Source organism: Vipera ursinii (assembly GCF_947247035.1).
Source record: "Vipera ursinii genome assembly, chromosome: 4".
NCBI classification, from domain to species: Eukaryota; Metazoa; Chordata; class Lepidosauria; order Squamata; family Viperidae; genus Vipera; species Vipera ursinii.
In genome coordinates, this window is record NC_139514.1 from 35,146,678 (window position 1) to 35,290,856 (window position 144,179).

A 144,179-nucleotide genomic window follows, 5' to 3' on the forward strand; every position below is an offset into this window, starting at 1 on the left:
TGTTAGGACATAACTTTAAATATTTCTTTAAATATTTTTCTTTTTCTTCTTATTTTTGGACATAATAGAATAACAGAGTTGGAAGGAACTTTGGAGGTATTCTAGTCCAACCCCTACAGGAAACCCTATACCATTTCAGACAAATCTCTTCACCATTTCAGTCCAATCTCTTCTTAAAAACTTCCAGTGTTGGAGCATTCACTTCTGGAGGCAGGTTGTTCCATTGATTAATTGTTCTGTCAGGAAATTTCTCCTTAATTCTAGGTTGCCTTTTTTCTTGATTAGTTTTCATTCATTGCTTCTTGTCCTGCCTTCATATGCTTTGTGGCAATCCCTTAGATATTGGAACACTGCTATCGTGTCACCCCTTGTCCTTTTCATTAAAGTAGACATACCCAATTCCAGCAACCGTTCTTTATATGTTTTAGCCTCTACTGTAGTCCCCTAATCATCTTCATTGCTCTTCTCTGCACACTTTCTAGAGTCTCAATATCTTTTTTTACATCGTGGCAACCAAAGCTGGATGCAATATTCCAAGTATGGTTTTACCAAGGCATTATAAAGTGACAACACTTCACATGATCTTGATTCTATCCCTCTGTTAATATCTAAATATCTTATTTTTTCTTCTGTCTTTTTTTCGTTCTATATTCATTTTTATTTTTCTTCATTTTTTATCTTAGCCAAAAAAAAAACTTCAATAAAAATTAGACGGACAGAGTCCATTGTCTGAGGATAAAGGTAGATTAGAGAGAGTTTCATTTGCTGGCCTGCTCATAACTAAGTAAAAGTATTATATGAAAAATATCTGCTGTGCCATTCTATCTTAAATTGCAGAACAATAAATGCTGCTCATACAAAAAGCTTATTAAAATCAAGCTAATTCAAGTTACCCCTTCATGGATTACTGCCTTGTCGTGGCGAAGGGGCTTGCATAATTCAATGAAGCTATGAGCTATGCCGTGCAGCGCCACCCAAGACGGACAGGTCATAGCAGAGAGTTCTGACAAAATGTGATCCGCTGGAGAACAAAATGGCAACCGACTCCAGTATCTTTGCCATGAAAACCCTATGGACAGTACCAAAAGGCAAAACAATATGATGCTGGATGATGAGCCCCTCAGGTCAGAAGGCGTCCAATATGCTACTGGGGAAGAGCAGAGGGCTAGTACTAGTAGCGCCAGAAAGAATGAAGTGACTGGGCCAAAGCTGAAAGGACACTCAGCTGTGGATGTATCTGGTGGTGAAAGGAAAGTCCAATGCTGTAAAGATTTTTTCTCCATAGGAACCTAGAATGTAAGATCCATGAATCAAGGCAAGCTGGACGTGGTCAAACAAGAGATGACAAGACTGAACATCGACATCTTAGGAATCAGCGAACTAAAATGGACAGAAATGGGTGAATTTAATTCAGATGACGATCAGGTATAGTACTGCGGGCAAGAATCCCTCAGAAGAAATGGAGCAGCCTTCATAGTCAATAAAAGAGTAGGAAAAGCAATACTGGGATACAATCCAAAAAATGACAGAATGATCTCAGTTCAAATCCAAGGCAAACCATTCAATATCACAGTAGTCCAAGTCTATGGCCCAACCACCGGTGCTGAACAGAATGAAATTGACTGGTTCCATGAAGCCCTTATAGAACTAACACCAAAAAATGATGTCCTTATCATCATGGGGGATTGGAATGCTAAAGTAGGAAGCCAAAAGATAACCAGAATAACAGGCAAGTTTGGCCTTGGAGTACAAAATGAAGCAGGCCACAGGCATAGAATTTTGTCAAGAGAATACGATGGTCATAGCAAGCACTCTTTTCCAACAACCCAAGAGACGGCTCTACACATGGACATCACCAGACGGTCAACACAGAAATCAGATTGACTATGTGCTCTGCAGCCAAAGATGGAGAAGCTCTATACAGTCAATAAAAACAAGACCAGGAGCTGACTGTGGCTCAGACCATGAGCTTCTTGTTGCAAAGTTTAGGCTTAAACTGAAGAAAGTAGGGAAAAGCACTAGGCCACTCAGGTATGAATTAAATCATATCCCTCTTGAATATACAGTAGAGGTGACAAATAGATTTAAGGAATTAGATCTGATAGACAGAGTACCTGAAGAACTATGGACTGAGGTTCACAACATTGTACAAGAGGTAGCTCTCAAACCTCGTCCGGAGAGCAGGAGATTCAAGCAACCGAGACGAGTGCTGAGTTTCCAAGAATGGTTTATTAAGCAAAAGCAAACGATCTCCAAACGGAACAAAGCCAGCGTTGGCTGCTACCCGCATCCAACGCCATTAAATACACATTGCATGTACACACCCACGCCCCACCCGGCCGCACCCACTTCCACCCATCCCCTACTTAACGCCCGTTCCTCCCAAACACCTCCCTTTGCGACACGCCCCGCCACCCGGCACCCTCCACCCCCCAGGTGAGTTCCCTCGCGAACGCTCGCCCCGTCGCCGCTAAACGTCACCCCCACACCCGTCCCTAGACCCGGCACCTTTCCTTCCGCTGCTTCAAACACAGCTTCAACCTGCTGCTCACCCCCCCTTCACAGGTCTGGCGAGCCCCCGGTCCTCTTGTTCTGGAATCGGGCTCCGCTGCCCTGGGCCCCGCCCACCGGCGCCGCAAGGGCCGAGTCCACAGCTGGTCTGGGCCCAGGACCCTGCGAGGCTACCGTAGCCGGCAGGACGAGGCTGGGCCCAGGACCCTGCGTGGCCACCGTAGCCGGCAGGGCTGGGCCGGGCCGCATGACACACGCGCGCACCGTCGAGGCTCCAGCAGGCTCGGCGTGCACGTGTGGAGGCGCACAGAAGTCAGCAGGCCGCTGTTGCTGCCGCAGCCGGTGGGGTGTTGACTCGGCCCGGGCCCCGCCGAGGACGTCAGTGCCAGGAGCAGGTGAAGCAGGTGCCGGTGAGTGTCGTGCCCGTGGCGCCGTTGGCCGTCGAGCCCGCGGGGCGCGACAGTAGCAATTAAAACCATCCCAAAGAAAAAGAAATGCAAGAAAGCAAAATGGTTGTCTGAGGAAGCTTTGCAAATAGCTGAGGAAAGGAGGGAAGCAAAAGGCAAGGGAGACAAAGATACGCCCAATTTAATGCTGAATTCCAGAGAATAGCTAGAAGAGATAAGAATGCCTTCTTAAATGAACAGTGCAAAGAAATAGAAGAAAACAATAGAATAGGGAGGAACAGAGATCTTTTCAAGAAAATTGGAGAGATGAAGGGAATGTTTCATGCAAAAATGGGCATGATAAAGGACCAAAATGGCAGGGACCTAACAGAGGCAGAAGAGATTAAGAAGAGGTGGCAAAATTACACAGAAGAACTATACAAGAATGAGCTTAACGTCCCTGATAATCACAATGAGGTGGTCACTGACCTCAAGCCAGATATCCTAGAATGTGAAGTGAAGTGGGCCTTAGAAAAACTGAGCAACAACAAAGCTAGTGGAGGTGACAGTATTCTAGCTGAGCTATTCAAAATCTTAAAAGACGATGCAGTAAAAGTGCTACACTCAATTTGCCAGCAAATTTGGAAAACTCAACAGTGGCCACAGGATTGGAAAAGATCAGTTTACATTCCAATTCCAAAGAAAGGCAGTGCCAAAGAATGTTCAAACTATTGCACCATTGCACTCATTTCACATGCTAGTAAAGTTATGCTTAAAATCCTACAAGCTAGACTCCAGCAGTATGTGGATCGAGAACTACCAGAAGTACAGGCAGGATTTCGAAGAGGCAGAGGAACTAGAGATCAAATTGCTAACATACGCTGGATCATGGAGAAAGCTAGAGAGTTCCAGAAAAACATCTACTTCTGCTTCATTGACTATACTAAAGCCTTTGATTGTGTGGATCATAACAAACTGTGGCAAGTCCTTAAAGAGAGGGGCGTACCAGACCATCTTATTTGTCTCTTGAGAAACCTATATGCGGACCAAAAAGCAACAGTGAGAACTGGACACGGAACCACTGATTGGTTCAAAATTGGGAAAGGAGTTCGGCAAGGCTGTATACTGTCGCCCTGTCTATTTATATGCAGAGCACATCATGAGAAAGGCAGGGCTAGAATGAATCAAAAGTTGGAATTAAGATTGCCGGGAGAAATATTAACAACCTAAGTTATGCAGATGATACCACTCTAATGGCAAAAAGTGAGAAGAACTAAAGAGCCTCTTGTTGCGGGTGAAGAAGGAGAGTGCAAAAGTTGGGTTGAAACATTAAGAAAACCAAGATCATGGCATCCGGCCCTCTCAATTCCTGGAAAATAGATGGGGAAGAAATGGAGGTAGTGACAGATTTTATTTTCCTGGGCTCCAAGATCACTGCAGATGGGGACTGTAGCCACGAAATTAAAAGACGCTTGCTCCTGGGGAGGAAAACAATGGCAAATCTAGACAGCACACTAAAAAGCAGAGACATCACCCTGTCAACAAAAGTGTGTATAGTCAAGGCTATGGTCTTCCCAGTTGCAATGTATGGCAGTGAAAGTTGGACCATAAGAAAGGCTGAGTGCCAAAGAATTGAGGCCTTTGAACTATGGTGCTGGAGAAGACTCCTGCGAGTCCCTTGGACTGCAAGGCGATCAAACCGGTCAGTCCTAGAGGAGATCAACCCTGACTAGTCTTTACAAGGCCAGATCCTGAAATTTAATCTCAAATACTTTGGCCACCTAATGAGAAGGAAGGACTCACTGGAGAAGAGCCTAACACTGGGAAAGATTGAGGGCAATAGAAGAAGGGGACGACAGAGAATGAGGTGGCTGGATGGAGTCACTGAAGCAGTAGGCATGAGCTTAAATGGACTCCAGAAGATGGTAGAGGACAGGAAGGCCTGGAGGAGCATTGTCCATGGGGTCGCAATGGGTCGGACATGACTTCGCAGCTAACAACAACACTTCTAATACACTAAAATGAAAGAGTATAGATATTTCTTTTAGTTCCTTTATTGTAAAATTATTGTTCTATTATTATTAAAACATTGCATAAAATTTTCAATGTGCCATAAAGTATTGTACCCTTTACATGGTAATATGGCAATACACTAACACTTTAAAATGATAGCTTAGTTGTCTTGCCAAATTGAAGGCATTTTGAATGAACATTTCCCGACAAGCAAAGAGGTATTGCTCTTGTTCATGTAGGTCATCCTCAAGAAATGTCTAAGCTTTCCTTTAAATAGTTCTTGAAAAACAGGAATTAGAGTACAATGGCAGTGAGGGTGTTTATCATGCTTTATTGCTTGTGTGCCACCTAGAAACATTGCATGAGCCATAGAAGTTCTGAAAATAAATAAATAAAAGGATAGGCAGAGCTGGTGTATCAGTTGATTGACAGGAAATCAGCAGAGAAGATGATGACCACAGTGAGGAAAAAAACCTGAAGCACTCAAAGATCTGAAGAAGGTCTATCTATGTGATCACTAAGAATCAACAGTGAATCTGTCAAAAATATTTTCCTTATGTTCTTTTGCTTATTCATGTGAATCTGAATGAGACATGATTTATGCATTTTTAATCTGATTTACTTGGCTATGTACTTTGAAATATTTTGATTTTGCAAGTCTTCTGTAGAAATGTATTTCCATTTTGCCTCAACAAATATGTTTGTATAATATTAAAGCCAACACTACTTGTCAAAGATAATTACTTTAGGACTTGTTAAAGATAATGACCTTGCAACAACAAAACATATGTAATGGCTAATATCTAGATTTTAATAGTGCAATGAATTACATTTCCATTATTCATAGGACAACCACCAGTAAAAAGGATGTCAGGATCAAAAAAGTAGACATATTTCTCAATTATGAGCATTTTAAACAAATACATGCAGATACATACTTGTACCTTAAGTAAGGTCATTTGAATAGCCATTAATTCAGCAAAACCATAACAAAACTTTTAGAAGAGAAAAAAATATATTTACTTTTTATCACTATATTGAATATTTTATTATCTCTCCAGTTTATTGGATTTGTTCAAAAATATCAATATCTTCTTTTAGAATTAGTTCTGAAAATGAAGATTTTAACTTACAGAATGGATAGAATAATTGTTAAAATACCATAGGAGTCCTATTGAAATCTGTTTGATTTCATTTGAAAAGGTTTTGTAATTGTTTTCTTTTACTACCATCTGCACATTTTGTACTGTACTGTTCTATAGATAATTGTTCATTTATTGTAGGCAAAAATATTTTTAATGTGATTTTATTAAATTCAATTTCATGGCTTTTGCTTTTGTATTTATGGTCAGAAGTCCTAATCTGTTTACTTTATTTATTTATTTATTTTATGGGATTTGCATGCCACCCTATCTCCCAAAGGGCTCAGGGCGGCTAACAACAATAAAAACACAAAATACAAACATTAAAAGGTATTAAATCAAATTATCCCATAAATAGTCTGATTAAAAACACAATAAAACAAAATTAAGAAAACCTCCCTTCCATCAGTCCAGGTCGGCCTTTTGAAAAAGCCATGTTCACGATGAAAGGAACGGAGATCCGGGGCCATCCGGAGCTCCAAGGGGAGTTGATTCCAAAGGGCAGGTGCCCTCACAGAGAAGGCCTTCCCCCTGGGGGTCGCCAGTCGACATTGTCTGGCCAATGGCACCCTGAGGAGGCCCTCCCTGTGTGAGCACACAAGGCGATGGGCAGTCGTTCCTGGCAGCAGATGCAAATATCCCGGACCTAAGCCATGTAGGGCTTTATAGGTAAGAACCAGCACCTTAAATCTCACCCGGAGGACAACCAGTAAGCAATGCAGCTCACACAGGAGGGGTGTAATATCTCCCATATTACACCCCTCGGGACGCTCCCATCACAACCCACACAGCCGCATTCTGCACCAGTTGAAGCCTTCGGGTGGTCTTTCAAGGGCAGTCCCATGTAGAGAGCTTTGCAGTAGTCTATACGGGAGGTAACAAGCACGAGTGACCGTACGTAGGGCATCTTCATCCAGATATGGGCGCAACTGGCACACCAGGCGAACCTGGGCAAATGCCCCCTGGCCACGGCTCCTATATGATCTTCTAAACTGAGTTGTGCATCCAGGACACCTACGTTGCGCACCCTTTCAACGGGGGGTAACACCTCTCCCCCCATAACCAAAGATGGAATATCCTGGATTACCCGAGATGCCGGTACGTATAGCCACTCAGTCTTGGCCGGGTTGAGTTGGAGCCTGTTCTTCCCCATCCAGACTCGTACCACTTCCAGGCAACAGGACATCACCTTTCCTTGACAAAAGGATGATTTCTCCCCCCAATGTTTGTATTTCTCTTTCTCTGTCTCTCTCTCTCTCACTAACACACACACAAAGACATGAATGATATACAGGGAGTGCAGAATTATTAGGCAAATGAGTATTTTGACCACATCATCCTCTTTATGCATGTTGTCTTACTCCAAGCTGTATAGGCTCGAAAGCCTACTACCAATTAAGCATATTAGGTGATGTGCATCTCTGTAATGAGAAGGGGTGTGGTCTAATGACATCAACACCCTGTATCAGGTGTGCATAATTATTAGGCAACTTCCTTTCCTTTGGCAAAATGGGTCAAAAGAAGGACTTGACAGGCTCAGAAAAGTCAAAAATAGTGAGATATCTTGCAGAGGGATGCAGCACTCTTAAAATTGCAAAGCTTCTGAAGCGTGATCATCGAACAATCAAGCGTTTCATTCAAAATAGTCAACAGGGTCGCAAGAAGCGTGTGGAGAAACCAAGGCGCAAAATAACTGCCCATGAACTGAGAAAAGTCAAGCGTGCAGCTGCCAAGATGCCACTTGCCACCAGTTTGGCCATATTTCAGAGCTGCAACATCACTGGAGTGCCCAAAAGCACAAGGTGTGCAATACTCAGAGACATGGCCAAGGTAAGAAAGGCTGAAAGACGACCACCACTGAACAAGACACACAAGCTGAAACATCAAGACTGGGCCAAGAAATATCTCAAGACTGATTTTTCTAAGGTTTTATGGACTGATGAAATGAGAGTGAGTCTTGATGGGCCAGATGGATGGGCCCGTGGCTGGATTGGTAAAGGGCAGAGAGCTCCAGTCCGACTCAGACGCCAGCAAGGTGGAGGTGGAGTACTGGTTTGGGCTGGTATCATCAAAGATGAGCTTGTGGGGCCTTTTCGGGTTGAGGATGGAGTCAAGCTCAACTCCCAGTCCTACTGCCAGTTTCTGGAAGACACCTTCTTCAAGCAGTGGTACAGGAAGAAGTCTGCATCCTTCAAGAAAAACATGATTTTCATGCAGGACAATGCTCCATCACACGCGTCCAAGTACTCCACAGCGTGGCTGGCAAGAAAGGGTATAAAAGAAGGAAATCTAATGACATGGCCTCCTTGTTCACCTGATCTGAACCCCATTGAGAACCTGTGGTCCATCATCAAATGTGAGATTTACAAGGAGGGAAAACAGTACACCTCTCTGAACAGTGTCTGGGAGGCTGTGGTTGCTGCTGCACGCAATGTTGATGGTGAACAGATCAAAACACTGACAGAATCCATGGATGGCAGGCTTTTGAGTGTCCTTGCAAAGAAAGGTGGCTATATTGGTCACTGATTTGTTTTTGTTATGTTTTTAAATGTCAGAAATGTATATTTGTGAATGTTGAGATGTTATATTGGTTTCACTGGTAAAAATAAATAATTGAAATGGGTATATATTTGTTTTTTGTTAAGTTGCCTAATAATTATGCACAGTAATAGTCACCTGCACACACAGATATCCCCCTAAAATAGCTATAACTAAAAACAAACTAAAAACTACTTCCAAAAATATTCAGCTTTGATATTAATGAGTTTTTTGGGTTCATTGAGAACATGGTTGTTGTTCAATAATAAAATTAATCCTCAAAAATACAACTTGCCTAATAATTCTGCACTCCCTGTATAAAAATCACTTAATAAACATAAATGTTTACAATCTTGTGGGGCCGCATTACTAGCTGTCCAGGACTGAAAGCAGCACATGAGCTGCAGGTTGGGCATGCCTGATCTAAACATTCTATCCCACAGATGTATTGTTTGTCAGCTTTGTGTAGATACAATGCAGCAGACACCCATAGAGGGTGTCCAAAAGTGAATTCTACTATATATGGCTCTATAGCCCAAACATTCTGCTAATTGTGCTTTATTTATCAAGTTAACTGTTAACTGTTATCACAGTTTACAACTCGTTATATACATAGAAACCAGTCAAGTTGTGTTATTTGTTTTGACTTTGCAGCTAACAACAATTCAAGTTAATAAAAAGTTTAAATATTTGACAGCCAAATTTTAAACTATATGACTAAATGACACACAATATTTCCAAATTATATTAAGCCAGTCTTAATAATGGTTGCACAGTTTAGCTGCCACATTCCTAAATATCACACATATACTTTCCTCATTTCAAGAGGAATTTGTATAGGATGACTTCTCCTGTTTCTTTTTTATAAGTCTTAATATATCTAAATCCTATTTCTTTATAAAGTGATTTCGTTATTGTCTATACCTCTATATCTAAGCAACTGATGACTTCTAAATTTGAGTTAATTTCTCCATTGCATCCCTACTCCCAGATGTGATGGATAAATTCAGTTAACTGTAGGCTTGAAATGCTATTTAGTTTATGATCTGATATCTTATGTGGAAATTGTGAGGACTACAGGAGGCCAAACAGCAGGCTAGAAGTACTGTTTTTCTACAAACATCTGGGCTTTGCAAAAACATGTTCCTGTTGTATTCCCTATATGGTTTAGAGCAGAGGTGTCAAACTGCTGGCCTGCAGGCCGGATGTGTCATGCTGAAACTGCGCCCACCCCAGCCCCGGCAGTGGGAAAAAAGTTGTGATATGTCGCAACACGTCACGTGACATGGTGAGTTTGACACCCCTGGTTTAGGGTTCTGCCCCTTACAGCTCCTGGTAGAGCTTGTGTAGGCTATGATTTGAGTTAATGAATTGAAGCCTATCCTGAGCCATCGTCTTCTAACCATCATCTGGGATGTCAAAGAAGGCTAGTACCATGTGCAGAACTAATCCAACTGACAGGTCATGGGCATAGAACAGGATGTTAGGAGAGATCTTCCTTGTTTCAACTGTTTTTCTAAGCACCTGCTCACTGTTAAATGAGAACATGCCTGGTCTGCTTTTATTGTGCTATTTTTTTGTTTTTAATGCTATAAGTCATACAGTCTTATGGAGTTACATGGCCTCTTAAGCTGAACAAATAAACATGACAAGGGCCTAAGTCCACCATATTTTTCCCCCAGTGGCAGGCAGGTAATGTTTTATGGGAGGGAAAGCAAAGTCAAAGGAATTCTCAAATCCTTAATTTGGACCACAATATATAAGGGTACTACTGTAAAAGAAAGGGAAATGAATGAACAAGCTGTTAAAGGGGATTTTCAGAAAATATTACTGAATCCTGAGAAAGAGGAAAGCATAAGAACCCCCCCTCAAAATATCCTTTCTTTTTTGGTAGAAGATGGAGTTGCTTGTCAACAACAATAAACAGCATTCCTAGAATTCCTGCTGTGCCTGTTTTTTGACCTTGCTTGCCTCAAATATCTGACACATGTCATTTATTGCCTTCATTATTCTGGCAAGATAGGGATTGGCAATAGGGCCACCAATTTATATCAGCATACTTTTATGTAACTCAAGGGTATGGATAGCATTTTAACTTAAGATGTCTGCAGGAGAAAACCCATCTAAAGAACTGCAACCCAGCTCTAGTGTGTCAAATAAGAAAATGTAGTTTTTCTGATATGATGTGAAATCATAGAACCTTTTTCAAGTTTTAATAATATGTAATCAAGGGATTATACTGCACAATATCACATTATCAACCCCAGCAATAGTTCTCACCTGTCAAAGTGGATCAGACAATGAACTAAAAGCCATGCATGTCAATGCTACATTTATTATAACGGGGGTTCCCAACCGGGGGTGCTCATACCCCCTGGGCGTGGGAGACGATATTCCAGGGGGTGCAAAAACTTGGGTTTAGAAGTTTCAAAATTATAGTGTATATGCATAATTCGTTTCAAACTTTTGTAAGGGGTGTGAGACTGTATCAGAAGCATTCTAGGGGTGCGGGGTATAGAAAAGGTTGGGAACTGTTCTATTATGTTATAGTAACAGAATCTTAGAAGTCTGAATGAGCTTTTCCCACCCTCATTTTTTCTTTGTGAGAACTAGAGATTTTTTTAAAAATATTTTTGTTACTAGTTTTAGCCAAACAAAATCAGATAATTACATTTACATGAAGATACAAAAAACAAAAATAAAACCTAAACATATGGCAAGTACCAAGGAGATGTATTTCAGTGTAAATAAAAAAAACATATTATACATATGAAAGTTTGGCATATACCAGATTATAATCTATTGCTATTGCGATAAACCATAAAATCCATAAAATTTAATAAAATTGTGGTCCCAGTATGATTCCAGGTTTTCATTATGTACATTCTAAGTTGGTACATAATTATTTGTAAATATTTTAATAATATGTTGGTTTTAGCAATACCTAAGTATTTTAAAGATGTATATGCTATTGGAATTCCTAAAACTGCGTCAATTTCCATTTGAATATTTTGGGATATGGGAAAACATTGTGATTTATGAAAATTAATGGTACTCCTGATACCTCTGCAAATTCCTCTAATTCCTTAATATAACTAGCTGAATAAAGTTTATATAATCTGCAGATTTAAAAGATATACCTTATGTCCTGTTTTATACCATTGATCTGATTATTGAATCTAATAGCTATTGCCAGTGTTTCTATAGTTAAATTGAATAATAGTGATAAAAAACAATCCTGCTTAGTACTTCTTGGATTTGAATCAGTCTTATCTAGATTTTAATTGGTCCATAGGTAACTTATCTTACAGATGCTAGATCTAAATTTAAATTTAATTAATACTTGTTTTAAAAACTACTTTGAAAGAGTCAAAGGCTTTTAATACTGTATATCTAAAAACATATGCTTAATGAAGATTTATTAATTTTAGTAATTTGTATAATAGTTTCCTGATCTGGGTAAATATACAGTATTAGTGTGAAATAAAACCAGATTGTTTCATATGGTTAATTTTACTTGTAATCACTTTTATTAGCTAAAAATTTAGTGTACAGTTTATAATCCATATTGAGAAGCAACAAGTGTTTATAAAATGCCAAATCCTGGGAATCTTTATTCAATTTAAGGTTCAAAATTATCTTAGATTATTTCCAGGATTATGATAAAGGATTCTTGGTGCAATACATTGCACAAAAGTAAAAATTCGTAATTTAGATGAATTTTGAAATCCCTTGTGCATTCCATCTGAGGTTTTAATACATCAATATCGAAGTCCCTTCTATTATTTGGATTACTATTGTTCTTTTTGTAATCTTTTGTCAGTAATCAATCTGACCTGATTAGAGGTATAAATAAATGCTAGAGTTAATATTATATGATCAAATTCCCTATATAGTTAGTTAAAGAGACAAAGGTGTTTACCAAAATACCTATCATTGACTTGTTGTACATGTTTCTTGTAACATAACCACAAGGCTTAAATTATTTAATATAATTAACCATCCTTTTTGTCTTAATAGAATCTCCAGACTTCTGACATTTAAAGAAATACTTTTATATTACTCTCCCATTACCTACATTTTTAGAATGTCTCTACCTTCCCTGTGCAGTTTTTATCTTGCAACCAAAAGTTATTAAAAGCTTATTGCTCACAGCCTGATTATATGAAAGACTATATAGCATTAATATCTTCCCTCCCCTACTTTAATACCCTCCTCCCCTTTCCCTGTCTCCTTAGAAAATCTTTCCACCCTTGTCCACTCCATGCCATCCACCATCCTATGTCATGTCTCCATTTCCAATCTCCCTCCCCATCCATCCCACTTTTTCAGAAGATCCTTAACAGATCATCTTCACAGTCACAGACCTAGTGGGCTTCCTTCTCTTTGTCACTAGCCAATAAACTCTTAAATTTAATTACAATAGTTCCTTAGCCATGCTTTTACCTACATTATTTTTTAATTTTATTACTTGCTCTTATTTCCCTTCTAAGCCTAAAAATTCAAACAAGATGATACAGTTAATATAATTTCTTTTATTCCACGGTTCAGTCCAGCATGCTGATCTAATCTGCAGCTTGTGGTTTGCTTTGCTTTCCACAGTTCCAAGGATAAGTCCTAATATGTTTGCTCTATCTCTTGTTAAAAAACTCTGCCACAAATTGTGCATATAAATTTAATAAATAATAAATAAAAATAAATCTCACTCAAAATTGAAATAAAATTTTGTCTTTATGGCAAAATTAAGGAAATCCCCACTTACATCAAATTTCATTCTGGGTAAGATTTTCTGTCAGTGGTTTAAATTCCTTTGTTGTAATGTAACTACACTGATTATCTTAGAAAAAGAATATTATCTATCTCACTTATTCTCCTCCAACCCATGTGATTTTCTTATAATTTTATCTTTTACATCTCAGTTTACAAATTAACCAAAATGGTGCTAGGTTTCTGAGGGTTCCTAGAAGAGTAAAACCAATAAGCTTGCTCAATACCATTATTTGTTAAGTTGAAATCATTGCTTGGGTCATTCATTTTAGAGATGAGATGTGTAATCAGATTATTTTCCCGTTTTCTCTGACCAGTTTTCTTTTCCAGCTGTGATTCCACAAACCTGTCAACTCAATCTTTAGTTCAGAGATAAGTCTTTTGAGACTTGCCTATCTGACCAATATCACAGGTTTTGCTGGCAATCTGAGCAATATGAGTTATTTGACACTTTCTTAAACTGTTCATTTGTTCAGCCAAATCTGCCAAACTTTTAGTCCCAAAGCATGTTCATCCCATTCTATCTTCAGCTTTCTTTTGTTTTAATTGACTAATTAACATTCAGATTAAATGTTTGTCTGTGTCTGTGGGAAGTGCTTTCCTCTACCATTGCTTGTTCTTCATTCTGTCGAAGAATTCTGTCTTCCAAATAAGCTTTGATCCACTTTCCTTTGTACAGTCTTCTTCCTTAACATCCTACTTAAATTATTATTAAATGGTTTATGTAGAAGAAAAAGCCGGGGTGTGGGGTGGGTGGGTACAGGGTGTAGTGAAGAGAGGAATCAGCCTAGAATCTCTATGTTGCCACAAGCAGACTAAGTTCAATCACTTTTGAATTATTTTAACCTTTATCTAATGCTAAAATAGTGCTAACCATTAGTTGACTAGTTTCCCGTGCAGAGACATGAGCAATAAATCAGTTTAATTGGAACTGATGCCTGACAGTTTAACATTATAAAGCTTTGTGATGTTACTTGTACTACTTTCAGATGCAGTTATAATTTAGATCAATGTATTTATCAGTATCCTGTTGTTTACAAGATATTAAAACATTAACTTCTTGAAGGTATTTTTTAATTTGTCAAAAAATAATAAGAAAAACAGCAGGATTTCTAATCTTTAAACATTATGGTATTAGTTTTATTGCATTAATTAATTTTGAATTGGGTTTTCACAACAAAATTCATGAGTCTCGTGCTAAACTATTAATTCATAAGGTAATGATTCATTATATTGGACTGCCTTATCTATGAGCCATAAATTTAGAAATGTTTTCATTGTAGCTGATCAATAGTTAAGGCTTCACCAACCAGCCTAGATATCTGGAAGTCTAGAAGCCACACAGAGAAAGTAATTAGTGATTTCAGAAAGAGAATAGGATTATGGCAAAGAAAATGAAATGGAGAGAAAAACATGCAATAGATAGAAAAACTGAAACAGAATTAAAAAAATCAGCTACAGATGATTATTTCAGGCTTCCAGAAAGAAAGCAGGAAAAAAAAGTATAGCTTGGATACTTGAAATGATTGGAAGGAAGAGAAATATCCTGCAAGTAATACTTAAACTCTATTAAGCTTAACTCTATTAAATGTTTCCATTAATAAGTTCATATCAATTACTTCAGTCAATAAGAGTAGTCGATCAAGCTGTAAATTAGCTTTATTTATGAGTTGTGGTAAATTTTAATAACTTGCCATAAAAAACTTTAATTTTCATACAACATGTTCTATAATGTTTATGGGGTTATTTCAAAGCAATAAAAGTAAACAAAAACTATTTTAATAATTTCTGCAATAATTCCAAAAGAATATTCAAAAGACTATAGACTATAGAATACAAATCATTTAGCAAATATTTTCTTGCTAAATGTCACCCATAGACTTCAGTGTAAATACTCTTCATGGACTGGTTCCAATAATTTCAAAATATAACAGGTAAATCATAAAAGTGCAATTTAGAACTTTGTTTACACTATAACATGGAAGACTTCTGCACAATAACTGTAGATTGTTTACCTTCTGTTATCTACATATGTATCTTATTATACGTTACAAAGTGTTAAATACACTCCCGTTTTCTTTATCCAACAATGTAGATTCACTTATCAGTGATTAGTATTTACAGGAACCAAGGGATTTCTTGGTTTAGACATTCTTCCACGATGGTATCGACGTGTTCCAGATTATTTATAACTAGATGCTGAAACAACAGACAGCAAAAAATGCATAGTATGTTATAGTAACAGCTCCAGATAGAATTAACCTAAATAGCCCCTTTGGCTAAAAACTATGTATCACAGGCAACTATCGTATGCAATGGTTTTCTTAGAATGGGAAATTTAAATAGAAAAAAAAAATCACTGGAAAAGATAACTTTTATTCAGACATTTGATTATGCATAATGTATGCTTGCCCTACTCCCAAACTTTGATACTTCTGTGTTCTATCCCAATCTTGTAAAGCTGCACAGGAAGATATGAACATTCATATGGATGTGAATTTTCATTGTAATAGGGGATAGCTTTATCAGTTGTTCCAACTATATAGACAGAACTTACAGAGTGGGACAGCACAATCATTCTTATAACTGATTTCATATTTTATTCAGACTTAAAAGTGTAAATAAGGCTAAACTCCATCAGAAAAAGAGCAGCCAAGGAAAATATTTTCATTCTCAGCTTCCCTCCTGTTTTGCAAATCATTATTTCCTTTTCTGAATGGCTTTTGGGTATTTTGGCCTATATTTGGAGACCTGTATGTTAAGACCTTTGTGTGTGAATGTGTTGTATATAATTTATATTGGAAATTATATAATTTTATACCTTATCTTATTACTATTATTTTATTTTTTCAAATAATATATTAAAACAATAATTTATTGTTTAATATCTGTTATTTCTGTGAAATTCTGATGCAGCTTTAGAGCAAACTTATCTGAATCACCTGTACTGAAAATTCTAATAAAATCAATAGTAATATTCAAGTTAAAATAACTGAATAATCTAGGATTCCATTTTATTTTGTTACAGAGTTATATAAAAACAACTATTTGTAAGTAAGGACCAGCTTGTCTAGTGTTTTAAATATCATTCTATGTATCAATACATAAAGATGGACATTAGAAGTGTCTGCCCATAATAAAATTTGGTTAATTATTTAAGTTTTAATTTATATCTCATTAAATGAAAGTATCCTACTGATCAGGGAAAATATATTCCTTCTTACTTTAATATGTCAATGGAAACAGAGCTTGCCAAACAAACGGCAACTTTAATATTTTCATTTTCCATTGCTTATCATTCTAAAAGCATAATAGCCCATAAACCTTTTTAAAAATTATTTCCTTGGCTTCCTAATGAACCTCATTTGGATTACAGCTCTGTTGGAAATATTGAAACAAACCATATTTTATGTGACATAGAATGATAATACTGAAATATAACTTTTACAGAAATAGAAGTCATCTAATTGCATCTAATATTGCAATTGAATAATAGCACTTACAGGATTCATTTTTGATAGCAATAGGGCTATTTTTCTACGAAGATGTTCAAGCTTTTTTTGGGTTGCTTTTACTTGCTCTTTGTGTAGATAAATTTGTCTTTTAATGACACAGACTTTTTGAAAGCATTGTTCTTCTTGAAGCTGGAGTTTTTTGGAAAGTTGTCTTTCATACTGTGAGAAATACTGAAATATATGCTTAAATGTTTGCAAATTACTACAAATTTTAAGCAAAGTTTTACATTCCCTGTGCAACTTTCTTCCATCTATTAAGGAAACCATCCTCCTCCTTTTAAACAGTTGCTCAACCTCTCTATGGAAGAGGCTCTCTGACATTTTCTATAGCACAATATCCAAGACACTAAAAACTTGCAATTCCCTCCCTCCTCCACAAAACAATATACATATTTCAACTATGAAACTGGCCACTGGAAGGAATTATAGATTGGTCATACAGCTAAGAATTCTCAAGTAGCGAGGTTAGGAAATAAGCTTAAAACTGTGAATAATGCAGTGAAAATGCAGATTTCAGCTCCACTTTTAAGTGATAATAGGCGGTTATAAACTCTAAGGCTAATGCCCTTACATCAAAGATAAAGAATCCCCAAATGTCTTGTGTGGTTCCAAGAGTTCTTATTAAATTAGTATTTCCCAAAGTGAAGAGAAAAAATATTCAAAACCTATCATATTAGCTATATCTACTTTTGATTCAATTTAAAGGTTAATACAAATAAATTGAATTTAATTTTTGTCCTTAACCTAGACCTTACCCAACATTATTCAAAAGCCTATAAAATGTGCATCCCTGCTTAACATGATTAGGTTTGAGTGAAATACTAGTCTTTGTTCTGCTGTTTGCCCCAATGTCTCAAAAATTTTTTTTGCTACTGAATCTGGAGATTTGATTTATAGCATAATTACCCTGGCTATATTTTAAAGCTAGCCCTTCGGGCTCTGCTCCTGAATTTAAGTATATAAAGAGAATACAGATAACTTTTATTTTAGATTAGAAAAATATCTGTATTCACAAAACAAGGATCAGTATAAACACAAGAAGATGGTTTTCAATGGCAAGACTAAGAGACTTAAGAGTTGCACATAATTCCAACAGAATTTGTAACAAATATAAAGTTACAAAGCTAGCAGCTGAATAATAGTTTTACATGTATTAATTAAGCATACTATGAAGCGGTGCAATCTCATGAATTGCATCTCACTGTTATTTTTTTTCAAGAATCTATTACCAATGATGAAAAATCAGTTCAGAAAATATTCATTACATTTTTATGTTTTACCTGATCGATGGATAAAATGACAGTCTTATTGTGATCCCAATGTCTTTTTAACTATTTTTACAAAAATAAAAAAACAAAAGGAAGTACATAGGAAATGTTATCGCATAGCTTAATCATATAAATAAATCAAACTACAATGACTTTAATCATAGTTTTGCCTTTCAAAAGTAGAATATTTCAAAAAGAATTACATTCATATTAGACCTAATATAGACAGTTTGGTTTAATGATTAAGGTAGTAGACTAGGAACTGGGAAGCCCAAGTTCTTATCCTGTAATATCTACAAAAGACAGATAATTAACTTGTGGCATCTCTAGTAATGGTAAATCACTTCTAAAAGTATTTTCAAGAAAATTGCATGGAGTTGTCTATGTAGTCACCAGGAATCAAAACTTGTTCAAAGTCACCAAAACACAACAAACAAAAGAAGAAAGATCTAAAAATGCTTTAAAGGCCTCCATAGACAAAAATGGAACAGAAATAATGAAAATAATAAATGAAATAAAAATGGCCTTAAAATAGTAAAGTTACACACACCTCAGTGCAAATCTGAGATCATATCTCCAACCTGCAATTTGCATTGTGAAGAAGATCCTATGCATGGTGGTGTCCTAAGACACCTTGTCCACTTTTTAAATGTAAAACCAATATCTGGTTGTTATTTCAAAAAGAGAGATCAGAATTTTCGTAAAAAGCAAGCAACATGGATTTTCAATGGCTATGTAACTAAGATTTGCATTTACTGATTTAAAAATAATAAATTGTAATAAATACACAAGGAGAGTTATAAAAATTTGAAAATTACAATAAAATAAATTATCTTGTTTTAATTATTTATATTATGTCTTTACACTTTGTAATAGTTTTATATTGTAACCCATACTGAGTATAGTGAATTTGTCACATATACATTTTTACAAACAAAATAGTTGAGCATGATTCATTGCTCAATTTCATCCCCTATGTTGAGAAAACAAATTATGGAAAATAAAATTCTGTATGAAACTATTTATACTCACTTTAGCTACAAGAAGTTTGCCAGTGGAAATTTGCAAGGCAGTTTAAGGAGGACTCCCTAAGTAATTTTCCTTCTAAGATAAGAGTCTATATTAGAAGGCCTAAGAAAGGAAGAACTAAAACCCTTTCTGATGTTGGTGCCTTTAGAAACAAAAATGAAGATGAAGAAATTTGCAATTGTGACATGCAATATCTCTAGAAAGTTTGTTCTTCTGTCTAAGAACCTGGCATATATTTGCAGAATCTACAAACTTGGCAACAGTTCTTGAAGAATATTTGAAAGGATGGAGTAGCGGAGGGGGGTATGCTTTGAGTGTAGCTAACCTAATGAGAAAACAGAGACTACCTAATGAGAGAATGATTAGTTCAGACAAAGGAGGTATTAGAACATAAACTCATAGTGAAAGAAAGGAGCCAAGTAATATAAATCAGGAAGCCCAGAGGATAATGGTAACAATTGGAAGCAAGAGATACAGATGATCTTCTGCACTACTAGAATTCAGAAACAGTTTTCAGGTTCTCTTAGGCTCTGAGTTTTCAGAAGCAGGAATAGAAGCAAAACAGGACAATGAATATCTACATAAAGGAGTTGTGATAGGGAATTTGAAGCTGAAACGAGAAAGTTTCAAGTACAGTAAATTTGATTAGGATATAGAAGCACAAACTGATATAGCTATCCTTAGTAAGGTGGGTAACTTGAAATGGCTGAGTAAATACAAATGTACTTTTCAAGTGGACAGTTATTTGAAGTCACAACTCCCAAAACATCTTAGAGAGATATTTATGAGAGCAAGATTTGAACAGCTTGACACAATGGTCAGATATGGGAGATTTCATGCTATACCGTACAATGAGCGTCTCTGCATTTGCGGAGCGGCAGAGGTAGAGGACCTGGCTCACATCCTATTTGACTGTTGTTGGTATAAGAGGGTGAGAGACAGGTATCTTGGTCTATATACCAAACGAATGACCCATTGGGATCCCCATATCAAAATAACTTACCTTATGTCCGGCCAGAACTTGAAAATAACATCCAACGTAGCACAGTATTTGAACAAAATGATCCAGTTAAGATCTGCATATGTGGGACTGATTGGGGTAGATTGTAAGGGCGACTCCGAAATATGTTTCCATATTTTAACTATATCTTAAATTTGCATTTTATTACTATTTTAACTTAAATTGTATTTTAATTCCATTTTAAATTGTATTTTATCAAATTCCACTTCGGATTGCTTTTATCTAGTTTTGGTGACGGTTTGTTGCTGGAACTTTGTACTTTGATATGGCCCAAGGGCTAATCAATAAAAGTTGTTGCTGATTAGGGCTAGGAGGGATTTAAATGAATGACTGGCTATGTACATGATGCCAATTGGAGAGTCTGTTTCTGAGATAAATGTCTGAGTTTCCTGGTAAGTGTTAGCAGGAGATAGATTTAACCCCCCTCAGAAAAAAGGAAGAAAAGGCAAAAATGTACTTGGGGAAAGCATATTGAGTTTGGTTAGGGTTAGAAGAGCTTTAAATTTAATCTTCATGGATTGGAGATGAAAACCTTGAAATAAGAAGATTTAAGTGCTACACCAGGGGTAGGCAACCTCGGCTCTTTTATGACTCATGGACTAGATGAAAAAGTGGAATTGGAAATAGTGCCCATTTAAACATTCAATTAAAAATAAGAAAGAAAATTGGGACATAAGGTTCAGGGCATTTGTTGGCTATACATTAACTCTCAGAATACAGAACAAGATGAGTTTGAACTCTTAATATAAGAAGATGAATATGATTTTCCAGGTATAATAGAAACTTTGTGCGATATCAGTGAAAAACAGCAGCTGAAGGACATTTGCTTGAAAGAAATAGAAGCAATAGAAGAGAAGGTCTTAGATTATATATACTAAAAGTATTTATTATGTTAAGAAACCCAGAATGAATGAATGAGGCAGTGCTGTAAACAACATCTAGATAAAAATGAGGACAAATAAACTGTTGCTGATGTCTACTTTTAGCTGCCTAATATATATATGATGTCTTCCAATAGCAAATGATGTATCTTCAAAGAAAAATGGGGTTATAGCTGCAATCCAGTCTGCATCAGGTCTCTGAGTCTTCAGCTTGCCCTGTCTGAAACAGGCTTATTAGTGAACTCGTGTTTCCCTCACTGGTCTTGCTGACAACTTCGAAGGGTTGAGGAAGGCATAAGATATCAAGTATCCTTCACAAGATACTCACTAGCATGGAAAACCTAACTGAAGAAGTGGAAATGACCATGTAATACTAGTAAAAGCAACTAATGAGAAAATAAACTCAAGATAGGTGGAAATTCCTAAAAAAGGGCAAATTAAAAGCATAATTACAAATAATTCCAATGAGAAAAAAATGAAGAGTGTAAGTCCCTTTATTCAGCATCAGCATAACTTTGAATGATTGCTAAATAAATGATGTTCAGTAAGAATACTAGTATATTGGTATGTATACGTTGACACATTTATTTTAATATATTTTAAATGTTCACTCACATTGAACATAGATAAAACATCTTCTGGGCACATAGATGTAATATGTTCTCTTGATTTATCACGTTCAGGTAAAAAATAGAGCAATATTTCCCTGAAAAGAAAATGAAACATTGCAGCAAAATAAGCAGCCATACATGCCAGTCATTACATGGTTCTAGAAACTTCATGAAGGAGAAAACCTTCTCATGGACATTTTAAAGGGGAGGATGTACATACAATGCTTTGCTCTTACTATTAGTAGGAATGGTATTCCTAGAGACTCAAAATCCAGACTTAATACCATATATTCAAACTTATGAGAGTATATTTTATGCAACTGATAAAATAGAAACATCCACAAATGGTGATAATATGTACATCTGTTATCGTTAAAGACACAAGACCCTTTACTGAAACCAGGTTGATACACAGCCATTATATATTTTACCAGACAGTTTAGGCATTTCTGTGTTCAACTGAAATTATTGCTGTTTTTACAACATTCCAGTCCTTAAAACTACACTTCTGTAAACTAACATATTAAAAAAATAATGAATTGCTTTTAAAATCCATTTAACCAATTTGTTTTCTCACTTAGAGGAGTAAAACAAAAAAGGTATTCCTGAGTTTCTGTTTCTATCCCAAAGGAGTTCCATGTAGTAATTAGCACCTCTGGGACCAATTAGCAGCTCAGGAGGATTTTTCTTCTAGGAGAAAAATGAATAAGCTCTTTATACGGCATTGTGAATGATTGTATCATAATGCAGCAATTCCCCATGTCCAAAATAGAGTGGGTAATACAACAGATTTTAACAAAAAAGTACAATTGTACTTTTTCAAAAATGTGCTGTTCAAATTATCATGTCTGTCTGAAAATGTAAATTCTTTTGATTACCTACTTAGTAAAACAAAAAAGTATAATAGCTACCCCCACCCTAATTTTAATTGTGGCTCTTACTGAAACAGTCCCTGGAGAATTTTATATAAGGTATCTTTAGCACTGATTTCACAGAATGCAACTATAATTAAATGGCCATCTTACTGGTGTGAAATTCAGCCTAAAAATATGACTTTGCACTGTCTACAAGGACACACACTGACTAAAGTATATTTACATTCCTTTATGTACTTTATAAACTTGAGTCTTTAGGACCACTCACTTGATACGAGATGTTAATGTCTGAATCATCTTGGTTTTATTTATGTTCTGTGAATTTTCAGTTATGTGTGAAGAAACTGCTACTAACTTCTCTCCCACAATACAGACTTGATCTTTGTCTTCTTTTGTAACTGCTATGGATCCACTAAATAGAAATACCATAGGCATTATTACAAATTTTACATTATACCCAATGTAAGCAGATAGAACCACATTGAAAGCACAACGTTAAATTAAAAGGATCAGATTGTGCACTTTTAAATCATCTTTATTCAATATTCTAGTTTAGACACCTGTTATTCAATGATTGCTAAGCCAAATGAACAAATAATCTGATTGGGCTTAAGTTGCTATATCACTACGATACTAGATCTTAGAATGACCCTGTCAGATCATTAGCTCACTTGGGTTGGCATTTGTGTTGCCTGCTCAAGATTTCTCAGAGGCCTTTGCAAGTGCAAGTTACAAATTCAGATAATTTTCTGTTTTCTTACATTTTCAATACACAATATTTCTTGTCTATAGGATGTTAAGTACAGGTGAAACTCAAAAAATTAGAATATCATGCAAAAGTTCATTTATTTCAGTAATGCAACTTAAAAGGGGAAACTCATAAATGAGATAGACTCATTACAAGTAAAGCAAGATAGTTCAAGACTTGATTTGTCGTAATTGTGATGATTATGGCTTACAGCTCATGAAAACCCCAAATCCACAATCTCAGTAAATTAGAATATTGTAAAAAGGTGCAATATTCTAGGCTCAAAAGTGTCCCACTCTAATCAGCTAATTAAGCCATAGCACCTGCAAAGGGTTCCTGAGCCTTTAAATGGTCTCTCAGTCTGGTTCAGTAGGAATCACAATCATGGGGAAGACTGCTGAACTGACATTTGTGCAAAAAACCATCATTGACAGCCTCCTTAAGGAGGGAAAGCCTCAAACGGTAATTGCAAAAGAAGTTGGATGTTCCCAAAGTGCTGTATCAAAGCATATTAATAGAAAGTTATGTGGAAGGGAAAAGTGTGGAAGAAAAAGGTGCACAAGCAGCAGGGATAACCGCAGCCTGAAGAGGATTGTCAGGAAAAGACCATTCAAAAGTGTTGGGGACTTTCACAGGGAGTGGACTGATGCTGGAGTCAGTGCATCAAGAGCCACCACACACAGACGGATCCTGGACATGGGCTTCAAATGTCGTATTCCTCTTGTCAAGCTGCTCCTGAACAACAAACGTCAGAAGTGTCTTACCTGGGCTAAAGAAAAACAGGCCTGGTCTGTTGTTCAGTGGTCCAAAGTCCTCTTTTCTGATGAGAGCAACTTTTGCATCTCATTTGGAAACCAAGGACCCAGAGTCTGGAGGAAGAATGGAGAGGCACACACTGCAAGACGCTTGAAGACCAGTGTGAAGTTTCCACAGTCTGTGTTGATTTGGGGAACCATGTCATCTGCTGGTGTTGGTCCACTGTGCTTCATTAAGTCCAGGGTCAACACAGCCGTCTACCAGGAGATTTTGGAGCACTACATGCTTCCTTCCGCAGACGAGCTTTATGGGGATGCTGACTTCATTTTCCAGCAGGACTTGGCACCTGCCCACACTGCCAAAAGCACCAAAACCTGGTTCAATGACCGTGGGATTACTGTGCTTGATTGGCCAGCAAACTCGCCTGACCTGAACCCCATAGAGAATCTATGGGGCATTGCCAAGAGAAAGATGAGAGACATGAGACCGAACAATGCAGAAGAGCTGAAGGCTGCTATTAAAGCATCCTGGTCTTCCATAACACCTCAGCAGTGCCACAGGCTGATAGCTTCCATGCCACGCCGCATTGAGGCAGTAATTGCTGAAAAAGGGGTCCAAACCAAGTACTGAGTACATATGCATGCTTATACTTTTCAGAGGTCCGATACTGTTCTATGTACACTCATTTTATTGATTGTATGTAATATTCTAATTTTCTGAGATTGTGGATTTGGGATTTTCATGAGCTGTACACCATAATCATCACAATTATGACAATTGAACTATCTTGCTTTGCATGTAATGAGTCTATCTCATATATTAGTTTCCCCTTTTAAGTTGCATTACTGAAATAAATGAACTTTTGCACGATATTCTAATTTTTCGAGTTTCACCTGTAAATCCCATAAGTTTAGTCCTCTATAAAACGAGGGGAGGCAGAATAGAACTTTTCAAATGTTTAGGTCCTACTGTTTTTTTCAGGAGGAAGACATGCTCAAATGTATACAGCAAACTTATTCTGAGGATATGTGAGCAGTTAGCATTCATGCATGACTTCCAAAGAAATTGCTTTATAAACATGCATGGTAAGACATGCTTTCAACAAATAAAACTGACATTGGCTTTAGCTGTACTGAGAATTAACATTCATCAACACAGAGCATCAACAGTTTTAAAAATAATTTAATATTAATCATATACTGTTTTATTATATGCTTATATATAATTTTTAAAATTAATCAAAATTCTAATTAATAAGTAATCATAATTTTTCTTTGCAGTGGCATTTGCTTTGTACAATCAGAAATAACATAATGGAAAAATTCTGCTTAAGTCCTTATATTTCAAAGGATGTTTACCTCTGATTGAACAGAATGAATATTTACTAGCATGATGCTTTTCTAATATTACATGTATATACTTTTGTATTTACCAAAGTTAAGCAAATTATTTATTATATGCAAATTAATTATATGCAATTAAAACAATACTTTGACTTTGTTCAGTCCTCGTCATTAAAACTATTGCAATGTTATAGTGTATTTCACTTTTATAGTGTATTTCACTTATTAATTTCATATCCTGCCTTTCCTCTAGCATTTTGAAATTACATACACTGCATTCCATTCTATTTTTTTCCCAAACAATTCTCTCTATGTAGTAGATTGGGCTAAGTAACCAGTGAAAGCCCATGTAGCACAGTTCTGTGGCTGAGTTAGATTTGATCGATTCTCCTGAATCCTAGGCTAACACTAAACAGTGCTAATAGAAGAAATCCAGAATTTGTCTACCAAGTGTTCCAATTCACTCACCTTTTTGAGTTTGCTGATAGCATATACCTTTTTTCAGATTTTCCATCCTTGTTTAGACCAAGGAAATTATCTGCTGTTTCTTCAGACTGTTCCTGTTTTACTTCATGTGGTTTAAACATTTAAGATAATAATAAACAAAGTTATTAAACATGGATTTAACCAGATGGCCAGGATAAGAAAACTGGAGAACTTCCTGAAAGTTGGGGTTTTGAAAAAATGAGTGGAAAATGTAGTTACGTGTTAATTGGTTATATTAGCTAATAAATTGTACAATAATTTGAACTTGGTCATGGCTTGACCAACATGAGCTTCATTATGATTTCCAGTTATTTAGGACATGTAAACTCTCATGTGGAAGTTCACCTTTTGAAGGATGTTCCATAATACAATTACAGAGTGTGCAAAAAAACCCCAAACCCCGTTAAATAACACACAATGTTGTGTAATTGCTGCAGGGCAGAGATTACTAGAAATCTTTTAGAGATGTCTTTCATTCCTGATCACTCAGTATTATTAGACAGCAACAAAAACTTTTCCTTCTTCCTTTAATATCATACAACAATACTATTTTTAAATGCAGTGCATTATACCACATATACTGTTATTATGGTTGCCATCTACAATACAGGCATAAAGAGTTCTCTGCAGTTTATTCAGTAAACACCTTCTAATGACCATTTTGATGTTGTGATTATACAGTATCCTAGTACTTCAATTGTTTTTACCTTTTACTCAGAGAGAAGGTATTAGCAATGAAACAAAAAAATAAAAATTCCCAACTTCTGCAATAACTTCATCCAATGACCCCTTGCCCCCTTTAGTGCATTTAAGATATAAAATGACATCTGAAGGTAAGATTGTTAACTTTAATCCACATACAAGTTAAGAGTTTAACATCAACATTACCTTTTGGCATTAAAAAGCATCCTGCAAACAATTCATTCTTGGGCAGATCTTCAGTTTCACTATCAGATGATATGATCTGCAGTGAAACACTTTGGTTATAAAGAAGTAGCATGCAAGTCCTAAATAATTAACTTCAACTTAAAATGTATTACTCACACCTTGATTTTTCTTTTTATTATTCACATGCTTTAATTTTTGCATTGGAGGAATAACTATATATTTCCTTATCTACTTTCTTGGAAACTATTATAGGTTAGAAACAACTGTTTGCCCCCATTTAATAAAACAAGTAAGAAGTGAGATATTTGCTATTTTACAAACATGTGTCCCCACTCCACTTTGCAAGTAACTTTTTGCTTCTAGACCATTAGCTATTAAGAAGTATTTTAAGGAAAAAGTATTTTCTTCCTAATTTCATGTAAAGTCTTTCTTGAAGGTTTCCTGGGGGTACTATATGTAGAAAAACAACAAAGATTTACTACCACATTTACATTTCAAATGGACTCTGTGAATGCAAACAAAATTTATTTTAATCTCTGGTTATTATGCATTTTATGATGCAAATGATTCTTAAGTTATTCTAAAATGTTTGTTTTGCATTATTTTCTGGAAGCCAATTGTTTTCTTTTCCATATTGCTACTTAACATCAGTCTCCAAAGTGACTGTAAAATAGTATCTTTAAATGCTAATATGCAGTAACATAATTAACTGACAATGGTTAATTCTTTTAAGCACGTGCAAATTATACCAGTGTAACTGTTTAGGGACTTTGTCTTCATTAGAGACAGACTGTACAGTATTTTTGACAAACCAAACAGTCAAGACAGATGAGTCATAAGTAATAAAGAATATTTAAAAGCAGAATTTTAGAAAGTTGTATGGACCCAGCATAGCAATATTATGCTATATGTAATGAAAACTGGGTTTTTTTTGCAAGAATATAATAGAGAAATACAAGTGAATGAGATGTTTACTCCCAAGTATGTTAAATAAATCTTTTAGTAGTAACAATCAGAAGAAGAATGTTATAGCAATTGGTAGCATCTAGCCAGTTACAGCTGACCTCTTGTCTCCTTCCCCTACAGTGGGGTGGGATCTTGCTGGACCTTTTCAGTTCTCTAGTGAAGAAAGAGGAAGTTCAAGAGTTGTAGGCCACTCTGGAAGGTGAACTACAAACATCCAGAGGAAGATAATAGTATACAACTTCTGTATACAAGGAAACTATATGGGTAGTCCATAGTTACCAAAATCAAGCTCAATTTGAGTCTTCATTTGTTTGTTAGTTATTCAAAGTATACTGCAGCCAAACACCAGAATAGAATAAGGCAATTAACTATTTAAAAGTAGAAGAGGAGGACAGAATATAGAATACAAGCTATTCAAATTTGACATCAACTCCCATGGTCTGTCAGAATGCTTGTGATTTTTTTCCACCAAAGCTAGCACACAGACATATCTCAATGCTACTTTACGTGGATGGTAGAATCATTCTGTCTCAGACTGGCCTAGGCAAGTTGCCACCCACTGCACAGATGAAGTTAACAATACAACCCTGCTGACTTCTGTTTTGCCATCGCGGCGTTGGTGGATGCATGGAGGCAAGCTCTGTCTCCAGTGTCTCGTTTTCTCCTGCTGGGGGACCCTGGAAAGGGTCGGAAGTCGCCCTGTAGGGGCGACGAGCAAGGAGAGGACTCCGCTTGATCGTGAAAGAACCCCTGCTTGATCCAGGGCAGCTTTTCAAACTGACAGGAAAAAGATCAGCCATAGCAATATGGCCGTCATTCAGCTGCTGACAGCCGAAGTCAAACTTACTACCAAGCACACTGAAAGCAACACAGATGAAGCTGGGTGAGATTTTATCTTCTCTCTATCCTAAGTACTTTCCTGTAAAAGCTTCTTGAAGTACTATCTCCCTGTGAGGAGAGGGGGAAGGGAATTTCTACCCCACTCTCCAAGAATAGCGGCGTCTGACTACCCAGGGGAATAAAGCATCAAAAAGAACAATTTTAATCGAATTGGATTTATATGCCTTTGAAATTTGGGGACCCTAAAGTGTCCTATTCTTACTGGAAGTTCTGCAAAAAAGAAATAAAATTGGAAAAGAACCCAGAAAAATTTGGGATTTAAAAAACCTTAAATGGTGCCAGTGACATCTTGTGGTGAAGCTTGGTATGGCAATTTGTATTTCCTAAAAAGAGACTTGGCTCACAGCCCAGACCCAGATATCACTGTCCTGACCTTGGCACTATCGAACTGTAAGAGAACATCTGGGCAGTGAAACTGGCCTACCTAAACTGTGAATGTAAACACTTACTGATTTTTGTTTAATACACAACTTCTACTAGAAAGACTGTTTACAAACACGCGAAAGAGAAGGACAAAGACCAGCAAAAATTTTTCTCCATGCTAAAAGCAATACATGAAACCATCCTTGCAGTTTGTGACAAAATCAGACCTAAAATAAAAGACCAAGATACCAGCTTAGATGCACAAGGCCAAATTTTGATTGCAACTAAAGAATCAACAATGCAGAAGACAGCAGAAGTGGAACAGCTAAATATTAAGACAGGGGACTCAACTGACCAACAAGTACAGCTGATGGATAATCCAGACAAGAAAGTGACAATATTGAAAATGGAAATGACTTTGTATACAAACCAGAAGAAATTTCAGAAAGAAGAACACACTGAATTGAAGACAGATGTACCAGAGCAAATATGGGAGACTGGAATCACAGGGTGACAATTTAATGAATACAAATGGGCCAGTCCTTCCAGAAAACTGGCAATTAAATGGTCTCCTTTGATTCAAATAACACATATAAAAATGGAGGGAGATTTATTTGATGATCTAAAGACATTGATATGGAAGCCTAGTTGGCAAAGGAAGAAAACTAGAATAAGGTTCAAAATTGGGGTTTTGATTTATTAGAGGGGACTTTATATTGTCAATTAGAGGGTTAAAAGGAGATGCTGAGACAAGGGGAATTTGGGTTATTAGATTCAAAATAGTTGGAAATTAGTGAAAAACAAGGATTTGATTTGTTTAATATTGAAAAATTAGATTTAAAAGAGAAATGAAAATTAACTATCAGGAATATGTTTGATTTATTGACTACTGACTAACCCAGGCAATCTATCAATCTATCTAGGTTTTGATCTATTAAAAGGGGATATTTTATTATTAAGTAGAAGATTTAATATGGTGGGAAATAGAAAATTTTTAGGAAATAGAACAATATTAAATTTAAAAAGGTAAAATGTGTATTTTCAATATTACATTTTCTAATGAAATGAGATAAGGGAAACCTTGGTTACCCAAAGTTTGAAAATTATGGATATTAAAGGTTAATTGGAATATTGATGAGAAATTAAAAATTAGATAAAAATTAACAACAGGACATGGATTGTTTTACAAAAATTAATTAAAATATGTATAAGCTATAAATGTATTGATAAATGTAATGGTGTTTTTACTGAGTTGATATAATTAGAAATGTACTAGCTTGAATATGAGATAGTAAATGTTAAGGGAAAAAAAGAGAAGAAATATTTGATGATGTAACCTGAGATTTGTACTAAAGATTTTGTTATTGAATTATCGTTTAACCCGGCCACCACGTTGCTTTTTAAATACTTAAATTTAAAACTGGAAAACCAATAAAATATTATATTAAAAAAAAGAAAACAACCCTGCTATTTGCTAATTGCCTTCAAAATTACAAGTGGCAATAAAATGGGCACAAACGCAACAACTCAAAGTTCTTAGATGCCTTGGAATTGAGTTTCAGGCTTCTGGATTATGTAACTCAGAAGACCCAAACTTCAGCCTCAGCAGCTGAAACTTTTTACAGGACAGAAATGCCTTTTTACTACAGCTGCCATAAGCTACTTACAAAGTATCTGAAGTTAATTTTTTCCCCTATACAGGATTGACCCTCCAGACATAAACAGACAATTTTAGTGCCATGTGAAAGTGATAGCTTCTTGATAAAATGTACTTTTATAGCTTTTCATAGGAGGCTCTCCTTCCTCTGGGGTATAAACAAGCCAAGAGAATTCTAACACAAGTTCTAGATGGGGAAAGACAAGAAGGGCATCTCTACTGCTAATGTTTTCCTAAGCAGCTGGTCTTGTATGTTTAGCCTGATGAGATACTTAAACCACATCATACTATCAAAGCTGAGAAGGGCCTTAACGCTGATTAAATGTTTGAGTTAACACTCAGTTCAATGCTCTTCAGGCAAGATACAAAAAAATAAAAATAAATCTATATGCTACTCAACTATATGTGTGTGATATAGGCACCATAGAATCTACTGCCTACATTTTACTATCTTGTTATTTTTTTATATAGATGTTAAATTTTGTTTTATGTCTCCTTATCTGATAAAGTACCCGAGTCCTTCTGATTTTCTACATACAAACTCTGCTTTCTTATCAAAATATTCTACTTTCCTAAATGGTGACAAATTCTATTTCCCAACATGATCAAATCTTGATTTAATCTCCATCTTTTAATATGTAACTGTGGCTAACTTTTGAACAACTTTAAATAAGTATATAGTTAAATAGGTGTTACATTATTTCAAATTAGCTTTAACATAATTTTAATTTATGTCTTAGTTTTAGATAAATAACACTCCTAACAGAAAAGAGTATATATAACTCATATGTAACATAATTCAAATTGAACTGTGGAGAATTGATGCTGTCTAAATTTGGTTGTTTGCATGTAGATATTTCATTACACAATCAAACAGAAAATACTATTCTAATCAAAGAATTATCATGGCCAAAACCACACCCCCACTAAAACATGCAGGGCAAACTACTACATATAAAAAGAGAGCAAATCCCACACTCACTCATGCTGTTGATGTTATCTAGATGCAGTGCTTTTTTTGTAAAAAAACAAAAAGGTGCCGGAACTCACACACGTCATACAATCCGCCTTGCCTACCCTACAAGGTTCCATCCAAAAAAGGTGCTGGAACACCGTCCTGGGTGTTCTATGTCAAAAAAGGCCTGCCTAGATGGATAATGAAATGTCTGCAAGCAAACAACCAAGCTAAGAAAAGACTAAGAAAAGAACTCCACAAGTAGCACTGTTTTTTGGTTCTATAGACACAATTTACACTAGTAATGATAGCGACAATGTTTCTATTATTCCTTAGCTTTTGTTTTATATTAAACTTTGACTGAATGCAGATCTATTAATTTGATTATTGGAGGAGTATGTAGTTTAGTACAAGTTACAAAAATAGAGACTGATTTGTTTCAACCTGGATCTATCCAGAGCATATATTTTAAGATTTAGGGAAAAAAACAAACCAAAAAACGAACATGACATACACTTCCACTCAAGATTCCCTCCCCACTTTTGTTCAACCAAGCTTAATTTAGCTATCAGAATCAATGTACATAAAGTTATCCCAGGTAGATTCCCTAAATCCTCAAATGCCCTCTTGGCTTTTGAAAACAGCTCCCATTCCTCCCTTGGAATAGATTCAGATCAAGGAAAAGCAAAGCAAAACAAACAGGTTCTTACATAAATGATTTCTGGCTTGTTATCTGATTCAATTTTCAATTCAGGTTCTTCATAATACAATCTTTCAAAATGTACTGAAGGTAGCATCTGTATGAGAATTATTTAATAATAGTTAATGAAAAGTGAAAGGCTAAGTGTTGGACTTATAAAATAAGAACTGCCTTGCTCAAATTATTTACTAATTTAAATCAATTATAAACACTAAATAAACAACCTCAACATTTAAGAAAGGTAATCTTTTGTACAAATGCCCTGTTTCTTCTGCATTCTTGTTCTATTAACAGTTGTTTTCCCATTTTTAAAAATGTAAACAATGCAATGTGGTAGTATAAAAACTATTTGGACAAATGATGAAGTGTAATGCAACCTTCCCCCAACCTGATAATTTCCACATATGTGGAACAGAATCACGATGGCACAAGATTAGGATCAGAAGGCTACCAATTACCAAAACTAGGTAGATGCATGTTTGCACTGTACAAAGTACAATACGAACAGGCTATCCACTATAACAGAGGTCTCCAACCTTTTGGGCACCAGGGACCAGATCCGTAGAGAGAGCTTTTTCTGGGGACCGGAGGGGGCATGATTTCATGTATTGCCTGCATCCCGTGGATGAGGCTTTGCTTGTTTGTGCTGACTCGTTTCTGGCATGTTGTGACCCAGTGCTGGTCCATGGACTAAGGGTTGGGGATCCCTGCACTGTAAGACCCAGCAATGGTAGTCCGAGAATGGGATGGAAAGCAAGGGGAGAAGAAAGGAGATATGGCAAGAGAAAAGAGGGAGGAATGAAGAAAGGAAGAACAACAATACAATCTACTCAACACACAGTCTTTGAATCCCTACCTAGAAGGCAAGATGTGCAACATCTGAAATGCCTCTCTCTCTCCCCCCAATCTCTCACTTCCCATAAGCCACCTCCCTTTATCAGTCTGAAGTTTTAAAAAGTTATTTTAAAATACTGTTTATTGAAATAAGATCAGATATCTTTATGTTCCATATGAACATCTATTACATTGGATATAGAATGTGCATTAATTCCACCAAAAAATGAGATGCATTACTATATATACAATTTATAGCTAACTTGCAAATAAGTGTATAAAGAAATATATGTATCTAAACATCTATGCAAGCATCTCAAGATTTGATTTCCTCTAACATTCTTTCTCTCTATTAAGTGTCTTAAGTCCTGCCTTTCTCTGTGGATAAGTCTTGTTTCCCCCCCAAACTTTTTAAATAGTACTTTTATTGAAACATTACAATTAAAAAAGATAAAAGTTAATACAAATTGAATAGATAACAAATAAAAAAATAGAATATGCAGAAAAGAAACAGATAAAAATAAAAACAGTGAAAAAAGAATATAGGTAGTCTTTGACATAGACAATATTGGAGCCTGCCCATTATGTCATAAAATGGGTTGGTCATGTGATTTTATGTCTGTAGTTTTTTTGTGATAGTTGTTAAGCTATACCACAGGTCTGCAACCCGCGGCTCCGGAGCCGCATGCGGTTCTTTCAGCCGTCTCCTGTGGCTCCCAGTCCTCTGCCATGTGCAGTCCAAAAAAAAAAAAAAAAAAAAAAAGTGGGACTAAAAAAGTTCAACCAATCAATTCAAATATGCAGGGTAGGTGCATATCTCGCCTTGGCTCCACTCTTCAGTCAAACCCTGTTCTGCGCATGCGCGCATGTACACACATGCGCACACATTTTTTGCGGCTCCCAGTTTTTCCTTTTGTGAGGGAACCGGTTCCGAGTGGCTCTTTCACTGTTTCAGGTTGCTGACCCCTGAGCTATACCAAGAATGTAAAGCAAATTCTGCAGTCTACAGGAGAACACCATGGTCATTAAGCAAACCATTGGTTCCCTATGAACATGTTTTTTTTAATAAGTGCTGATTTTCAGCAAAATCTTCATAAAATGTGGGCACATGACCATGGGATGCTGCACATCGCTGTAATTGTTGCCATGTGCCCAAAGTTTAGAACTTCGAATCTGGGTCCAGTCCCTTTTTTGGGTTAGTTGTAACTTGAATTGTTACTTGTTACTAAGTCAGAGGTCCCCAACCCTCAGTCCATGGACCGGCACCGGTCTGCAGCATGCATACAAGCAAAGCCCCATTCGCAGGATGCAGGCAGCACACAAAACCACACCCCCTCCAGTCCACAGAAAAACGTTTCTCCACAGAACCGGTCCTTGGTGCCTAAAAGGTTGGGAGTTCCTATACTAAATGATTGGGTATAAGTCAAAGACTACCTATAGTTTAAAAAAAGGTTTCCTTCTCAAAATCATTTGATTTTATACATTCATTTAGCAATCTATTTAACAAAATCCCATAAGGCAAACAAAAACTCGTGTTTATATTACAATACAAATTATTAAGTACATTGTAACTATCGTCAGGCTTTTCTTTTCAGCATTTTGAAATATATTATACCTTTGCCATACTATGATCCTTTCTGTCCTCTACTGTGGAATTTTTTTCATCCTTATAAAAATAATGTCTCCTTTCTGAACAAGTTGTTTGCCTTGCCAATGCTTGTTTTTGATAATCTGCTTGTTGCATATATCCTCTACTTGCATTTTTCATAGCCAGGTGTCTATAGGCTTGAGGTGAACCTTTATAAAAAGGCTTCTGGTAGACATTCTTCTAGACATTTTTTTTTGAAAACAAGAAAACAACAATCCAATATTACCTTTAAGCCTGGATATGGAAATTTTCTCCAAATTCCCAACTCTTGTCAGTTCTTGGGGAAAAAATGATCCTAAAATTGCATTCTATTAAAATTCTTATTTTTGCTTGACTTACAGTACAAACCAGGATTGAAAAATGGGGTCTACTCTTGCTTTCTAAATTCCAATTTAACTGTTGTAGTCCTGAAAAGCTAGGTTTTCTAGTCATAGCAAATGATTCCTCTCTTGTACTTGTGGTTGATGTAGTTTTACTTAAGGAAATATGTTTTTCCCTGAAGAGAAAATACATTATTATAACATACTTTAAATATGTAGAATGGATCTTGCACTTTCATATGTATATTTGCATACATAAATGACAGTCTTCATTGTAGACTGTAGAATATTTGTTGCTCAGGTTGAACTGTGGAGTTCTTAATATTGTCTGAGCTTAGTTGTTGATAGTTAACAATAGTTTTGAATCCCAGTTAATTGCTTTTCTATTGCATGTTTTGTAATTATTTCTACCATATAGTATTTGACTAAGACATATTGAAACAGATTGTTTAAATGGACTATAATGGGAATAATAATGTATTTTGCACATATTAATATTTATTTTTGTTTTCATTTTTAACACTTTTTGCCCCTTCTGAGTTTAATCTAAATAAGGTTTAAAATTTCATTCTCGGCTATGGCTGCTCTGTTAAACTTCCAATACTTAAAATTTTAAAAATCCTAAGAATGTATTTCCATACAAGATTGAAACTGTACGCTAGGTTAAGTTCTGATGCTTATCTCTGATTTCCATTAATATTAATGATATATGTTTCCAAGAAAGTTATAAATACAATTGCAGTCCAAATTACTCACATCCTTAGCAGGAGTTTTGCTGTCATCTGTATGTTTAACGAATTTATGTGGTTGAATCAAACGAAGTTGCTGTAAAAATGACCCAAAAGTAAGATAGATGTTTTTACTTTTTATTCTTTTAAATAACAATTTTATTATGAATGGGAAACTCAGTGAAAAAAGTCCTATTATTTGCTACCTTGAATATTTACTATGTACAAAGGCAGAATATCAATCAGTTAATCAAAAAATGACATCCCTAGATAATATATAAAAACTTTCCATTCCCCATCTCAACATAGATAAAAATAGAATTCTGAATAATACTACAGGTAAAGTGTTAGTGATTTTGTATTTGTCACTGAAGTACCTTTCAAGGTTTACAGAAAGTGTCTCAAAGTTTGGAATACAGGTTTTACAACCCTACTATATACTTTCTAAATATATAGACAACTGGAGTAGGAATCACCAAGATTGTTGGACCAATGTCCTGACTGTAGCATAATATCTCCTATGTGTCCCTTTCAGGAAAATATTGGGGATGTGCAGTTCAAGGAAATTTTTGCCTTTTCTATGCATTTAGCATGGCCATCTAGTCTGTTTCTTTCTTTAAAAAAACGAGTTAAGCTTCTTGTAAGTAAACTTTTTCATCTAATTGAGGAAGGGGACATCGTTATTGTCTGACACCATGCCTTCCTCTTTATTCAAAATTTCATCTTCCTAAAATTTGCTGCAGATCTTCTTCATTTTATAATTAGCTTGTTTCTGAGACAATTTGTTCGATCTTGAAAAAAAGTTATAGGCATTTTTAATAAAAGGAGAATTTATATGAGCAAATCCTTCTACTGTAGTTATTTCTACCAAATTTATTATACTTTAGTTATACAACAGTCCACATGACTTCTGTCCCACTCTAATAAAAGCTACAAAAAATAGACATTTACAAAAGCATCTACATTACAAGAATGCAGCTCAACACTCTCTGCCCACTCTTTCCTCCTTTCTTTCATTTTAATGAAAATTGATCCATTTCATGTACCTATACTTCTTTCCCTTTATGGAAATTTCTATCATATGAGAGACATACATACTGTACATAAATACTCGTATTTACATTTCCTCATGCTAGATCATAGGAAGAGAATGTGTAGTCTAGTTTTTCTGATTTATTTTTGGACCAAAAAATCAGGCTGTGGATAGATCAGTGATCCAGTCTTTCCGGTTTGTCTGCTTGCACAAATGGCATTGTGTGTGCATACTTGCCCACTGTTCGCGCAAGTGGAGCTGTGTGTGTGCACATGCTCACCTGCTGCTTCTGTGGCCCAGTTCCAAATGGGGCCAAGGCCTGTTAGGGCCACAGCCTGGAGGTTGGGGACCCCTGGGTAAGATAATTCTTAGATGATCCTGGTAAATAATTCTTTCTAACAATTTGATTCATTTGGGATGCCACTTAAATTTTGTGTTCAAAATCACTACCTTCCAAAACACCGCAATTTTAATTATTCAAAGTGTATGTATGATTCTATATAATTTAATAAAAATGGAATTATTTAATTCTACCCAGATAAATTATTGGAACAAAACATATTCATCTCTATGATAATTTATATAATAGCTCACCAGAAAATCCTGATTTTCCACTTTCCTTTTATGCCTCTGAATGGAATCAATTAGCAGCTTTTCTTTGTCATTCAAATAATGAGTTGGGTTGAATGTGCCCAAAGGGATTTTGGGCAAATTCTCTGGTATACTGCACCTATCAAATTATTTTGATTATTGCAAGAAAAATACATTATTTATAGAAATAATTATGCTTTCCTCTTTATGTTTTGCTTGGGCTTCCAGATTTTGGACACTGATAGCTGAATGGCTTTGCACACGGTTTTATGCTATTCATAACAAAATACTAAACCCACAGTCATTGAACATGTGCATTTGTGTTTAGTTGATCTTTTTTATATGTACGTGTGTGTGTGTATCTTCAAAACATATGAAAATACAAATCAAATATGTACTGTATATTGGATATAAAATGTTGTTCTGACTTAGTATTCCACGAACTACTGAATGTACAATATGCTGCACTTAATAGCTTAATGTTGTCGTTCCATGATTTCTAAAAGCCCTAGTGTTATTACTGTTATTACTATTGCTCCTAATATTTTGCTCTACCTTTTTGGTGGTATTTAAACAGTCAATCAAGAATATTTACTCAATAAAGGTAATTAATTTGCTAATTACAAAGAATAGAGGTTTCTTTGAACATTTGCTCTTCAACAGTTCCTATAGTCAATGTTTATAATAGTAATTCTTTTATCAAAATGACTTGAGGACATATTTTAAGTGGTTTGCTTGTTAAGTACTGCTGTTGACTTTAGGAACATGCCTACTATTATAGACTTAAATAGCAGTGTATTGTAAACTATTTATAAATACAACAATCTTGAGAGGCATAAAATATAGTTGATATGAATATAAAAATAATTATCAGTCTGATGTCTTATTAGGATCCATGTACATTTAATGGAACTGTGCTGAGGAAAGTAACTCTGCTGGTAGTGAAAGAGCGCAGATTTACTGTAATGTCATTACTTACTTATTTTCTAGAGAGTTGGGACTTCTTCCACAGTTCCAGATCTCATGATGAACTTCATTATTTATATCAGTATTAAGTGACAAGAGTCTCCATTTGAGGCAAATATCTAATGAGTTAACAGAATTAATCCAAAATTAATTATAAACTAGATTTTACATGGGGCATTACCTCTATCATTTACTGTAAGTAATTAGGAACTTGATACCTGTATCACAAATCAGAAAATATTAGTTAAGCTATGGAGTTTTCTTTCAGAATAATACTATTATTATCTGAAATTAGCTTAGAAACTTTTGGGTGATTAAAATAGTTTCCTTCAAATTAAAATCAACACCTGGTAATCACATTTATGTGGTTTCCCTGAAGTCAAAATGGCAGCAGTGTTTTTTTTAAAAAATCTAGCTTCAGCCTGGGATTTCCCACTCAAACATTAATCAGAACCTAAGCTAAGTATTATGAAATATGCAATACTACTCAGACCTGAAATACATACTTAAAGAGCATATTTTCCCAGATCTCTGGATTTCACTTAGTGTTTGGATGATAAGCTACTCTAAAAAAAAATTAGTGAAGAAAAGACCAAAAGAAGTTAGGACAACCAGAACAAAAACTGCATTCAATTTAAATTTAGATTTTATTAAAAGAAGATTAGAGATAGACTAAAAGTAAATTAAAAATATTTAATATAATTAAATATATTACTTCCTCATTTAGTAGTGCTTGTTTAGAGACCACAATTGGGACTGGCATTATTGTCCCAGATATGTGGAATGAACCCAGAAACAAACTGGTAACAATGGAGAGAGAGATATACTGTATGACATGTGTTATTCTAGAGAAACACATAACTGTCTTTCCCCCAATTACCACTGACTGGGATTGACTCCAGAGAAAAGAAGCAAAACAGCACAACACTGTGCTTCTCACTCTCAATCCCTTTAGTCAATCCAAAAGGATACCATGGTCGATGGTATCAAAAACTGCAGAAAGATCAAGCAGGGCAACAGTGGATATAAACCTAAATCCCGCTCTCTTCAGAGATCATCCTTAAGTATGCCAATGTTGCTTCATTCCATATCCAGTTCATCCAAAGTCCTCAACTACTTTCTCACTGGCAGCAGCTATCAAGGTCACATTCCTATCATAGTTGTGTAACTGGGTTCCCTCAGCCCAGAAACACTGAATCCATCGCTGTCACTGGTCAAGCCTAGCAGCCAATCACGGTCACTTCTCTGTCTCTCCAACACAGCCACTGACAAATCCCAACAAACAAATATCCATAGGGAAAAAATGCCATTTGCAAAGAAAAGATAATACATATAGAAGGGCTGTCTCCCCAAATGCTGCAGATCTACAAAGTGGTATGCACTGCACATCGGCATAGCCCATCCTACAGCCTGCTCATCTAGGAACGTAAGAACAGAATCTGAACAACCATAACAGGTCCAAATCCAGGTCCAAACCAAATCCAGCCTTAGTCTAGAAATGCTGTAAATCCTATGAGGACAATCCCTCCATGGTTCCTGCTATTTCTGCCACATTCCAGAATCAAAGACTTTGCTTCCAAGTCTTCTAAGATATTTTACTGGATGGTTACTTTGTTAGTGCTGTTGTAACTTTGAATAGTTGCTAAACAGTTGTTAAACAAGGTTTATGTGTAATGATGTTGCCCTTCTGCAATCTATAACTTCTGTTGTAATACTCTGGGAATTGTAGCCAAGATATTTAAAAGGGATACATGTAATTTTAGACATAATCACATAAATCTCTGTGATACATAGGATTCACATCATGCTACGCTACTTCTGATTTCTTTATTGAAGTCTAGTGACACAGTGGCCATATCTGTATAGTATATAAGGAGGATAATCCTTATCTACAGCACAATTTCTTGAACTAATTCACAATCCCAATTAAAATTGTGCATGTGCTCCCCACCCAACACACACACACACACACACACACACACACACACACACACACACACACGTAGCCTAGCAATGTCTTTTTCCCACAAGGGAAGGTGGAATGATTAAGTTCCCTCACCTTGTAAATGGTAGACAAGATCTAGATGGGGCAACCATGTGTTTATATTTTAGCAAAGAAAAATCAGAAGTTGGGAACCAAAACATAAATCTTATGAATTGTATATATTTCAAGTAGAAAAATGGATATTGGCTTCCGGTGGCTCCGTGGAGCCGGAGACAGCCTTCCCGGGCTGCCCGCAGCTCAGCTGTGTGATTTTTCGCCCGAAACAGCGCCGATCAGCTGTTCGGGCGAATTTGAAGCCCCCTCCTCGGGAGAAGAGGAGGGGGTGAGCCCCCAGGTGGGGGTTGAGTTCTCCGGGGCCGCCTGAGCTTGGAGCTTGGGCGGCTGAAGGATTGAACTCCCCCGTAGCCTGGGCTGCTCCCAGCTGGCTAGCGTCTCTGCTCCTGACTTTATGGAGCAGAGCCAGGCGTCTGCGACCATCCCTGCTTGAAGGAGAGACTATGGAAGGAAAAGAGCAGGCAGAGCAGTACAAGAGGGAAAGATGAAGAGATGAAGAAGATTATTTTATTTTACTCTCAAGCTTGATGGACTTTGCTTAAAACTTAAAGTGAAAGTGCGTCACAATTGTAAGTAAAAGATGGCGGCTAAACCTCCCCCTAGAACTTTTCGGAGTGCTGGAAATTCTCCGGTGCAACAACAATCATTACTGCAGGCGTTGCATTCTCCTGATGTATTGACTTCGAAGGATCTTGAAAAACATACCCAGTTAATTCTGGAGTCAATGGGTGCTAAATTTGCACAGATGGAGGAGAAATTGGAGAAATTGGAGCAGAGAATGGAAGAAAGGATGGAACAGAAACTTAGAGAGATGAAGGCAGACATTTTGTCCTCAGTGCATAAAGTTGCTAAATGTGTGGAGGTGCTGGATGACCAAGTGCAAGACTTGACTCAAAAGAATGCTATATTAGAAGCAAAAGTTTTGGAAATTGAAGACTTAAAAGACAAAATGGATAGTGAACAGAGTCTGGCCCAATTTTACCAGATGCAGTTTGCTGTGAGAATTAGAGGCCTAAAAGAGAATATTAAGGAAGATTTAAAGCAGCTGGTTTCTGAGGCTTTTGAGGGGGTATTGAATCATCCAGCATCTGAAATAAAACAAGGTATGGACAAAGTGTTTCGTGTGAATTCGTGGATTGCTAAACAGAGAAAGTTGCCTAGAGATGTGGTGGTTTATTTTGTAAAAAGGGAAGTTAGAGATGAAGTTATACAAGCTGCCTATGATACTAAAGTTGTGATTGCTGGTCAAGAAGTTTTGGTTCTAAAAGAAATTCCTCCAAAGATTTTAAAGAGAAGGAAGGATTTTATTTTTCTTGTGCAAGAGCTCAAGCAAAGGGATATAAGGTTCAGATGGGAGATCCCAGCTGGGCTGAGCTTCATGTATGATGGCAAAAGGTACTGTTTGGGTAATGTGAAGCAAGCGCATGACTTTTACAACAATGTTTTAAATGTAACCCCATCAACACTTCTGGAAGCTGCAGAGGGATCTGGAGAAGGAGAACATCAAGAGGATGAAGATGGACTGATAGACGAGAAGGGTACAGGAGGAGTTCAAGCTGCAACTCTTTTGGATGATATTAGAGAACAGAGGGTGACGCGTGCTGCCTTAAAACGCTCAAAAAAGACAAAAAAATAAGACCAGCAGAAATCTATGGAACTTCCACAATATACTTATAGACAAGTGGTAGTTGTGTTTTTAAAAGTTTTGGGATGATATGTATGGTAACAGAATCTTTAATTTGGAATTAATGGACAATTTATTACAGAGGAAGAGGAAGAAAGTTTTGTGGGTTAATGCGGGTTAATTTGTGTAAGAACTATCTATTATAGTCTATTTTGGCTAGAGAGGTTAATAGGGATAGGTGTTTGTGAGGTGTAAATGAGAATATGTTTAGGTAATAGGGAAATGTGGAAGAACATAGATGGGAATGATGCTAGTTTTCTTTTATTTTAGTTTTTTATATATATTTAGTATTGTTAAGGATTGGTTTACTCTATATAAGCTAGAGAATGATGGATTTTAGAGTTTATAATTGTTAGTATATGATTGTTTATGATTGTTTTTTAGATATATACCTTGTATTCTGCTCTGGGAAGTCGGAGGGGGGGGAGGGGGGGAGGAGGGGAAGTAGAGGGGGGGAGGCAGGGGAGGGAGGAGGGAGAGGGGGAGGGGGGGAGATAGGGGGGAGGTAGGGAGGGGAGGAGGGAGGGGGAAGGGGGGTTTCTTAAAGGAAAATTGTATTTTTTAAAACTTTTCAATAAAAAAAAAAAAAGAAAAGAAAAATGGATATTAAAGAAATCTTAAGCCGCACTCTGAAAAATAGTAGGCTGAATAAGATCCTGCAAAAATAGATCAAACATTTTTTTAAAAAATTGTGACTTCAGTTTGTATCTTCCATCTCAACATCCCCAGGAATGCCACCACATGAAGAGATTAAAAGAAAAAAAAGGTTTTTTTATCTGAACTGTTCTCAACAAATAGTATACTTGCCTATAATCCTTTTTATTCTACTGTGAAGCTAACAAAGATATATGTTATATGCTGTGAACTTTACAATAAAACATGAAGGAAATCTTTTACATCTGCTGCCTGATAGTTTGCTTTTAAAGGTAGCAAAAATGAAACAAAGGAAGTGTTTACAAGAGGACCTTTTCAGTGAAGAAGGAAGTGAAAAACACAGCTGTATGCAGCACCCATGAAGAGGAGAGCTCAAACTCTTCTTTGAAGTAAAAGGGAAAAAAGGCTTTTAAAAAACATTCACTGAATTCTATCTTTTCTCCTTTTTTCCTCTTTCAAACTGCCTAGCTATAGAAACTCACCACATTGCACAATGTTAGGAATTTCTGCTGCTCGTCTTCTTTTATACTGAACTGTCTCAGAAGGTCTTTCATACCATTTATCACTTAGATATCCAAAATCATTCCAGAACTTTTCTCCTTTTTGACCTTGGAAAATAAATAGTTCCAATATTACATTATATGTTACCGTGAAAGAACAATAATAATCTCTATCAGATCAATTTGAGTTGGAAGACTATGAAGATTGCTGGGTCATAGTCAGGAGAAGGACAAGAACGTGTCAACAAGAAATTTCTCTCAAAGATAGCAGTGTAGGCACTTAAATAGAGTTTGTTTTCTTGAGGAAAATGTCTTATTTTGACTGAAAAAAGCTATTGTAATTGTTTACAGTGTTAACACTGTAAAAGCAAATCAACATAAAATAATTTTAAGCATGTTTATTTTGCAATTTCCAGCTTGATCTCACTAATTCTAAACTTTTTTACGCAATGTACAAAGTGGTCCCAAATCCACCTGCATTTTTTTTATAAATTTCATGGGTCTATCAGTTTTCCTCTAAAGCAGGGGTGTCAAACTATCAGCCCATGGGCCGGATACATCATGCCAAAACTGTGTCCACCCCAGCTCCGGCAATGGGAAAAAAGTCACGACACGTCACGTAACCTTGCGAGTTTGACACCCCTACTCTAAAGTCTTAAAATGAAATAAGTAAAGGTCTTCTATAACTGTGTGTTCACAACAATAATCCTGTCATTCAAGTGAGCTCTGGTTAAGTTTAAAAGTTGGATGTCTCCAGCTGAATTTGCAATATAAGCCATACAAAATGGTGGAGAGAAGATTGTGCCTTCAAGTCAGTTTTGATTCCTGGTGATGGCTGAAATAAGTCTGGGCAATTTTCTTAGCAGTATTTTTGGAAGTGGTTTTCCAGTGCTTTTTCCTAGGGATGAGAGAAAATGACTAGCCCAAGGTCAGCTAGCTGGCTTTATGCCTAAGGAAGGAGTAGTACTCATAATGTCCCAGTTTATAGAATCTTTGTGCCTTTAACAACTACATCAAATTGACGCTCTCTGTCTCTTTCTGTTTCTGAAAAAGTACTAATTCTATTTTAGCCTCTGTTCTTTTGCCCACAGTACACTCTTCATCCTACAGTGATCCTGTAGATTACTGAGAGAATGGGGATTCAAATCCTGGCAGAGTTATGTTTCACCAGGAAAGGAACAACGTTGCTTGCCTGGGATTATAGGAAACATCTATTCAGGACACAATGCTTTGGGTGAGGACCAGGGATGGGGTGGGGGACATTAAAACAGATGAGGTGATTCTGGCAATGTTATCCATTAGAAGGACAGAAACCAGATCCTTTGTTTGTGATCCACCTATCTCAATCTATCTAGTAACCACCAGAACCTTCAATGCTTTATGAATTTTCCACCTGCCAAGGATTTATTAACCATTTACATTTAAACATGAAAAAAGTATTCCAACTACCACCTTACAAATGCCAATAAAATAGTTGTTTCCTCAAGTTCTTATTTTTATCATAACCAGTTTGATATTAACAGTTCAGCTTGATAGGAATAATGGAGCCACAGATTGCTGGCTATAAAGGAGCCAAAATAAATGATCTTTTGAAAGAAATGTTATTCTGCCCCTGCCCATTTCCCATAACTGTTTTGAATAATACTAATAAAATAGATATTCCATGCAATATTTTTTTATATTGCATTATTGGCTTGTTCTATATCTGCATTCAAGGAGACATTATATATGCATATTACCCTAACATGAAGGATATTATCATTTCTGCCTTAATTCTCCCTTTTCCCACACTGAGGGGGGACAAATCAGAAATAGTTTCCCTTTTCTGTCTTACTAATCTTCCCAATCCTACTTGCCTTCAAGTGAATTACAAGTAAAAAGCTTTCTTTGAAACTTGTTGATAAATGAAGAAAAGAAGATAGCATCCGTATGCATGGGAAAGTTATGAACAGGGCTGGTGTGCACGACCATGAGCCCATTAATGTCCCCGGTGACTCACTGAGGCATAATGTATTAACAGAAATAACATGAGACTATGGTTGTGTGAATCAACTTCAACAGTGGCTACTTACTTATTCCCATGTCTTTCCAGTACTGACTAAGATAATTTTCTGTTGATTTCAGCAAGTGCCTGTATTCCTTAATATTGGCAAAAGCCTGCTTGTTGTGTGTGGGTTCCATAATGTCTAATGGTACATCTACAATCCCCACAGCTCCAGCGCCAAAACTGAAAAGATGAAAATGGATGTTAAATAATGAAACAATCGATCATGACTTTAGTCCTAAATGCTTTTATTTATATCAAATTTCATAAATTGTTTGGACAGTTTTTTTAAAAAAAATAATACTTTATAATTTTTATTTATAATCAGAAATTTTATCTATAGCCAATCCAATTAAATCAAATTAAGGTAAATAAAATAATTTTTAAACAATACAGAAAAGTGATTCTTACATATTAAGAAGAAAACTTACTATGGTCCTACAGTTTTTCGTGATCCCAATTTCTCAAACATTCTAATCAAGCGATTATTGCTATAGATAAGCATTCCATCTTGACTTCTGTTCTGAATGTTTATTCCAAATATTATGAATAACTTTTTTGGTCTTCTCAGATTTCTAAAAAGAAACAAAATAAGAGGGGAAAAAACCCTCTTTCTCTTCTTTTAATACAGACCCATGCACACCTACACCTATATAGTATATAGACTACACGTATGCGTGTGTTTTTACAGTGCATTCATAAAGTATTCAGACCTCCTTCATGTTTGTCAATTTTGTTATGCTGCAGTCTGATTCTACAGTTGTTGAAATACATTTTTTCTCATTAATCTATACTCAGTACCCCATAATGACAAAGTGAAAACAGAATTTTAGAAATGTCTGTAAATATACTAAAAAGAAAAAAAATGAAATATCACATTGGCATAAGTATTCAGATCCCTTGCAACGCTTGAAATTTAGCTCAGGTGCCTCCCATTTCTCTTGATTGTTTCTGACTCCTGATTGGAGTCCACCTGTGGCAAATTAAATTGATTGGACATGAAGCCTATAGAAGGCTTCACAGCTGACAATGCATACTATAGCAGAGCAAAAGCCATGAGGTCAAAGGAACTGCCTTCTGTCACAGACAGAATTATTGCAAGCCACAGATCTTAGGAAGGCTACAATAAAATTTCTGCTGCACTGAAGGTTCCTAAGAGCACAGTGGCCTCCATAATTCTCAAATGGAAGAAATTTGGCAAAACCTTCTAAGAACTCTTGTAAGAACTGGTCGCCAGGTAAAACTGAGGAATTAACCAATTTATTAGCTGTATGAATGGAGGAAAACTGAGCACTAGGTAATGACATTTAAGGAATTGGCCCTTCTAGTCTACCTTTAGGCATGAAAGCCAGCTGCTCATGAAAGTCACTTTGCCCCATTAATCTCACAGAGTTCTTGTTGTTATGGGAAAATGGAAGAAGGAGTATTATGTAGGTTCAATGCCTTAAGTTATTTATAAAAATAATGGTTTAGTTAAAACTAATCTGAAAAAAATGCTAAACAGACTAAAAACATGTCATCAACTATGAAGTTCAGTAGGAGCCATATCAAGATAGCAAAAGCACTTAGACTTATATATCACTTGATAGTGCTTTACAACCTTCTCTAAGCAGTTTACAGAGTCACCATATTGCCCCTAACAATCTGGGTCCTCATTTTACCAATCTTGGAAGGATGGAAGTTGATCCTGAGTTGGTCAGAATCAAATTCCTGACAGTGAGCAGTGATTTAGCCTGCAATACTGCATTCTAATCACTGTGCCATCAAAGCTCTGTTGAACAGGTAATGACTGTGCTTCCATCAAGCAATTGTGTAAGCTAGAAGATTTCAAACAGGTGCTGCAAAGGTATGGCTTTCTTTAGTTGCAATACCTTTTCAAAAAAATAAATTATTATATGTCTTAACTTGCCTTTTTTTCTCTTCATTTTTTTCTCTTATTCTCTTTTCTTCATCCAGAGCGTCTTGTAACACAACTTGCAAATACTTTTCCCCCACAATATCAGAAAAGAAAAAGAAGTTATTTCACTGTTTTTAAATGAATGTATTTATTTTGAAGAACATTTTGAGGCTAAAGAAGGAGTAGGAAAACTACATATGTCAGTTGTATATCCATGATACAGTTCCTGGCTTTTGTGATTGTGGTATACTGAATATTAGAACTACAATGTAAAACATAAAGCAGACAAATTCTGCCAGAAAACTACTGTTGCCCCTTTAGTTTCTTGCCTTCAAAAAGATTACCTGCTGCAGGCTAAAATAAATGACACATAGATAGCATTTCATTCTATTTTAGTGTGTAAATTAAGGAACAAATTGGAGGAGGACAATGTAATATTAAATTTTATTCTTAGATGTTGCCTTGATTTTGTAGAATTAAGCCCATAAATTAAATTAGAACCTCAATTTTGGAGGAAGCATGCACAATATACAGTCTATCACACTCAATGAAGAAAAATAGCAATTTTTAGGACTTAAAAATTATCATGCACTTCACCCCTTTTTGTGATATAAGAGTGACTGATGGTAGTTTTACGGCTGGGGATACATAGGACTTTCAGAAAAATAATTGCTAGAGACCAAAGGAGCTGTTTTGCTTTGTTTTTCATGTGTACAGAAATTTCTATACAGAAATTAGGGGAAAATCCAGATTCAGCAATGTATCCAGTTTCCTCCCCCATCCTACCTCTCAAAGGGCTGTTTTTTCTAGTTCTCTTCCAAAGCTACTGTATTTGCTAGCAACCACTTGCTCTGTTGTTTACCTACCAATTTTCCCTCTCCTGTTTTTTTCCTCCCTCTCCCAGCTTTTGACTAATTTTGGCCATAAATCACTGTAGTTGTAATATGACTGGACTTATGATTATTATATGAAAGTTGTTAAGTAAGCCACCATGGTCGTTAAATGAACCAGGTAGTCATAAATCAGAATCCATCTTATCCAATGGTTACTTTTTTGCTGGAAAATGGCAAAAAATACCATCAAATGCAATCACATGACTGTGGAATGCTGCAACCAGTCATAAATGTGAACTGGATATACTTCCCTCCAGGTTTTCTTCTCCGACCATTTTTGGTCTGAGGCTTCCTGGAGGGCTCAAGCATCTCTCTGTTCCCTTCTACCTTGGTTTTGGGATAAAGTACATTTCTCTGTCTGGTTCTTCATTTATCTTCTCCCTGGGAATCCTTCAGCTAACATATTCTCCCTCTTGGACCAGGAAACAGCAACTGCCCACTTTTTGACCCAGCATAATCACACAATGTCTCTCCAGCCACCAATTTCCCTCATAGTCATTTCAAAGCACTTTCTGCCTTCATACCTCAGTTGCACAGATTCAAATGTAGCAACATGTATTTCCATCTTTCTTCTCTTTCTCTCTGGCTTATACCAGTTTCATTTCCCACAGTAATAAAGGGGGAGAAAGAGCCCTCATTTTTGAATTCCAAAGTCTATCTATAAAGCTTAGCTGTTGAGAATCTGCCTGTATCTACTGCACAAAAGTCTTGGCTAGCACAGTTGCCCTCCAAGGCCATATCTGAGCTTGTTCTTCAGGATCATTTCCTCTATTAGAATTTGTCTATCCTACTCTATCTGGCTGGGAGACGATGTTGCCAGTACCTATCCTTAAAGAAACCAGGAGGGAGAGAATCTTGAAAATTAACATTCTCAGAAGCAGCCTCCTCACAAGGAACAGTTTATCCTTTGAGAACCACCCTTTCATCTTTTTCTGTTTTCCACAGGGCTTTGGGAGACTGAATTTGGAAGACCACAGAAGACTTTTGAAAATGCTAGGATGCAATGTTTTAAGGCACTATAACTAATATTTTAAGGCTTAGAGTAGGTTACACACATATAATTGCTACAAACACATAAATACAATATCATACTGCATATGGATGCATGAGGTTAGCACGAATAGTCTAGCTAAAGAATCCCTTTACCCTTTTAACTGAAAATGAAAGGGACTGTATTTGGCATTTCCTCATGTAAAACTGACAAAAAGCAATGGAACTTCCACTATATTAATATCCTATTTCTAGTAGACTGGCTATCAGAAAAGTTTATAAGACACATTTGGTTGTTAATTAGCACAAGTGTTTTACTTTCCTGACTTGGAGTATGTAAGACTATTGATGTATTGTAACCAGCATATGGTGGACACTACATATATTTAGCTGGAAGCTTTGAATTATTAGTAAAACTCATAGCTCTTTAAGCATAAAAATTCAGCACAGTAGGGATTAATAACAGGATTATTCCCAAAGAATATAATGATTTGGAAAGGTATAATTAGGCTTCAATTATCATGATGAAATCCAAAATGAGAATTGCTTTCTAAACATTGTTTTAAAATAAATGAACCTAAAGCTAAGATAGCTTAGTGCACAGGTCTGCAACCCGCGGCTCCGGAGCCACATGCGGCTCTTTCAACCATCTCCTGCGGCTCCCAGTCCTCTGCCATGTGCGGTCCAAAAAAAAAAAAGTGGGACTAAAAAAGTTCAATCAATTCAAATATGCAGGGTAGGTGCATATCTCGCCTTGGCTCCACTCTTCAGTTAAACCCTGTTCTGTGCATGCGCGCATGTACACACATTTTTTGTGGCTCCCAGTTTTTCCTTTTGTGAGGGAACCATTCCAAGTGCCTCTTTCACTGTTTCAGGTTGCTGACCCCTGGCTTAGTGAAAACCTGGCAGTAGTAAACAGGCAATTAACAAGATGTGAAAAATTTTCCTGCTGTTTAAAGGTCACGCAAGGAAAACTTTCAATAAAGTGGAATTAACAATGTTAATAGCCTTTATTTTTCAGCAACTAACCTATCTAACTGTCTTAACTAACACAATCAGGAAGCAAGGATAAGTGTGGTTTATGTTGATATTTTACAGTGTTTCTAGAATTTGTTTTACCCAATGTTTTTAATGTAAATAGAAATTGTGTTAGAGACTTCCTGTTCCTGTTTTCCAGCGAGCAGTCTGAAGATTCGGAATGCCAAACTCTTCAGCTGGAATTTCTTTTTGTTGGGGACCCTAAGGGGCCAGAACCCACCCTGAAGGGGTGGAATGAAGGAAGGAAATCCCAGGAACCTAGGAGAGATGGCGGTGTCTCCGAATGGTCCAGGAGAAGCCTCCCAGAAACCAACAGAAGAAAAGGCTGACTAACTGCATGTTCAGCCATAGTTGGAAACAACAGAAATCATAAGCTTTTAAATTAAGCAGATTTAAAACAGCATGCTTGAATCTGGGTAAGAATATTGATTTTCTCTATCCTACTTATTTTCCTGAAGAAGAAAGTTCCCAAAATAAGAGATCTCCGAAGAAGGAAAGGGGAAGGGGGATTCTGCTCCCTCCTTTTGGTTATCCGAAGCGGCGAAACTTTCCCTTTAGAGAGAAAAAAGACTAGAAAGTCCTGAAAAGTGAGCAAATGCTGACAACTGCTGGTGGGTGAGGATTTTTTTTCTCCGACCCTCAAAGTTTTTAGAAAATGCAGCTGTGTAAACAAAGTGAGAGTAATAAAGCTGAAGCAATGAATACTTCACAAAAGGAAACATATGATAATCAGCAACAATTTCAAAGGACAATGACTTTAAACTACAAAGAAATGCAGAATAACCTTGAGAGCATGAATCAACTTATTTCCAACTTAATTTCACTCCAAGAAATTTCCCAGGAAAATACAGTAGAGATGACTGAACATAATTTTGAGGATAGAGACCTAAAGATGGAACTGTATAAAATAAAAAATCATGATTTAATCCAAATGGGAAATATTTCAACACATCCAAGCAACCTTGAAGATAAGGAAAAGAATGAGAAAAAATTCTTTACAGGGAAGCAAATGATGCAGCAAAACATACTAATTAAGAAAGGCAATGGCCAGAGAAAAAAGACTAAAATGGAAATCGAGAAAATAGATGATGGAACTTATCAGAGAGAATACTTTAAAAAGAAACATTTGTTTGAATATAGCTAAAAAAATGGAAAAACTATGAAATATATTATTCTTAGAGGGATGATTTTTTTTCTTTTTTCTTAATGTTTTTTATGTTAAAAAAAGTTGAAATGATTTAAACAAAGCAAATATTTTAGTTATTTAAATGTGACGATAAGAAAAGCATAAAAATGTGTTTTGAATGAGTTAAAGGATTAGATGATTAGAACTACTGAATGGAATGCTTAAAGTTTAAATAAGATTACCGTATTTTTCGGACCATAAGACACACTTTTTTCCCCAAAAGTGTGTGTGGGGGAAACGAGGGTGCGTCTTATGGTCTGAAGGTGATCCGTATGGCCAGCCCCAACCTCCGCAAATGGAAAGTAAGGGAGATTGCCAGGAGCACGAATTGGCATGTGCTGAGAAACGCCGATCTCACGCTCCTGCACTCTCCCTCGCTCGGTTTCAGCTTCCCTTGCTACAAGAGAAAGCAGGCTGAAACCGAAAGAGGCAGATTGCCAGGAATGCGAATCGGCTGATCTCGCGCTGCTGCAATCTGCCTCGTTTCAGCCTGCTTTCTCTTGTAGCAAGGGAAGCTGAAACCGAGCGAGGGAGTTTGCAGGAGCGTGAGATCGGCCGATTCGCATTTCTGGCAATCTCCCTCACTCCGTTTCACACACGGACCATTTCCTATTGCACAAAGACCAGCAAGGTGAGTGGCTCAGATTTTCAGTGGGAAAACGAGTGAAAGCAAACAGAGGGCCAGCTGCATTTCTGAGAAGAGATCCCGTTTAACATCTGGTAAACAATCTGGAACTGCAATTCAGAGAGAAGGAAGTCTGCACATCACAAGGAGCCACAAGTTTGTTTTAAGTGACAAGCAAAACAAATGAGCCTCAGTAAGTTGGGCCTGACTGGTAAAAAGTTCCCAAACTGTCCCTAATCCAGTTAGCTAAGTTTCATGTTCTTTTCTCTGCTGGGAAGAGTATGGAGTTTTTTTTTTTTTGCCGGCTCCGAAGATGGCGGACGCGCTGGGGAGAGCTCCGTAGCCCCCAACATCAAGGCGTCCCCCCAGGAGCCCCCCCAGGGACGTCGATGGACCCCTGGGGTGGGGCAAGAATCTCGGGCAAATGAGCTGGGTAACTATGCCGCCCGCTGCCTCCCGAAACAACTGCAGGGGTGCCAGGACATCCCTGCCCCGCCGCCTGGGTCGCTGGCGACCGTTATAAACGGAGCCAGCACCCTCCGCCCTGCCTCGGCCGCTTGTCAACTGCCGAGCAAGGGCTGCGCCTCCGCCGATCAGCTGTGCGGCGGAGGCCCCGGCGGAAAGGATGGCAGCGGCTGCGGCGGCGATTTTCAAGCCCCCAGGCTGGTCGCTGATCCAGGGAGCCTGGCAACGGCGATGGCGGTGGCGGCGGGGCGTCTCCAGGCCCCCCCTGGCCATCCAGGAGGGGCCGGAGGCTCTGCTCTGCCCCGGCCCCCCCCACCGGCTCCCGGGTGACGGCGGCGTCTCCAGGTTATCAGCGGAGACGCCGCGGACCAGCTGGACCAGCTGGGTGACGGAGGCGGAGGCATCGGCGGCGCCGGAGGTGAGAGACCCGCCCCTGGACCTGGACCATGACAGCCGTCGCAGCCATCCAGGAGGGGCCGGAGGCTCTGCTCTGCCCCGGCCCCCTGACCGGCTCCCGGGTGACGGCGGCGTCTCCAGGTTATCAGCGGAGACGCCGCGGACCAGCTGGACCAGCTGGGTGGCGGAGGCGGAGGCATCGGCGGCGCTGGAGGTGAGAGACCCGCCCCTGGACCACGACAGCCGTCGCAGCCATCCAGGAGGGGCCGGAGGCTCTGCTCTGCCCCGGCCCCCTGACCGGCTCCCGGGGACGGCACCGTCTCCGGACTATCGACGGAGACGCCGCGGACCAACTGGACCAGCTGGGTGGCGGAGGCGGCGGCATCGGCGTCGAGAGGCCCGCCCCTGGACCACGACAGCCCTGGACCACGGCAGCCCTCGCAGCCATACAGGAGGGGCCGAAGGCTCTGCTCTGCCCCTGGCCGGCTCCCGGGTGGCAGCGGCATCTTCGGCGGTGAGAGCCCAGCGAGCCCTGGTCTGCGGTCTCCTCCGATGCCGATCATCGGGCAAGGGCGGCGTCTCCGCAGATCAGCTGTGCGGCGGAGGCGCCGGCAACGAAACCAACAGCAGCAGCAACGGGCAGCGGCGGCGTCTCCGAGGTTCAGAGGAGGCGCCACGGATCAGCTGGGCGGTGGAAGAGGCGGCAGCGAGGACGACCGCGGCCGGGACTGCTTCTCCAGGCCTAGTCGTTCGCCACCCATGGGCCTTGACAGCGGCGGTAGCACTGACGGCGCGGCATCTTCGACCCGCCCCCTGTACCGCTACGGCCGTTGCAACAATCCTCAAGGAGACGCCGCAGACCAGCTTTACAACGGTAGCGGCAGCAACGAAGACATGGGCGGTGAGGCAGCTACTCTGGGCCCTGGTCGACCGTCCTCCGAGGGGCCTTGACAGAGGCCCTGACAGAGACGCTAGTAACAGCGGTGCGGCGTCTCGACCACCGTGGGCTGCCCCTGGACGGCGGTGCCTCCGAAAGATTCACACCAAAGGAGACGCTGGACAATGGAGGCGACGGCCCGAGCCACCTCCTCGAGACACCTTGATCGGAGACGGCAACACCAGGGGCATGACACCAGGGACTCCCGTACCTCTGGGAGACCACGCTCTGGACGGTCCTCAATCAATAGGCCGGGAGCAACGCCCAGAGGATCAGGGAGAGAACTGTTTGGGGCGGCTGAACCACCGGAGCTGACGCCAATTAATGGATCCCTCCATCCTGCCTTCTGCCCACTCTCACCCATCTTTGCCCATTCTCTCCCCACAGGACATAACGGGCCTGGGTGCTAGCCACAGTGGCAGAGTGGCTGGGCCTTACACCTGCTACCCCATAGAGGTGAGAGCTCTATGGGGTATGCCTCACCCAGAGTACGTTCTGGACCACCTCCGGAAGCAGAGACACAACCCATCGTGAGAGGATGAGGAGTGGCCTGCTTCTGGGGGTTCGCCCGGCCAAGTGGCAGTGGCAGGGCGACGATCCAGATACGCACCTACCCGACTCGACCCTCCTGCAAATTCACCATCCGGGGGACAGCCTTCCCGGAACCACCTGTGACTATGCTCGTTCAATACTCTAGCATAGCACTGCACGCCCTCAGGGGTTCCCCACTCTCCTGGGTGCGACCCGCCTGCATCACATCCAATCTTGATGACGGACCCAACCACTGGGCCTCTGAGAGATGGCCAGGCAGGGTCAGGGGCCTCCAGCATAAGCCCAACAAGAGGCCCCTGATTAAGTTCTTAGTTAAGTTTTTTGTGGGGTTAGGGAGGGGGGAGGGAGGAGACTATGGTTGTGCGGGAAAGGCACGCCTTCCAGCCACCATAACGCATGCCAGGCCCACGGCCGTTCGCGACGGCGTACAACGAGGACCAGTCGCCGATAACACCCAGTGGCGTACTGACAAACGTCCCATCCCTAGGATGGTGGGGAATGGCAGAAGGTGCACAGACAGAGGGCCGTATCGTCTCCGGGAGTGTCATCTCCGCTCTGTACAGGCGGTGAGACGCTCCGACCCTCTGTTCTCCCCCGGAGGACCCGGGAGCAAAGGTGCGCACCCTCCCATGCTAAGGCTGGTCTACCTGAATGCAAGGTCCGCAGCTAACAAAGCTCACCTCATTCGTGACCTAGTGGAGAGTGAGCATGCGGACCTGGCCTGCATCACGGAAACCTGGCTGGGCCCAGAGGGGGGTGTTCCTCTGGTAGACCTCTGCCCGCCAGGTTTCCAGGTACTGCACCAGCCCCGGGCTCATGGGAGGGGCGGGGGAGTGGCAGTTATCATCAGGGAATCCCTTAGCCCGCGAGAGACCACCGTCCCTCAGATGGTCGGGTGTGAGTCTCTCCTACTGAGATTCGGCCCAGGGGCGCAGTTGGGTCTGCTGCTGGCGTACCTACCACCTAATCGTGCAGCGGCGGCCCTACCCGAGCTACTCGATGTCCTCTCAGGGTTGGTGGTTGAATTCCCAAGACTCATGGTCTTGGGCGACTTTAATCTACCGTCCCTGGGAGGATCGTCCGAACTGGCTCGGGAGTTCATGGCTTCCATGACGGCCATGGACCTGCTGCAAATAATTTCTGGGCCGACTCATGAGAGAGGCCACAACCCAGACTTGGTGTTCTTGTCTGGACGGTGGCGTGATGATGTCGGTGGGGGTGCCACAACTATTACGCCCCTGTCATGGACCGATCACCACCTCCTGCGGCTAGACTTCCCCCTTGCCACCCCCCACCGTGGGTGCACGGTGCCAGTCAGATGGTACCGCCCTAGGCACCTAATGGACCCTGATAAGTTCCAGGCAGCGCTTAGGGACTCGCATGCACCCCATGCTCACAGCTCGGCAGAAGCCTTAGTGGAAGCCTGGGAAAAGGCAGCCACGGAGGCTCTGGACCGAGTTGTACCCTTGCGGCCTCTGACCCGGCGCAGATCCCAGCGAGCCCCATGGTTCACCGAGGAGCTCCGGGAGATGAAGCGTCGGAGACGGGGCCTAGAGAGCCGTTGGAGGTCCAGTCGATCCGAATCCGACCGATTGCGACTAAGAATCCTCACCAGGTCTTATCTCGCTGCGATAAGGGTGGCAAAATCCAACTACTTTTCCACCCTCATCGCGTCCGCAGATAATCGCCCGGCTGCCTTGTTCAGGGTGACTCGCTCCCTATTAAACCAAGAGGTGAGGGAGGAACCCTTGCAGGGTCGAGCCGAGGAATTTGGTCAATATCTGCTGGATAAAATCGCTCGGATTCGAACTGGTCTGGACTCCAACTGGGCTGAGATGGAAGAACAAGACATGGACAGTCTTGTCGACGTCATCTGGGAAGAATTTGATCCTGTAACTCCTAAGGAAGTGGACAGGATTATGAGAAGGTTGAGCTCCTCCACATGCTTACTGGACCCGTGCCCTTCCTGGCTGGCCTATACAGCTCGAGAGGCGACACGAGGCTGGTTCCTAGCGGTCATCTCTGCTTCTCTGAGTGAGGGTCACTTCCCCACCGCCTTGAAGGAGGCGGTGGTGAGACCTCTCCTCAAGAAGCCCACCTTGGACCCATCCTCTTTGAATAACTTTCGTCCAGTCTCCAATCTTCGCTTCCTTGCGAAGGTTGTTGAGAGCGTGGTGGCGCACCAACTTCCTCAGATCCTGGATGAAGCGGTTTATCTAGACCCGTACCAATCGGGTTTCAGGCCGGGCTACAGCACGGAGACGGCATTGGTCGCTCTGATGAATGATCTCTGGAGAGCCCGGGACAGGGGCCATTCCTCTGTCCTAGTCTTATTAGACCTCTCGGCGGCTTTCGATACCATCGACCATGGTATCTTGCTGCGACGCCTCAGGGGACTGGGAGTGGGAGGCACGGTTCTACGTTGGTTCTCCTCCTTTCTCCAGGGTCGCTCGCAGTCGGTGCTGACAGGGGGACAGAGGTCGACCCCGAGGCCTCTCGCTTGCGGAGTCCCTCAGGGGTCGGTCCTCTCGCCTCTCCTGTTCAACATCTACATGAAACCGCTGGGTGAGATCATTCGCAGTTTTGGAGTAGGGTACCATCAGTATGCTGATGACACCCAGCTTTTTATCTCAACTCCTAACAATATCAGTGATGCCCTAGACGTGATGTCCCGCTGCCTGAAAGCGGTCCGGGAATGGATGGGGAGAAACAGGCTTCAACTGAACCCGGACAAGACTGAATGGCTGTACGTACCGGCAAGCCAGGAGAGTCAGAACGTCCCACTGCTTAACATTGGGGACAAGTTACTTCCCCCGGCTGATAGGGCCCGCAACCTGGGTGTCCTCCTAGACTCGCAGCTCTCCCTGGAAGACCACATTGGAGCTGTGACCAAGGGGGCCTTCTCCCGGGTTCGACTAGTTCGCCAACTACGGCCTTATCTAGACCTGGATTCCTTACGTACAGTCACCCATGCCCTTGTGACATCTCGCCTAGACTATTGTAACGCTCTCTACATGGGGCTGCCCTTGAGATCCACTCGGAAGCTTCAACTGGTGCAAAGTGCGGCGGCACAGACACTCTTGGGAGCCTCCCGATACTCCCATATCACACCTCTCCTCCGTGCGCTGCACTGGCTTCCGGTTGCCTTCCGTGTGAAGTTCAAGGTGCTAACAATGACATTCAAAGCCCTACATGGCATGGGTCCGGACTACCTACGGGAGCACCTTCTGCCGATGTCAGCACCCCACCGTCCTGTGCGCTCCCACAGAGAGGGCCTCCTCAGGGTGCCACCGCTCAAGGAATGTCGGCTGGTGGCCCCCAGGGGGAGGGCATTCTCAGTGGGTGCGCCAGCCCTCTGGAACACCTTACCTACCGAAATCCGGATGGCCCCTGACCTCCGTACCTTCCGTCGCGACTTAAAAACTTTTTTGTTCCAGCAGGCTGGCCTGGCATGATAGCGTTAATTGGGGTCCCAGTTTGTGTGCATTAGTGTTTCTTATTATTTTATTGTTCGGTCTGTATACCTTCCCTTCCTCTGTACACCGCCCCGAGTCCCTCGGGAGAAGGGCGGTTTATAAAAACTAATAAATAAAATAAATAAATAAATAAATGGAAGGAAGCCGTCAACCAAGTGAACTTTAAAAAGGGATCCATGGTTTTGTTTTGTTTCTTTAATTCCAGACAAAGTGAAAATTCTCAGGTTACATCTGCAATGGTGACAAACCACAAGCCATGCTTGCTTATAAACGTGTTAGCGGCCCAGCCATAGTTTTTGTCTCTACAAGACCCCCGCTGCAATCCTCTCTTGTAATTTCTCTGGGATGCAAAATAAAGAGTTGCTGGTACCCCATCTTGCGTGATTAGTGAAGGATAATTCAAACAATAACCCATGTAAAGTATTTCGAGTAACGCTCAGCATTGCCTGAAGTCCAATCCATTTAATGGTGACTGTAAGGAAGGAAGGGACAATGGGAGAGGGAGGGAGAGAAAGAGAGAGAGAGAGAAGGAGAAAGAATTTTTTTTCTTGTTTTCCTGCTCTGAAAACTGGGTGCGTCTTATGGTCCGGTGCGTCTTATGGTCCGAAAAATACGGTAAATATATTCCTAGCTATGGTCAAAAAGAATAAGAAATTGAGAAAATAAATATATATTAAATTAGGAGGGATACATATTTTAAGCTGTATGTTATTTTTTGTATCTAAGTGCTCTTGTCTTTCTTTTTCCCCTTTTCTTTCTTCTTTTTTCCTTTTTTCCTTCTTTTTTTTGGTCTCTCTCCTCTATTCTTTTCTCTTTCTACTTTTTTTACTTATTAAGAAATATAAAATTATGAGAGGGCTTATAGGGAAAAACAGAATTAAATCCACCAATATAAATATAGTTAACTGTTGAAAAAATTGTCACTAGTAAGAATACAGGTGAAATTCGAAAAATTAGAATATTGTGCAAAAGTTCATTTATTTCAGTAATGCAACTAAAAAGGGGAAACTAATATATGAGATAGACTCATTACATGCAAAGCAAGGTAGTTCAAGCCGTGATTTGTCATAATTGTGATGATTATGGCGTACAGCTCATGAAAACCTCAAATCCACAATCTCAGAAAATTAGATTACATGCTATCAATAAAACAAGGAGTGTACATAGAACAATATCAGACCTCTGAAAAGTATAAGCATGCATATGTACTCAGTACTTGGGTTGGGCCCCTTTTGCAGCAATTACTGCCTCAATGCGGCGTGGCATGGAAGCTATCAGCCTGTGGCACTGCTGAGGTGTTATGGAAGACCAGGATGCTTCAATAGCGGCCTTCAGCTCTTCTGCATTGTTTGGTCTCATGTCTCTCATCTTTCTCTTGGCAATGCCCCATAGATTCTCTATGGGGTTCAGGTCAGGCGAGTTTGCTGGCCAATCAAGCACAGTAATCCCATGGTCATTGAACCAGTTTTTGGTGCTTTTGGCAATGTGGGCAGGTGCCAGGTCCTGCTGGAAAATGAAGTCAGCATTCCCATAAAGCTCGTCTGCGGAAGGAAGCATGAAGTGCTCCAAAATCTCCTGATAGACGGCTGCGTTGACTCTAGACTTAATGAAGCACAGTGGACCAACACCAGCAGATGACATGGCTCCCCAAATCAACACAGACTGTGGAAACTTCACACTGGACTTCAAGCATCTTGCAGTGTGTGCCTCTCCATTCTTCCTCAGACTCTGGGTCCTTGGTTTCCAAATGAGATGCAAAAGTTGCTCTCATCAGAAAAGAGGACTTTGGACCACTGAGCAACAGACCAGGTCTGTTTTTCTTTAGCCCAGGTAAGATGCTTCTGACGTTTGTTGTTCAGGAGCGGCTTGACAAGAGGAATACGACATTTGAAGCCCATGTCCAGGAATCGTCCACTCAGTCCACTCCTTGTGAAAGTCCCCAACACTTTTTTTTTTTTTTTATTAAATTTATTATTTAAAAACATTGGACACAGTACCAGCGAGCTGACAAACCTTTTTGTCTACAATGTTTAAATATATATATATATACATGTATATATATACATCAAAAATACACTTAAATACACTTAGATTACAAATCGGTGAAATACCACAATATTTAAAACAGTGAGCTAGTCTGTAAAACCTAATAGAGACCTTTCTTTTTATCCATCCAAAGATACAATTTGTTCCAAATTCTATAATAGTCTGATTGATCTTTATTCTTTAATTCCAAAGTTAATCTGTCCATTTCAGCGCAATCCCAAATTTTCCTAATAACCTCTTTTTGTCCTGGGATCTCATTCTTTTTCCATTTTTGCGCAAATGATATTCTAGCTGCTGTGATAATATGGATCGTTAAGTATAGCACATCTTTAGGATATTTCTCTTTCGTGATTCCCAACAAGAAAAGTTCTGGACTAAACTCCAGATCTTGTTTCAATATTTCTTTCAGCCAAATCCAAATCATTCTCCAAAATTTTTGTGTTTTACTGCAAGACCACCACGTGTGGAAGTATGTGCCTATCTCTTCAGAACACTTCCAACATTTGGGAGATACTGTTGTGTACATTTTTGCTAAGCGGGCTGGGGGAAGATGCCATCGGTAAAACATTTTAAATAAATTTTCTTTATACGATGAGGCCAGTGTTATCCTTTTATTCCTATCCCAAATTGTTTGCCAAGTATCTAGGTCGATGTTATGTCCTAAATTGTTAGCCCAGATCAACATGGGGTCTTTCACTTGCTCTTCAAACAGCTTATATCCCAAAAGTAATTTATAAAAATTCCTTATTTGTTTAGAGTCCGGTCCCAATAATATTTTGTCCAATGCTGTTTCAGAGGTATATATCCCCCATTCATTTTTATCCTTCCTAAATCTCGATTGGATTTGTAAGTAGGCCCACCAATCGAGTTTTATACCTTGTAATTCTAGTTCATTCCTAAGTTTCAATTCCCCCTCCTCATTCAGAATATCCTTGTATGAGATTATGTTACCCAAATCAAACAGATTTGGGTAAACTATCGCTTCAAGGGTGGATAGCCAGACCGGTATTTTGGTGTAATTGTGAGATCTAATTTTTTTCCAAGTATTGAGTAGCGCTTGCCTGATCCGGTGTCTTTGAAAATGCGAGAAAAGACCTTGTTTCTCCGTCCATAGGAAAGCATGCCAGCCATATTGCAAATCGTGACCCTCTAAAGTTAATAGTCTTCTATTTCTCAAGATTACCCATTCTCTAATCCAGCTCAGGGCCGCGGCGTGGTAATATAATTCCCAGTCTGGCAATCCAAAACCCCCATTTTCCTTCGTGTCTTGTAAATATTTCAATTTAATTCTTGGTTTTTTCCCCTGCCAAATAAAATTTAGTGATAATTTATCCAAATTTCGAAAAAATTTAGAGTCGAGTTGAATTGGGATATTCTGAAACAGAAACAGGATTTTAGGCAAAATATTCATCTTAATGACAGCGATTCTTCCCAATAATGAGAGTTTTAGGTTTCCCCATCTTTCCAGGTCACCTTTTATTTGATTCACTACACTATCATAATTATCCTTTTTGAGTGAAGTGCATCTAGCCGTAATGTTAATCCCTAAATATTTTATTTTCTTGACTATTTCTATATCCGTGATTTCGGCCAGATTACCTTTTTGTTTATTGGTCATATTTTTAACAATCATCTTGGTCTTATTTCTATTTATTCGCAGTCCGGCAACCTCACCATATTTAGATAATTCTTCCAATAGCTTTGGTCCCGTCTGACATGGATCCTCCATAATAAAAACTAGATCGTCCGCGAAAGCTTGCAATTTAAAGGTTTCCTTTTTAATGGTTAATCCTTTTATCTTTGGGTCGTTTCTTATAGTTCTCGTTAATACTTCAAGAGTCAATATAAACAGCAACGGTGATAAGGGGCAGCCTTGCCGTGTTCCCTTTTGAATTTGAAACTTGCTAGATGCTTCCCCATTAATAATTATTTTTGCTTCCTGATTGTCATAAATTGCCCTAATTATATTTATAAATTTTTCACCCATATTCATAAAGCTAAGCTGTTGGCACAAAAAAGACCATTTAACATTGTCAAATGCCTTTTGGGCGTCTAAGAAAAGTAATGCCATCTGTTGTTCGCTATGTAATTCATAGTACTCCAATGTATCTAATATTATTCTAATGTTGTGCTTAGTGTGTCTCTTAGCGAGAAAACCATTTTGATCTGCGTGTATGAAATCATTCAGAAATCGTTTCAATCGTTCCGCTATAATTGATGTAAATATCTTGTAGTCCGAGTTAAGAAGTGATATGGGTCTGTAATTTTGGATTAATGTATGGTCTGTGTTATCTTTCGGAATAAGGGTTATGTTTGCCTCTAGCCAAGATTTAGGCGTCCTTGCGCCTTCTAATACTGCGTTAAATACCTCCACTAGGGGTTGAGCTAGGATATTTTGTAATTCTTTATAAATCTCTGATGGAAGACCGTCGGGTCCCGATGCTTTATTATTCTTTTGTGCATTAATAGCTTTTATCACCTCAGATAGTCGAATTTCCTCGTTTAACATATTTCTGGTATCTTCTGTGACCTTAGGTAGTTTGGCTCTTTGAAAATATTCCTCCATTTTCTCCACACTTGCCTGGCTATCTTCTTTATATAAACGTTCATAAAATTCCTGGGCTATAATTTTTTTTTTTCCTCCTGGTGGAATATTCTCCCTTCCTCATCTCGTAGTTCGTGAATCCAGTTTTTCCCCTTTTGTTTTCCCAATTTGTATGCGAGCCACCGGCCCGGTTTATTTGCATTTTCAAAAAAATTTTGTTTCGTGTTTCTCAATTGTTGTGCCAATTTCTCTTTGTCTAGAATGTTAAGTTTGTGTTTAATCAGATCCATAGATTGCTTGATATTCTCTTTTTGTGGATCTTGTTGGAGTGTAACTTCTAAGCTCTTATATTCCTCTTCTAATCCCCAACACTTTTGAATGGCCTTTTCCTGACAATCCTCTTCAGGCTGCGGTCATCCCTGCTGCTTGTGCACCTTTTTCTTCCACACTTGTGCCTTCCACATAACTTTCTATTAATGTGCTCTGATACAGCACTTTGGGAACATCCAACTTCTTTTGCAATTACCTTTTGAGGCTTTCCCTCCTTATGGAGGGTGTCAATGATGGTTTTCTGCACAACTGTCAGGTCAGCAGTCTTCCTCATGATTGTGATTCCTACTGAACCAGACTGAGAGACCATTTAAAGGCTCAGGAACCCTTTGCAGGTGTTATAGCTTAATTAGCTGATTAGAGTGGGACACTTTGAGCCTAGAATATTGCACCTTTTTACAATATTCTAATTTACTGAGATTGTGGATTTGGGGTTTTCATGAGCTGTAAGCCATAATCATCACAATTACGACAAATCAAGGCTTGAACTATTTTGCTTTACATGTAATGAGTCTATCTCATATATAAGTTTCCCCTTTTAAGTTGCATTACTGAAATAAATGAACTTTTGCATGATATTCTAATATTTCGAGTTTCACCTGTATTTAGAATCTGGGGGGAGAAATAAACTAAAATAAACATGGTAACAGGATTTACGATAAGGCAATTAAAATGACAAACAGGATTATTGAAATTATATACTTAATTGTTGTTAACTAAAATTATGAGAATTGTTTTAATCTAATGTTTTGCAAAGAAAGATACTTTGGGGAAAGAGGAAATCAAATGAAATTAACAAATGGAATATACAGTAGATCATAGAAATTAATTGTTAAAGATTGTCTTATCAGTGTTACCCAGACAACATACTGTTTACAAATTACTGAATGATTTATGTTATGTTAAAAAATTATAATAAAATATATATACAAAAAAAATTTGTGTTAGATATTGTAGGGTATAGATTAAAAACTCACTCCTGCTGTATTTTGAAAGCTGGTATGCAACAATACTGATCAAAAGTATCAACCCTTTTAATTGGATGGGTACAGTCTTCACTAGTAAATGTAAGATGTCCTAAATCAGCAATCTAGCTAGGCCTTTTTGAGTTTATAGAAGGTTAGAGATTTATGCATTATTTTTTATTTATGTGATCAGCTGTCCAAAGCCATTTGGGAATATTTGTAAATAAAAGGTAAATATAACATAAAAATCATAGAATCATTTAATTATACCCTTTTGGCTGAAACCCCATAAATTCACAGTTCTATGAATTTTACAATGCATTTTTTAAAATAAAAATTGTATGCATTATATATAGCATATATGTATCTAAAGACATATCATAGAATCTTGCTTGCAAAAAATGCAGGTTCAGCAAAATAGTATAAATGTGCATATAAAGAAGCAATATGTACAAATATACTGAAAACAATAAAATATTTTTTGGCATTTCATTTGGAGTATGGCTATCTACAAGCCAATGTAATCCTGAGAAGGGTTTGTCACACTTCTCCGATTCCATATTTATCACTGATTGATTTCAGTGAGCTTTATACTGGGGATAACCACAAAGGATACTGATCTCTGAAAAGAAAACTTCTGATCAATATAAGATACTGTTAATGTTATTCCTGGTTCAATACCTCACTATCTTCATACAAGGAAGTCTGTTTTAGTCTGCCCTTTACTTCGGTCACAGCATTTTCAGCTACAAGCATAAGCAAAAGAATTTGTTAAACTATTTTGGAGAAATGCTTCTTCAATCTGACATACACACAGCAAAACTATTAAAGTTGATTCTAGTTGGCACCTGATTTATGATCATTTCATGAACGGGAGTACCGTATTTTCCGGCGTATAAGACGACTTTTGAACCCATGAAAATCTTCTCAAAAGTTGGGGGGTCCTCTTATACGCCCAGTTGTCTTATACGCCGGAAAATAGTACATAAATCGAGTGCCCCCGTTCTTGCAAAGCAATTTCAAGCCTCCTTAGTCCAATCCCCCCTCCTTCGTGACTCTCCCTTCCCACCCCCAAGAGCCTCTAAGCCCCTTCCCCTCCCCCTTGCAAACGCCAGACCCCGGGAGCGGCAGGAAGCCCCTCCCCCTTGCCCAAGCGGCATCTGAACATAAGCAGAGCGCGCCCTGCTACCCGCTATCTCTCCCAGCAGTCTGGACAGCGGTACTTGGCGGCCTGGCGCCCCTCTCACCCGCAGACCATGCAGCGGCCCTCGCCAGCCGGCCTCAGCATGGCTGCCCCAAGCCCGGCTCTCCAGCGCGTCTTCCAGGCCCGCCTGGCCGACCGCCTCCCGGGCGGGGCTTGGCTGCAGACGCGGTGGCTGCTCTGTCTGCAAATGTGCTTTCAAAGCCAGGATTGTGCTCGGCCGTGCAGGCTGCCGAAAGGCTGGGACTCGGAGTTCTCACGGTGGTTGCAGCTTCTGGCATGCCGTTTGCAAAGTCTGGCCTGGAAGAGCGCGCCGTGTGAACGCAGCTCTTGCGTTTATTCCAAAGGGTGGGTGGAAGGAAAAGCCCCTTTGGGCTTCAAAAGGGAGGCTTTGCACCATCTGCATCAGATGGGGCTGAATAGGGCTTGTGTCGGATACTTGGCAACTGGCATGTAATTATTTTCCAGTGTATAAGACGAAAAATCTTGAAAATCTTCTCAAAAGTCAGGGGTTGTCTTATACGCCCAATCGTCTTATACACCGGAAAATACAGTAGCACAAAAGATCTCCCTGCACTGGGGTTGAAGACCTGGCTCTTCGAGCTCTTTGGCCCAGGCTGAGAATTTTTAATTTTTAATTTTAACTGGGGTTTCTATTTTCTCTCAGGGTTTCATTTAATCTTTTTTAATTGTTTTAACTTTTGTATTGATTTTTTTTTAAACATCCTGTAAACCGCCCTGAGTCCTTCGGGAAAGGGCAGTATATAAATCAAAATAATAAATAAATAATAAATCTCTGAACATTGCCTGAATTCAACTAAAAGTTGGTTTTGTAGGCATGAGAAGCCAAAGTAAAAACTGATAAAATTGATAAATAAAACTTTTCCATTTTCCATGTTGTGTGACATTTATTTTTCACACGCAATTTTCCCTTATTTGCGACTTATATTTTAAAACTAACATTTTGTATTCTGTTATTGCAGAGGTATTAGCTACTGGTTTCCCAAAACATGCAGTTATTTCTCTTTAACCCAGACTATCTTTTTCGTGAAGGTAAAAATTAGGTAAATTTCAAACAACTAGGAGATTAGAGAGCTTGTTGACTGCTTTTTCATTTTATATATGTGTTTGTGTGTGTGTGTGTAGGTAAAAGGGAAGGGGAATTTACTCCTACATGTTAAATGTTAAATTTAATTGATCACTTTTTCTTCTTTTTTTGCACACTATTTTTCTTTTTTGTTATTGTTTGGGTTGAATGTATGTTTTGCTGTGTTTCATTTTGCTTGTTTGTTTTACTGTTCTGTATTTTATTTTTTATGATAACATAATAAATATTAAAAAAACAAGTTGGCAATAATAGAACTAAATTATGTGTGTATGTATATATCTCTATCTATCTATCTATCTATCTATCTATCTATCTATCTATCTATCTATCTATCTATCTATCTATCGATCTATCTATCTATCTAAATATGAATATGAATATTGGATACTACATACCAGCCTTCAGTTCCATTTGCGACTTCTGTAATTCATCAGTGGCAACTTGTTTGAATGAAGATGATATATATGGATACATCCTATTAAAGCATAAAACATGAATTTCACAGAATTAATATGCATACAAAGGGTAGTCTGGTATAATGGTTAAGGCACCTGCTAGAAACCAGGAGACTGTGAGTTCTTGTTAGATAACTTTGAGCCAGTCACTCTCAGCCCTAGGAGGCAGGAATGCTACCTACTTCCAAAATCTTGCCAAGAAAACTCCAGGAACCAGCCCAGGTAATTGCCAGAGTCAAAAGCACACACACACAAAAGCATATATCTTATTTACAATTTATATCTGTAAATTAAGCCCTCATTATTTGCATTTTACAGGTGAAGATATTTATATCCTCCTATGCATATGGAGAACTACGTCTTGTTTACTCCTTTTCCCAGTACTTCTGTACATTTTACTTATTGCGTGGGGAATATGCACAATAGCAATAGCAACAACACTTTGACTTATATATTGTCCCAGAGTGCTTTACAGCACTCACTGGGCGGTTTACAATGTTAGCCTATTGCCTCCAACAATCTGGCTCCTCATTTTACTGACTTTGGAAGAATGGCTGACTGAGTCAATCTGAGGCCCATCAGGATCAAACATCTAGAGTTTGCCCGCAATACTGCACTCTAATCACTGCACCACCTGGGCTCCAAATAAATGATAACATAAAACTCCCTTTATGCATAAATTAAGATATCTGTAGAACTCTGTCCATGGATGTGTCTTTTGCATTATATAATTGTTTAGAGTAGAATGAAGACAAGTTTCCTGTGATAAGCTAAATTTCTATAAGGTTTCAGGAGTTTCTAGAAGCCTTCAAAAACCAGCCTCAATAGTCCACAACTGAAGCAGGATTTGAAGCTAACAAATATTGTGAACTGGGTTTCAGTTTTCTTCTCTGTCTAAAATGGCTATATCTGCAAAACATAGAAACCATCCTGGCAGGTACCATGGAATTAGTTAAAATATTTAATTTGTTGTTCTCGTACAAGATTAAATAATTATTAAGACAAAACCTCTGGTCCCTGTGACCAACCCAGATTAGATCCTAAATGATTATTTTTCAAGTAGGCAAAACTGAGAGATCAGTGGGATAGTTTGTCCTCTCTCCTCAAAGTTCACAGTGCTGATTATATTATTTATTTTATTTTATTTATTTATTTAGCGTATGGCTGGTCACACACAGAATTAAAAGCACTTCATATTTACAAGTTAGAACAGTTAAAACATTTTTTTTTAAAAAAAGAAGCAATTATAAAACCTAAGAGGAAAGCAGAAATAACATTTCAGAGTTTAATGTCGAGTTTGGAGATCCAGTCAGTAGCTGCCGTTGTTACGCAGAGGAAGTCCTTAAAATCTCCTGGGTATCTTCTATTAGTGCATTCCCTCACTATATGTTGGATAGTCTGTCGGGGAGCCCCGCAATCACATTGTGCTGAAGGTGTCTTTCCCCATTTATACAGAGAATTGGCACACACCCCATGAGTCGTTCTAATTCTATTGTATGTCACCCATATGTGTCGGGGTAGATTAAGTCCTGGAGGTATACTATTAGGATTAATATGCTCAGAAATATCTTGGGAGGTATAGCTACTCCATGCTTCCATGGATTATATTATGTGGCATATACTTTCCCCTTCACTTTATAGTTTTCAGCTCCAAGATTACTCAGAACTGGGTCAGTTTTCAGCCTCACCATAACTAGTTCCAGGATATTAATTACTAAACTTCTAAATCCACATTGTATTTGTAATGGTAAGTGAGAAAGACCTTGCAAAGGAAGGTGAATAAATTTTGCCTAGGGAACAGATAGCTAAGAATCACAGCTACTTAACGGGCAGACAGAGACTCAGAAAAGACATACCCTACCTTCTCATATTTGTAAAGGAGGCAGCTTGAGATTTGTACTTTGAGACTTTCAAGATTCTGCTAATGCAACCTTAACTAAGGTAAAATTAGCTTATCTGGTCATGTTTCCTATCTGGTCTACCTGAGCAAGTGACAGTATTATAATACTAGAGGTTCGTTAGAAAATAAAACAAAATATGAAATTTGCATTATTCAGCAGTTTCCCCCCCCTCCCCAGAAACATTAAAACAGAAATTCAAGCAATAAGAATAAATCAAATAAAGCCTACCCCACTGTTGCTAAAGGTGATTATTTTATTTAAAGTGTTCTAAACTCTAGGTCACAGTTGACTTACTTTTAAAGAGTTCACTCTGATTTTAGTTTGACTCAGATCATACATTATTCTAAATCCAAATCAGTTTGTCGCTGGGGCCAAAGAAGTGTTTGCTAATGCTTTCAAGCACATTGCTTTGAACATTTAAATATATGCCTTTATATATGTAGGCGAAGCTGACTCACCTGGGCCTGTAAAAACAGAAAGGCAAATGCTTGGTTTTGACTTTCTCAGCTTGAATGAATATCCTCATTCGTGGGTTGAGATACAATATAGCTGTATAAGCTCTTAGTGATTTTTCTTCTGGATAGCTGGTGTAGAAAACATTTAAGGCCAAATGAATTTCAATTAGAGTTGTACTGGTTAGAGACAATGAAGTGTATTACCAATGTGAAAGAAAATATACAAAACTAAGATACTGTGCAATTACTTTCCAAGAAAGGCATACAAACATTTTTCAGAGAAAGCTGAAAATAAACTGAATTACTTTGGGATGCCAATACTATTCATTTGCTGGAGAAGAAATTGACTCTTGAGCTGAATGATTAACAACCTTCAACCACAGGTTTCAGGTAAGATATGTTCCTTACTGAGTAAACTGTTTTCATAAAGAAAAAATAATACAGGTCTTTCTTAAAACATTGAAATTGTTTTTAAGAATGCAAATATTTGGAATGCTGAATTCTGCAGTACCATTATAAAGATACAGTTATCTTTGACAGAATCCTTGACATTTCTCAATGTTTTAAAAGATATAGGAACTACAACAAATTGTCACATTACAAAGCCCAAATATTTTGTTAAAAATTAAACATTCCTGTAAGTTACTTTCATAAAAAATAGTTCAAACTGTATTTAAGGAAATGACGTGTGTGTGTATATGTATACACACACACACACACACACACACACACACACAGAGAGAGAGAGAGAGAGAGATTTTTAACACTGGAAACAATATACTGGAAGCAACCAAGAACAAAGCTATTCTTCCTATGCTTGAGTAACAACAAGATAAACATGCTAAATAATTTGAACTTATATATATATTTCCAAGATAGTGTTTTGTGAATATATTTTCAAAAAATGCCTAGTACTATAATGGGCTGAAATTTCTATGGAAAGAATGAATTTAGGGCTCTATCTTTCAAAGAGATATATAATACATGTGTGATCAGTAGATATCAGATTTCAGAACAAATTTGCTTCTTGTAAACATTTTTTTTTAACTTGCACAATATTCTTACTTTCTTTTTCATAGTAACTTACTTCTCTGGAGTTCTACCAATCAATATATCCTTCTCATCCGTTAGAATATCAAGTTCTGGCTCCCCATTCAATGTGAGCTTCAGATTGTATATCACAAGCAGAGTTCCTAGGTATGAATATGTAAATAACAGGTTGTATTGGTTTTTTTTCAAAAAACAATCTTACTGTATAATGTCAGTGAAGATTCACTATAATGGATAAAATACAACAGCTTATCTTTTTTTTAGAACTATTCATGTATGGATACTTAAGTATTCTACATTAAAATCCTTCTTTGTGTGCAACTCAATTTTTAAGAATATACAATAGAAGACACCATTTTTGTTATCACCAGAAAAACAGAATTCTGTTACTCCAGTCCAAAGTTGCTTCTGACAATAAAAGCAGTATCAGCATGATCTTTTTATACTTCTGCTATTGTCATAAAATAAGGATTTACTCATCTTTCTCATGAACTTTGTTCATCTAGATCTTACACTAACTGAAAAGCGTGTACATAAATTTATGAAGTAAACCACTTTGTGCATATTTATAGGGAAAGCACAAAAAAGAAGTTAAGTCATCATAAGGGCTTGTTTCAAAAATAAAATACATTATTCATAAAATACATTTTCTATTTTAATTGTACTAAAAAGGCACATTTAATTGCTATTTAAAATAAATTTTATTCAGAATTTGCTTCAAATGAGTAACCCAAATATGGCCTTCCAAGTCATTTATTTAATCTACATAATCTGCAAAACCATTTTTAGTTTTCCTTTAATTATTCTTTAGGCTGGAAGTTTTGTATGTTAGTCAACAACAAAGTTACTTTAGGGCCTTCATACATGCATACAGCAACTGAGAAATGATTTGCTGCAAAGAACATGAGGGCTGACTAACGGTTCCAATTTCTGAAGATACTGATTATGGAGAATGCCGTCTCTTTGATTCTGAAGTCTATATTGCATTCTAAGGAGGTGCAGACTTACTTGGATATTAGGTTCAAGAATAGAAAGACTGATTTATCCGGAGAGGCCTCTGTGATATTCTGAACTTCAAGATGCTTAAAGGTCAATTTAAAATTCTTTATTGCACTTGCTAATTGCTGGAAAAATATCTATGTACTAATTGCAGCCATTGTCTGCTTCAGTGTTGAAACAATAGTGCCTACATCTTTGGTCTATTGTTTTAGTTTAGTTTTGCTAATTGCTACAATCTCAATTGACCCATGTTAATTTCTGCTGCTTCCTACCTTGGTCCAGCTCACAGTACTCTTCAGACAATAGAGCAATATTGATATTGCATAACTGGATTTAATATTTAAATTTAAGTTGTAAACTCACCTGTTTTTCCATAAATGGCATTAAACTGATTCATCAATTCATCTTCATTCTTAAAAGGAGAATATTTGCAAATTATAGATAATTGTGTAGGAAATTTCTCAGGATCATTTATTACTGGAGTCGTTGTGTCACTTGACCATGAAAGGATTGGCACTATGACCTATAACCAAGAACATCATTAGAGTGATTGATCTGGTTCAAAGATACTAAACACAGAAAGAGGTTTTTCTATTACCTATACAGGCAATCCTCAACTTACAACAGTTCATTTAGTGACAATTCAAAATTACAACGCTATTGGAAAAAGGGACTTATCACCATTTTTCACAACCACGACCTTACCTTTGCAAAATACCACTGATCATGTGATCAAAATTCATATGCTTGGCAACTGGTTCACATTTATGACCGTTGCTGTGTCCCAAGATTGTGTGATCACCTTTTATGACCTTCTGACAAGCAAAGTCAATGGGGAAAATAGATTCATTTAATAACTGGGTTACTAATTTATTAACCAACACTGATAGGGCAAGCTGCTAGAATATAAAAGAGAGCAAAGCCCACTCTTTACTAGCACAGAAGATGTTATGTAGTTTGGATAATGAAACGTCTGCAAGAAAATAACCAAGAGCAGAGAGCACAAGGACACCAATTATTTTTCACGGTTCCAATATTTTCAAGTAATAAGTCTCCATTTTTGCCCATAATAATGGCCATTCTGATTTTTATTCCAACCTTATTTATGACTTTTGGGATATTTTTTTGGCATAAAATGGCAAAAAACACCCACTGGATATGTTGAATTCTCTTAATGACCACATAGTTCAGTTAACAACCATAGTGACTTGGTTTACAACCATCATCAAAACAGTTGTAAAATTTAAGTCAGGTCATGTGGTGACCTGGGTCAAAATGAGCACATGCTAACAACTGCAACGACATGTAACCAAAGGTTCAGGCCCAGTTGTGATCATTGAGGACTTAACATTCTGGAAATAAAGAGAGCTTCACTTCAAATAACCAACCACACATGTGGATGGTATAGGTATTTTCCCTTTTTTGTTTCAAATCTTTTGGGGCTTACTGTACAGTTTTTGTCTGTAATGCCTCAAAATGTTGATCAACCATGTCTTCCATGTGCACTAATTAAACTGTCCAAATACAGTAGTAGCAAGATGGGCAAGAAAAATATGCTTTGGGAACTGTTTGCAACCTTGACCATAGATGGATATCCTATATTTGTGTGCTTAGCCTTCTCTTTCCCACATTTCGTCAATGGGTTAAAATTAGGTCCACAATCAAAACATTATTTCTAAATGGGGTCATGATTTTCTGCCCAAGAATCTGATGTATGTTCAAAACATCCCATCGATCACTGTCACAGCAGATTGGCCAGGCAGAAATAACACACACCATCTTCAGAGAAGCACATATTTAGTCATTATCCACTCTTCTATTGTCATCTGTTTAATGAGAAATGAAGGGGCAAGACTTATGACAGTAGCTGTCATTTATAATCATTACAACAATCTGTTCTAAAACTTTCATACAAGTTTCCTTATTTTAAGGAACTGTTCCTTGTGGATAGGATAAGAGCCACGGATGACGAAATTGTCTTTCCCAGGGCAGAGAAATATGTTTTAAAAAGTTACATATGTTCAGGTAAGAGCAAAAAGCAGGGTTAAAGACAGAAAAACTGAAGCTATTAGATTCCTTTCTTAAAATCTTACCTGTTTCAAGTAACCTGCAAAACCAGCATTTTAATGGTAGATTTTAATTAAAAATTTTAGGCAGAAAATGACTCTTTTGTCTAATTCTGGAGCAAAATGTTGCCTTAATTAAGATTAAACTGCTTAATCTTCATGTGATAAAGTCTATTACTTTAAACTTGCCAGGGCAGAAAGATAGCTAAAATAAAATGAAAGAGAATATAGAAGTGTATTTTACTATATCTACTTATTCGTTCAACAGTACATCTGAATTATGGAAAAAGACAAGTTTAGTTTAGTTTAGTTTATTAATATTTCTATACCGCCCTTCTCCCGAAGGACTCAGGGCGGTGTACAGGGCAAGAATAAAACATAAAGTTACAAAAATTAAAAAATTATTAAATACATGCCCATAAAAAAAAACAATATATTAATAAAACCCCCAATAAAATGATAATAAAAACCCCAGCAATCCCACCCTCAGGCCAGGCCGGCTTGTTCGAACAGGTATGTTTTCAGATCGCGGCGAAAGGAGCGAAGATCCGGCGCCGTCCGGAGCTCAACCGGTAACTGGTTCCATAGCTCCGGAGCGCCCACAGAGAAAGATCTCCCCCTGGGGGCCACCAGTCTACATTCTCTGACCGGTGGCACCCTGAGGAGTCCCTCTCTGTGGGAACGCACAGGGCGAAGGGAAGTTGACGCCGGCAGCAGGTGTTCCCTAAGGTACTCCGGCCCCCTGCCATGTAGGGCTTTAAATACCATAACTAGTACCTTGAATCTCACCCGGAAGACAACTGGCAGCCAATGCAGCTCACGGAGCAGAGGTGTGACATGGGAGTATCGGGAAACTCCCAACACAACTCTCGCGGCTGCATTCTGTGCCAGTTGGAGCTTCCGGGTGGTCCTCAAGGGCAGCCCCATGTAGAGAGCGTTGCAGTAGTCTAGTCGTGAGGTCACGAGCGCGTGAGTGACCGTGCATAGATCATCCCGGCTTAGATAGGGCCGCAACTGGCGCACCAGGCGGACCTGGGCGAAAGCCCCCCTAGTCACAGCTCCTATATGGTCTTCCAGGGTGAGCCGTGAATCTAGGAGGACTCCCAAGTTGCGAGCCCTATCCTACAAGGATAGAATACAGATTTATAGAGCAGTATTTGTACTTCTGTTCAATGCTGCCTATATTTATATTTTATAAATTTTCAATATAAGGCTAATGTCATATGCAAACAGCACATTTTATGAAACAATCTCTAGTGAGACTGATCCTTGAATTATTAGACTAGATGACCTCCAAGGTCCCTTCCAACTACTACTACTTCTTCTTCTTCTTCTTCTTCTTCTTCTTCTTCTTCTTCTATTTAATTATTCTAATATATTTATTTTTACGGCTAAGACTGGAGTTATCAATACAGCATATTTTGAGCATAAATGTGTCTGGAAAATCCTATTGCCCGATTCTCTGCTCTCTTTGTGATGGCCGAATATATGTGCAGCAATGCTTAGAACTACAACTGGATGTTGTAGAATGTCAGTGTTATCTATATCTTTGAACACCTAATACATATATAAACCTATAAGTATTCTTATAACCCAAAAAATAAGGGTGGGTGATGCCTAGATCCTATCCCAAGTGGGCCAGTGGACATAGCTTAATCCTGTTTTAAGTTCCCCCACAATTAGAGCCAATTTATAATGGAGAACTCCCTAATCAGGGAGTCATTTTTGTAAATAATCATAAGAATGCAATCCACATTCCAAATTTGCCCATATGCAATAAATAACATTTTTATGTGGGATTGAAAAAAAATAATCAGAAATATTGTTTCAGCTAACTTGCAATGATCAAAAGCCATGAATGAAATATGAGTTGCATGCTATAGAAGCTCTCTTTTGGATATAAGTTAATTCATATATTTTGTTGTGGAAGATTCACTGGAATTTTAAAATATTTTTTATTTATATAAAATGACCGGAAAAGTAACACAGAGGCAACATGAATAAACACTCTACTTTTATGTAAGTAGGAAGTAATGATAAAAGTATAAATGCAATATATGTTTCTTTGTTTTTTTTACATTTTGATGTTAGTTCTATTTCAATCTATACACTTGGTCATGTTTTACTTATATAAGAATTTCTGAACCACCTTGATGTTCTTATCCAGACATAAAAATAGGAAAAAAATACTTCAAAATGTAATTCTGAACAAGCATACCTCACTGTGACCTTCTGTTTCACAGAACGTCTGAGAGAAAAGAAGACATGTCATTGTATTCTCTTTTTTGGTAAATAATATCAAGTCATTCCCTATACGCATTGAGCCTCTGTAGTAAAAATATAGGGAAAAAACATTTTTAAAATACTTGCAGTCTGTATGTAAATATGCTTACAAACTGTATACAAGCAACACAGTTCCAAAGTGTACTGTGCAATACTATAATCCCACAAGTATTATCCAAAATATGGAGTTATTTTTTCACCTTGCTTGCTATAATATGGAATGTTTTCTTGGAATACCACTCAAAGACTAAGCACAATTTTTATCCTTGAAAAACTGGACATCCTTAGCTAATGATTTTGAGCAGTTTTCTTCTTTTCCTTGCTTTACTGAATTATGAAAATTGATAACGCCAGACAGATTCATATAAGATATAAATGCTACAACTAGAGTTTAATCACATATTTAGTTAGTTACCTTTACTGTCTCCTTTTTCTCAAATTCCTCCTCACTGTTTTATTTTCTCTGCTGCTATCAGAATTCAAGGTGGAATATCAGGATTATCCTTTTCAAATTTTAGCTTTGTATTCTACTCTTCTGTGCATTTCTCAAGATTCTAACGTTTAGATAGTCATTCAGTCTCCCTTTCATCACCTATCTACCCAAATACAGACTAATGCAGACATGTCAAACTCGCAACATGATGTCACGCAACGTATTGGGCCTGTTTTGCCATTGACAGCAATGGGGTGGCTGTGGCTTCCGCGTGATGCGTCCAGCCCGGGCAGGCAGTTTGACACCCCTGGCCTAAGGTGAATGAGGCTGAAGGTTGTTTTATGGTGATTTAAGATTGTAGCCACTTGTTACAAAAATATAAGCCCATCCCATCCACACACATAGCAAGGCTCTATCTAAGTACTTATGATAAACTGGCCCTTAGATTTTGTTTCTTTAAAACCAAGCACATATACCTATTAAAGCCTTTTTCCTTAGGTAAGTGTTTATGGTACAATGAAAATTATGTTTTACTTTGTTGATGTTGTCAAGGTTATTACTGCAGCAGTAATAGCATAAAATCTATTTTGCTTTCATACTTACAACAATGTTCTTTTATGTCCATAAATACATTTATTATCTATTTTCAATAATACATTTTTCTAAATACAAGAACATTCCTTACATATTGCTTCACAAGTTTGCAATATGTTTGTGAATAAAGATATTATTAGTTATAGCAGTTACTGTTAGAACACTTTAATTTTTCTGGCATTTAACCTGCAAGACTCTGGCATTTTATATATTTCTTCCTGTATTTCATGACAACCAGAATAAAAACTATATAATAAAATGTAGAAAGAATGTCTTACGATTTCAGTCCATTGCCATAACGTCCAATCATCTTGGGATTGGTTCTCTTAGAGGATCTTCCAAAATATACAATATCTGTAGCTTCACCTAAAATTAGGTTTATAATAGTTTCAAATATTGTTCAAATTTCCTGTGGTATAACAGTACATTTAAAAAAAAATCATACTCTTAACATTTAAAAAATAAATCATATTACATGCTTCGTTAATTATTGCAACTTTCTAGAGTAGATTTTACTTATATATACATTCTATGCCCAGACTTAACAATTATGTCTTTCCTAAAATTATTTACAAAGTGACTGTAATATACGACATTCAAACCCAATATATGCCAATCTGAACTTAGTATCTCAGTCCTTCATCATTATGGTCTTTTTGCAGCTCATTCTGGTTCAAAAACTAGGAAACTGAGGTCTGGCAACATGTGCTAATGGGGAATGATCCATCCAGCAAAATTTGCCCACTTCTAAGAAATCCTCTATATACCGTATAATCATGTAAATAAATAAAGTGCATTTTTAAAAAAATGCAAAGTATATTTGAAAAGGATTATTGATGATAATTACTGATGTTAATAAAAGCATCCTGGCATTGTTAATATAAAACTACGTGGGATAAAGTCAATAATAATTCAAATCTGGCCAGAATTTATGAGATTAAACTTCTTCAATGTTATCTTCAAACATTCTTTTTGTTCTAGAGTGCCCCTTCTAAAGTCATTAAGTGTGTTCTGAGAAGAGGAAATATTGTCCCAGTGGTTTACAAAGTTAGATTTCTTATATCCAGTATCCCTTCAGATAGTAGATTTGCCTCTATTTCTCTGTATATCTGAACTTGGGGCGGGGAGGGGGAGAAGGACCACATCTGGATATTACCTGAATTCAAGATTTTCAAGAAATTCCAAAGCAGTAGACTTCGTAGCAAAGAGGGGGGAAATCCAAGAAGCCATGGCAAATTGTTGATATATTTTTTTGCCATGGGAAACATGGAAAATAACTTTATATTGTGCAAATGCTATTATAACAATAAAAAATCACAAAACATCTGGAGTACCACTTGAAAACCATCAGCATTGTCAAAGTCACCACCAGTCAACTACAAAAGACAGCTTTACTTTGAAGAGCGTACATCCTGTGTGATCATACCTTCAACACCATCAAATAACATGTGCCTATCCCAAGTACTTGGGAAGGACTCGATAGGTGGATAAAAATGCCAATTGGGCTGAATCTGTGACCAAATATAATAACAACAACTCTCTCAATATTGCTGCTTTCATTGAAATAAAAATACCATTTCTCTTACTAGTCTTCCAGGACCATACAAATAAATACTGAGAGAAAATGCAGTGCCTTTGCCTGCCTGGAATGTGTTTTGACTCCCCCTCCCACATTTTTTAGCATTTTAGATAAGTCACCAAACAGCTTAAATTTGTTTGCTCAAGACTGAAAAAATGCATGTGGTTGGTCAAAAATAGAGCTGCTGCCAGATGATTAAAAAAATTAGCCCCCCTTAATTAGGAGATGCTTTAAGAGGCTTTTTACATGGGAGGAATTGAATCTACGAGCTGATTACTGTGGTCAGTATAATATGCAGCTTGTATGCAAGTTTTAAAAAAATTACTTTAGCTCTGTGGGAATTCTAAGAACCCCTGAAACACTCAATCTGGGAAGAGTTTATTTTAAACACTGGTTAAAATAAACTCTCAAAGTCAATGACATTATCTTTTGGCACCAGCCTAAGGTTGCTATGTGTAAATAATAATAATTTTTTTATTAATAATAATAATAATAATAATAATAATAATAATAATAATAATAATTTTATTTGTATACCGCCCTTCTCCTGAAGGACTCAGGGCGGTGAACAGGGCAATACATGTTAAAAGACATGTAAAATGTAAAAATAATATGTTTATATAACCTTTTTATAATTAAGGGGTTGGGAAAAGGAAATATCCTATCTTGGCAAAATGAAACCACTAGGTGAAGCAAGAGAATCTAGACCAGGGGTCAGCAACCTGAAACAGTGAAAGAGCCACTCGGAACCGGTTCCCTCACAAAAGGAAAAACTGGGAGCTGCAAAAAATTTGTGCGTATGTGCGTACATGGGCACATGCGCAGAACAGGGTTTGACTGAAGAGTGGAGCCAAGGCGAGATATGCACCTACCCTGCATATTTGAATTGATTGGTTGAACTTTTTTAGTCCCACTTTTTTTTTGGGACTGCACATGGCAGAGGACTGGGAGCCGCAGGAGACGGCTGAAAGAGCCATATGCAGCTCCGGAGCAACGGGTTGCAGACCTGTGATCTAGACCTTATACACAACTAAGTTGATCATTAGTGAGAAGATTAGCCCCATCACTCAGGCCAAGTTAACTTCACTGCTCATTTGTTTGTAGCCATTTTATTGATACCTAGGCCTAAACTAACTGTGAGGCAGGAGATACTCAATGTCCTTTTGAAAGACTTAAAAAATAGCAGCACTCTCTAGAGCAAGGTGCTGTTTTTTCTCCATGAACCTGAGACAGGGGCAAAGAGACCAAATCCCGTTTCCATCTTGTTTTTTTCAGCTAAGTTACCTTGCAGCCTGGATGACTAGGCTGGGGGACATATTTTAAATGGGCCAACAGCATCAATAGTGAAATATTCACAAAATTCTAGAACACAAGGATTTCATTTGACAGCCTGTATAGTAGGCCCCTAGGCCCCTGAGGCTTGTGGCACTACTGCCCAGAAATAACAACAACCAGACAGTCTAGTAATGTCTTCTGAAATTCCAGGGAATAACAGTGATACTTTACAGGCTTGATTCTCTGAATTCTGTTCCTTCATATTTTTATAGTGTCTGTCTAGCTGTTTCTATCTACAGAAAGACTATTTGATCCCATGGTCTGCCACACTTTTTATATCCAGTTTTACTAAAGTTAAAATAAAACATTAGGTGCCATATCCCCATTACTATCCATGCACAAAACTGCAAAAATTACACAAAATGATACAAACACAGAGAAAAATCAAGATCCTTTTCTATTAGCTTCAGTGAATTTCAACAACTCCATGTATTCTAGGGGTAGCAAATTCATATTCAGTGATACATCAAATTCTCCTCTGACTTTTAAATTGTGTCATAGCAAAATCCAGAAATGAACCATGGGAATACCACCTGGAGTTGCAGGACTTTTCTCTTGTTCTTATTTGCCTGTTAATCTTTAGTCAAACCTGTAGGTTAAAAAGAACTATTTTTCATATGTAAATCCTATCCTTCATTCTACAATTTAAGGTAAAGTACCTGTCTTTTTATTCACAACTTTCTTGAGGAAGGCTATGGTTGAAAACCATGACTAGGCCAACATGTCCAATCAGAATTAGGACTGAATTGGTAGCTGAACATGGATTTTTTCCCCATTTCCCATGGTTCCAGCAACTAAATCTGACTCTACAACCATGACACCACACTAACGTTCAAGGAAATAGTACTTACGACGGGACATGCCACATCCATCATCTAGAAAGCACAGGGAAAATCCTCCTCGCAGGTTATCATTATTCACTGAAAGAGAAAGCATGGGAAAGAGGGATTTTTGTCTTAGTTCTAGTATTTATAGCGGTATTTTTCAACCTTGGCAACTTTAAGGAATGAAAACGTCAACCCCCAGAATTCTGCAGCCGGATGCTGGCTGAGGAATTCTGAAAGTTGAAATCCATGTCTTATAGTTGCCAGGTTGAGAAATCCTGCTTTAGTGAAGGCAAGCCAACCAGGGACAGAAAAGGCAGGTGGTGCCTCCTCTTGCCTGCAGACTTTTCTGCCCCTTTCAGAAGGTGCAGGACTTACAAGAAACCATGGGAGGGGGGGGGAAATCAGAGAAATGGGAAGTCCAAGGAACTTACTGATTAATCCAAGGAGCTTATTGATCCCCTCATTTTTTATAACTTTATGCTGAAAGTTCAATAAAGTAGGAGAGATTACTCTAAGTTATTTCCATTTTTTCAGCAATGGCTTATTTAATTTTAAATAAAATTAGTTTTGTTCTGCCAATATTGCACGTCTACTTAATCTCCAATAAGGTACAGCAAACTCCGTCTCCCTACAAAGTCTTAGCTATACCACTCTTCCCTCCTTCCAAACAATCTAAAAGTTGGTATCAAATTATAAATTGGTAAAAGAGAAAAACACATGAGGAATAATTCTAATAAATAAGTTTAGTTAATTTAATTATAATTAAATGACATACAGCTTCTTCCTGATGATGCTCACTTTATGGAATGTTGCCCTTAACACAATACTCAAAAAGCAACTGAAGCCCTCAGAGAATAAAAGGCTGAACATTCCTGACCCTTGGGACAGCCTAAATATACTTATTAATAAATAAATTATATGCCATCCAATTCAATATTTATTTATTTCTTTCCTCCCCTATATGTAAGATCTTTACTGTCTTTCTTCCAGTTGATAGTTTTTTCATCTGTTTAAATCTGAATGGGTATTACATTTTAATAAACTATTGTACATTTATAAGTCTGTCTGTCTGTCTGTCTGTCTATCTATCTATCTATCTATCTATCTATCTATCTATCATCCATCCATCTATCATCTATGTCAAAGTACATATATGCTATTAGGTATTTAGGTTAAAGATAGAAATATTGTAACTTCTACCAGAGATAGGGTAGATCTTTGCCTTGTCAAAGGAAGAAAATCTTCCAAACAATTTATTTTCACAAGGGAGCTAATAAGTAAATTTAATGCTGTGTTCAATAAAACAATGGAATCAAGGAAAGAAGTCACTGAAATGTACATATTTAATATCCAAATGAGTATTTATATAGAACTCACCAGTATAAATGTCAAGTCGTGTGGCACCAGCATCTCTGAAAATATTGTTTAGATATTGAAAGTATTAAAAAACCCTTCAAAACACCAGAGTAATAATAATTACCTTTTTACTAAGGATTTATGTCCTGGAAATGCAGAATAATCTAGTTTAAATACTAAATTAATATGAGCTGCTACTGAATAGCAAAATAAAAACATAATAAAATTTAATTGAAAAGCTACAATAAAGTGTAAAGTTATCAGCCACCAAGTGGATAAAACATAAATAAAACCAAGACTGCATTGTATTGTGACTCTGCATCTGGAATTCCAGTTCAAACCCCAGAAAAAGAGGCCAAAGATTTTTTACTCTCAACCCTCCATTTTCCCAATCTGGAGAAAGAAATTAAATGATTGTTTAAAAAAAAAACCATGCTAAGAATGTGGCCCCATCACTCAGGCCAAGTTAACTTCATTGCTCATTTGTTTGCAGCCATTTTATTGATACCTAGGCCTAAACTAACTGTGAGGCAGGAGATACTCAATGTCCTTCTGAGACTTAAAAAAATGGCAGCACTCTCTGGAGCAACGTGCTGTTTTTTCTCCATGAACCTGAGACAGGGGCAAAGAGACCAAATCCCGTTTCCATCTTTTTTTTCCATCTAAGTTACCTTGCAGCCTGGATGACTAGGCTGGGGGGCATATTTTGAATGGGCCAACAGCATGGTGAAATATTCACAAAATTCTAGAACATAAGGATTTCATTTGACAGCCTGTATAGTCCTCTTCCTAGGCCCCTGAGGCTTGTGGCACTACTGCCCAGAAATAACAACAACCAGACAGTCTAGTAATGTCTTCTGAAATTCCAGGGAATAAGTGATACTTTACAGGCTTGATTCTCTGAATTCTGTTCCTCCATATTTTTATAGTGTCTGTCTAGCTTTTTCTATCTACAGAAAGATTATTTGATCCCATGGTCTGCCACAAACAGAGCAAGCAAAAGAGAACAATAACTATCTTCCTCTTCCTTACATTTACCCTGCCCAAGATCTCAGCTATGTTGAGATACACTGAAAGGGGTACAGGTTTGCTCTGTCAAACTCAAAGGTAGATTTTAAAGAAATGTCAGTGCACATGGCACCTAATATGAGCAGTTCTAGGGGGAAAATACCATCAAAAAAGCACCGGGGAGGTTAATTTTGCAGTTGATTTGACAAGATCTCCCATCCCTACAACTTATAAAGGCAATGAAAAATAAGAATTTCCTTATGCTTTGTTCACTATCATTCTCATGGCTGCCTGATTATTTTATCTTGTAAACTGTGCAGTTTTCTGGGTTAGTTTTTCTGCTTCATGTTCAAGAATAAAGTTTTTAACTAGTTTGTATATCACCCAGAAACTGCAGTTAGAAGCGTAGTAAATAAGCCTGAAGGTTCACTAAGCTTCAATAGAGCACCAAAACTCAGCACAATCAATGGGTGACATTGATTCTTGCCCATTCTCCAAAAGAGATGTACAAGACTACAGCTGATTTCTTAAATAACAGCATTAAATTAAATGAAGCAAAAAAACCAACAACCAATTAGGGTTTTTTTTTGTCAGTCCATACCAGCTCCATTATCCAGTCACTGAACTTGGTGAGAAGGTCCAGCCTTCAGGTGTAAGTAGCTACTAGGGCAGTACAGAACAGAATAAAAGGCCACTGCAGAATAAAAGGCCACTAGGATAGGTACCAGAATGAAAAGCTTAGCTTATTATAAAACATGGACCTTAAAAGAAACATATTTACCGTGAATTGTCAATCAATTCAGCTATTGCTCCAAAAAGAAAGTCATGTGTTGTGCTAGAAAGAAGCATTAAGAAGCAATTTTAACACAAAAGAAGCCAGAAAACACAGGGATGAATTATACATGCACAAAATGGCAATACAAAAAAGGATTTGGAGTGCATTAGAATCCCACAGTCTTTGAAATATGAAAAAGTCAAAGGAAAAGGTGGGGGAGATAAATACTGCTTTGATATTTGTGCATAAATGGGAAAGTAATATCAATTAATTTTCTATATGTCATAGCAAAATAGAATTCTTTATTGGCCCAGTATGATTGAATACACAAGGAATCTGTCTCCAGTGCATAAGCTCTCAGTTCACATACAAGCAACAAGTAATAAATATGATCATAATCATAAAATACAATAATCATAAATCATAAGATACACCCAGCAGATTTACCCCTAACAAGCAGACAAGAACACGGACCACATGAGTAGCCTGCTGGATGTAGCTTATTTCAAACATTAAGTTTAGGACAGGCTTATCTTTTTAATTGAACCTTATTATTTTCAACATTCTAGTTAATGTTTCTGGTTTATACTTAGCCCTTGTGATTTTTCAGGCTTACTGTTAGATTTGTTTCTAACAAATCAATTAATGATTGCAATATAGATTGAGTTCCCTAGGGGTGTCTTATTGCCTAAAATTAAAAACCTGTTCATACTTACCCATGAATTACCACCATTAAACGCCACCATTGACTTGAATAGTAAATTTACCCAATAATCTAATGTATGAAACACGCAACTCTACTCAATTATATTAAGACACAATTTCTTAAAGTGTTTATTATCATGAAATATCGTGGATCCTAAAAGATGTAATCAACAAAAATTTATGTGCTAGCAAGTGTACCTATACCACAATCTCAGGAATTTTTATTCCATTTAAATCAGTAGGACATATATATTCCCAAGCAAACGTTGTGCAGAACGGCACAAAAACTATTCCCCGCCTTCTATTTGTTAAGTGTTTTCCATATTTGGAAATTTTAAGGTATGTAGACTTCAATTCCTTGAATTTCGCAGTTTGAAAAACATTTATTTAGTCAACCGTTTGATCCAAGCTCCCATAATTTCATTATTCCTTGGGTTCAAAATCTATTGCTAAGCACACTGGTTTGTGCTTAAATTGTAAGCCGCCCCGAGTCTTCGGAGAAGGGCGGGATATAAATGGGATTAAATTAAAAATTAAATTAAATTAAATTAAAATGAAAAAAATCTTTATAAAAAAGTGAGCCGTTCTTTCTCACTATTATTCAGGAAAACAAGGACTTTTTTTTTGTTCTGCTGCCCGTTGAGGGCAGAGCCTAATCAAGGTATCGACACAAAGAGAGAGGCAGTCACTTGTCTCACTCACGAGTTTGCATGCAAAAACTCCAGCGTTAATTCCGCTCTACGCAGAGCTCCATAGACAGCGGATTCAGCCATGAGCACGGCCAGGGAGAAACAGCACTGAGTAGCTTCGTCTCCGAGAGTGGAGGACCGACGTGCAACGCATTGCGACCAGGGCGTGGCTGCGAAAAGGCTGCCGAAAAGAGAAGGGCAAGAGAGGCAGACCGTAGGCGCCCTCTTGCGGAGACAGTGATTGACGTTAACAACCTTGCAACGACGTGAGGAGGGGAAAGTTAAACAGTCCAAGCTACTGTATATGATACCTATTCATTACTCTGTGTACTGTACTTCTTATCAAGCACATCACTTTTAGTGGGCACAAATATTCATTATACTCCATCACAGAGAGCTAGTTTAGTGTAGGCACTAGGCTACTATCTAGGAGACGGTGAATTCTAAGTCTGATTTAGGCACAAAGCCAGCTTGGTGCCTGGTCAGTCACTCTCTTTCAATCTTAAGGAAGCAGTAGTAAACTGCTTCCAAAAAGGTTGCGAAGAAAACTGCAGGGATTTATCCAGACAAGTGGCCAGGGGTCAAGTGACTCAGAGCTCACACAACCCCCTCCTCCCCCATCCATCATATCTGTACTAGGGTGCATTGGAACTTGGTGGTTTGTAAATAAGACATTGCACCCAAACCAATCACTTGAAATTAGTTTCAAAAATCACGGCTTGCAGTTATGTGAATTGCAAACTAGCTCCTCTGAAAAGCACAATTAGAAGATTTAACAGTTATGAATTTTAATTGCCCTTGCAAAAGATCCACACAAATAGCTCATAAGCACCAGATTAGTGACCAAAATGTTTCCTCCATTCCAAGGCTCCAAAAAGAGTTCAATAGTGGATTCAATTCTAGAGAGACAGTCAGATCCTCTTTCAAGCAGTGAATGAAAAGCTGTCCTTCAATCATTCTTTGATTCAGATTTATATGCTGAACATGTTGCACTTGATGGCTTAAATGATCCTTTTCAACTCCAGTATTATGAAATAAAGAAAACAATTATTGTTATTTGCTTCAAATTAATAAATTTGCAGTGCAAAGCAACACTTGAGATTTGCTTGTTTACTTCTTTGTATGGTGAAAGAAGACTTCAGTTTGTATCTTGTTAATGCAAAAAGCAATGGACTCCCATACTTGTACTATAACAAATCTTTCCTAAGAATTCAGTATTTTTAGGACTATTCCAAAATTCAGATTCATGTAGCAGGAAATGATCCTACTCACATATTTTCCATCACCTGTGTGGAATTTCTTTCAAAATATTCAGTGAAAGAAAAAAGACATATGGTATGCATACACATATACTTTGAAAATGATTCAAAAAAGGCTTTTGAAAGGAGCAGGGATATGCCTGAGGCATCCTTTCAAAGTAGATTAAAAAAAAAACATGGGTCTTTGAAGAGGTCCTGCAGCCCCACACTGGCAAGGGACAAGGCCAGTTTTCTGTATTATTTCCAAAGCATTCACACCTGTAAGATGTATAACAGTTTCCTATATTCTGACCTATTTTAATAGTTTTTTTCTGTCACAACCTATATTACACAGGACTCCATGGTAAATGGGCTTAATCAAAGGTGGGGTCAGACACCAAAATGAAAAGGGAATATCCTTTTTCCTCTGACTTTGGTCTTTTCTTTTCTTGATTTTAGACAAGGTCTAGTGTTCCACAACTGTAGCATATGTGAACTCCCAGAATTCCCTAGCCAATATAACTGGTTGTTGAATGGTCTAGATCTGAGCTCAAGAATTCTAGGAGTTGAAGTCCACAAGTCATAAAAGGGCCATATTTCCCCACACTGATCTAGATATTGAAGATCTTGGAAGGGTTGCTTCCCTTTGACAAAGGCTTGAATTTCAACCACCCATCTAGTAAAGAACCATGCTATCCAGCTTGGAAGTAGGATAGTGGAAGTGCAGAAACCAGTTGTATTAATACAAATTGGTTCAAAGAAGTGGAGTGATTAGTCTTGGTAAAATCCTTTCATGAATATTGGTGAGAAAACTAAAATTATCCTGAGGATCACAAGATGCCTTAAAGCTGCAGGTTGCCATCTGCAATTTACCACATTTAAAAAAACCAAAATATTCAAGCCATGATCTTGATTGTAAATTTCTCGACTCCATGCTTGCCTACCTATCTTATCCACATTGGCTTAATATGTAGTTGCACAATAATAAATGTGGAAGGTAGTTGATGGGTAGAGATGCTGATAGAAGTCTGTAACAAGTTGGCCTGCACTTCCTCAGGTGATGGAATGATGAGCAGGTAGAATATGGAAAGGAGAGTTATATTGGACTCCTTAAGTTAGTCCATCCTAGGTAGCTGTAGAAGAGAATCACCAACAAAAAAGCGAGCTGTCTGTGATTTCCTTATATTGGGGAACAGCAAAAAGGAACCATATTGGCCTTCATTGCAAGAAGGAATGTAGTTTCACTCAGCTCTGGTCACAAGGCAAAAATACTGGAAACATGTTTGCAATAAAGTTTAAAGTTTAATGGGTCCAGTGTCCATTCATGGAAGGGAAAAACATGTCTGAAGTGAATCAAAACTTCCATGTAAGAAAGTCTAAAGGGCACAGGGAGGTCGATGGAACATAAAAATGCAACAATGGACTCTGCCCTCTTTCTGCACAACTGTTCAGACACAGAGTAAATGATTGATAAAGCAAAGGGAATTAAATGGTCAAAAAGGATACAATTTTTACTTTTCCAACTCCAGAGAAGGCACCATGAGTATTATAATGCTTCATGTGATGACCTGTGTTACTCTGCTTACAGGTAAAGCTTTTAAATCACATTATGCTCGTTCTTGAAATATGTATATTAATTTTGTTTAAATGAATTGCTGAAATTCACAAAGAACTGCAATGAAGTGCTCTTAAAGCCTAAGAAATTCAGTTTCAGTGGGTAAAATTCATTGCAACTGGAAAGTTATGATGACTCAGACTAGGTATATTTTTCTTTCAAAATAATGTTTGGTTTTGTGATTATAAAAGGTAGCTTAACCTATTAATATCATGTTTAGTAATATTAAAAACTTAGAAAAAAAATTGCCTAGCATGGAATATAACTAACATAGAATATAACTACATTTTCCATACTTGGTGTGACCAAAAGATATGGGTAGAATCTAGCATCCAGGAAAAGGCTCAATGAAGTCATATGTATTATTATGGCATTATCTGTGATTGATGTAACATACATAATTCATTTCATTTGTGTGATGACCCCAGATGACACATATGTCAATTGCCCCCATGCAGATCCCTGTGAGTAGCACATATCTGGAGATCATCAGGTTAGAAAAATCTGGTATACAGCTGTATATTTTAGATTTTGTATATGTTCTGAACCCATGATTGTTAAGCCTGTGGCTTTATCATTTCAGTGGCTTGGGGACTACCATTTGCCTCTCAAGAAGAAGATAATGAATTTTTAGGACTTAAGAGGCTACCCTACCCACCCAATTGGCATGCATTTACAGTGTCTGAACAGGTACTGACCTTTTCTAACATTTTAAAAACCTGTATTTATTACTTAATTTCTAATTCACTGTTCCCTGGGGGAGCTTATGGCTCTATGCTGGCCTAAAACCTTGTGATGAAGACTTCAGCAGAGCAGAAATGACTCATCTAAAGTAATGCAGTCAGTTCAAGGGCTGAATGGAGCTTGAAACATACCCCACACGCCCATTCACAATCAAAGATTTTGCTGAGATACTAGTACGGTTTAAAAAATAGAGTTCATCAGATTCATTATAGGGCTTTTGATCTACTTGGTTTTTCAATCACACATTCAGAAATATCAAAATCATAATCCTTATAGACAGAATTGGAAGAACATTTCAGAATTCTCGGTCTGAGGATCATGGTTTATAACCACAACTCATCTGGGATGGGCCTGGTGCTAAGGGATTAAATTCTGATGTTTATGTTTAAATAGCCAGGGCTTTTTTTGTCATAGAACGCTCAGAATGGAGTTCCGGCACCGTTTTTGGATGGAACCTTGTAGGGTAGGCAAGGCGGGTTGTATAACATGTGAGTTCCGGCACCTTTTTCTTTTACAAAAAAAAGCACTGTAAATAGCTAACACTTCTCCAGTCTTACTCTGTGCAAAAAAGAAAATAATGATCATATATTCACTGTGAACAATTGAGAAATAAATGAGGACACAAAGGAGTCTCAGGCTAAGAAATTAGAAATTCAGAATATGGTACAATCTAATTTTGTGAACGTGAAGTCTTTAATTTTTTTGTTCTTGCTTTTTAAATATACTGAAAAGTAATTTGTTATCATTCTCACCCCTGTAATTCTTTATTTGTTTTTCAATGGCATCTTACATTAAGAAATAAAAAAATTCCTAATATAGCAATTACAGAAATGTCTTTCTGGGGATGAAACATTAAGAAGCATGTTCACCCAGAAAGAAAAGTAGTCTTAGTCTCTATTGCCCCAGGGCACAGGAGTAGAAAAAATGAATTAAAATTACATGGAAGTAGAATCAGAAGAAAGTTCCTGACTGTATAAGCTGTCAGCCAGAAGAACAGATTGCCACATTGCGTGAATCTATTTGCTTTTTATGGAGACAGACATGTAATGGTCATTGATTAGAATTCTATATTTATTCATTAAATTCAATATTGTGTAGAATATTCCTGATCATGGAGGACAGAGTAGTAATCTTTAAGTTCCTTTTCTACTCTGATTCTATGAAAATTTTGGATTTTAATTAATTTTTGAATCTTAGTCATATATGCTCTCAGTTTGTGTTTTTCTCTTATATTTTCATGCAAAATCAGCAATTGCTATGAGGTAGTGTGTTTTCCCTTCCCTTCCTTTCTATATTGGGTTAATTCTGTTATATAATAAAAATAAAGTAAACTAAACCATGATAACCAGATTCATCCTCGAAAAAAAGGAAGGAAGGAAGGAAGGAAGGAAGGAAGGAAGGAAGGAAGGAAGGAAGGGAAAAAGGAAAAAAAGAAAAGAAAAAAATACTGCAAAATTGCAGAAGGATAAATGCAGGACTGCCTATCATACTGGTTGGGAATTATAATTACCATATTAGGACAGCATTAATTGCAAAAGACAATGTGCTTTTTTGGGGTACTGGGAGGTGTCCAAATTGTTATTATTTCAGTTTATATACTGTCTTTCTGTTCAGACTACATGTAAGAATGATAATCTTTAGCTTCTCTGAGATTGCCAGTACTAACTAATGTCCATAGAACATCTTTTCCTTGTAAAACTGAATCACATTTTTATTCTAATCAGATGAGTGAATATTGGTCACTACTGAAGAGATCATCACAGTATTCCATGGACATAGCCAGGTAAATCATGGAATTGGAAACTTTTGAAAGAATTTCTTTATTTACAGCATTTAATGGGATGGATATTAACACATGGGTTATATGAGAAATCACACAAAGATATTTATTAATATTTTTGAAATGTGTAATTTAGAAATGATTGCTAGCAGAACCATCCATTGCTAAGTAGCCTAATAAATAGATATAATACATGGGGAACTTTAAAATGCTTGCTTTACACTGGTGAATCCTTATATGAAGAACTGTAGGTGTTACATGATGCCATGCAAAACGAGAATTTGGCACTGGGGATAAGAATTGGCAGGGCATTCCTGAAGAAGGAGAAATTCCCAATGATTTGTTAGTGACAAGACTTCTTTACTCTTGGCATGAAATCTTGGAATGAATTTCATTATGATGTAGAAGGCTATGGATCCACTGACTTTAATTTAGCCTAGACATGTCAAACACAAGGCCCGTGGGCCAGGGCCAGCCTACTATGTGGTTTCACCCAGCCCAGGGACCTGCTCTGGAAACAGTGAAGGACCGGCCTGCCTTACCTCAGCCTGGCCCAGGCCAACAGGGAACTGATTTACAACCTGGTTGTGTCCATCAAAGCCAGAACGTGCTCAGCCTTAGATCCACGGGGCAGCCCTGCCCCGCCCCCTGGGCACACCGCAAGCAGAGTCCAGCATCCCTGCTGACTGTCTTGCCCTGCAGGTCGACTTCACCCAGGATGCCGGTGGGGCAGAGGCAGCGAGGCAGCTCCTTGCTGATTCCAGGGCTGCTCCGTGGAAACTTCATTCCTTCATTCCTTTCTTCCTTCCTTCTCTCCTTCTCATCTCTTTCCTTCCTCTGTGCTCAGGAAGGAGTAATGGCAGGGGGAAAGTTTGCCAGCACTGCCTTGTTGCCTCTGGCCTTGCTATCCTATGTGGGAGGGCGGGGGCTGTCCCAGTGAAAGGAAAGCCTCATTGCTGCGAGGCTGAAGGTGCTGGTGGGAGGGGTGATGGTGCTGATCTACAACCTGGTTGCATCCATCAAAGCCAGAATGTGCTCAGCCTTAGATCCATGGGGCAGCCCCTCTGGGTGCGTGCGCAAGTGGAGTCCTGCATCCCTGCTGGCTGTCTTGCCCTGCAGACTGACTTCACCCAGGATGCCAGCTCTGGCCATCTCCTATATGCACACCCAGGAGGCAGGACAGAAGTGGCGGGGTAGCTCCTTGCTGGTTCCAGGGCTGGTTTCAGGGCTGCCCCATGGATCTAAGGCTGAGCACATTCTGTCTTTGATGGATGCAACCAGGTTGTAGATCAGCGCCAAAGCAGAGTAAAGGAAAATATTTTCCTTTGCTATATTTCCAGTCTGAATTAGACCATGGCAGGGTCGCTGCAAGAGAGCTCTTTTAATGAGCTCTATTAATAGAAAAACAACTAACTTACCTCTTTTCCTAAATGCTAATGCTAAAGCTGTTGCACATAAAAAACAGAGAAGCTCTGATCAACTATCACAGCCACCATTTTGACAGTTCTCCTGTACTGTTGTCTGTAGACGCCTCCACTAAATGTAAGCATGGTATAAAATGAGCCTGGTTTGTTCTCGGCCTTTTAAATGGCCACAGACTACTAGCAAAAGTGGCATTTGATCACAAGTCAAGGAGGCATTGAGAACTGTTTCCCTTTTTGTATTTGAGTATCCAAGAAGGGACAGGAAAGGAGAAAGGGAAAGAGGAAAGACAAACAAAAAAGAAGGAAAGAGGGGAAGGAAGAAGAAGGAAAGGAGAATGAAGAGGGAAGAAAAAAGAAGAAAGGGGGAAAGGAAAGAAGGAAGGAAGGAAGGAAGGAAGGAAGGAAGGAAGGAAAATCATAATGAGAGGGAGGAAGTGTCTGAGGCATGTCCTACCTTAGCACTTGGCCCTGAGCAGCCCTGCTGCCCTTTTGCCATCCCTTTGTCCCCTCCTCCTGACTTCTTCTGATGGTTTCCCATCCTATCACTGAGGATGCTTTGGTTACAAAGCCAGGTCTCCTCACATGGAGAGGGAGTGGGCTTCCCTCTGACCCACACATTTTGCCCTCCCGCAACACCATGAGCAACTTGGCCAAGGAGAGCAAGCACAGCAGCAGCAACCTCGAGGAGGAGGTAAGGGCAGCTGAGCGTCCCCTTGTGGAAATGGTGCTAGGCTAGGCTGGGCTGTGGGGTCCCTGAACTCGATGGCTGGGTGCTTGGCCTCCGCTGCCCAAGACTCTAGGCAGCCTGCGCCACCGTCCGCCCCCCACCCCCGCACGGCCTGAGAGGGAAGGTGAGGCTCCTCCAATGGACCATGTCCTGGCACTCACCCCGGTCCCACCTTCCTCCACCAGAGACCCTTGGATCTGCCCCAGGCCTGCCCAGGCCTGCACAGATGTCCCTGACATGAGCAATGTCTAGCTGACCATGCCCACTCAGTAGGCCCTGCCCACCCAGTAAGCCCTGCCCACCCAGTAGGCCACACCCATGCTAGCCACACCCACTTGGCCCCGAGAGCAACCACAATACTGATGTGGCCCTCAATAAAATTGAGTTTGACACTCCTGATTTAGCCAAATGTGTGAAAACACCTCTTTTAGAGCACTGAAAGTTTTTGGAATTTTTTTTGTTACCTTTAAAAGGCTTTCTGAAGCAAATTCTTTTTTTAATAGATTGAAGAATAATAAAAATACTAGAGAATTATTCTGTATGGCATTATTCTGTATAGCAGAGTTGAGTTTTCTCCATTAGTTATGAATTCCACCAGGTGCTAAAGCAAATTGGACATGAAGGTGGTCTTGATATTAATGGAAAAGGCTTGTTCAAAATTCCTAGTGGTCAAAAGCTGGATCACGGTCATAATTAGTTTTCACCTATTCCTAGGACCAATGCAAACGAACACCATTTTGAAAAATATTCCATTATTTAATATGATTTTTAACAAAAAAAATCTTTGTTTTTTTACAGGGACTATATTAGTTTTTACAAAAATATGTTACAGCAGCATGAAGAGCATCAGGTTTAATCTGTGACTCCCAAATTTATATATCTACATCCATGATATTAATCAACACAATTCTTCTGGAAAATCAGTGCCTGAGGTGAATGCTATTATGTGTAATTGACAAGGATCCAGCATAAATGTCTTCATCCTGTCCTGGAATTGATAAGGGTATATATATCCTGTGAAAAAAAGCGTCTAGGCCTTCAGCTACAATCCTCTACGAAAGAAATTACTTTTTAAGTTGTCATGCATAGGATTCATTTTCCAACAGGTTTTGCATGGAAATCTACCCATTGTCATACATAAATCAAAAGTAGTTGTTATAGCCTTTGAATGTGAGGAATGTCCTAGTCAATGTAATATTGATTTTGTAATCTTGATCATGAACTGGATTATTCTTAGGGATTGTTCGCAAATTAGATTTTAACTTGAAACTGTTCTGCCAGAAGCAATATGGGAGTATAATATTAACAAAGCACGCAGTCTTTACCTATCATTTTATTTATAATTCCTTCACTTTTGTGAACATATAAAAATCCAAAATATATATTACCACTTCGCTTGTCCAGATGCCTGTAATTCAAAGCGAGAAGAAATCTGTATATTCAAAACATATTCATTCACCCACTGGATCTTGACTTTATCTTTTCTTGGTTTACCTTATAACTGTTTAAGTACACTACTTGAATTTCATTCATCTTACTTTTATGCTTTTTCTGACTGTATTTTTCCACTTCTGTATAACAAAGTGAGCAAAAATACCTTATTACATACAGCCATTTTTGCTTCTTTCAACAACCATTAATTCCATACTACAGGCCTGATATTACCTTAGCTTGTAGGAAGGGAACTGTATTAAGGTATGGAAGGAAAAAAAAGGATATGGTAGTACATGTTTTTAAAGACATACATAAACCTCTATGATTTGTAGTTCACAACAACTTTAAAGGAATTTTTTAAAAAATATGTCAGAAAATATGCAACTATACTCCTGTTTTTCTTTCCTTTTCTCTAAGAATTAACTTGTCTTAATATTTCTTTGTCTATTTTACCCATCCTTAGTGAATATTCTGCCAAGGCATATATATTTATCTACTTTTTCTAGTTTTAACATGCATGTATAACTCTTAATTACTCACATGTATTTTCTCTGCCATGTTATTTGTCATTTACAAATTAATTTTTAGATCCTTGCTTGTACAACTCAATGTAGTGTATATAATGTTTCTGTCTTCTGTGTTTCCAACAACAACATGTTGTGAGATGGTTTGAGATGAGACAGAGTGATTGGCCCAAAGTACTGATCTAGCTGTTTTCTACTCACAATTGCTGCTAATCATGAGGCAACCATTTGGCAACATTTGCATACAAAGTTCATGTACATTAATATCCTCGGTCAACCAAATTCTAATACCTCAAAATCATTTTTGTATGTTTATAAGTTTCTTAAATAGTCAAGGAGATATACACATTTTTATCTTATTCCCTGGTTAATGTTGAACCATCCATTAAGCTTAGGTTCACTTTTGTCCCATCATATACAGTATAACTCTTAATACATTCAGCAACTAACCTTTGTACAAGTATTGCGCATATATTACCTACTCATTATATCATAAGGTTTCTCTAAATTAATCTATGTGCAACCTTTATTTATCTACCTGGCAATATTAATCTTTCCTGAAAATAGATGTTGCACAGCAGAATATGTAAAGTTTGAAATAACACTGAAACAGCCGAGAAATCAAACAATCTCTTTGAAAATTCATATATATACAGTAGGCACTCAGCTAAGTTTAAAAAAATGAATGACAGAATCCATCTACATTTTCATCAGTGTGAGATATGTGCATAATTCTCTTGAATAGTTCTGGTAACTTAAAGTGCAAGTTGCTTCATTAAACAGAGAGGAAGAACGGGGACAATTGTATTTGTTCCCTATCCTTCTGTCACCATTTTCATCACTAAGAACTGAGTAGTCTCCCATATCATTTCCCATGAAATTCACAATTCTAGAAAATAATTCCTTAAGACACCTGTCAGGCTAATATCTTCAAATTTATTTGTGTTTGCTAATTCATAAGCACAAAATAAAAGAAAACATAGTTTGCTCTGGACTAGGTTTGCAGTTTTAGATCTCCTTTTACCTGGGAACAAGGTAAGTAAGATAATTTAGTTAAAACTTCATTTGAGCAGTTATGAATACATCATTCTAACATTTCATGGCACATCTTCCCCTTTATCTGCAAATAAACCAACGTATTTTCTTTCTCTTATTATTTTTGTATTATCCCTTCAATATGCTTTTGTTTTTGTTTCAAAATATGACACTATTTTTTACCATAGGCTGGAATTGTGAATCATAATTTTCTATTAATAATATATGATTTTTAAAAAGATTTTAAGTGTCATGAAAATAGTTGCTTTTTTTATCAACATACCTTAATGGCACATCCAATTTTTATCCCAAGCATTATGGGACATACACAGTTATAGTGTACAAAAAGTATTCCACCTGTCCCAATGGGGATAGCAGAGGAGAATGCCACCAATTCTATTAAGATGTATATATGAATAGTTGGATCTAGGGAACAGCAATACATTCTGAATGTTCTTACACATTATCCTTTGCAAGACATGAGTATATGACGTGAGTATTCTTGCTGTTTTTAGTTAGGTAAATAGTACTTTGATTCCCTTTGGCTCTATTCATAAGAAAATATCTGCCTATCTAACATGATTTCTGACTACTAGGAAGTACAAATAAGAAATAAAAATACTGATAGTGTCAGAAGCGGATCCTTACAGATAGTTTAGATCAGCCATTCTCAACCTTATGACACTTCCTCTTTCATCTGAGCTGTGTTGGAGCTCAATTCCAACACATCTGAGGGGCATAAGGATGGCCAATAGGTTTTCAATCAGTCCATTGCAATCAGTCAGTTAAAATATTGTTTAAAATAAAATGGCAACACACATCATTTTTTTTCCTGAAGGACTCTAGACAAAGGAAGAGATACTATCTTCTTAAAAGATATGCCACCTCCTGCTGCTCAGCCCAACAGGCACATGAATCATCTAAAAAATAAAACACTGCTGCCTTTTTCAAAATGATTTATAATCTAAAGCTCACCTGGAACTTGGCCTAAACAGATGCAGTTGAAAGAAAGATATGCTATTCCCTGCTTAATGCCAGCCTCTCCTCCTCTTCTAAGGATCTCTTTCTGTGGAATTATAAACTAATAGGAGCATGGGATCTGCTCTGTCAAGCACAAGGCATTTCGAGAGCACATGTGCAGTCAGATATGATTTCTGTAACTGGATGACACATATTGAAAAATAAGTTGTCCCCCTGAAGATAACTTGCCATCTAAATTTGGAGTGAGTAACTTGAAACCAAGAGCTGCCTCTAGAGAACTTCTGTTCACAACTGCCAAAATGACAGGTTTTGGGGGCAGGAAACACAAAACTAGTAATGGAGGCCATGCTATAGATTTATTGTGGCACAAAAACAAAGACAGAAACAACCTCAAACTTCCTCCAGAGCATCTTGTACCCTATACCCATGTAAACTTGGTGTCAGATAAATGGTGCCAGATATATATGGCACATCTAATACCACTGCAGTGCGGTTACTAGTGTGTTTCAGAGTGTAATTCAAGGTGCTGGTGGTTGCCAATAAAGCCCTACATGGCTTGGGACCAGGGTATCTGCCTGACAGATCACCTCTTTTTTAATATTTTGACTAGTTTTGTCCCTTTTCAGTAATTAAATATAAATCATTACCAGCTTGTCACATTTTGTAAAACGATATAAAGGGGATTTTAGTTTTGATTCTACTTCTAAACCGAAAGTAATATTCAAAATGGTCACATGTACAGATACATCCATTCTAATAGTGATTTCTAAGTGAGCAAAGGCAGAAGCAAAATCTCAAGTTTATTAAGTGCCCTATATCTCAGGAGATGGCCAAACCTCAAAATAATAATCTCATTTCCTTTCAATCTTTGCAAACCAAAATGAGGTTTTGAAATTATGAATAACTGTCCATCTTCACTAGCATTCTGGTCAAAGGGCAGCTCTTTAAAACAGGGGTGTCAAACTCCATTTCATTGAGGGCCGCATCAGCATTGTGGTTGCCCTCAGGGGGCCGGGTGGGTGTGGCCTGGGTGGGTGTGGCCTACTGGGTGGGCGTGGCTAGAGTGTGTATGGCCTAGTGGGTGGGCGTGGCCAGCTCTACATCGTTCGCATCAAGGGTGCCTATGGGGGCCTGGGCAGGAGTGGGACAGATCTGAGGGTCTCTGGCAGAAGGAGGGTCTCTGGGCCAGGGCCAAGGCAGTGGGGGCCGTTCCCTCACTGTTTCCAGGATGGCTTCGCGGGCCGCATGAAACCACTTCGCGGGCCGGATCTGGCCCCCGGGCCTTGTGTTTGACATGTCTGCTTTAAAACAAGATGAGATTTATATACCATAATAACTCCATAATGAGTTTTATTTAGGTTTCTGTAAAGTGTATCTGTCTTTTTGCTAAAAGTTGACAGCACTAGTAAATAAACCAGTGATTTGAAATAGTCTAAATGGCAGCTGCTTGTCATTTTTTCCAACATAATTTCCAGATATTTGAGATTATAATTTCTATAATCACAACTATACAGGTTGTTCTCAACTTACAACCACAATTGTGATTGTTATGTGAGACATTTGTTAAGTGAGTTTTGCCTCATTTTACAACCTCTTTTGCCACAGTCGTTAAGTGAATAATTTCAGTTAATAAGTTAGTAACTCAGTTGTTAAGTCAATCTAGTTGCAAAAGGTGATCACGTGATCTTGGGAAACAGCAGTGGTCATAAACATGAACCAGTGGCCAAGTATATGAATTTTGATCACATGATCATTTATTTATTTATTTATTTAATTAAATTTTTATACTGCCCTATTCCTGAAGGACTCAGGGCGGTTTACAGGGCAGCATAAAATACAATATAAAAATAGTATAAAATTAAAATAGATTAAATTACTTAAGCCCAACAATTAAAACAATATTAAAAGCTAAAACCCCTTCAGTCCAGGCCTGATAGATCAAAAAACCAGGTTTTCAGGTCATGGGGTTGCTACAAAGGTTGTAACTCTGAAAAATATTCATACAGTGAGTCATTTTTTTCAGTACCATTGTAACTTTGAACAGTCACTAAATGAACTGTTATACGTCGAATACTACCTGTATAATGTTGAGGGATGATGCAGTTTAGTAATGTTAAATTAGCCACAATTTGTTCACCTCTGATTTATTGAAAAGTTTTAAAATACAGTTTTCCTTTAGAAAACCCCCCTTCCCCCTCCCTCCTCCCCTCCCTACCTCCCCCCTATCTCCCCCCCTCCCCCTCTCCCTCCTCCCTCCCCTGCCTCCCCCCCCTACTTCCCCTCCTCCCCCCCTCCCCCCCGACTTCCCAGAGCAAAATACAAGGTATATATCTAAAAAGCAATCATAAACAATCATATACTAACAATTATAAACTCTAAAATCCATCACTCTCTAGCTTATATAGAGTAAACCAATCCTTAATAATACTAAATATGTATAAAGAACTAAAATAAAAGAAAACTAGCGTCATTCCCATCTATGTTCTTCCACAATTCACTATTTCCTAAACATATTCTCATTTACACATCACAAGCACCTATCCCTATTAACCTCTCTAGCCAAAATAGGCTATAATAGATAGTTCTTACACAAATTAACCCGCATTAACCCACAAAACTTTCTTCCTCTTCCTCTGTAGTAAATTGTCCATTAATTCCAAATTGAAGATTCTGTTACCATACATATCATCCCAAAACTCTTAAAAACACAACTACCACTTGACTGTAAGTATATTGTGGAAGTTCCATAGATTTCTACTGGTCTTATTTTTTTATCTTTTTTGAGCGTTTTAAGGCAGCACGCGTCACCCTTTGTTCTCTAGGATCATCCTCTGATTTAAATCAAATTCATGCCAGCTATGAATAAGGGAGGCCAAAACCTACTACTTGTTAAGGTAGAAAAATGTGGGTTAGACAGCATCACCACCAGATGGATTCATAGCTGGCTGACCGGCCGTACTCAGCATGTGATTCTCAATGGAACTACATCTACATGGAGAGAAGTGTGTAGTGGGGTGCCTCAGGGCTCTGTTCTGGGCCCAGTGCTCTTCAACATCTTCATCAACGATTTGGATGAGGGGATAGATGGGGAACTCATCAAATTTGCAGATGACACTAAGCTTACAGGAATAGACAACACACCAGAAGATAGGCTTAAGATACAGAAGGATCTTGACAGGCTTGAACATTGGGCACTATCTCATAAAATGAAATTCAATGGTGAAAAAAGTAAGGTTCTACATTTAGGCAAGAAAAACCAAATACACAGGTATAATATAGGTGGCACCTTGCTCAATAGTAGCAACTGTGAGAGGGATCTTGGAGTCCTAGTGGACAATCACTTAAATATGAGCCAGCAGTGTGCTGCAGCTGCCAAAAAAGCCAACACAGTGCTAGGCTGCATTAACAGAGGGATAGAATCAAGATCATGTAAAGTGTTAATACCACTTTACAATGCCTTGGTAAGGCCACACTTGGAATACTGCATCCAGTTTTGGTCACCACAATGTAAAAAAGATGTTGAGACTCTAGAAAGAGTACAGAAAAGAGCAACAAAGATGATCAGAGGACTGGAGGCGAAAACATATAAGGAACGGTTGCTGGAATTGGGTACATCTACTTTAAGAGAGAGAAGGATGAAGGGTGACATGATAGCAATGTTCCAATATCTCAGGGGCTGCCACAAAGAAGAGGGAGTCAGGCTATTCTCGAAAGCACCTGAAGGCAGGGTAAGAAGCAATGGATGGAAACTAACGAAAGAGAGAAGCAACCTAGAACTAAGGAGATGTTTTCTGACAGAACTATTAATCAGTGGAACAACCTGCCTCCAGAAGCGGTGAATGCTCCAACACTGGAAGTTTTTAAGAAGAGCCTGGACAGCCATTTGTCTGAAATGGTATAGGGTTTCCTGCCGGAGCAGGGGATTGGACTAGATGACCTCCAAGGTCCCTTCCAACTTTTTTATTACTATTATTATTATTATTATTATTATTATTATTATTATTATTATTATTATTATTATATTATTATTATTATTATTATTACCTTCAGTCCTAAAAGTTCTGAAACTTGATTAAAGGGGGTGTTATTTAGTTTACATCAGTAAAGACTGACTCTTTCTGATTGTAATAATATTGTTCTGTTTTGATTAACCTACCATCCCATTTTTAAGAGTAGCCAAACTCAGAGAAATAGATAATGCAATGCCTCTCAACTGTGGCAACTTTCAGATATGTGAACCTCAGTTCCCAGAATATCAGCAATGTTGGCTGAAGAATTCCAAAAATTTAAGTCCACACATCTGGAAATTGGCAAGATTGAGAAACATAGAATTTTGTATGCTTTTATGTTGAAAAAAATAATTTTCTTTTCCTTATAAATTCTTGAACAAATGAAATGTTAACATTAACAGAGCATATAGATTTTTAACAGGAAAGAAATAATTATTTTAGAAAAATAATTGTTAAGGCTACCATACTGTATGTGAACTACAAAAAGCCATGCAAAAAGGGCTTGTTTTTGTAACTCTTTGCTGCCATCTAGCAGCATTCATCCTCATGTTGGCAATTCAGATATGATTTCCTAAATTTGATATCATATATGTCTTCCTTCTTTACTGCTACTCATAAATAGAAGCTACAACAAAATAGATGGTATTAATAACAAACCTTTTAATAGCATGCCTTTCTATGTTCAATACTTAGCTATAATCCTAGGGCTTGTTTTTGTAACTCTTTGCTGCCATCTAGCAGCATTCATCCTCATGTTGGCAATTCAGATATGATTTCCTAAATTTGATATCATATATGTCTTGCTTCTTTACTGCTACTCATAAATAGAAGCTACAACAAAATAGATGGTATTAATAACAAACCTTTTAATAGCATGCCTTTCTATGTTCAATACTTAGCTATAATCCTTTGCATTTAAGTTGAAAGTTTCAGAATGGGTACAAAAAGTAATTTGTGCCACTCCCCAATTGGAATGTAGGGAAGTTTGGATATGAATCTAACAGAAATGGAGTGTTCCAGGTCTAAGCTTCTTCTTGACATTAACTGATGTGTTTTGATATGTTCCTAATTGCTTGCAGTCACATGGAACTGACACAGCTGTTTTCTGCAGCATCAAAGAAGGAAAAAAGAGGAATATTCTGCTATATTATACATTAAAAAAGAGCAAAAGTTAACATTATGCTAAACATAATTAAACAATTAATTAATGGCAAGTCATGTGTGTCATGCAATGAAGCAAATCATCAGAGCTGAATGTCAATAAGTCTTCAATTGCATATTAATCTTTAATATCCTTTGAATCAGTGTATGCATCTGAATCCAGAATTTTCTAGCTTTTTTACATAGCCACCAAACATAACAAAATGTTTCTTGTTGTGGTTCCCATTTCCAGTATAAATTTAGAGTGTAATTAAGAATGCTTTAATACTATTTGTTGTTTTGGTTAGTATCATGAAGAAGATAGTAAAAGTGCAAATGCAATTCTTGACAGGATTTCTGCCCCCTCCCCCTAATATAATTGTTCTACATCATTTTTATTTTATTAATATTTTCAGTTTTGTATCAATATTTTCATACCTGTTACGAGTATGGAGAAATAATATTAAAAGAACAACTGTTAAAATTATTGTGGCCAGGGCTTTTTTTCTCATAGAACACTCAGAACGGAGTTCCGGCACCTTTTTTGGATGGAACCTTGTAGGATAGGCAAGGTGGGTTGTATGACATGTGTGAGTTCCGGCACCTTTTTCTTTTACAAAAAAAGCACTGATTGTGGCATTATAAAAATATCTCAAGCACTGTTGTTTAATATGCTATTTTGTCTAAGACATGTACATATTTTCAGAAATTACTCTTATAATTATTGATTCTCTAACAAAGAAATTATACACCTACTTTTCTCTGGTGGGGAGGTAAAAAAAGCAACTAGTCAAATATATTGTGCATTGATGGCATACCTTCATAATTATTGATTGAACACATAGTTCTAGGAGTTAAACAATCTCTGTATAATCTCTTCTTTTTCTCATGCAGTATGATTCTACTCAAAACTTCAGGAGCTTTACTTTGTACGTTCTTTGAAAACTTCATATGATTAAGTGAACAGTTGTAAAAGGTTAGAGTTGATACTATATTGCCTGAACTACCCAATAAATTAAAATGAACAGTAAAAAATAGAAAACAAATCCTACTATTCTCTGCCATTTCTGAAATCCATATGATCAACAATCTGAAATCTGTACTTACTTTCTGTACTTACAGCCTATTTCTCACTGCTGCCCTCATTAAAATGGAGCACAGCTGGAGAAAAGCTTTTATTGAAAAGCTAATTGCTTTCAGCTCTAATATAAGTACATGCGTGCAAAGCAATTGTGGGGTTTTTTTGGGTGGTAAATCCTGGTTGGAGTGAGGGGAAGATCTTGGCTTCTTTTCTCATGTTTGTTTTGATGTTCAGTAAAACCCTTTTGTGTTAAAACATGCCTGCTCTTCATGCTGACTTACTTGAACTGTAATCAACTCTTCCATTTGCATAATCACTGTCTGCACTTTAAAAAATGCTCTGGGAGTAAGGAATGTAAAAGGTGTTGGACACTGCCAAGCACCTCCAATCTATCCACTGTACAGCATTCATAAGTAATTTACAAATTCAAGTCCTGCATAGTTTCAGAAACATTCTCAAGAATATAAGGTGAAGTGAATCCTCCCACTTCATCTTGCAACCACTTCCCAGTGTCAACTAGTTTGATAAATATTTAAACATTTATTTATAGCAGTGGTTCTCAGCCTGTGGCTCCACGCATCCCTGGGGGGGGCATGATATCATCACAGGGGTCAGTGAAGACATGAAGAAATGTTATGATTTAAATCTTGAGTTAAATCTTGGTGGTCTGTGGCCATGGTTCGAGGCCACAAAAGGTAGTTAAAAGCCTTCCATGGTGAAGAAAAAGTTGAGAACCACTGGTTTAGAGCTTTTATGAAGAAATGCTAAATGAGCTACCAAACATCTCACAGGTTCTGCCAGATGATGTGGCAAAGCAGAATCTATCTCATATCATTGCACTTCCACAGTGATAAGCTATCAGCTTTTTCAGCTGGCAAGAGATGCCAACTATGGAGATGTGACTTTTTATCTGCCAGGACTTTGCTATGAACAATCCAAAACCTAAAAATAAAAAAATCTCCTCCCTTGATTTTCTCCCTATTCCCTGCCCAGACCTGCTAGTCTTGAGGTCAGCTGAGATATGACAGCAATTCCCCAAACTGTCAGAACCTGCCAGAGGTAGCAAGGGAAGTGAGGAATGGGGTCCTTGGCTCTCTCTGAACCTGGTTGTCTTCTTGCAGATGTTTCATTACCCAACTAGGTAACATCATAAATGCTAGTTGGTGGAAGTGTGCAAAAGAACCTTGAAAGAACCAGACTTTAGTGCTGCCAACAGCAGGCTGTCTCTGAAAAAACAGTCTTCAGGAAGTGGAGAGAAGTGTCAGGTTTTGTTATGTATTTACATGTTTTAATCATACACACAAGTCTGTAATATAGTTCAACGGGGCTGAGGTAAAAACCGCGGCAGCTTTTGACAGCTGTCAAAAGCTGCCGGAGTTTAACCACGCAAGCGCAAGCCGGCTGACAGCTCTCGGCTGTCAAAGTCGCCGACTACCACGCACGCGCCACCAGTTTGACAGCTGAGTGGCGTTGACGCCTGTTAGTGCTATTCCTAATGCTTCGAACCGGTCCAGCCCCAGCAGGCTGGTCCTATTTTCTTGTGTGACTAATATAGTGAGGGGTCCCTTAAATTGTCTAAATTCCATTGGGACTGAGGCTTTTCCCTTGAGTTTAATGGTTTTTTTTTGAAAATCCGCCAGGCGGAGGTTAATGGGTCGCAAAACAGGTTGCTGCTGACTACGGCTGCAAATGTCTTTGTAAGTTTGCCATGAGATGAGAGAGACGGAGGACCCCGAGTCAACCTCCATCTCGCAAGGAATTCCGTGGATTAGGACGTCCACCTTAACTTTGGGCTTAAGGATGGTGTGGATCGTATTTTTCCTTGTATTTCCCTTAACATTTAGTACTAGGGGTTTAAAATTTTGTTTTTCCCTGGGTGTGGGTCGGTTCGTACCTGCAGATGTCACCTCCAATTCGTGTAGGTTTTCTCGGCTCAGGCTACAGCATACGGCTTTGAGGTGACCTGTTTTCCCGCATCCGTGGCATTTGGCACTGTGGAACCGGCACGATGCCCTCGGGTGGTTCCCACCGCAGCTGGCACATTTGACCCTGCTAGGCTGATAGCTGGGGCTCTTGTTGTTGAAAGAACCCCCTCGGCTGTTGCGCTGGGACTTGAGTTTCTCAAATCGGCGTTGAACGGCATCAATGTCCGTGGAGACATCGTCGTCCTCTGGAGCGCTGTAGGCACCGTCCTCCTGGTGCACGGACCCGCTGGGTCCGCTATCAAGGGGTCGGGGGTTGTCGCTGTGACTATCTTCGTAGGCGATGACTTCCATGGCTACTTCTGCCAGCGTTAGAGTGGGTTTGGCAATTAGTTTTCTTCGCAGGCGCTTGTCCTTCAGCCCGATAACGATCTGGTCACGGATCCAGTCCTCCAGGTCAGGGAACCGGCATCGCCGTGCAGCGTGCCTGACTCGAGTTATGAAGTCGTTGGCAGGTTCGTCGGGGAGTTGTACGCGCCGGGCGAAGTTCACTCTCCAAAACAGCTCTGACTTTGTTGGCATAAAATGTTTGCTCAGTCCCTCGGTGAGTTCTGCGTATGATATGGTTGCGATGGGTTCCGGACTGAATAGACCCACAGCGGCATCATATACGGCAGGCCCACTGAGCCAGAGGAGTGCTGCAGCTTTGGCCCGGTCGTCGGTTATCTTCTTTACCACCAGGTACCCTTCCACCTGGCCTAAATGTGATTCCCAGCACTCAGGGTGGCGGGTGTTGAATTCACGGATATGGCCGTGGTTCGTCATGCTGTCCGATCGTGGGTACTGCTCGCGTTATGTGGAAGTCGTGCTTCCAGTCAGTGACTTCAGCTAGTGACTTAGCTCGAGACTAAGGGAAAAAATCTCTTCTCCCCTTAGACGGTGACTTCAGCTACGCGAAGCAGAGGATCCCACCTTCGTTGCCAGTGCTTTCAAGGAGCAGGCAGGACAGCAGGCTTAAACAGAACTCAACTTTATTCTGAACCAGGTGATTAACAAGTAAACAGTGCTCTTACAGCTGTCAGATATTTAATCAATCGGGGCTGTGCCGGTTTCCCGCTTGTTTGTCTTAGCCAATCGGTGTCGGGCCGGTTTGACAGCTCGGAGCTGTCAAACTGGTGGCGCGTGGGTGGTAGTTGGCGACTTTGACAGCCGAGAGCTGTCAGCCGGCTTGCGCTTGCGTGGTTAATCTCCGGCAGCTTTTGACAGCTGTCAAAATCTGCCGCGGTTTTTACCTCAGCCCCATTGAACTATATTACAGACTTGTGTGTATGATTAAAACATGTAAATACATAACAGGTTTCACTCCCTTTAACCAGCTTGCCACTATTGTATTGTTGGCAAAGAAAAAAGCTGAACTTTAACACTGGAATAACTAAAGTGACTCTTCTCCATAGAGGGCTGAGGAGGAGACAAAGATGGTATTGCAAAGTTATTCCTTTAAGAATGATTAATGCGGCAGCTTCATTCAGTGCTTATCAGAATTTGTTGGTGAGCCTCATGTATTTCAAGAGTAAAGAAAAAACAATTTCCAGAGTGCCAGAAATACCATTACTTTAATGAGAAAGATTCAAATTTAGGGGATACTGTTCCTACTGAAAGGTGTAGGCTGCATTTAACTCCTCCAGTTGAATAAATTCAAAATAGAAGAGTAAATGGAAAGAAATGTTTCATTAATGCTGTAGATATAATATATTAGCAGACAAGTCCTGAGAATTTGAGGGATGTTCATTAGCATGGTGGAATTGATACTACAGTATTGAAAAAGATAAATTGAGATGAATATGACTCAACGAAATACAAAAGGGAAGACAACCTTTATGCTGAATGGGTAGAATCAAAGGAATACAAGAGTATCCCTGAAAGAGCTGTAAGTCATTACTTAACAAGATGGCAAGGATTTGTCTACATATACAAATTGAGTATGACTTCCAGAGACTATATGATCTTACTTAAACAGTTTTATTAGCAAAGAATAGAAGTAGTTTTATATTTATTTCTTCTGGAGACTTTTTAACTCCTCTCTCTAACATCATGAAATACTATGCTGACCTCTCTTAAATGGATCTGGCTTCCCCCATTGTCTTGGGGGTAGCCAGGAAGGTTATTCACATGACCCCAGGATACTGCAACCAGTATAAATTCGTGCTGGTTGCCAAGAGACCAAATTTGGATTACATGACTGTGGGGATGCTACAATGGTTGCAAGTGTGAGGACTGATCCTAAGTCATTTACTTTGTTGTTGTGGTACCTTGGAATTGTTGCTGAACAAAATGGCTGTAAGTTGAGTACAAACTGCATGAAATTTGACACATGTGAAAAAAAAGAAGGAATGTAGTTTTTACATGAGAAAGTCTAAGAGAATGAAACAGTAAGGAGTAATTTTCAGTGTCAAAGCCATTGTTTTTACCTTTCCCCCCATAAATATTTCATACCATCCCTTCAGCAATAAAATTGGCTGTTCAGCCAATTTTACATTTACATTGTCAGAACACTGCCAAGAATACATATTTTGGCTTGATCCTTGAATGCAGAGTTTAAAAGCATTATAGAAACATAGTTATAATTTGTTTAGACCATGATGCTCATCTTATATGAATAAGTTTTTTAAATTACTGAGTATTTTTTTAAATGTACATCATGAAATTAATGGGAAGATTAACCAATGCCACCTCTTAAGTTCAGGTCCAACTTTATTGTGTGGCTTTCTGCATTTAATACATGAGTTGAACAGATAGGAGGAGGACATTCAGTACTGATGTTCAACAAGAACTTCAAAAATATCAGGAAATCCTTAATGTATGCAAAAAAAAACCTTGTGAGATATACATGGATAGTTAATACATCAGCTTGTGATCAGTGGCTACTTCTTGTGCACATTTAGCTTCTTAAAAATATGAATGAACAGGTGGAATATTTATATGGCACTTAACTGACCTTGATTAATATTAACGAATTAAACAGAATTGGAGGAACATAATAAAAATATTTGTTGCCAATAAACTATATGGTTATGTCCATAAAATCACAATTAGATATTTTACCTGTACCTCACATTATATGCCTTATATCTTGAAAAGGCTGGACTTGATAAGCGCTAGCAGGACAGACCACCTTTAAATTCAAAGGTTAAAGTTGAAAAAATCTTCCCAGAAGTGACAATGACAAATCAATTCTATTTGTTGCCATAAAAATTGTGTAGGCATATTTAAAGGTAAAGGTAAAGGTTCCCCCGCACATGCGTGCTAGTCGTTTCCAACTCTGGGGGCCAGTGCTCATCTCCGTTTCAAAGCCGAAGAGCCAGCGCTTGTCCGAGGACATCTCCGTGGTCATGTGGCCGGCATGACTAGATGCCAAAGGCGCATGGAATGCTGTTACCTTCCCACCATAGTGGTCCCTATTTTTCTACTTGCATTTTTACGTGCTTTCAAACTGCTAGGTTGGCAGAAGCTGGGATGAGTAACAGGTGCTCACTCTGTTACACGGCACTCAGGATTTGACCCGCCAAACTGCCGACCTTCTGATCGACAAGCTCAGCGTCCTAACCCACTGAGCTACCGCGTCCCGTAGGCATATTTAGAAGTAGTTAAACATGAACTAAGGGAATCTTTACATTTTATATTGAAGCATAACTTTGAGATGTTAAGAAGTTTGCCATTCCTTACTTAAAACATTTGATGGCTTGAATAACTTGCCTTTAGTCTTGTAAGTGTTACGTATAACTTTTTACAAATCATAATTTTCTGCCCTTGAGAAATTATTTACACACTGCAAATATTAAGTCTATTTAATTAACCTTTATTTATTTCTTTATAAATTTATTATAAATTAATGCATATAAATTATACTATAAATTTACTATGTTATTTATGAAGTTATAAATTATGTATAAATACATTTAATATGCTTAATTATTCTTGCATCCTATTTGAAGAATCACATTTAATGCATAGCGGTGATATCTTGTCCTTCTTTTACGTATTCAAGGGAGCTTTTAAAGATGTAGTTGCTTTTTTATGGCTTAATATGTTGTGTGAGGCCATTTGCTGTGATTTGTTAACTATTTGTTAACTATGGCACATGATGTTGTAGAAAACCAGGTAATCATAGTTTACTCAATAAATCTAGTAAAGCAGACTCTGGCTGATGTATGCTGTGAGCAGAGCTTAAACTGACAAAATAAAGACACCAGATGATGAAATTTGTCTTATTATCTGCATTTTAGATTAGCTAAAGAAGAATTAATATGTGAAAGCTTAACAAAATGAAAGATTAAATAAACTGACTACAGATTGATATCTTAGTCATCCATACATTGAAATGGATAGGAATTGGATATTTTCAATAAAAAATCATACTGTTTATACTTAGAATAGTGATAGAATTTCATAGTTGTGAGTCTTCCTAGCTGAGTGGTTTTGAGTCTTCCTGGCTGATGTTTTATTTAAATTTTTTTGTCACTGTTGTTATTTTTAACTCTGACCATCTTTACTGTTTTTATTGTGAGCTACCGAGAGCCTTGTATACAAGATGGCAGCCTAGACACTTATTTAATAAATAAGTCTCCTTTCTTTTATATTGTCATTTATTTAACAGGGTGTGCAAAATATCACACAGAATCTATAATTTCATGTCAGTAAAATAATGTTTGAAGGTCATCCAATGCAGATTAGAGTCCTATATGGAAAGAAAGATGTCAGATGTTGAAGAAAGAGTTGCATATTCTGTCCTTGTTTATTCATCCTATATACAGAATATATGAATTAGAAGATGAGTGCATTCAAAATTAGACCAAAAAAAATCAAAATTTGTGTTGTTGATAACATTACTCTGTTATATGCAAGCTCTAATAAAGTCAAGGAGCACAGTGAAAAATATGGGATTATGATTAAATATGAATTACACCAAACTAATAACAATAGGCCAAGCAATTAGAATTGACAGTAAAGATATCAAACTGGATGGACATTAGAGAATGCCCTGCTAAGAGAACAAGCTGAGTTCAGATCATCTTGGACAAAGTCTATTTATGTGATTTCCATAAGCCGTCCCTGATTTCATGTCAATCAATCAAATCAACATTTTAAATAAATAGGATTTTTTATGAAAATATAATAAAATCTCCTTGTTGGTTATTATTTAATCTTCTTAACTTCCAGACCTTGTAGTTTGGAATTTAAGAGTTTTGAAATCTGACTTTCTTTTTAATGTATGTTATTGGAAAAACGATTGTATGCTGGCTTGCATAGCAATTTCCTTTACAATGTAGCTGTTGCTTTTTTCCTCTATTCATTCTGCTTGGAAAACAGGCTGAAAGATTTATCAAAATGAATTTTTGTCAATTTACGTTTTAACTATTGTGTGTGAATGGTCAAACTAAAAGAATGAAGCTGGAAATCTTTGTCAGAAGTAGAGGAGCTGTAGAATCCTGGATTTTAAAAGGCAGAGTACCTGTTCCAGCAGTCCGGCCTGGCCTGATAGCTCTAATTGGGGTCCCAGTTTGTTTTTACTATTGTTTTCACTATTGTTCAATCTGTATACCTACCTTACTCTGTACACCGCCCCGAGTCCCTCGGGAGAAGGGCGGTTTATAAAAACAAATAAATAAATAATAAATAAATCCTGTTAAGCATTGCGTAAAAGCTGATTACTTAATCATTCCTTCTTTTATGATTATTTTTTCCATAAAGTGAATTCAGTTCCTATTAATGCCACATATAGACAGTAGTCTATTCTGTTAAATTTCAGTTATTAAAAATATTCATAAAGAGCTCTAAGCTCTTTCTCTGTAATACTACTTTCTTATCCATTTTTTTCCTTTAGATTTTTGAGCTCAGAAATACCCTGAATTTCATTTCAATATACAAATTCCCAGTTTATATGGATTCCATTTTGGTCAGATTTTGTTTATATCCTTTGCAATCAATCCATGACTGAACCAGTCATTTGCATCTATTATTGAATACAAAAGAAAACCAGATAACATAATTATAATTAAAATCTGTCCTAATATCAGGCATAGAACCATGCATATTTTTTTTCTAAATTGTTAAAGAAAAGGAACTTTTATCTGACAGTTCCATTTATCAAGTTTCCTCCTTTGTTGCTTTTAAAACAGATGTTGAGGTTGAATGTTTCTGCTTGATTTTAATTCCTGCTGGTTCAGGTTTGATATTGTTTGGTTTGCATTGGGATAGCATTTAGATCCTGATAATTTAGCTATTCCTATTACTATGTTTATGATTTATAAAGAGTTTAGGTAAAAGATTTTAGCCAATAAACAGTGAATCATAATCCTTAATTTGTTAGGTGATGAATGAGAAAGTAGAGGCAAACAAATCAGGAATGACACCAAACACCCACATTTGTTTTCAGTAATGCTCTTCAGAAAATTACCATTCTAAGCTGAATTTATGTCTTTACCTCTTATTTATTTATTTATTTATTTATTTATTATTTATTTATTTATTTATTTATCCTTTCTATTAAAAATCCACTCAAATAACTAAAAAAATTAGTTTTTTAAAATTAGACTTGTAATTGGGTATACAAATTTAGACATTCCAATTAAAAAGACTTCTTTATTACTGTTAGTATAATTATTCCACATTTTGTGACAATAAAAGTTATTTGAAAAAATTAACTATTATTGATTACCCAATTAATATAATGAAACAATCTAATACAGAGCACCAAACCATTGAAGCTCATGAGGCAGGTGGCTATATGTAATAAGTAAGTAAGTAGGTAAGTATGTAAGTCGGGAATGGCTTGGAAATCCAACAGGTTGTGGCATGGACGTTAAAACTGTCTAAAAAAGCTAAAGAAGTCTTTCCCATCTTGTCCAGATATATTGTGACTGCAACTCCCAGAATTCATTGTCCTGTTAAAGACTGGAACAAGCTATAGATAATCCTTGACTTACAACCATTTGTTTAGTGACTGTTCAAAGTTAGAAAAAATTGACCTATGATCAGACTTCACATTTACAGTATGTCGGTTACAGCATCCCTGAAGTCATGTGATCATGATTCAGGCACCTGGAATCCAGCTTGTATTTATGATCATGTGACCCTGCAATGACCCAGGGTTACATAATCACAAATTGTGATTCCTAGCTTGCTTCTGATAAGCAAAATCAATGGTAGAAACTGGATTCATATAATAATTATGACAAAAAAGGTAATAACATCAGACACAGTCACATGATGACTCATTTAACGATCACATCACTTAACAATGGCAGTTGTGGTCCCAATTGTGGTTGGAAGTCAAGGACTATGTCTATAAGGGCAGTTGTTTCAAGTAAACAGGAAGATATTGGCAGTAGTTAGCCTATTATGAGCTGTGGTGGCACAGTGGTTAGAATGCAGTACTTCAGGCTACTTTTACTAACTCCTGGCTGCCAGCAGTTCAGCAGTTCAAGTCTCACCAGCTCAAGGTTGACTCAGCCTTCCATCCTCCTGAGGTCGGTAAAATGAGAACTCAGATTGTGGGGGACAATATGCTGACTCTGTAAAACCTCTTAGAGAAGGCTGTAAAACACTGTGAAGTGGTATATAAGTTTAAGGGCTATTGCTATTGCTATATTGTTTTATGAACTACCTAAAACATGCTCTGAGATTATGTCTGGCCCCAAACTAGAATTATACAAGGTGTTTCTTCCAAGCTGAGTTCTTTATTGTTTTCACATTTATAGACAGAATCTCGCCAGATTGCGAACTCTACTATCTGCATTTACAATATAGGTAGTGGTTGTCTTTACCCTCTTTGTGTCACACATAATATTCTTGCCTCTTACTGGAATCCACCCTCTTACTATATTCCATCACAAACTGCTGGTTCAAAAAAACCTGTGCATAGTTGCTGATCTTTGGAATTTTAGCCTGAAGTGAGCAAAATATCCAGCCCAATTTTGAATGTATCTTTAACAAATTGAAATCTCTGCTTGCATCCTTAGTTTTTCTTCCAAATACCAGAACTAACTTAATAGCCCCAAATGTAGTTTGAGACTGTTAATTTGATTTATATTTATTATTTATTTATTTATTTATTTATTTATTTGTTTGTTTGTTTGTTTTTATATACCGCCCTTCTCCCGGAGGACTCAGGGCAGTGTACAGAGCAATAAAGTAAGAATACAATAAAAATAAAAACTTTTAAAACCCAAATCCATCAGGCCAGGCCGGCTTGTTGGAATAGAAAAGTTTTTAGATCACGCCGGAAGGAGCAAAGGTCGGGGGCCATCTGGATTTCAGCTGGTAAGCGGTTCCAAAGGATTGGCGCACCCACCGAGAATGCTCTCCCCCGGGGGTCACCAGTCGACATTCTCTCACCGGTGGCACCCTGAGGAGGCCCTCTCTGTGGGAGCGCACAGGACGGAGGGATGTTGACGCTGGCAGCAGGTGCTCCCGTAGGTAATCCGGACCCATGTCATGTAGGGCTTTGTATGTCATCACTAGCACCTTGAATTTCACCCGCTCTAAACCAGGAATAATTGCAAGGATATTGTATTTTTATAATCCACTACTTCAGTAAAAATAGATATACAATGATAATTCATATCTTGGTATATCAGCAGAGTGACTAATAACAACCAGAAAATGCCACAAAAATATAGATTTTTTAATTTTTTTTGTAAATACTGTTTTTATCTATGCTAGTAAAAATATATTAATTTTATGATAATAAAGCTATTTTTTATTTAAATTTAATTAAGGGTTTATAGAACCTGGGAAAAGAATGCTGCATAACTTTTAAGCTTTTTGTTTGTTTACAAAAACTGATATCTATGCTTGTAAACATTTCACACAAATATTCTAAACCAGCTTGGAAGGTGTTCGAGATCTTCATTCCCATGATGCTAGTAATATTGGAAAGCTAAGTTGAATGAATTTCAAATCAATGTAGTATAATCACTCCTTCTCTTTGGAGACAGCGTAGTTTCATTTTCCCATTGAAGAGAATTCTTGTCTTCTAACCTGAAGATCTGATAAGAAAAATCCGATCCTGACAACCTTGCAACCTTGCAACTCCCCTTCCATAGGAGTTTAATCAGCAATGCCAGGCACTAGACTGCTTATTGCTCCCTTTCTTTTTCCATGTCTCTCTTTTATGTGTAGCTTTGTATGGAGGTTTTGTATGGAATTTAAATTGTCAAATTACTTATTGTATTTGAGATAGAAATTCTGCTTTTATCTTTTGATATACTGTATGTATCAAAGCATCAGCTTTAGATGAGGATCAGGGTTTAAAACCCTTACTCCATGCAAACAATGAGATAGCTAATTAGCACAAATGTTTTAGATAAAAGTCTGGAAAAATAAAATATAATGCATAAAATAAATGAAAGACAGCAAGCAAGAAATACAGCTCGGTAGCCTTAATCAGGACTTATTTTACTTATAAATTTCTCTGAAACAAGAATTAGAAAGCAATCACTGATATGTTCAGAAAGAAATCAGTGAAAAACATTCTTTCTTAGCATAGTTAAAAAGAGTAACATATTAAGAGAAGCTTCAAAGGAAATGAAGGTGAGAAAGAAAAAGGCTGCTGGAATTAGAAGAGGCATAAAATGAGAGAGAATTGAATGTAAAAAAATAGAGTTGGTTGGAAAACAGGATAGAAAATTTTTGTGATGGCGCCTCTTTGGAAGGATCTGTTGAAGATCCTATCACCAATCCTGTGAGGTAGGTTAAGCTAAAAAGTAGGTTAAAGCTCCTGACTATCCAATTACCAATGGATTTAATTATTGTGAGTCCTGCTTACCCCAACAATAACACATTAACCTTAAAAAAGGATTGCTATATCATCCCAAAGATGCTTTTTCATGAGGCAACTGGATTTTCTTGCTTTTCTTTGAAGGCATTTTGCTTCTTGGATGAGAAGTGAAATGTTTTCAAAGAAAAACAAGAAAGTCCAGTTGCCTCATGAAAAAGCATCTTTGGGATAACTATGACCTGGATGACTGAGAATCTCCATAGACGATTGCTATATCATCAGTTTTTCCCAAGCATGCCCATTTCTTTACATATGTATTTATTTACTATTATTTATCAACTGATTCTCAATGACTAGGTCAGGGGTAGGCAACCTCGGCTCTTTTATGAGTCATGGACTTCAACTCCCAGAATTCCTGAGCCAGCTTGGCTGGCTCAGGAATTCTGGGAGTTGAAGTCCATGACTCATAAAAGAGCCGAGGTTGCCTACCCCTGGAATAGGTGGTTCACAATGCAAAGACACAGAAAAATAAAATATAATAAAATATAACAATAAAAATAAAGGAGCAAAAAGATGGCAGAGCTAGGCAACAGTGAAAAATATGCTTCATGTTCATAAGGGATTCAACACCTTTAGCCAAAAGCCCAGGCAAAGAGCTAGGTCTTAAAAGGATCTCCGAAATCTTGACAGATTGGGAATCTAAAGTATCTCTTTTTTTGTATGTTTTAATAGAATTGAAATATCTGTGGGTGCTTGTAAAAAAAATTATTTTCCTTTGCAAATGAAACACTACATGTATGGATGTCTGTACTCCCCACAGGTATATAATAGGGAATTCCCCCCCCTCCCACCAAATAACAATTTAGAAGTAAGCCAAGTCATCATGTTTTGCTTTTTTGGTCTGCTAACTAGTGAGCTCCACTTTCTTGTTTTCATGTGGGAGTCTTTTAAATCTAAATATCTCAAAATGCTTAGTTGTTGTTTTTTTTTTTTGTAAAAACGTCTGAGCTAGTTCTGAGAGTACATCAGCAGTGAAACAAAATAAACCTTTTACCAGTTAGCATTTGCTAATTTTTGAATATACTACTAAACTCAGGGGACTGCTTCCACAGAGGCAAACACCACTTGAGCCTTCATGCCTATTATCTTATTGAATTATATATAGGGCTTGAGAGAGATTGTGTGTAAGTATGGGTGGCTGAGTTAAGGGCATAAAGAAATATTGTGTGTGGCAGGCCATGTCCTTTATTTAAAAAGCCTTAACATAATAACTCTACCTCCAAAAAGGTCTAGTCACCTGGCTACAGTTAATCTCTGCTTGGCAGTGAATTTCTTACCCAAAATGCAGTCACAAAAAGATACTCAAGCTTGCCAGGCACTGTAGCGGATGAAGCTGTACGTTGGAAGAACATTATGTCTTAACCAGGAAGACAAAAAACCCTACCCAACAAAACCCAGCAGGAATGAGACTCAGGTTTTCTACTTAATAGGGCTCAGTCCTTTCATCTTCAAAGATCACCTCCCCCCCCTTTTACAAGTATTACCTAATTAATCCTCACTACACCCCGGGGTAAAGGGAAAGAGTTATGTTCAATGCTATTATTTCTCTGCTAGTCCAATTAGGCATAATTGTGTCTCATTTAGGCTGACCGTTTAAAGGGCAAAGCAAACAGAGGCGGCAACAGATTAGAGAGCATTCCACATAATATTAAGGAGGAAAAATCAGTGTGATTGGCATCATAACTTGTATGCTTCCCAGAGAACTAGACACCATTCTTACTGCTTCATACATAGTGAAAGGACTGAATCTGTAAACTGCATAAGACTCATTTTTACACATATTTTCTGATAAAACCTATTTTAACAACCTACTATACAGCAGGAAGGCAGTAGATGTTTCCTCATGAAAGTAAGGACAGTAAAAATGTGCATGTAGATTTAGTTAATAATTCCAGTACTTAAATTCAGAGAAACAACTCTGGTGTCCAGATATATAATCAAAGCATTAGTGTGTGATTGGGGTGTGTGCTTTTGAGTCAGCATTGATTGCTGGTGACTTCAGAAAGTCCCTGCCATTTTTTTGGCAAGATTTCAGAAGTGGTTTGCTTCCAAGAGCTGAAAGAGAATGACTAGCCCAAATGGCCAAATAGCTTGAACCTTAACTTCCACACTAAACTGTTACCAAGAATATTTAGAAAAGCCAAATTTTGAAAAGTGCATCAGAACAGTAATTTAAATATAACTTTAAGCCTGATTCCAGCTTCTGATGTCTTCTTTACCATCATGGAACTATAATTCTGTCATCTTTACATAAAAAAATGTTATATATTTTCAGATTTTATATAACCTCAATAAAGCACAGCATAAATTATGAAATATTTATTTCCTTTACGAAAAGTGTACTCTAGACTAAAATAACATTTAAGAAGAAGCATGTGTAAACCAAGGTATTCTTGAGCAATCCCTAAAATCCATAAATCTGAGGCTTTACCAATAATCCCTATTCAGAGAAATTGGAATAAACAAGAAAGCAGACTAGTACTAATTTATTTTTTGTGTATAACTTCTTTCTCGAAGAGAATAAATGTATTCCAAACTATATTTAAAAGAATTTGATTTATTAACTGATCACACTTTTTCAAAAATCTGCAGCCTTTGGAGTTGAATATGGAACCAACATTTCATTGGAGGACAAATTCTTCAATACTGTATTTTAAAGTAGATGGACTTCATGATCACCAGGATCAACATCACAGATTCTTTTTTCATTTCAATAATCATGCTGGCCACTATTTTGTATCTTTCACAATAATCCAGATGGAGCATGGTTCCAGTGTAATAGGTGGTGGGAATAGCAGATATATTGCTAAATAAATTGAACAAAATTGTGGAATGTCTATAAAATGGATGGATTCAAATCTGAAGAAGGATATCATCTTTAACTTGGTATCTAGTATCAATCTGTGCTGAATTAGGGATTCACTGAAACATACAATTTGACCACATGTAAATCTTCTATGTGATAAATTGTTAAATATCGCCCCCCACCCCAATCTTTGCAAATATTTAGGGATATATCCTAATGGCATTTTTAGACAACTATAATAATTTAGATTGCTTAAAGAATGACATTATTTACAATTAAAAGTCATTCTGAATTTTAAAAAAATGTTTGAACAGATCTTTATGCCATGGATTTTTCTTTTGAAAATTCATAGGAATTTGCATTTGATTTAAAAATGGAACCAGAGACAAAGCATGAATGGTGACTAATAGATATTTTGACAGTGTACACAAATACCTTGAATACCACCACCAACAGATCTGTAATAGACTTAAAAACATAAGCGGTTATTCTGGGAAATATTTATATTCCAGGGGTAAATTCATGCTGCAGATTTATATGCCATTCAAAGACTGAATGCTATGCAAATTAATTTACCACTATGTTACTAAGCAGGGCCAGACCTGATTGAGTCTTGGATGGATGCCTACCAGAGAACATCAGGGCTTATTCAAGACCAAAAGTAAAAACAACTTCTCAGAAAAGGCAAACCACAAATCATTTCTGTACTGTTAACAGAAAAACTTCAGGGACTGTTCAAAAAACCAGCAGAAGTTCAGCTTTATTCAAAAAAGGTGTTCTTTATTATTATTTTTTACTATACAGAAATGGTATACCTGTGAGTATATCTATGATATACATGTGGAACATTAGTAGTAAGAATCCAGGTGCCAGGGGAAAAAGGAATGTAGGGATTGTATTCTCTTGTTTCTGCAATCCCCAAACCAAAGAAGAATTGTTCTAGTGTTGTTGACACTACTGTAGTGATCAACTAATAACATTTGGGGAAGGAAGATGGACAAAATAGAGATTCATGGAAGAGTTAAGCAGGGGATGTTATTCCAGCATCATGCAACAAGATTTTACAAAAGCTCATCTAGACAGTCTGGATTATTTTTGTACTTTTTAGTAGATGCAGTTGGGCTATTGGTCCTTTATTTCATATGTTTGCAGTGCTCTTGTGTTCACTATTTTATTATTGTTAAGATAAGAACATATACAAAATTCTGCTTATTCTAGTCCAGCACCCTGTGTTATGCAAGTGACCAGTCAGATGAATCTATAAAGCTTAGAAGTGTGACGGGAAGATGAACTCTTGCTTTCATTGCTGCTCTATAGAAACTAATGTTTAAGTTACTGCTATGATATTTCATAGTCATTGATAGCTCTTTTCTCCATGATAAAATAATGGAATCCACTTTAAAGCTGCCTAAAGTTATAGTCATTGTTATGTACTGGGCTCATAGTAATACCACATGGGTTGCTGGAGCAGCTAACAGCTCTCCAGCCACCCAGACTACAAGTCTCCAGCACTACAATTGGCTATCCCTATGCGGCAATGGTTGTTTCAAACCTATTGGCTGCCACCTAGGGGCTAGACTATATATTGTGGCTGGTTGCAGCCATTTGCTCAGGACAGATTCTCCACGAAATAAAATATGAATTTCCCTGTACTCAACTACCTCGTCTTCATTCCTGTGCCAAAGAACCCGCTCATTAACATATTTAATAGGTGAGAATACCAAAGTTTGTCAGACATGACTCCAGACATTTAATTCTAATAACTGAACTTAACCTTTAGCATGATGATGATTATCTGGACCCGTACCAATCGGGTTTCAGGCCCGGGTACAGCACGGAGACGGCATTGGTCGCTCTGGTGAATGATCTCTGGAGGGCCCGGGATAGGGGATATTCCTCTGTCCTGGTCCTATTAGACCTCTCGGTGGCTTTCGATACCATCGACCATGGTATCCTGCTGCGGCGTCTCAGGGGATTGGGAGTGGGAGGCACAGTTCTTCGGTGGTTCTCCTCCTATCTCCTGGGACGTTCGCAGTCGGTGTTGGCAGGGGGGCAGAGATCGGCCCCTAGGTCTCTCATTTGTGGAGTTCCTCAGGGTTCGGTTCTCTTGCCTCTCCTGTTCAACATCTACATGAAACCGCTGGGTGAGATCATTCGTGGTTTTGGAGTTGGGTATCATCAATATGCTGATGATACCCAACTTTTCATTTCGACCCCAAACCACCCCAGTGATGCCCTCGATGTGATGTCCCGTTGCCTGGAGGCGGTTCGGGTCTGGATGGGGAGGAACAGACTTCAACTCAACCCTGACAAGACTGAGTGGCTGTACATTCCGGCATCTCGGGACATTCAAAACGTTCCATCACTTTCTATGGGGGGTGAGTCTTTACCCCCCGTAGATAGGGCTCGCAACTTGGGAGTCCTCCTTGATGCACGGCTCACCTTAGAAGATCATGTAGTAGCCGTGACCAGGGGGGCTTTCGCACAGGTTCGCCTGGTGCGGCAGTTGCGGCCCTATCTAGACCGGGATGCCCTGTGTACGGTCACTCATGCGCTCGTGACCTCTCGTCTTGACTATTGCAATGCTCTCTACATGGGGCTTCCCTTGAAGACCACTCGGAGGCTCCAGCTGGTACAGAATGCGGCCGCGAGAGTTGTCTTGGGAGTTTCCCGGTACTCCCATGTTACACCTTTGCTCCGCGAGCTGCATTGGTTACCAGTTGTCTTTCGGGTGAGGTTCAAGGTTTTGGTTACGATCCTTAAGTCCCTACATGGCATGGGTCCGGGATACCTCGGGGACCACCTGCTGCCGGCATCAACTCCCCTCCGCCCTGTGCGTTCCCACAGAGAGGGCCTCCTCAGGGTGCCGCCAGTCAAGGAATGCCGACTGGTGGCCCCCAGGGGGAGGGCCTTCTCTGTGGGCGCCCCGGCATTATGGAACCAACTGCCGGTGGAGCTCCGGACGGCATCAGACCTCCGAACTTTCCGTCGTGGCCTGAAGACCCACCTATTTGAAATGGCTGGTCTGGCCTGACGGGGGATTATGGGTTTTAATTTGTCGTTTTAGATTGGTATTATTGTTTTTAACTGGACATGGGTTTAATCTTTTTTAATTTTTGTATTGTCTTTTTTTTTATATATGCCCTGTGAACCGCCCTGAGTCCCTACCAAGGAGAAGGGCGGTATACAAATTAAATAAAACTGAAACTGAAACTGAAACTGAATAAACTGCTTAGTTATAGCATACTGTCCATTTCATTTTGCTAAGCACATTTGATTTGTGCTTAGATTGTAAGCCGCCCTGAGTCTTCGGAGAAGGGCGGGATATAAATGGGATTAAAATAAAAATAAATAAATAAATAATTTTTCCTTTAGACTGATATTTTATGATTATTTCAAACATAGGTGAAGAACATATAACAAAGACCATGTATACAAACATAATGGAGTTGAGCATGAGGAAATCAGGAAATGAGGGCAGACTATTATATCTGTTTTGAAGAAGAACCATTGGATTGGATAGAGGAGTGAGTTTCACTCTGTTCAATTGAGCCAACTTTGGATAGAGTTTGGGATGAATCATTTTTTATTCTCAAATTCTTTTCTAATAACTCTCCTAGCCAGAGTGAATTTCAGAGAGTAGGTCCTTCATGTTTGGTAATGAAAACATTTGATACTTAAATGATATATGTAAACTTGGCAAACTTGTTCTGAGCAGCTTGAAAATACATCTTTGTATTTTTGCACATGATGTTCACAATACTAGAAAACTAGTATTAGGTTAAATTCTTTAATCTAATCTTCATGTCTTTAACAGCAGGAAGATGGACTACCTTCAAGAGACACAGTTCACTAGAGGGAGCCTAATGCTATTTCCTTTGCAAAAGAATCTTTTTTTTTACTTAAATGTTGGAACTATAAATTGATAAATTTTTCATTCTTAAAATCCAAATGACAATTATAAATAGGCTAAAGATAACAATATTAAAATCTAAAGAAGTTGTGTGAGGTTTTTTGAAGAAAGTATAAGCAATATAATAAAAGCATATCCATTAATTAGACACTGTAATATTTTCCAGATGACCAATTTTTACTAAGGTGATTGGTTGATATTTGCTCTTGTGGTTGGAGACAAGGTCAGAGAATGCTAATGTTCTTTGATGAAAGTTTAGTTCAAATACAAATCAACTCAGAGAGTTGTTTCATCTTTCAATCAATCCCTGATAAGCTCAAATTGCAAATTATAGGCAGAACCTCCAATTTCAATCCAATCAATGGAGAAACTGCAATGAATCAGTCAGTACCTGACAAGGAAGAAACAGTGCAGTTCTGGACGCAGATATGGGATAACCCAAAGAAATACCACAAGGACACAGCTTGCTTAAAAGAGGTGGCTGCAAATAAAACAGAAATTGAAATGAAAGAACTAATAATAACAGCAGAAATGGTAGAGAAAAGAACAAGTAAAATCAAGAATTGGTCAGCACCAGGTGAAGATGAACTGCATGGTTTTTGGTTAAAACATCTATCTGTTCTATACCCACTCATTGCCAAGCAGTTCAACACATACTACAAGGAGGAGAAATTGAAAAGTGGCTAACAACTGGGAAAACCTACCTGATAATGAAAGATCCAGCAAAAGGAGCAGCACCAGGCAACTACAGGCCAATTACCTGCTTACCAACAACTTTCAAATTGCTAACTGGTGTGGTAGCTGATGCAGTCCAACAGCATCTAGTTGAAAACAATCTCTTTCCACCTGACCAGAAGGAAACTGGCCCAATAGCAGAGGAACAAAAGATCAACTCCTACTAGACAAAATGATCTTGGAAAACTGCAAGAGAAGGAAGACCAACCTGAATGTGGCATGGATTGACTACAAAAAGGCATTCGATTCTCTGCCACATGACTGGATAATCAAGTGCCTAGAAATAACACGAGTCAGTAGAAACATCAGAAAGTTTGTGCAAAGATTGATGGAACAATGGAAGACACAGTTGCAGGTCAATGGTGGGAGACTGGGAGAGGATACTATCAAGAGAGGAATATTTCAAGGAGAGCATACAGCATCACAGTCTGATTTGGAAGCATCACTGCTTCAGACAGGAAGGTGGTGCAGAGAGTGGTGAAGATGGCTGAAAAGATCATTGGCAGTTTCCTCCCTTTCATCCAGGACATAGCACAGAAGTGTTGTTTGAACAGGGTCTGTAAGATTATCTGGGACACTACTCATCCTCTTCACAACCTGTTTTCCTTGTTACCTTCTGCGAGGAGAAGGTATCTATAGCAGAACATCCAGATTCAGCCATAGTTTCATTCCATACAGCATTAACCTTGTGAACTCTCAGGTTTCCTCCTACATGGCCAATATATTCAAGATGGATAGTATTTAATTGTTACGTATATGTAGGGATGTGGGTCTATACATATGTTGCATATAGTATGTTTTAGGTGTGTGTCATGTATGTGTTTCACTTTGAGAGCAGGCAACTAAATTTCATTTTTTCAGTGCTTTTTTTGTAAAAGAAAAAGGTGCCGGAACTCACACATGTCATACAACCCGCCTTGCGTACGCTACAAGGTTCCATCCAAAAAAGATGCCGGAACTCCGTTCTGAGCGTTCTATGAGAAAAAAAGCCCTGCATTTTTTGATGTGTGATGATGTGTCCACAGTAAAAAATAACAATAAAGATTATCTTATATTATCTTAGATTCACGATCACCACTATTTGCTATTGCACTGTTTCCTCTGTCAACAATACCGAATAACTCAGGACATGGTTATCAAACATCAAAAACATCTGCCAGACTATCCCACCTCCTTTACATGGATGATCTGAAGCTGTATGGAAAAGCATTATCTGAAATATAATTACTGCTCAACACTGTCCATATATACTGTATATAGCCATGTTATTGCAATGGAGTTTGGCTTGGACAAATGTGCCACACTTACTATCAAACGAGGAAAAATCGTGAAAACTTAAGGAATCAAGATGCCCCACAAAAATAACATTAAGAGTCTGGATGAGGAAGATTACTATAAATACTTGGGTATCGTTCAAACTGACAACATCAAGCACACTGAAGTCAAGAAAAAGATTAGAGGTGAATACATCAAGAGAGTGAAGAAGATCTTAAAGTCCAAACTCAATGGAGGAAATACCATGAAGGCAATCAACACTTGGGCAATTCCAGTCATCAGATAAACACCTGGAATAGTGGACTGGACTCAAGCAGAACTAAAAACAATGGATAGGAAGACCAGAAAAATAATGACAATGAATCATACCCTTCATCCACGCAGTGACATTGACAGACTCTACCAAGGCAAATAGGTGGGCGTGGAATGTTGCAAATACATCAGATGGTTGAAGAAGAAAAAATGGCTTTGGAAGAATATCTGAAGGACAATGATGAAGATGCACTGAAGTTAGTACGTATATCAGGAAGGCTTACTGATTACTGGAGAGACCAAACTGGCCTACAAGAAAGACCAAATGAAGAAGAGAATAGAGGCATGGGAAGACAAAGCACTACATGGCCAGTACATTAATAATATACAGTATAACAAGACCTGACAATGGCTAAGAGCAGGAAAGTTGAAGAAAGAGACTGAGGGACTAATTCTGGCTGCACAAGACCAAGCCTTAAGGACAAGTGCATACAAAGTCAAAACTGAGAAGACAGCAACAGACAGTAAGTGCTGCCTATGCAGAGAAGCTGAAGAAACAGTGGACCACCTGGTAAGCTGCTGCAAGAAGATTGCATAGACTGACTACAAGCAGCAGCATGACAAAGTAGCAACAACGGTGCATTGGAAGATCTGCAAGAAATATCATTTACCTGCAAGCAAGAAAACTGGTGGGACCATAAAATAGAGAAAGTCATAGAAAATGAAAATGTTAAATTGCTCTTGGACAAACACCTGCTACATAACACCCTGGACTTAACAATTGTCGACAAAAAAGTCTGGATAGTGGACGTGGCAGTGCCTGGAGACAGCAGAATAGAAGAGAAAGAACTTGAGAAGATAACAAAATACAAAGACCTACAAATAGAAATAGAATAGCTGTGGCAAAGGCAAGCCAGGGTAGTATCAATAGTAATAGGCAATGACTTTGCGATGAATAATGATAATGATAATAATTGAATCTTGCCTATTTTTAAAAAAATGGCTCAGTGACATAGTAGCATACCTTCCTATGTAGGAAAGTAGTAAGAAATGCTATGTAAGAGACAACATACTGACCAACTAGCCTGTGGAAGGAATTTTGATAACTGTACTTTTTAGAAGTAATCGAAGGCAATGGGAAAATAGGTTTGGAAACCATAGGCAGTTTTTCAAGACTTAATCTTGCTTCTGAAACCACTGCAGCAGCAAATCAGTGCTAGATTTTCAAAAGGCTGTACTCTTGTGAGCACTTTTTTACATCAAAATTTAATATCTCCTGGTCAATGGCCTATAACAATATACAGTGCAATTTCCTCAGTTATGAAGATGTCATAAAGTCTGATTTTCCTGTCAGAAATCATGATGCTAGAGGTTTCAGAAGGGGCTTCAAACAACACATGTATCATTTCTGTGTGTGCCCAACCTATCAGTGTTTAAATTACTGAAAGCCAAAGGGTTATATCTTCCTTATTTGTGTGATAATTTTAGATGTTCCTCAAATGACGAAACTGGCTTATAGGTCTTATGAAAGTCATCCAACATTATCTCCTAAATCAAAGCAACAATTATTAGGGGGTAGGTTACTGCCCTGAGCTTGGTTTATGAATAACATAATTACTTGAATTTTGCTTTGTTCAAATTTAATAATTTCTCTTTTTAAAAACACTTGTACTCAAGGGAAATCTAAAATATCTATTTTTTAGTTTTTAATGTATTTTTTATTAAATTTATACGCTATTCCTTTCACCAATAAGGTGACATTTTTGTGGACAGATTGACATATACAATCAAGTAACTCTTCTATTGTACAGGCTATATGCTTGCATCTAGTAAAACAAGTCAACTTGATATAGTATAACTACAGGAAACAGAAGAAAGTACGTAAATAAAGATAAATAAAGTACACCATTAATAAGAAATCCTCCAAAAATACAGAACACACATATATTATATATTCCGTATATATTTTCTCTTCTGAGACTATTCTGCCAGATCAAGGAATTTTTGTGATGTTTTCCCCACAAATAATTTTTAAATATAATTAGGAATAATTTTGATTGCATGCAGGCAAGGGGGGGGGAAACAATTTTCTGTAGGAAGACAAGGTATTTTTTAAAAAAATACTTCCAAAAGCAGCAGGCAGGATAAGAATGTTATGAGCATATCGTAAGTTTGGATTCTTATTTGTTTTGCATTTTGGAATATTTTCCCAATAAAATACTACAATTAAGCCTAGCATATTTGTTAAATCTTTACAAATTCATACTGCTGTAACATGGTGGTTTGCCTCAAATGTTATTGGATTTTAAACCTATACCAATACTATTAGTTGAGGGTTGTGGTGGCCTAGTGGTGAAGGCACTCATCTCCCATTGGGAATGTTGAGCGTTCAAATCCTAGGTAGTAGGATGGCGCAAAGAAAAAAATGTCTGCTGTGAAGTTAGAATTGCATCATGAAGGGCATCTGGCTGGTAAATGCTCAGCTCCAGTTGCCCTGACTCCATATTAAAGGATGACAGGGTCATAAAAAGAGAGTTTTGGTAATACTAATACTATACACACACACACATACACACCTATTCCATATTGTAATTATATGTTACTTTTTGTCATAAAAAGGTTATTGCTTAAAAGTATAATTAAAGTAAGAGATTGTAGTATTGTGTAGAATGGAGAGTAGCTTTACATGTGGGAAATGTAAAGATAAGTTTTTGGCATTGCTAAGTAAAACAATTGAGATATAAGGTTAGTAAGAGTACTGGGAATTACCTTTGTAGAATCCTAATACATTTTATGCAGCTAGAGTTCTCTGGGTTCTTTGGGGAAGGAGAACGAGCATTCAATTAATCTTCAGTGTGTATGTGACCTAATTGAAGGAAGACTACCTTCAATGACCTCGTATCTCTTGTTCTATTCTCTGAGTAACAAACGAATGGTAGTAGTGCTTTGATTCCACAAAGAGGCACAAGAACAAAAGAAGGCCTATTCATCAGTGAAGATTATATAACTGTGAATTTTCATGCATGAATGGCTTAGCAGAAAAGAGACACAGGTTTTTCATTAGCATTTGCTTTGTTTCTCACATTCCTGAAATAAAGCCCAACAGATGTGACTGTATTTGTAGAAAAGGCAGCACACACATTAGAGGGAAAAGTCAAGGCTATTTAATTGAAACATACGGGATAACAGCAGTGACATTTGACAGGTATCTGGCACAGTTTAATGGTTTTCGTTTGGCTTCCAGGATGCTTATCAGAGTAATTTTCCAGTGTGAACAGCATAGCAGGCCAACACAGTAGGACTAATTGATCCAGTCTCCTTGATTTGAAACTTGATATTCTCAAATATTTTAAATTCTTCCACAGGATACTTGATATCAGAAGATCATGAAAATAATATCATTCCACTATGCAAATGATAAATATGGTGATTCAGACAATAGAAATACTTAATACCTTAAAGAATAGCATAGACTACTAAGATTTCCAATAAAATGAGGACATACAAAATTATATGGAGAATGTAAATTATTTGCAAACATCAACTAACTATCCTATTCAAATGTTAAAGTAAAATAGTTAACCTTTTATCTCTCGTAACCAACTATCTTATGCAAGCCAAGGTAAAGGCCCTTGAAAAGCCAGGGTCTAAAACACGGGTGTCAAACTCGCTGCGTCCCATGACGTTTTGTGATGTGTTGCGACTTTTTTTGCATTGCCGGGGTGGGCGGGGCCTCCACATGATGCAGCTGGTCCCTGGGCCGGCAGTTTGACACCCCTGCTCTAAAACTATTTGAGCAGACTGATGCTACAAAGAAAACTTGGTGGTAACAGAAAAAGAAAAGAAAAACAAACCATAAAAGCAAGCTTTTCTTTTAATCAGGTGTGTTTTAAATTTAAATTTGAAATGTATGATAGGATTGCATGTTATTGAGGAATTCCTTCAGGGGAATGATGTAATTTTCTTCTTCTTCAGAACTAATTAAACTGAACTAATTCTGCAAGACCTACAAGAAGGTGCCTAATTTCAGATTGCTTCTTTATCCAACTTGGATGCATCTTTGTGTTGGCAATCCAGGCTCTTCTTTTAGTGTTTTGGCTAAAAATTGAATCTGGATGTTTTTGCATGCAAAACATCTGCTTTGATATCACATAGTGATTCTGTTGAACCCAACTCATTTTCTATTCAGAAAAAACAAACAAACACTAGGAAAATAAAATTGTAGGCTAAATAAATATTTGGTCTCATCCAATCTTTTCTTAGAATATTTTTCATCTTGTGGTCTGATCTAATGATTTAAATGAGCTTGGGATCCAGTAAACAAAAAGTGAAATTAATACTATACTTTTCCCTCCTTAGAGAAACGTCTGCTTTTATGGGAATGCTAACATAGATACGTTTGCATGTTTATATATTGTGAGAAAAATCAATCATATTAAGAACCAAAACAAATGAAGATAGTTGAAATAAAGTATTTGTTTTACATATATAAATAAAGTGATGGTTGGGTTCCTCAACAGCCCCAAATAAAGCCAGGTTATATACTTTTTGTTCGCTACATAGAAAAGATTAAGAAAACGTAAATCATACTATGACCTTTATTGCTGGAATGCCTCTGATATCACCATCTGGGGTGACCTTACCAGGGCACCTCTGCATTCTATTAAACAGGATACTACTTTGTTTGTAGATACCATCATTATCGACAATGCCATTTATTGTGCTCATGTACTCCCTTCTTTCACATCATTAGGAAAGACAACAATCTGCTTTTCATTATCGGTGTCCTTGCCAAGGTCACACTTCTAGCTGCTTGCCTTTGCTTACAAATACACATGTTTATCCATTCCTTCCTTCATGTCCCCATTACTAAATTTCCACACTGTGTAAATGCCCCACTCCAAAAAACAGGTGGGACAAAAAGGTGGTGATTCAGTTGAGATAAAAATAATTAAGTGTAGCAAATATAATTATATTTGTCTAGAAACAGTTTTTCTAACCAAAACGTTCTCAGTAGCTTAGAGTCTCACATTTGATTTGATTCAGTTCTACTGCTTTAGGAAGGTTACTCTGTCTTCATCTTATAATATTAATATAATCAACCTCAACTTCAGTTACTGGTACATTAAGATTGATCACAAACTATTTTTAACCCACCTCTAGCAATATCATATAAAATTGATTTTGTTACATGAAAAAAGAATATTCCATAATATAAAGGTGAAGATATATTTAATCCTGCAGTAAGATCCAACTCAGAAAGCCTGCCATCACTACACCTCAAACATAACTCTACTCTCTATCCAGTTCGCACCAGTTCGGCAGAACCAGTAGCTAATTTTTTTGTTGCCCAGGCCCAGAATGGTCTTCCAGAAGTGGCATCCACACAGAGAACCAGTTGTTCACATATTTGTATCCCACCACTGTCTCCATCCCATATTTCCACAGTTACATCACTTTTCCAGTTTTTGATATGAAAATTGATCTTCAAACTGGGATTTGGGCATAAGGATTTATCTGTATTTTATTTCTATATATAGAAATATCTAGGGTTTAGCACTGTGTCCTAGCCACTCTGATTGCTTTTATTAAAACAGGCATTTCATAAAAAATAAAAAAGATGGATTTGCCTTGGTTTTGTTTAAGTGCAGTGTTTCCTAATCTGACAACTGTGAGATGTTTGGACTTAAACTCCCAGAGTTCTTAGTAATGGTTACCTTGGATAGGGAATCCTGGATGTGGAAGTTCACACATCACAAGTTTATCCAGGTTGGAAAAATTGGTCTAGTGTACTATGGCATGAAATCTTTATTTTTATTTTTTTAGAGACGTTATGTTTACAGAATCATTATGCAGGTTGCTCAGTACGATATGGTATCCAGACCATAATACTCTGAGACTTCTGCAGTTTTCTCTTGGCTTTAAACTTTGAAGCTCTACATGTTTATATCCTAGTTGTCCAAGGGATTGTCTGCTTTATCAAAAGTTTGTTGAATTCCTGCAAAATGAAAAGATTATTTTAGCACATTCCCATTAGAAAAGGGTTCTGCTATAACTTCTGGGCATTGGAGTACTCATCATGTGATTATTCCTGTTAAATCTGATGATTGCCCTAATTGTTCAAATAAACATTAACAGGAGAAAAATGTTTTGGCATACTGTATATAAATCGGTAAATATTCTAGATTTCATAGATGCTAATACACATACCATCACACACGTGAAAATTTCTTTCTGGCTTTCTTTGCCAATGGAAGAAAGAAACTTAATGTGACGAGATTTTAATGAGACTGCTATGTGGAATGTAATCCCGTGTGACTGAACCTTATTTCTCAGTTTATAGAAAAAGTAAACTTTGTATACATGGCTGTAATATTATTTTAAGTAATTTTTTTTAAAAAAACATTGTAATAATTTTGAATTTTCATGGTTAATTTTTTACATTTGGCAATTAAATAATGATTCACTCATAATGACTATTGCTGCTTCACATTTTGATCTGACATACAGTACCATAGAGTCTTCTTAGTAGAAATAAGCAGAACAAGACAAGCCATTTGATTTCCTTAGATCATTAGTTATTTAAGGGCAGAATCATTAAGATTTAAAAAGACACCTGCAAGGTGTTCCAAGGCCAGGTTTTAGAGGTAAGTGGACAAATTTTTGTCCAGTTTTAAATCATGTGTGCAAGAGGTAAATTCTGATCTCTAATACAAGCTTTCTCTCCATTGCCTGTAGAGAATTGCTCATGAGATAGAGAATATCCTCCTTCTTTTTTTGGCTTTGGCTTGATCCATTGATGGCTTTAGCCCTGCACTCTATTTGCCTCCCAAAGAATATCCTAAGGCAGTTGTCCCCACCTTTATGGCTTGACAACCCGGGGGGGGGGGAAGGGAGAACTGGCCCTCTGCTCGTCCAAGTTGAGTGTGCATGGACACCTGTGCCAGCCAGTCACTTATATGGCCCAGTAGTGGACCATGCCCAGGGGGTTGGGAAGCCCTGTCCTAAGGGAATGTACAGGAAAACAATTTCCCTATATATGGAATAGAGCAAAAGGTATATAAAGTAAGTCAATAAATAAAACAAAAAGATTCACAAATAGTCTATTCTTTATTGTATGAGGAAAAGAAGTTAAGGGATTCAGATTCTGTCATATGCAATAATTCAAAGTTACATTACATTCATATGATCTTTCAAAGCAAATACCAAGGTAACTACTTAACTTTTAGCAGTATTATCTTAGATTAAACTACTTATAGCAAATAGCTTGATTCACTTTCCCACATTTGTATCCCTCTTAAAATCCTGTCATGCCTGGTCCCTTATTCCAGGTAAATTAAAAAGTCTTTTCCTCTGTTCCATTTTTAAGTGACTTCAAGTATATTTATTGCTTGGCGATGACCATTAATTTTGCACTGTGGAGCCGGGTGTTCCATTACTTTTGTTCCATTTAGTTTTGCTGTAGTCTGCAGCGCCGAGATTAATAAACATATATTCTGTTCGGTCTTCAGTCTGATTCTTCCTTCTAAAGCAATGACCTTGATGTATTAGTCAAAGCTCCAGTTTAAATACCCTTCTCAACATGGAGATCAGAGCATTTGTATTGTATTTGTGGTATATAATTTCTCCTTTGAGAAATGTAGACCATGCATGTGGAAGGTAAGTACAACATTGACTACTGTCCAATATAGAGAATCAATTGGAAACAGGAGACCCAAGGCAAATATTAATCATGGCACAAATTTCTGCTTAACTCCACAAGGATAAGGCAATACAAATGTCAAGAATGCCATTTACTTGGTTTTTTTTTGCAGTAATAGATATTGAAGACTTAAGGTTTCCTCAGGTGTTCTGAATAACAACACATGAAGAAGGTAGAGACTGGTATATCTACTCTAGGTTTACTTTCTCTATCCCATCTCTTGATCTAAGCAGGACAAATTTACAGTGGCAGTTGCTTTTGTATTAGTTGGCAATAGATATACTATGCAGAGTTGGAAACTTGGTTGAATAGAATGCTGTAAAATCTAAGGTACTGTATAGGTTTTTAAATTATGTGAAGTAATAGTTCCCCTTTATTTTGCATTGGGTAGACCTCAGCTTCAGCTTGATAGCACTCTTCATATATTTGAAAGGTAGTAACTTTAGAAGAATTTCAACACTTGTTCCTGTTCTAGAGCATGGTGCACACAAATGTGGAATTAGGTTGCAAGAAGACATTTTCTAGTTGCTAGGGAAAGAAAATTCTAAAGGAAAAGAAGTTGTTGTTCTTCCTTTTACTGGATATACTGAAACCGCATCTAGACTGCAATCTCTCTAGGATGCTTTAATTTGGAATCTTGCAGTGGACAGTAACTTGGGCTTAATGTCTAAACCAAAGAATAGTGAATAGCTTTGTTTTCCAAAAGAAATAAAACAAGAGGGGATGCTCAGAAGTTGACAACAGGTATTTGAGTATACTCTACATTCTCCAATATCCCCCCCCCAGCCTAGTTTTCTTCTTGCAAATGTTTCATTACCAAACTAGATAATGTCAGCAGGAGTTGCTGACCTTTTTTATGTGTAGTTTTCCTAAATGATTGTTGTAATTTGTGTTCCTTTCTCTGCTAGGGCTACCTGGCTTAGTTGGCTGCATTGCTCCATCTTAGATCACTCTTCTCCATTATATTGGCCCTTATCATTTATGTATTGATTGTTGGGTGTGTGATAAGGGAAGATGTTCTCTGTTACGTTTGTGCTTCCTTCTTAGTCCTATCTTTACTTCTGTAGACTACATTTATCTCTACATCTGCTAATGGATAATGTATCAGAATGTTAGGCTTCTAGAAATGCTGTAGTGGTTTGGGGTTTCATTTGATTTAACGTCAATTGAATCTGTGGTAAAATTTATCTTGCCTTCTGATAGCCAACTGGTGTTAATAATCTTATGCCTGTTTATCCTCCACAGTAGCTTTCCCAATCCTTGCTTTATATATTGTAAATAATTTCTGCTCTTTCTTCTTTAGTTGTGAGATCTTTTGGTTTGCTTTGAAAGTTTTTGTTACTTTGTTGGATTTTGTAATGGCTAATGGTTGAAATAATCTGTTGGTGGTTTCTGAGACGTTATCCTTTCATGAATTCTATTGATTATGTTATAATTGGTAGCATGGAAAGGCATTTTTATATGAAATTATCTGCATATTCATTGAAGAATGCTGTAAAGATAATTGGTTTCTTTTGTTTCTTTTGTTTATGCTTTTGTAGAGAGGTAGGAATACAATCTAGATGGAAATAGAAAAGAACTGTTATTTAGGCAAAAGGACTAAAATATTTTTCTAAGTCCATAGAAAAGACATAATATTTGTAGGCAGCTAATTTAAGTCCCATTTAAATTGCTGAAAGGAATTATAGTATGAAGAAAATTACAGGTGATAATTCTTAACTGGGCACATGATTTCCATCATTCTGGATGATATTCAATAGTCCCATTGAAACTGAAGGGACTGAAATTACTTTTGACTAAGCTGATTCCTGATTCTAATAGATCTTTAGAACAATGATGGCACACCTTTTAGGGTTAGCATATCAAAAATTCAGAAAATGACTAACTTGATTTTGCTGTGTGTCAACCAATAACAAAGACTTGCTTTCAATAGTAAAAGGGCAGCAAATAAATTTAATAAATACATACTTACATAATTGTAAATATTTTTAAATTTATTTTTATCTCTCACAAAAAAATGCCTATCCAAGGCAGTTCCAGGTGGCACAAGGCCTGTAAACTTCAGAGAATACTCTTGTGTGGCCTTGCAGCCTCTGAAAAAGGCAAGAAACCACACACCATTCTCACAAGCTTTTTGAGGGTTCCAGAGGCTGTGTGAGAGCAGAGCCCTCTTGTACAATTTCCAGAAGGTCCAGAAGCCATGTGAGGGCACATCATATTCCTGAGCAGCTTCTGGAGCTCCTGAAAATCACAGAATAATTTCCTGTGCTTTTTGGAGGCTATAGAGGTTGAATGTAGTATGTTCTTGTATGTCTTCTGGACTCTCTGGAAGTCTCATGAGAGGGCCCTACTCTTGTGTGGCCTCTGGAGCCTCTGAAAACTGTCTGACAACTTCTTGTGCAGCCTCTGAAGCAGGGGTGTCAAACTCAATTTCATTGAGGGCCACATCAGCATTGCGGTTGCCCTCAGGGGGTATGGCCAGGGTGGGCGTGGCCTACTGGGTGGGCATGGCTAGAGTGCATATGGCCTACTGGGTGGGCGTGGCCAGCTCTACATTGTTTGCATCAAGGGTGCCTATGGGGGCCTGGGCAGGAGTGGGACAGATCTGAGGGTCTCTGGCAGAAGGAGGGTCTCTGGGCCAGGGCCAAGGCAGTGGGGGCCGTTCCCTCACTGTTCCCAGGATGGCTTCGTGGGCCACATGAAACCACTTTGCGGGCCGGATCCGGCCCCCGGGCCTTGTGTTTGACATGTCTGCTCTGAAGTCTCAGAAGATAATGCAAGAATATTTTTTTCAGCATGTAGGGAGCACGCAAAAGCAGGGTCCTCTTGCACAACTTTCAAAGAGTGTGGGTCCACATGAGAGTACACCACATTTTAATGTGGCCTCTAGGCATGTCACCAAAAATGACATAGCATGTCATAGATTTGCTATCATTGGGTTAGAGCATGATTAACTTAATCAAGTTTAGGATCCTCATTTGTTTACCTCTTAATTGCGGAAATATTCTTCTTATGAGGTAGATAGAAACTTATAATAGGCCAAAATATACTTCCAGAATAAATAAAAATAGTTGTAACAATAACTTATTAATGTGACTATAAAAAATAAACAAAGTCTCACAATATACATTTTCATTCTTTCTAAGGAAGTGTGATATGCAGTCAATCTTGAACCCAGGGTTATAAAAGGAAGTTTAATTCACTGAAGACACAAAGATAGTTCACCTTTATCAGCCAAGAATGTTGCTCATGAGGGCTATCAGAGAACAATATAGGTGAACAAATACATTTTATCTATTGTTTTTTTTGTTTTAGCACATACCCACAGTCCTATTTCTGAACTCTGGAAATGTTCTGCACCAACATTAAAAATGTTGTAAAGAGAGTAATCTCTAACTTAATTTGAAACAGATGGCAATGAACCTATGGCACTTCTAGGACAGATATCTCTACCAGTCCAGAATGATTTGATTCTCCAGGGATGGTGCCCACTGTAGGATAGATAAATGTGATGTATTAACTGTCTGCAAGATAGTGTCTGTTCCAGAGTGGTTAATGTTTCCTCTTTGGAAGACATCTCCTTTTTGCAAAGGTTAGGACAACTTTATTTCTTTTTAGCTCTTTATGTGACTGCCTGGAATGCAGTCATGCTGTGAATGTTTCAAATCTGTTTGATGCTCCCATTGTGTCAAATAGCTGTACATTACTCTTCTTTATCTTCTGCCAGGCAAGAGCATCTATCTGTATTTGAAAGCATTTTCCCTGCAAAACAGCAGCTGAATCATGTCAGTCCTATGCAGAAAACTGCCTTTTGGTGACTTGATATTATCACTGTCAAAACAGTCATTCAAAATCATACAAACTTGTACAATGAAAGTATTTTAATGAAGCCTGAATTCAAAGGTTTTGTGGCCATTTTTTATTCTTTAAAGCATCCCCTAAAAGTGCTTATAATTATTTTCTTTGGCATGTTTCTAACTTGCGTTCATTAGATGGCAAGATTGTTCCTATCCAGGGAAAGGCAATGTAATAGGAAATATAAGAGGAACTTTGTAGAGGATGTGTGTGCATGTGTGTGTGTGTGTGTGTGTGTGTGTGTGTGTGTGTGTGTGTGTATACAGAGAAACATATATAGTTTAGCAGCTTTGCCAAGTGCATCTATACAGATTTAGTGGCAGTTACTGGACTGAGGAACTCATTCCTTAACTCAAAATTGAAATCCAGATTTCCCAGTTCAAGCTCCATACTTCACAGACAAATCCGAGTGACTTTATATCAAAGCAAAATGAAGTTTATAACTTATTTACAAAGCCAAGTGATTTTTTTTCTGAGACAGAATGATATTCACTCATGGTTTTTAAAGAACTAAAATAGTACTGAACTTTTTTTAAAAAACAAGTTTTATTAGTTTTTCAAATTACAACCTATATATTTAGAAAGCATCATGATACCTAGGTAGTCATCAATTGAATAACAGAGTTTTCAATACATAGTTCGGGTTACCTTATCATAACATCCTTCTCTATTTCCCTCAACATTCAATACAACATATTTAAACTAATAAATTTCTAGGAATAGCATAGTCAATTAAAGAAGATTCTGTCAATCCAATTTTGATAAGGTATATCTATATCCTGTAATTAAATATTATCTAATTTTGATGTTAATTATAGTATCCAAGTTTAGCCTTTAACATCTCAAATAGTATTCACAACCCAAAGTTCCCTTATCTTATTACACCAAAAATTGTATCATCTAACATACACCCAATATTTAAATAGCTAGCTTCTACCTAATAAACATTGTTTATTTCATATCCTAATACATCACAAGTTACCAATCGGAGAGTCTATATTTATCAATCTACTTCTACTTATACATAACCAAAATTTTAACATCAAACATAGGATCCGTAAGCCAAATTTCTATTATATCAATATATAAATTTACAAAATTTGAAATAAGCTTAGTAAATACTTAAACACATTTTAATTCTATCTCATGAATATTTTCTATTTCAGATCCTAATAAGTCACTAATTACTAACAAAATGACCTACAATAATTCTCTAGGAATTCATATTTTAAATCTAACTCTAGGTTTCTTTTTTGCCACTCGGGTTTCCAGACCCAGGGCTTTAAATTGCCAAGTAGGTCTTCGTTTGCTCGCATGTATATTATTTGCACCGGAGGAGGCCATCCAACCATCAGCAATATACAAAGGCTGAACCATTTATAGTCATTATATTGTTGCCATGTTAATTCCACTCTCTTTATTTGCTCTGACATTTCTGTCTGCGGTTCAGTCTGGATTCTTCTTCCATCTGGGTTGATCTGTTTTGAGTAGAAAATCTTATCCAGTTTTATAGTTAGTAATTGACTGTCCAAACTTTCCACAGGTTGTCTTTGTTGGTCTTCAGCTTGACTAGCACGCATGTGCGGGGGAACCTTTACCTTTACCTTTTATATTGGCATCACAATCTTGCATGTAGTGTATTTCTGAAATTGTAGGCTCCTTAGAGAGGGTCAGAGGTTGAGTATTAAGTTTTTCCCTAGTTGATTGTTGGTCTTTAAGATTGTCTGTCATAGTAGTGGTTCCTTGTACTTTAAAAATTGTAGGTTCTTTGAGTAAAGTCAGGTTTTGGATATTAGTTTTTTCAGTACTTTGTTGTTGTTGCTTATAATCCTCTGTCTCAATAGTAATATCTTCCAATTTTGTTATATTCTGAAGTGTAAATTCTTTAGTTGCAGTCTGGGTTTCAATTTGTGACTTAAGGTTGTCATGTAAATTATTAAATCTGGAGACAGACATCTCAGTGACTCTGTAGATTGTTTCAAGTATAAGGTTATAGTCAAGCAGGGTTTGTGGCTGATCCTTCTCCATTTTGTAATAATTATAAATAGTCCTTGGTGGAGGCTATTTTTCAAACAAAAATCAGTAAGTGTCCACCTCCACAAGTCTAAGCCAAATTCCTCTCCAGCTGTTTCAGGTTTTTATCTTAATGTCAAGGTCAGCCCAAAATGTAAGCAAGCTTGTTTGCCAATAGTATTCACTAGATATCCCCAGAGTACTTCAAATCCTTTTCAGATGGTGTCTTTTTATTTATTTCTTTTTTTGTCCCCTTTTTTAGACTAATAGGTAGAATAGTCCATTTCTGTAAATATAGGAACTCTGGGCCAAAATTAGAAAGGCAGTAAATCCAATTAATCAGTATAATTTACTACAAGGCTTTTTCTTTCCTCTCCAAATGTAGACAAAGGCCGCTATTAAGGAGGGTGGGGAAAAAAATCCCTTCCCTCTCTCCTCGCAAGGGGAAGCAAATTCAGAAAGCTTTTGGCAGGGAAAGTAGATGATTAGGAAAACAAGAAGGCAATTCTCATCCAGTTTTCAAGTGCTTTCAAGTGCTTTGTTGTGCTTTTGGCTTCAGCAGGAAATGGCTAAACAATGGGCCATGGGAGTGGCCAATCCTTTCTTCTTTGGTTCGGAGAATAGCTCCAAGCTGATGGCAGGGCTGCCACCCTTCTACCACTGACTGGAGAGACCTCTCCCCCATTCATCGTCCCTCCAAGGTGACTTTTGACCTATTTATGGGGGGCCCCAATGAAGAAATCCAGGCAACATGAGGAGCGATTCCCTCGCCCATCTGGCTGCACCGAAATCCAGAACCGGAAGCCTAAATATTATCAAATCTTTAACTGGTTAAGCTACAGCAAACAAATGTCTACATCTGTAGCATTTTACATTTTTGTCAAAGATTAAAAATAAACTCTGCAAAACCTGTGCAGGGAGTCTAATAAGAGCTGGAAAAGCTATTCTAAATGTGACTTTTTACTATATACTGAATAATAAAGTCTACAAATACCTGTCAGTTTATTGAATACCTGCTTTACATTCAAGCAGGTAATATTCAAGTAGATTTGGCTGCAGTAATTGGGGCTGAGCATTTTGTTCTCGTTGGCATTTTCAGTTTTACCTGTCAGTTATTTAGAATCACACACTTCAAACTATTATTAGTTAAATTTGTTGTTTGCCAGTCAGGCTTTGAAAATAATTTTAAAGGATCCAAACCCATACACTAGTTCAGTCATCATAACTGACAGCAAAAAAGTGGTGATCAGGGTAGTTAACATTATAATGGATTTCAAGCCCCCCCCCTCGCCCCATGTCTATTTGTGAAAAAAGGTTATGCTGTAGACAGATAGTCTCAAGGTAAATCAATGTTTGATGCAGGAATTTCATATGTTGTGTAAGAACAAAATTGGGAAAAAGAAATGATGTATCACTAAAGCAGATTTTTACTCTTTTATAAATTGTAACAATTTAATTTACACATTGAAAAGCATAAGAGCCTATTGTACCTAAGACATCTATTTAGTTCTACTCAATTTATTTTATTTTGATTCTTTCCCAAGTACAGAATGACAAGAACCACTGTACACATTAGAATATACAGGGCTTTTTTTCTCATAGAACGCTCAGAACGGCATTCCGGCACCTTTTATTTGCCAAAAACAACAACAACAACAACAACAACCTCCCTCTATTGCCTTTCCTAAGCCTATTGCAGGGCTAGGCAATCTTGGCTCTTTTTTATGACTCTTCAACTCCCAGAAATCCTGAGATAGCCATACTGAGGGGAAAGGGAGAGGTTTCCAAGCTGAGCCATGCTGGCTCAGGAATTCTGGGAGTTGAAGTCCTTGAGTCATAAAAGAGCCAAGGTTGCCTACCATGCACTAGAGGAGGACATTGAAATTATTTATAGGGTTACTTCTTTAGGAACTAAACTTTTAGAATCTAAAACAGCTAATTCAAAAAAGCCAACAGGAAAGAACCTCACATTTTTCATCTGTTTCTGTCTTTTGGAAGGTAATGTTAACATCTCTGCAATGAAATCAATAAAGGTAACAGGAAAGAAATGAGAAACATTTTTCTCAATGTAATATGTCTAATTTAGCTAACGCTAGAAAAAAATTTAGTATCTTTTGTACATACTCTTGAAAACTATTTTGAATCTAACCATCTATCACAACTAAACCACTTTAAATTAAACAATTCTTAAGAATGAAATATTCTTAATTTGGACTTTACTTTTACTGTTTGGACTGTTGTGTGATTTGAAAAATAGATTATTTAGAATCTAGTTATGTTGCACTTCAGTCTTTAAATAATTAACCTACTATATACATAACAATATATGATGTTTTCCATGGTGAGCTTAACATCAATAACAACATTTATTAAAAAGGCTAAAATAATTTCTGGTGGTATTATCTGTACATTAAAATTTTGGACAAGAAGTAGTCATGTATCCTAGCAAAAGATGTTACATATGTGCATAAGCGTAGTCAGTAGCATATGCCTTTTTAAAAATATCAAACATGCAAAGAAACAAAAATAAGTCTAAAATATCTGTATTACATCCAGAAATGCCAACTTTGCAACCAATATTTCTCATCCATAACTATGGCACCCTAAGGATACCTGCATACATGCAAATGCTTCTCTGGGATCAGTAATGCAGCAGGGATTGCTTTTTCCTTCCAGTAACATATACCTAAAACCAGTTTATTGCATTTGGCAATTGTACTAAAAAAAAGGGTCGCGATGGGTCGGACATGACTTCGCAACTAACAACAACAACAACAACTAAAAAAAATCTCATTGTCAACCAATATAATTCATTTAATTTGAAATCAAGTGAAAAATTGATTTAAATTATTTTATTAAAACAAATTAATGGCAATTCTTTTATAAGACGTTGCCTCAAACAAAATGAGTTTGACATGCCTGCTCTAGATAGTTGAATGCTCCAAAATAAATTCTAGACCAGGCCTGTACATGCAGCCTACGAAGCACCCTTGGACAGAGCACAGACTTTTTTTTTTAAAAAAGTAATAAAATCACCACCACTGCCCTGAAGGTCATGTTGCCTAGTGCCTCCATGGCTTACCATGACCACAAGCTCCAACACTGTAGATCAGACATGTCAAACACAAGGCCCGGGGGCCGGATCCAGCCCGCGAAGTGGTTTCATGTGGCCCACGAAGCGATCCTGGAAACAGTGGTGGAACGGCCCCCACTGCCTTGGCCCTGGCCCAGAGACTCTCCTTCTGCCAGAGACCCTCAGATCTGTCCCACTCCTGCCCAGGCCCCCATAGGCACCCTTGATGCGAACGATGTAGAGCTGGCCACACCCACCAGTAGGCCATACGCACTCTAGCCATGCCCACCCAGTAGGCCACGCCCACCCTGGCCATACCCACCTGGCCCCCTGAGGGCAACCACAATGCTGATGCAGCCCTCAATGAAATTGAGTGACGCCCCTGCTGTAGATGCTCCTCTAGTCACCAAATCATTGATTAGCCCACCAGCATTCCTTTGCAGACCACAAAGATTTTTAATTTATCACTGTGGGCCTTTCCCTTCTACAAGTTGCACAGATCTCTTCTAGATTTTCCTCTTGTCTTTCCTAGTTAACTCAGTGGTCTGTCATTGAGCAAGAATTGACTTTGTAGGGAAGCATATTATCATTTGATGTATATTTAACATATGTTCTACATTTATTTACCAATTATATAATATTTGTATGCAATCCACATGGCGAGGTTTGGGGCAACTTACAATAGAAAAAATATATATTTTTAAAATCATAAGATTAAAACATAAAAGCAGGGCTTTTTTTCTCATAGAATGCTCAGAATGGCATTCCAGCACCCTTTTTTTGCACACACACACAAAAATGCTTTTGCACAAGCTATGCTACTCCCTCTATTAGGAATTGCTACTCCCTCCAATAGGAATTGCTGCTGAGTGCGCCAAAAGACCTGGCCAGCAAACATTGCACTGGCAAGTTGTCTGCAGCGAAGGCGAGTAGGCAGGAACTTTGCATCCCTTCCTGCTGCCCAACTACAACATCTCAACTAGGTAAGTAAGAGAGGACAAGGAGTGGGAGGTGGGTTCTGCAGAGTCCATGTGCACTCCTTCCTTGTGCTCACCCGTGTCAGCCAGGCTGGTGGCCTACCTGGTGCTAGACCTGCGCCACTATCGCCTCACCCTGCGCGTCTATGTGGCCACTCTGCATCACCTGGCCTGGCCTGCCTCTGCCGCCTGCCCTGCGCAGCCCCACCATATAGAGCATGCCCAGCTGCTCCCACAACACCAGCTGTGCTGATTGCGGCCCTGGGTGGCAGCCTGCCAATGCCCCTCGCACCCGTGACCACAGCAGCACCGCCTCCCCACCCCCCCATCTCCTGCACCCGCCAAGATGAGAGTTCTGGCACCTTTTTTTTTTTTTTAGAAAAAAAGCACTGAGAATATACATACAGTTAAACACATGTTCCTCAGAAATGTTGCAAAATCCCATAATTGCAAGAAGATTCAGAAGTGTATACTGAATTTTAAGACAGTGAAGGGTTTTCTCTAGATCTATAATGACCTGGAACCACAAAAGTCTTCACTATCTTTAACATTCAGTATAATCCTCTGAATCTTCTTGCAATTATGGGACTTTGCAACCTTTCCAAGGAGCATGTGTTTAAATGTATGTATATTTTAACATGTAAAGTGGTTAATTTTTTATACACAGTGGTACAGTAAGTGATTTCTGCACATAAAATTGTACAGACATTCAAGAATCCTTTATTCAAATGAAATATGAGAAGATTCTATTATACCAGTTTTCCTCTTAGTTCATTCCGGATAATTTTCTGATCTGCACAAAACTTCTTACAAATAAAGAGACAATCACATTTGTTATAGTGCAAACATTAAAGGTGAGGAGAGTCACACGGCACCGAGACTTTTCTTTATACAAGATGTGAATATCCATGATATATCCATGGTGAATATCCATGGCAAATGATGAAATATGCATGATGACATCATTTTATAAATGCCATAGTTTATATCCTTATATATTCTGATGTAATTAAATAATAGCAATACGATGTACGATGATGTGATGTAAATGTCATTTGGCATTTCTTTGTTATCATGATGCATGAAATCTCCTTGCTTGTGTTCACGGACTTCAGAAGATAAATGTTCATAAAATTTATTATTATTTAATAATATATTAAGATGTTTTTCATATAGTAATCAAAATAATTATCATATTTAGACATGTATAGTACTGGGTGCAACAGACATCAAATGCAGCCTCTGCAAAGAAGTTTAAGAAACAATGGACTAACTAGTTAGCTGGTGCAAAAGATTGCACAAACTGATGACAAACAATGGCATGACAAAGTACCAACAATGGAGCATTGGAATACCTGGAAGAAATACCATTTGCCTGCATCTAATCGCTGGTGATGCGGTGGCTCAGTGGGTTAGGATGCTGAGCTTGTCGATCAGAAGGTCGGCAATTTGGCAGGTCGAATCCCGAGTGCCGCGTAACAGAGTGAGCACCTGTTACTCATCCCAGCTTCTGCCAACCTAGCAGTTTGAAAGCACGTAAAAATGCAAGTAGAAAAATAGGAACCACTACGGTGGGAAGGTAACAGCGTTCTGTGCGCCTTTGGCATCTAGTCATGCTGGCCACATTACCATGGAGACGTCTTCAGACAAGCGCTGGCTCTTTGGCTTTGAAACAGAGATGAGCACCGGCCCTTAGAGTCAGAAACGACTAGCACGCATGTGCAGGGGAACCTTTACCTTTACCTTAATCGCTGGTGGGACCACAAAATAGTCAATGTAATAGAAAATGAAGAAGCTAAAATAGTCTGGATGACTGGGCAACCAATCTAAATAATAATACATGTTTATACAATAATAATGATAAACTATAAAATAGAGAAAGCAATAGAAAATGAAGAAGTCAAATTGCTCTAGGACCTTAAAATTCAAACAGACTAGCACCTGTCACATAACAGTCCAGACTTAACAATTATTGCTGGCCCAGAGTGCTTGGCCAATAGTCTTGAGTCCTGTAGCCCATTTATCACCAAAGGTCTAAGAACTGCAACATAAAGCATGGACCTTGTTGACCTGGGTGATGACTGGTATGGTAGCCCCATAATTAGTGTATGTCAAGGTAGTGCCTTGCTGAGAGTTTATTGTTGTTATTTCTTGCTAGATCTAAACATTAATTGGTGGGCTTCATAATGGCAATATTGTATATGTAGCTAAACCACTTATTTCAGTTTTCAGCAGACTGGTACAGAGCCATTTCTATCCCTTTCCCTAAAAAAGGACCAAGATTATCTCAATAGAGTTACTTTTCCATGAAATAGAGGCTTATAAATATTCAAATCAGCAAATAAATATATTTCCCAATAGGATCGTTGTGCATATTTAAGCATCTTCAAGATAAATTAGTGAATTGGATGTTAGAAAAAAGTAATCCAATGGAGGAGCAAAACAAATTCAAAGAAAGATGTTAATACTGAAGAGAAGTACATTTCCATTTTGGGTGGGCAATTTTAACGTCGCCTTTATTGATTTAAAGGCAACTTCACATACAAACCCTGTAAAAAGGCTCAAGGAAAAATAGCATGCTTTCCTCTGATAACTGACATATCCTCATTTTGATTATAGAAGTGATTAATAATTCATGAAAATAATTCAGTGGAGGTTCGTGCAGCAACTCAGAGCATCCTTCCCTCTCTACAATTCTTACTGAAGGGGCTGGGGCAAGGATGCATTTGGCACTTAGGTTTTTCAGTTTCTGGAATACTTTCTTGTGCCAGCTTTGTTAGAATTGGAATTTCATCCCCTTATGCTTTCCAAAAGACCAGTCTCATTCCTTTACTATGAGAATGATACAGTTATTATTTTTTTTGTATGTCTTAAATGGACTTGAGGCAGTATCTATGGGAACGCTTTCTCTACCATAGAGAGGAAAGTCTAGTCAGTAGTCATGACAAAACAATAAGATGATGCATTGTCCAGAAGATATTTGATTTACCACCGTTTCCAGAAAAGTAATGGTATTCACATTGATTAGTTCTAAGTATTCAAATATGAGGGTGTGTTTCTGCAAGATTTGGCTAATTGGAATAAGCATTTAAGGGTTATTTGCACTCAGGCTCATAGTGACACAATACCATACTTGTTATGCAAATCAAAATCGTAATAATCTCATTTGAGCTGCAACAAATCTTTATGAAGCAAAGGTAATGAGCTTTCTTGTTTATTATGCCCAGATCTGTAATTAGCATAATTTGAGTCATCTCAAAACTATACACCCTACATTGTTAAGGATTTTAAGGATTTAGAGTATTCTTGTGTTTTCCCAATTCCTTGCTAAGATTAGAATCAGTTTTATTTGCATGTGGCTTTGCTGTTTAGATTTTTTAGGCTTAAATTAATTTTTTGCAAGCTCTCGAACCTCGTTTATCTCAAGACAGCTTCACCTGAGACAAAACTGTGACTTTTTTATTTCCATCTACAGAAAGACTTAAGTGTCCTGTTTTTAATAGAAGCCGTTTTCAGCTATAGCACTTCTCCCTTGCTAATATGTC

General features: G+C 37.9%; 1 protein-coding gene across 5 annotated transcripts; it reads right to left on the reverse strand.

Moving 5' to 3' along the window:
• Window positions 1-15,004: 15,004 nt before the first annotated feature.
• On the reverse strand, window positions 15,005-96,086 carry MORC1 (MORC family CW-type zinc finger 1). 5 transcript variants are annotated; one of them, XM_083362631.1, is made up of 28 exons: window positions 96,037-96,086; window positions 83,153-83,206; window positions 81,385-81,419; window positions 80,032-80,100; window positions 79,714-79,769; window positions 76,545-76,632; window positions 75,175-75,204; window positions 71,254-71,413; window positions 69,929-70,034; window positions 68,845-68,970; window positions 66,426-66,505; window positions 64,403-64,467; window positions 47,290-47,363; window positions 45,812-45,955; window positions 45,409-45,563; window positions 43,319-43,444; window positions 38,453-38,558; window positions 37,477-37,612; window positions 35,878-35,946; window positions 34,769-34,981; window positions 32,330-32,416; window positions 26,779-26,854; window positions 25,873-25,972; window positions 22,826-22,969; window positions 21,687-21,777; window positions 18,153-18,203; window positions 16,861-17,043; window positions 15,005-15,556 (listed from the first exon to the last, which is right to left on the reverse strand). In XM_083362631.1, exons 8-28 carry the CDS (start codon window positions 71,285-71,287, stop codon window positions 15,476-15,478), a joined length of 2,247 nt encoding a protein of 748 aa, XP_083218757.1. In that variant the 5' UTR covers window positions 71,288-71,413; window positions 75,175-75,204; window positions 76,545-76,632; window positions 79,714-79,769; window positions 80,032-80,100; window positions 81,385-81,419; window positions 83,153-83,206; window positions 96,037-96,086; the 3' UTR covers window positions 15,005-15,475. The 5 variants fall into 5 exon arrangements, with proteins under 5 accessions (XP_083218757.1, XP_083218756.1, XP_083218754.1 ...); XM_083362630.1 differs by having other exon boundaries at window positions 75,175-75,283; XM_083362628.1 differs by lacking the exons at window positions 79,714-79,769; window positions 96,037-96,086 and adding an exon at window positions 84,554-84,682 and having other exon boundaries at window positions 34,769-34,978; window positions 75,175-75,283.
• Window positions 96,087-144,179: the final 48,093 nt, after the last annotated feature.

Bases quoted from the DNA above. Each gene is read 5' to 3' on its own strand.
- MORC1 (XM_083362627.1), bottom strand. From the start codon at position 84,624: ATGGCTGAATCCGCTGTCTATGGAGCTCTGCGTAGAGCGGAATTAACG. The intron at 70,035-71,253 runs GTGAGTTTACAA...ATTCATACCTAG, and splicing joins TGCCATTTATGGAAAAACAG to GAACTCTGCTTGTGATATAC. The intron at 21,778-22,825 runs GTGAGTGGTCCT...TTTTCTTTTCAG, and splicing joins ACATTAACATCTCGTATCAA to GGAAATATTGCTCTATTTTT.